We start from the raw sequence: 144179 nt of genomic DNA, 5'->3' as shown, positions 1-144179 counted from the left end.
AATTGAAATTGCAAATTGAATGCAAAAACAAACGCCAATTTTAATTCAATTTCATGATCAAGAGCAAAATACGTAGATTTTTAAATACTACGCACCTCACATAACAAGAGTTTTGTTAGAAATCTCATTTAAATAATCTAAACTATTTTAACTATACAATTTTTTTTTTCAGCAGATAGAATATCAAATGTCAAAATTGATAAAAATGTAATATGTGTGTGTTATACTCCACAAACTGTCTCAGAACCGGACGTCTTTTCGGGGATGATCTAATTGCTATAAACGGAATTAAATTTTATCAGATTTTGCAATATTCGAAGGGCAACGTGTGTCTTCATGTATTTACAAACAAGGTAGGCCTATATATCACACTTTCAATACAAAAAATATCGTAGACTAAATAAACATGGTGTAATGCTAGAAACCGAGACCTATTATTGGCTATCACTAGACCATGATGGATAATATTATTTCAATTGTTTTGAAAACAACAACAACGAGTATTATGGCTTGATTGCCTAAGGTTCTACAATTATTGTATATTCTTCTTAGTTTGCTTTGTTTTGCTAATATGAAACCCTATTCTCTGCTACCAAAGAAAGTGAAATATATTGATAACTTTTATGCAAATTATCATGTACTTCCCGCTTTGCCATTTCTGACATCTTTGTTCTAGTAATACTTAAAGGCAATTTGTGGAAGCTTTTAGGCACGTTTGATAGATAATTATGAATATGCGTTTTCATATCCTTTGACTAGAAATGCGTTTCTCCCCTTAATTTCTCTCTGATAAAGATAATTGATTATACCTTGTTCTCCCGTCATATTGTTGTAGCCGTGATAAACATGTCAAAGGGTCATGACATGCAACAAGGAAATCATAACTGTAGCTAGGTCAGAGACGCAAACAATTCGTATCAACAAGCACATTAATTTTCTTCCTCTCTGTCTTTTTTTAAATACATCAAAGGACGACTATGATCTGGATGCCACGGCATCATCGGTCCGAATCTCAGGAGGCAGAGTTGGCGCCATGTACAGAAATGTCCTCCACGGTTTTGCCGCTTCTCTGTCGGAAAAAGTCGTGGAATTGGTAAGGAGATGTGTGAGTGTATGTGCACGTGTGTGTGTGTGCGTGTGTGTGGGTGTGTGTGTGTGTATTGTATGTTACAAAAAGAATGTTGTTCAGCAGCACAAGTGAGAAGAATACATCTGTTATTTTTGTTCATATAAATTTCATTGTGAAAATGAACCTGATATTAAGTGGAATTCAAATAAAGAACATTCCAAAAAAAGTGTGTGTGTGTGTGTGTTATGTGCGTATGCATGCGCGAATGAAATTGTTTTGTATATCAATATCTTCTCTATTTTCTATTTCTCTATCTTCTCAAATTTATTCTCTTTTTTTCAAGTAGAAGTATTGACAATGCGTGGTGCATTTGCGAAGAGATGGTTGGAGAGGTAAGGGATAATCATAACTATGGGCGTTGATTAACATGACATCTCTCACGGATGATGAAGTTTATAACAAATAATTTTGAGATAAGTCTACGAAATTCGCAGACTTACAAGTACGAGATAGTAACTATGGACCACCTTAGCTGCAATAGTTCTCAATAAAATGCTTAGTAGGCTACGAAGGGCAACCTTATTAGGAAGCTTATAAAGAGTTAAATTACAAGGGCCAAATTTCTTTATGAATCTGTGTAATATAATGTCGAGCGGCATCTTGAAAGTTTAGCTCTGTCTCCAGATCTCTTTTTTTTTTCTGTTTGTACGCAAAGGGTGGCAACACCGTTACATTTATTTTGGGATTGCTTTGATATGAAAGAATCATTGCAGCGAGTAAAACACGAAACATTACCACTAGAAATAATGGACATAAGTTAAAGAAAGAGAAAACGTGTCATACCAGGAGACCTGGTGAGAATCAAATGCTGTACAGTGACTCCCGTTATAACGAGCACGGTTATAACAAACTTCCGGTTACAACGAAGTAAAAATTCAGGCCGCAGTTTTATCCACTCCATGTAATTTGTATTGTTTATTGTGTGTATGTGTGTATGTGTGTATGTGTGTGTGTTTGCGTGTGATAATCAAATGTATGGTGGGGGTTAGTGGTGATCTATGAAGTCAATGATAATAGTGTGATTTTCAATCAACGATGATTTACGAGAGGGCAGAGGATATTCTGGAGCCATTGTACTGGATATTTCTTCGGAGAAATGTTAATCACAAGCCTCCTTGAATGCTATATCTTGCGACTTCCCTTCGGTTCTTGTTTGAAAGTGGTATAAATCAATAGGAATAAGTACAATGCTTTCTCAATGCGACTGTTCTCCATTTCATTTGTTTTTTAATCGGCTATATTAAAACTTACTGTGATGTCCAAATCTCGACGGACAGGTACGAGGACTCCCGGCCGTAGAGTACGTGGAGGAAGACGGCGTCGCCCGCGCTATGGTCACCTGGGGACTTGACCGCATTGATCAGAGAAACCTGCCCCTCGACAACAAATACAGCAAACACATCTCCGACAGTAAGTATGTTATTATTACCGTATTATACGGGACAGAAATCATTACATTGCACGTAGGACCTACTATATAACACGTCTAGCAAGCATTCTTGGACATTGCAGCCTGGCTGCACCATTGCTGCTATTGAATTGTGTGTTTATATTATACATGTGTGTGTGTGTGTGTGTGTGTGTGTGTGTGATTAACGGCGACAGGAAAGGTAAAAGAGATGAATACCCGATTCTTAGGCTATGTCAAGGGGATTGTCTGGCAATTCTCCCGCGCTATATGTAACTGCATGGGAAGACAGGTAAAACCATTTTCTAAACCCTTTTTAGTATTTGTTTTGGTATTTTGTTCTTGTTTGTTTACGGTCAGGTTATCAATATGCAAATATATATAGTAGTAATTACCCAAAATATCTAAAATTCCACTAAGATACCCTTAATCATCGGGCACAACAATGTTTAATCAGTAGTTGCAAATCAAGAAGTACAATATATCGCGTTAAGCAATGGGCTATAGCAACTATACATGTCATAATTTGATGCTGCTGCTCTGATGTTATCATCGATCCTTTCCTCATCATTTATCTTTCTTGAGAATTGTGAAAAAAGGAAATTAGAAACAAGAAGACGATGAATGAAAGAACACAATTTTTTAAGCATGGACATCTAACCCGTGGTATACTGTATCTATCTATTCTTACCTCAAGGAAATTCTTATGCTAATTATTCGCCGATCAAACTCCGTATTTTTATTCAGTTTTATTTTGTTTCTCTACTTCTTGCTGCAACCCTCTTTACACAAGATGGAAATGGTGTTAGGGTGTATGTCATAGACACCGGCGTACACGCTTCTCATAACGATTTTGGCTCTCGCGCTACACAAGCAAAGAACTTCATCAGCGGAGAAAGCAATGTGAGTATAGAGTCCTCTCTTTGCTCTTTAAATATCATCCAAACAATTATTGATACCAATTTAATCATCTAAACCATCCAAACCAGAGTCTGCTGATCCAAGGCAATGATAAGTGATAGAGTTACACATTGCATTGAAAAAGCAGTGTATGTCAGCTTTTGTTTGTTTGTTGGTGTGTGTGTGTGTGTGTGTGTGTGTGTGCGTGTGTGTGTGTGTGTGTTCTTCTCGTCTTCATATTTAAAGGAAACCAAAACCCAAAGAGAAATGTAGATTGAGTGAAAGCAGCAACATTAGTAAAATTATGAATTTTTAAAGGTTTGGTGTTGGAACCTGCTGGATGAGGAAACTACTAGAGGTTGTGGCGTCATGAAAGTGGACAACGATATAAAGAAAATATGAATAAAATTCAACAAAAACTCACTTTTCTAGCATAATGAAAGAGCACTTGACTAACCGCTTTCAGAAAGCAGGGGGGAAAATGCTACGCCTAACAGATTATGTCAGTTAGTCAGTATCAAGTCGATGGGATGTGTAATTTTCATGAAAAATGAATTTTTGTGATATTCTCTTCTTTCTTTGTAATAAGAATTATTGTTATCCAAACATGACGTCATTTCCACTTGTAGTCTTCTCATCCAGTGGTTCCAACACCAAAACTTTAAAGGTTCATAACTTTTGCATGGATTGACCGATTTCCTCAAACTTTCACTGATATGTTTTACTAATGTTGCTACTTTCACTCAATCTACATTTCTCTTCGCGTCTTGGTTTCCTTTAAATGCATTTCAATACAGTAAACTTTCCACTTAACATGTAAGAATTCCGGACCAGTTTGCAAAAAGAGTAAATAAATGTTATAGGGTGAGCTGTTAAAATGTGATCAAAATGGGGGGAAAATACGAAAGTCTTAAAAATGTGAAGGTTAACTAATCTTCACAAAACTGTACTTAGTAGTCGACTTGAATACAGTGCTCTCCCGTTATAACGAACACGGTTTTAACGAAATCCCGGTTACAACGAAGTAAAAATTTAGGCCGAAATATTATCCGCTCTATGTATTTTTATTGTTTATCTGTTCGATCATAACAAAATTTCGATATAACGAAAGAAAACTGCCGGTCCCGAGGACTTCGTTATAACGAGAGTCCACTATGCAAATGGGCGAGTTTATGATTTCATCGCCTTACAACATGCGCCATATAGTTTGAAAACATAATATTAAAAACACTATTACTTGTAGTTCTTACATAAGTGTATACTGTGTATACTTTGCATTTCTATCACCTTTTGTGAACAGGATGGAAATAAACTACACCATTGAACTGAATTGAATTGAAGAGAAGTGGATTGAAAGAGATGATTGTTTTATTATTCATGAAGATGATTATGCGGGGTCAAAGGAGGATAATCAATGATATCTCAATTTTGATCACGATTGGAAACAGCCACAAAATGGATGCGTCAGTCTCTTTACCAACACAACCAATTAGAGGGTTTGGCTTTCTCTTCAATAAACATTTCTTGACTGTGATCATAATCATTATGGTGGAAAGCATCCCCAACTGTGATCAAAGGGGTTTACTGTCTCATTGATTTGCTGAAATGCTTTATTAGGCTTGACACCATTTTTTCAGAAACTTTGAATTCTCCCTATTCGTGCTGTTGATTCACCAGAGCGATTGCAATGGTCACGGAACTCATTGCGCCGGAACGGTAGGCTCTAATACATACGGAGTTGCTCCGGGAGTAACCATCATTGGAATTAAGGTGCTTGGATGTGATGGAACTGGATCCTGGTCCGCCATCATATCTGGTAAATGAAATTCGTAACATTGTATACTGACTGAATTTGCCTCCCGTGAATTTTCAATACTCTGACTCTCACAGATTCGTCTAGAACATGGAAGGAATGATATAAACGGGAACCCAAATCATATATAGAGCAATGTGGATTGGGTGAAAGCAGCAACATTAGTAGAACACGTCAGTGAAAGTTTGAGGAAAATCGGACAATGGATGCAAAGTTATGAATTTTTAAAGTTTTGGTGTTGGAACCGTTGAATGAGGAGACTTCTAGAGGTTATGACGTATGTGTGGACAAAAATATAAAGAAGATATAAAGAAAAGTCCACAAAAATTCAGTTTTCTAGTATAATGAAAGAGCACTCGAATAAGCGCTTTCTGAAAGCAGGGGGAATAATTGCTACCCCTATTAACATAATTTTATGTCAGTATCAAGTTGATGGAATGTGTAATTTTCATGAAAAATGAATTTTTGTGGAATTCCTTTTAGGCCGTATATATTATTTTCTAATAAATTGCATGACCACATTTGTCGTGAGCTCCCACTCATGCATTCTTAATGATAAAACTGCTATACCTTGTTCAGTGTAATTTGTTTTTTGTTTGTTTGTTTGCTTCTCTTCTCAAAGACCAGAACTAATCCCACAAATGTAAACGTTAAGCTGTCGATTTATGAAGAGCATCCTGCGAAATTATCAAAATCGCTTCCATGGAAGATCCTCTTTAAGTTGATCAGTAGGCCTACGCAGTGAATATTGATGAAGTTTCAGCTTTGTCTTTCAGCCGCGAGGAACAGGGCCTCATTGTGCATTAACCTATACTGTTGACATGAAACATGCGTGTGTGCGTGTTTCTTTATTGCTCTTTCTTATTTGACTTTTTCTTACCCAGTTATTCAAATTGCTAGGAAATAGATATTCGAAACGCTGTCTTTATTTGTGTTTTGACGGATTAAATCACCCACCATTAGGGTTATATTTGGTGTGTGAATACTAGTTGTTGAACGTTGGCGATACACACAATCACTTTGTATTGTATAAATCTTAACTGTTTCCCGTAGGGATTGACTACGTTGCGAAAAATGCTAGGGCTTACGACGTTGCATCCATGTCTCTCGGTGGAAGCGCTTCGACCTCCGTGGACAACGCAGTTCAAGGCCTGATCAACAAAAACATATACGCCGTTGTCGCCGCTGGCAATTCCAACAAGGATGCTTCGAGCACTTCCCCTGCTCGAGTTTCTGCCGTAATATATTCACCAAAATTTGCTTCCCCCTCCTTCCTTGATGTATTTTACTATCTAGAGATACAGTTTGCATGCAACCACGAAAAACAATACTAAACAATGCTCATCATTTCTGTACGTTAACGTTCGTCGCCTATACCTTGTATATATAACGCGCGGATCACATTATTTCAAAGTCTAGATTGACATTATTTTGAGAAAACTTACTTAGGAAAGCTTTTCACCTTACATGCGCTCCCGGAAACTCTTTCCAAGCAAAAATTGGAGTGAATTATGCATACAACACACATAATGTGTATAAAAGTGGGCAAATAATAGACCGGTACATCAAATGAAGTTGCTTCGCGCAACACTTGCCAAGTTTCGGCCTGCTAGTCTTAGTTGTGGCTATACAATAAACAAGTAAACAGACATTGAAATATCTTAACCTGATATTTTTACGCATATGTATATATATATATATATATATATATATATATATAGGCCTATATATGAAGAGTTTATTCGCAAAAACCGATAAGTCCATATTTTGCCAAATGGAGATATTTGCGATTAAAGGTCAAGAAAAATTAAGAGAATAATAAGAACATTAGCTTTTGCTTCTTTTGACCATAACTTCAAAAATGTACCTTTATTATGTAGTGACCAATATATCATTTAAAAGGTATCATTTTGTACTTTATGACAGAGACCGCAACTCAAAATCTTCAAAAATGGTCTTATGGGGTTTTGCGAACAAACTCTTCGTTTATATATATATATATATATATATATATATATATGAAGAGTTTGTTCGCAAAAACCGATAAGTCCATTTTTTAAGATTTTGAAGTACGGTCTCTGTCACAAAGTACAAAATAATACCTTTTAAATGGTATATTGGTCACTACATATAAAGGTACATTTTGAAGTTATAGTCAAAAGAAGCAAAGATTTTCTTATTATTCTCTTTATTTTCCCTGACCTTTAATCGCAAATATTTCCATTTGGCAAATATGGACTTATCGGTTTTTGCGAACAAACTCTTCATATATATATATATATATATATATATATATATATATAATATATAAACAAACAGACAATAAAGCAGAGAAGGTCGAAAGCTCCTACTACCAAGCTTGCGTCCTGAGACATCCATTGTCTTCAATTAGTCGCAATCATATTAATATTCCCAAGGTGACAAAAGCGTTTGGTTAAAATACCAGCTTCACACTATTATACGTACATTAATACGAATCTAAATATTGATTAGCTGATTGATTGATATATCAATTGCTATATACACTGATTGATCGCTTAATCCCCTCTACCCTGTACCTAAAGGCCATCACCGTGGGAGCCACCAGTGACGACGACAGCCGCTGGTCCTGGAATAACTGGCAAGGCTCAAACTACGGCTCCTGCCTTGACATCTTCGCACCTGGTGAGGATATCACCTCCACTTGGTACACAGGCAACTATGCCACCAACACCATCTCCGGAACGTCCATGGCGACCCCCCATGTTGCAGGTACGTTAGGGATATGGTATTCATTTTATTGACTCATTCTGTATATGGTAAGATATTTTCAGCTTTTAAGATTGTATTGCAGCACGTATTGATTAATGCAGTTCAATTCAAGTTTACTTTCGTACCATTTTAAAATGAAAACTAGAAATGTCGCTATGGCGACTGGTATGCCTCCGCCATAATGCATGATTCTCCTAATAGGTCTATAGTACATGTGGACAATGTGTGATTACATTTTCACAAAATTGGCAAAATATTAAAATGACATGTTTGTCACAAATGTATTGAATGTTTACCTTCCTTGACCTATGTTTAATTGGATGAATAGGAGAGCATGTATTTGGGGATTTAAGAACTTTAACTTGACTTTGACCATTTCATAAGTTTATGCACTGAGTAATTTTCAAGGTATGGAGAAAAAGCGCAATTTCTGTATTAAAGAGTAAATTGTTATCATTTTCATCTGGCCTTTGATTTATAAGAGAAGCACTGTCAGGCAGAACATACATAAATTCAGCATGTACTAAGTTTCAAGATAACTTGAGCCACTTCCGAGATATGGAGAAAAAAGTAAGTTCAGCACTTTCACTTGATCTTTGACCTTTTGACCTTTGACCTTCTTGGCAAAAAAAAAATCCCAGAGAATCTCTATTGGGTTAGACATGCATACATCAAGTTAAAAAAAAATATATCCTGCTGGCATTGCATAAATATAAGGAAAATAGTAAGATTTTGAAGTATTGCCCTTGACCTTTGACCCCTGACCTTTGACCCCATGAACCCTAAATTCCCTAGATAACCACTGCCAGTCAGTAGATGCATATACACTATGTTCCATGAAGATACCTTGAACAATTTCCAAGATACAGAGAAAAAAGTGAAATTTTAACATTTTACTTGACCTTTTGACCTTTGACCTTTTGACCTCATGACCCCAAACTTTCACCAGAGAATCTTAATTGGGTAGTACATGTATGCACTAAGTTTCAAGAAAATATCTTCAGGCATTGCATAGATATGGGGGAAATAGTAAAATTTCAAGCATTTGACCTTGACCTTTTGACCTTTGACCTTGAGCATGTGCACCCAAAAGTTGATAGGCACAACTTCACCCCCTAATACACATACATGCCAAGTTTCATTAGGATACCTCAAAAGGTTTTGGTAGTTACCCTGTCCACAAAATTCATTACGGACGGACGGAAGGACGGACGGACGGACGGACGGACGGACGGACGGAAGGACGGACGGACGGACGGACGGACGGACAACCCGAAAACATAATGCCTCCGGCACCACTTTGTGGCGGAGGCATAAAAAGTATATAAAACAATGGATTATTAATAATTTCGTGATAGAATTATTTCACAACTCTGATGGCGAATGCAAATCATAAAAAGTGGGCGGCATATGATAATGAGACGATCAACAAACATGCAATGACGTCAAATGCCTTGCTTGGAATAAAAAAAAAATAATAATGTGATCAGATGCACATGAGCTAACGGCTATCCAGAGGTATAGTACTTGTAAGTCAACGGTTCTTTTATTTGTTTGTTTATACGCTTCTTGAATTTAGTTGAAAAAGAAAGTGTGACACAAAATGAACGTACTCAGTGCATGGTCATGACAAAATACAAATGTAGGGTCTACTGCTTTAAAAAAAAGATAAGCTGTGAGTACAATATATCTGAGTGCATTTATCACGTTTCATTCGCTTACCACTAAAGCTGTAGACTAATGGTGAATATGTTTAATGCATGGGTCTCTTAAATCTCCAGGTGCGCTTGCACTTTACAGCGGATGGAACGCTTGGAACACTATCTTGAACCAAGCATCCTCTAACAAGCTTTCAGACATCAAGAGCGGTTCTCCAAACAAACTGCTCTACGTCTAAGGTGACTAGAAAACGAATTTGTATAAATCTTTGCTCCCTGCACTATCCGAGTCCGTGGCCAGTTTAACCTTAGCAAATGATAAAATCAAAATATTCCCCACATATTATGCACTGAATATCAGTTCAAAGAAAATAAATATAAATGGTAATTGTGTTTAGGAATGCCTCGAAAGGGACATTTGTCGAATTAGTTCCAACATACAAGTACAATAGGGCAATGCTGATTCTCTCAAAATCCACCAAGCGATAAAATTTGAGTGATATGATTATGTATACTTTTATGGAAAATAATGATATCTTAGTGTAGGGATTATACCCACACATGAAATTGTACAGGTGGGACAAGACAAGGAGGATTTTCCACGAGCCTATAAGCTTCTGGTTTAATCATTCAATTGTTCATTGATTGTATACTACCTAAAAGAAGAAATATCTGCTTCAATTAACTCAGATGTGTATATTCCTATGTGATGCGGAAAAAAAGGGTAAAGAGAGAGAGAGAGAGAGATAGAGAGAGAAAAAAAGTGAGAGGCAAAGTAAAGGAAGAGGACATGCCTCTCTAAAAAAAAATCGAGCGAAAATATTCACTCTAAAAAGAGTGAATACAAAAAAAGAGTGAATTTAGAGTGAAATTGGAGTGAATTTTGAGTGAAAATGTTCATTTTCACTCATTTTGGAGTGACCTCAGGGATCACTCGAAGATTTTGGAGTGATCCCTGACGTCACTCTAAAACGAGTGAAAATGAACATTTTCACTCAAAATTCACTCCAATTTCACTCTAAATTCGCTCTTTTTTGTATTCACTCTTTTTAGAGTGAATATTTTCACTCAATTTTTTTAAGAGAGTGGAAGGACGCAGATGGGGGGGGGGGGGTATTATGGAAAAGAAGCAAGAAGAGAGTAGAAGATAAAAAGAGATGTAAACTATGAGGGTGACGTTAGTTATTCCGAAGATTCGTTATTCCGAAACAGAAATTCCATATATACCTATAGACGTTCATTATTCCGATCATTTATGACGTCATTCCGCAGATTCGTAATTCTGTAGCTGAAGTAAGGTTTGTTAATCCGAAATGAAAGAAAGAATGTTGTTCCGAAGTGTCATTGATCCGAAAATGAAATAAGGTTCGTTAATACGAAAATATAAAGACAATACGGTAGGTACTAACAAACCTCCGGAATGACGAAAGGTTTTTTTTTTCTTTTTCGAAATAGCGAACATTCGGAATAACAAACCTTATATCATTTTTCGAATTAACGAATCTCCGGAATAACGAATTGACTTTAATTTCGAATTAACGAGCCTTCGGAATTATATTGTAACCAGCTGTGACACATATTTTGATTAACTTTCAGTTATCTTTCCTTTATTCCGCACTATGAAAAATAAAAACTCTGTGGGGAAAACATCGCAAGTACCTTCGAAAATGTAACTAAGAATATTTCAAAGTCACGAGTCTTCAAAATATAAGCTCTCTATATACCAGGCTCTACAAAAACGTCTTTCATTGTTTTTTTTTCCTGCCATATTACAGATGGAGAAACGAAGCACCACGGCTTGCAAGATCAACGTTCGCAATCCTTTAAACTTATCAGAGTCATTTTGATTTTGGTCCCGAATTGCATGATCATGTAATAACCTTTTGCTGTTGTTTATTTCTATTTGTATTATATTGTTTTTTTCGGGGGGGGGGGGTAGTTTGATTTCATAACTGCATTTCTCACAAAAATCATACAAAAATGAAGAATGCACGTATATGAACGAAAATATAAGCAATAGATTTGCAGTACATGATTATGACAATTGTTAGGAGCTGATTTGGTCAGCTCTTAAACATTTCTTTCCATTATAAGTACACAAATGAAATATGTATCATTAATTCACTACGAGACAAAGAAAATGTATTCATCGTTACGTATACTTTTAGCTTTGATTTCTCAAAGAATGTTATGTTTTGAGTCCCAAAAAGAATATGTCACTTTGGGGAAAATTATAATTGCTAAATATGATTTGAACAAATACCTTGAAATAAAAAAAAAAATCTATGATGCAATTATTTCCTGTTTGAATGAAAGAAATGCAGGAGTCTACCATCTCAAGAAGATAGTTGAAGGCAGCCTAAAAAGAAAGAAAATAAAAACAGAGTAATGGACAACTCACCAGTAAAACTGGTTTTGTGCTGACTTAATGGAATAAACAAAGGGAAGCGATTTGGGGGGGGGGGGGGGGGAAAGACACGAAGGAGTGATAATCTAAGTGCGCAATTGGCTTTTTCTTTTCCTGCGGGGTCTATAGGGCAATCATACCCCCTGGACAATTGCCACAGACCCTTCCCCTGACCCTATCCCTTATCCTAATCCTGTACCTAATCCCAACCCTAACCTGAACTCTAACCCTAAACCTAACCCTTACCCTAATCTTTCCTCTTACCCTATCACTTACCAGTATTTAGACGGAGGTTAATTGCCCTGATACGTTTCTTTAGGTATTCCCCAGCAACACCACACCAGATAAAACAGTTTCTTCCTACGTATATCCAACAGTGAGACGCTCCTAAGAGTGGCTATAATGCACTACACGAAAACTTTTCCAAAGCCAATGTTTTGGTATTTCATATATATTATATATATATATAATAAAACCGCATAGAAGGAAAACAAGAAAGACACCATTAATGAGATATAGTGCAGTTGGGGAATGATCCAAAATCTATGTCTGATAATTAACAATGTCACAAAAATCTTAATTCGTAGTAGGCCTATTGCGTCTATTCTGTAGTTGTAGAGGCATCATGGAATGTTCTGTTGTAATGATTGGGTGAATAAACTATAGAAATGACTTGCAGATTCGTGTGTGTTTATCTCGTGAAAATTTGTACAAATCATTGTAATAAGTGTCAAGTTGCAATAGTTGAAAGAAAATGAGGTGAAAATGTTGACATGAGCATGAGTGCTGAGCTATGTAATGTGTGTGTGTGGAGGGGGGGGGGGGGAGGGTGGTCATCCCACGAGCTCAACAATGAAAAAAAGGCCAAAAGTTTACGTAATGTCTAGCTCATGGGCCTTATTTGCCTATAATGACGTGCACGTGGACCGTATAACTCGTGGGTCTATTTTACGGGTACTCGTGACGAGACGGACACTCACAAATCATACAGCCCTCGAGTCATACAGCCCACGAATCGTACAGTCCACGAATCGTACAGTCCACTAGTTATACATCTCATGAGTTCCAGACTAAGCAAACAAGGCCTACGAGACCGACGCATTAATTCCCTTGTTGTGGGCTGTTTTTACCTAGTGTCTAACCCTTGGGCCTTATTTGCCTGGTGTCGAACTCATGAACTGTAAGGCTCGTGGGCTGTTTAACTCATGGACCATTTTTAAATGTCGAACTCGTGAGCTGTATGGCTCGTTGGTGTCGGTCTCGTGGGATGACTCTATTTTACTTGATGTCGAGCTCACTGGCCTCTTAGTGTCCAGCTCGTGGGCTGCGTGACTCGTGAGCTGTGTAACTCTTGGGCTGTATGACTCGTGGGTGTCGAGCTCGTGACGTACACTCGTAGCTTGATGACCATCCTTCGAGACCAAATATTTGTTTCTTTCTTTGTTTATTTTTCTTCCAACCCAATTTCACATATAAAGCAAGATTCTTTTCAGTAATATCACATAAAATATCAGTATACATATTTCAATGCACATGATTCGAAGAAGGAAAATAAATGTATAAATTATTTCCATTAACAAAATATGTATGGTATTACCACATTTCCAAATCATTACCTGAGAAATTATGCGGAAGAAGGACTGCCACTATAATCAAATGCTTGAACAGGTGGCAGCCCAGGAAACCTATCTATACATAATACACATATCAGGCCCTATATTTAGCGGAATGGGGAAGTACTACTGGAGATAATATAACGATGCGTAAATCGTCTTTTTGCTATGGGAGAGTTTTATTAACAAATTTTAAGTGAGGAACGAAAAGATCAGGGACATGTTTCAAAAAGCTATTGGTAAAGTTACGAACGATTCACGAGCGACTGGTGATCAGTTCTTGTGCTGAATTGTGGAAATTCTGATAAAAGAAGTACAGTGCATGGGCGTCACCATGGAGGGGGGTGCGTTGGGTACGAACGCACCCCCTTTAGACCTAAAAAAAGAAGAAAAAAAGAAGAAGAAGAAAAAAAAAACTCCAGTCTGCTCAACGCCGGACGCTAAATAATAATTTTTTGATTATTCTTTTTTTTTGTTTTTTTTATTCACCATGGCAGGGACAAGATATTCGAGGGGAAAAATCGCACCCCGGGCTCTGGCAGCACTGATTTTGTACATATCTATCTATCTTACAATGTTTACTATTATGGTGTGGAGCACGCACACATTGCGTGTACGAGTAACTGTGCTGCAAGGATGTTTAGGGTCTATTTACAACACTTTATTTCAACCAATACTACTTGAAAATCCGAGCCCAAGTGCGAGCCTTAGTTTAAAAAGAAAAAGATGGTGGGCCAAGCATATTATAGTCCCCCCCCCCCCTTATTAATAATTCTCGAGATGAGAAGATTTTTTTTTTTTTTTTGATAGAAATCTGTCCGAATGTTTCACTCAAAGTGTGCACCAGGTTGCTGAATTTCAATTCGAAAAATGAAAAGTCTCTCTCGTGTGGGAGGGGGCATGGGCGTAAATCCCCGGGGGGGGGGGGGGATGGGGGGATATATCCCCCCCCCCCCTGAAATGGAGGAGGGGGGATGGCCTGTACAATCATCCCCCCCCCCCTGAATTTTGAAGAAAAAAAAAGGAAGCAGAAATGTGATTGTATCAATTTTGGCATATTGCATGACGTTTGTACGCCGGCCTTCAGACAGGTAACAGAGCTGAACAGTATTCTCTCTTGTAGGTAAATGTATATATACATAATTTTCTCAAGCGCTCGCTCGCTTCGCTCGCTCGCGAAGAAAGTAACATCGGCATACACTGTAAGGTATGGCTCAGACGTTGACAACGTCAAATAGTATAGGTCTTCATGTAAACATGCTATGACGCGAGTGACGGGGGACCATCTGCAAAATATGTACGAAAACAAATAAACTAACAAACAATAACAAAAACTTTATCGCCATAATTGAACCCCCTCCATTTCCTGAATCATTCCTGAGAAACGACAGTGACTGATGACTCAGTCAGGATACATCTATGGGCATACCCATGCAGGGGAGATCAGGGGCGTCGAATCTATCTCGGGGGAGGGGGGGGGGGGGGTCAAAGGGGCATTTAGAAGAAGTATTTAGGCAGACAAATCATTTATCCCCCAAGCAATTCCCGAGATGAGGAAAAATCTCAAACTTTCTTAATGGAAAATTGTCCAAATACCGCCAGAACTATATGCACCAGATCGTTGTATTGCAATCATAAACATGCAAAAGCTCCGCTATACAGGATCCCTTTCGATAGACTTTGTATACACTTTTGAGATTGACGTATATTTCCCTAATTTATCAAAGAGGGTGCAGCAGATCTTTCACTTAACAAAAAGCACCCTCATATGCAGAGGCGTCGATGGGGGGGGGGGGGAATGGTTCCCCCATAAAAAGTGGGACAAACAAAAACGAAAAATATGGCTACAAACGGCAGTTTTTGGACTGTAAAACGTCAAAATTTTAAAGCTCACTCGCTCCGCTCGCTCGCATTTAATCGCTATGCCATTCTCCTGATGTTGCTGCCAGTGACTGACAACAGTTGCGCCGGTGTGCCCCCCTTAATTTCCAAAGCGAAAAATATAGCTACAAACGGCAGTTTTGGGACTGTAAAATGTCAAAATTTTGAAGCTCGCTCGCATTTAATCATTACACCACTCTCCTAATGTTGCAACCAGTAATTGCCAGTAGTTTTCTCCCGGTGCGCCCCCCTTAATTTCCAAAGCGAAAAAAATTTAACTACAAACGGCAGTTTGAGGACTGTAAAATGTCACAATTTTGAAGCTCGCTCGCTTCGCTCGCTCGCATTTAATCATTATGCCATTCTCCTGATGTTGCTGCCAGTAATTGTCAGCAGTTTTCGATCGTGCGCCCCCTTAATTTCCAAAGCGAAAAAATACAGCCACGAACTACTGTTTAGGGGACTGTAAAATGTCACAATTTTGAAGCTCACTCGCTTCGCTCGCTCACATTCGATCGTTATGCCATTCTCCTGATGCTGCTGCCAGTAACTGCCAGCAGTTTTCGCCCGGTGCGCCCCCCTTTATTTCTAAAGCGAAAAAATACAGCCACAAAGGACAGTTTTGGGGACTGTAAAATGTCGAAAATTTCAAACTCGCTCGCCTCGCTCGCTCGCATTTAATCGTTATGCCATTCTCCTGATGTTGCATGCTGCCAGTAATTGCCAGCAGTTGTCCCCGGTGCGTCCCCCCCCCCCCTTAATTTCCAAAGCGAAAAATATAGCTACAAACGACAGTTTTGGGACTGTAAAATGTCAAAATTTTCAAGCTCGCTCGCTTCGCTCGCTCGCATTTATTTGTTATGCCATTCTCCTGATGTTGCTGCCAGTAATTGCCAGCAGTTGCACCCGGTGCGCCCCCCCCCTTAATTTCCAAAGCGAAAAGATACAGTCACAAACGGCAGTTTGGGACTGCAAAATGTCAAAATTTTCGAGCTCGCTCGCATTAAATCGCAATTGCATTCTACTGATGTTGCTGCCAGTGATTACCCGCAGTTGGGCCCGGTGTGCCCTCCTTAATTTCCAAAGCGAAAAAATACAGCCACAAACGGCAGTTTGGGGACTGTAAAATGTCAAAAATTTCAAACTCGCTCGCCTCGCTCGCTCGCATTTAATCGTTATGCCATTCTCCTGATGGTGCATGCTGCCAGTAATTGCCAGCAGTTGTGCCCGGTGCGCCCCCCTTAATTTCCAAAGCGAAAAATATAGCTACAAACGACAGTTTGAGGACTGTAAAATGCTGCGCCGGTCCGGTTATGGACTTGTAATCGTGGTGATGGTGACCATCCCCCCCCCCCCCCCACTCCTCAGTACGGATTTACGCCGTTGGGAGGGGGATAGCCCTTCCCACACCCCGGGACTTCAACGTTAGGTCTCCAACCATACACTAAGCAAACTTGGGGTACTGACAAATTTCAGAATATTTCATCGGCATGTTTGATATCTGTCACTTGAATTCAAACATATTCAAAAGTTCCCTCATCAGTTGTCTCAAGCTATCCGTTACATTTCGAATGTTGACTCCTTTAAAGTTGCCCTCAAGACTCATTTGTTCGTAACAGTTTTCCAGTAGAATTGTATATCATGATTTTTTTTTTCATCATCATTACTGTGTAATTCATTCTCATGTGCATGTTTGTGTAATGATTTCTGTATTTCATAACTCACTTTATCTACTGCGCCTTGAGCACGTTAGTCATGTGGAATTGGCGCATTATAAGTACCCTGTATTATTTTCATTATTATCCTCTTTGATTTATGTTTCCTCCGCTCGGTTCCTACCCACAGACTAAGACTCGACGCATTTGGGGACTGACAATTTTCGAAGTATTTCATAGAAGTGTCAGGGGGCAAAACGAGTTTTTGCCCTACCCCCCCCCCCCCCCCCGTGCCCCCCGTAGCAAATAATTGATCAATTATTGAAAAGCCGACATGAGCAATAAAGGGACTTTTCTCGTCTAAAAGTTGTCAATTTCATAACTGAAAATGCCAAATTTTTCGCTTATAACATAACGGGGCAAATAATGCACTAACAATTTACATTATCATATCTATATGCTAAATAAATAAATTTAGTGTATAGATGGTAGCCTCGTGTCCTCGAGTTTGCACCCTGAAACATATATTTAGTAAACCTTGCGTTTTTTTCTTTTCTTCTATGCCTTTATGCTGATATAAGAACAAATTGTATTGCTCAAACAATGCGATCACGTTTAAGCTTTTAATGAATACATTTCAGACGAATGGCAAAGTGAAAGTGGCTCGCTCCCTCTATCGTACCGGTAGGTCCTACTTATAGTAAAATGAACATTTGTTTTGTCCTAAGTTATGATCACAGTCCTTCGGAGTGTTTTTTTTTTTTAACAGTGTTTAATACCCTAGAAATTTGCTTTTAGAATACTCTACGCATAAACGCGAATTTTATACCCTGCTTTAAAAGAAAAAAGTCTATTATATGATATACCGTCAACAATGACCGTCGGAGGGGGTATCCCCCTTCAACACCCTCCCCGCTCGTCGCTTATATTCGCTCCCTCGCCGAGGATCTCACACCGTCACATAATGTATCCCCGCATGTTATAATTATAGTCATTTACAGTAAATTTTCCCATGTTTGATTTCCAGAAATTTGCCTTTAGATGCTCTACAAACGCGACTTTCGTACTCTGCTTTTACAAAAAGTCCCTACCGTGGGAGGGGGTGTCCCCCTCCACACCCTCCCCCGCTCAGTCCCTTCGCTCCCTCGCCTAGGATCTCACACCGTCAAAAATGCACCCCCTATAGTATATGTTATAGTCCTTCACAGTGATACTGGGTAATGTTTAAATCGCTGGAAATTTTATTAAAAATGGCCTATAAACGCGACTTTTATACTCCGTTTTTACAAAAAGTCCCTACCGTGGGAGGGGATATCCCCCTCCCACACCCTCCCCCTGCTCGGTCGCTACGCTCCCTCGCCGAGGATCTTATACCGTCACATAATGTATCCCCCCCCCCCTCCCGTATGCTATAATAGTCCTCTGCAGTGAATTTTCAAATGTGCTTAATTCCCGGCAATTGCTTTTAGATGCTCTTGAAACGCGACTTTTGTACTCCGCTTTTACAAAAAGTCCGTACCGTGGGAGGGGGTATCCCCCATCTACACCCTCCCCGCTCGGTCGCTTCGCTCCCTCGCCGGGGATCTTACACCGTCACTTATGTACCCCCTATATTATAATCATTGTTCTTCACAGTGACACGGCGATTTTAAATCCATAGAAATTTGATTTAAAATGCCCTATAAACGCTACTTTTATACTCTGTTTTTACAAAAAGTCTCTACCGTGGGAGGGGGTTTCCCCCTCCCACACCCTCCCCCTCTCGGTCACTTCGCTCCCTCGCCGGGGATCTCACACCGTCACTAATGTACCATGTACCCCCAATATTATAATCATAATCCTTCACAGTGATACGGCGATTTTAAATCCATAGAAATTTTATCTAAAATGCCAAAACGCAAGTTTTATACTTGGTTATACATTTTTACCTCTGCCATTTTTACCTCTGCCATTTTTACACCGAACCATATTATAATCATAGTCCTTCACAGTGATACGGGCGATTTTAAATCCCTAGATATTTTATTTTAAATGCCCTATAAACGCGACTTTTATACCCTGTTTTTACAAAAAGTCCCTACCGTGGGAGGGGGTATCCCCTCCCACACTCTCGCCGAGGATCTCACACCGTTATTACCCCCGTATGTTATACGTGCCGCTTACAATACATGTACAATATGTACAGTGTAGGGCCTATTATGTAAATGTACATGATGATACAGGAAACAATAAATCAAATAAAGAAGAATCTCGCAGGTAACGTTCAGTGTCAAAACGCATCCCCCTTGGAAAAAAGCTGGTGACGCCCCTGAGGTACCCAAATAACACATCATAATTGATTACCAGTCGCTCGTAAGCTGTTCGTTACTTTACGATCAGCTTTATGAAACAGGGCCCAGGTTGAAGGAAATTAATAAAAGATAATCCTCGAATGAATTTTCACGTCATTCTCTCTTAAGCCAACGTGAGTCCACGTGTAGAGACCCACTTTAAACTGGAAATATATGGAAACATAAACATGAAATGTGAAATGAAAAGTTATGATGGCAAAATGCATAAAGTAATAAAATCCACTATTATCTTTGAACGATAGAAGCCTGCTTTTAATCTGTCACGATCTTAAACACAAATACATAGCAAACTATAACAGACAGTATACATCTTTCCCAGCAAACACATAACGTTTATAAAACGTTTCCTAAGCGTTCTTTTTTTTTCTTAGGTTCCGTACGTCTTCGCATAAGATGGACGTTTTGAAAACGTATATTTAACGTCAAAGTTGGGACTAAAAATCTAACGCAAAGCATTTTTTTTGAAAACGTTGTAAAACGTCAATGGACGTTACGTTTTTATTATGTGTTCATACCTCTTCGTCATTTATAAGCGTCCACAAAACGTTTTCATTACGTCGATCTCGTCTATAATGAACGTTTAAAAAAGTTTTATTTGGTCCGCTACGTCTTCGTCATTGGTTTCTTTATCATGAATATTCATGCGTGTCTATGAATATTCAAATAAGAAAATCTAAAATTTGAAAACTAGATAAAAGACATTGAAATCTGAAGTATTTATGCTTGGTTCAAACTATCTGTGTTAAAGATTGTGCCTACTTTATTGTTCAGTTATTCACAAATTCAAATTGTGCCATGAAGAGGTATTTTTTCATATGTTAAAAGGCCTAATTAAGATGTAAGTGATTTAATTTTAGTAACCATGTCTTCATGCATTACAATATTTTTGCCGGTATATAAAAGAATGTGATACAGATTCATATTGTATAGTAGGTATAGATGCTAGGATATTAGGAACAGGTTAGGATAGGATTATAATTATAGGATTAGGATTGGGTACAACATATCCCAGATTGTGCCTGTATGATCTCATAACCATACTTTCTTTTGAATGCCCCATAAAAAATAAATATTAGACGTTCTTAAAGGTTTTTCTTGACGTTTTAAACGGATATGAAAGGTTCTCTAAACATTCTGGAAAGGGTCATAAGACTTTTTAGACGTTCTGCAGATCCTTAAAAAACCCGAAAGGTTTTGTATTGGTTTTTTAAACGTTTAAAAACGTTTGTAGCAGTATAACGTCCATTTAAAACGTTTTAAATACGTCGAAAACCTTTCAGAAAAAGACGTTCTGAAAACGTTTTGTCAAAACGTCCAAATAGCGAACTTGGTTCGTTTCAAGAACGTTCAGAGAATGTCCAGTTGTTAGCTAGGTTAATAGGTGGAAAAGTAAGTAATTCAAGATACCACACCTTGTGACCATAACATGGATAATAGATGTCCACTTTGAAATTCACTGTATTCAGTTTACATGCAGGACAATCCATACTAGTATTTGTTTTCCAGCCTTTTGGCAGTCTGAATTGAATAGTTAACCATATAAATGCTCATAAAGGTCTACACATAATTCACGTGGCTTGCAATATTGCTGCCGAAATCTAATGCTTGCTAAGGGCACGGTCATTGATCTCTACTGTGCGAAGTATCTAGATGTATCACATTGACCAATCGCTTTGCAACCACCGCGCCACCATCTTACCACGCACATCGCCCATACACTTAAAGGTGCATATTCCCGGTAGTATAGAGGGCGCTGTTGATGATACTGCCGATCACCGTTACCTCTGCATTCAGCGTGTTTCTACAGAACCCTAAATTCCGGGTCTATCGGATTGTATCCGATTAGAGGGGCCTGTAGAAACGCACCAGTAACGGTTTCTTTCAGATTCAGATTCCGATACCGATTCCGATTATCTTAACCGTCTAATGAGGTAGTTCTTTCCGGGTCAGTTTCCAGTTTCAGTGCTGTAGAAACACGCCAGGTTCAATAATCCGATACTGACCCGGAAGACAATCACCGGCCGGTGACATAAAAGTGGCCATGACTTTTCATGTTTTGCTGCTGTTAGTAATTCTAACGTTAGTTGGGTGTCCCTATAAACACGTCCGACACCATAACCTATCAATACTAGTCACAATTTGCCTGAGATTTGACTCACTTGTAAAGAAAATACTCTGAATTTAAAAATAAAGAAAAAACACGAACAGGGGTGTTATTTTTACACAGTTGCCCTGTATGCCTACTTTCAGAACACGCTTGGCAACATATTTAGCAATTACAAAACAATACACAATATATTACTATCAGTAAATATATGTAACATATTGATATTTCTAAATAATGTTGCCAAGTATGTTCTGAAGACGTTAACTCATGCTGCAACTACACACCATGTATTTATGTTCATTACTCCATTATGGTTTGTTACGCTCAAAAATCTCTATTCCATATTCCACTTTGTATGAACAGACAATGAAGCTGACGAAGACCTAAGGTTGAAAGCGTCTACCACCAGCCGGCATCCTGCAACATCTACTGTCTTCATTGTCTCAATTATATTATTCTTCCCAAGATGACAGAAGCATTTGGTACAAAAAAAAAAAAAAAAAAAAAAAAAAATATATATATATATATATATATATAAATATATGAAGAGTTCGTTCGCAAAAACCGATAAGTCCATTTTTGAACATTTTGAGTTACGGCCTCTGTCATAAAGTACAAAATAATACCTTTTAGATGATACAGATATTGGTCACTACACATTAAGGTACATTTTTGAAGTTATGGTCAAAAGAAACAAAAAATTTCTTATATTCTCTTTATTTTTGTTGACTTTTAATCGCAAATATCTCCATTTGGCAAATATGGACTGATCGGTTTTTGCGAACAAACTCTTCATATATGTGTGTGTGTGTGTGATGGTATGATTTGATTGTCTTAATGAAAACATTAACTGTAGAAAAAGTAATGTACATTGTCAGAAATGTAATAATTACTGGCATTATGATTGATTTGCCGGATCACTAAAAGAATATTTACAAAAAAATTCAGAAAAAAAAGTGTGTACCATCCAATGATAATACGCCAGTGGATGGTGACAATAAGCTTCCATAGAATGTCTGATTAAACTAGAACTATCACTCATTGTGATTAATATACCCCCACCCACAACTGAGGAAATTAGCTCAACCAAGATTTTTTAACACTTTTTAATGAAAAAAAAAAACCCATGGCAATGCACTGTTCAACAGTTAATAAATGTATTGTTCACTGTTAGTCAAATGTCTCACATCTCAAGTCAAGTGCTCAAAAACTGAGTGAGCAAGAAAAATAAACTGACGATTTCTATGGTTTTTATTAAAAATTGTGTAACCATGGCAACACAAGGTTGGATATTAAGAAAAAAAATGAAGTTTGCACAACTATATATCATAGCCGTCACATGTGCCAAATTTCAAGCCAAATGCTAACAGGATGAGGGGCTTAGTTGAATTCACAATATTTGTGTATCATTTTCCTTCAAAATACACTGTTACCATGGCAACACATTTTCCACAATGACAAAAGAGTTTTTGTACATCTAGGTAATGTAGAGGTAACATGTGTCAAATATGAAGCCAAATGCTCTAAACAGAGGGAGTTAGGATCTAATCGAAATGTTTGTGTGATTTTCATTCAAAATGCACTGTTACCATGGCAACACATTGTTCAACAATGATGAAATACAAAGTTTGCATATCTCTGTACTACAATGGTTGCATGTGCCAAATTTCAAGCCAAATGCTCAAAGACTGAGGGAGTTACCGGAATCCACAATATCTTTATATGATTTTCGTTCAAACTATGCTGTTACCATGGCAACACAATGATCAACAATGACAAAAGATTAAGTTTGCACATCTACGTACCATAGTGGTCGCGTGTGCCAAATTTCAAGCTAAATGCTCAAACACTGAGAAAGTTGGCGGAATCCACACGCTTTTTGGTGAAAAAATGTTGTTACCATGGCAACGCATTGTTCAACAATAATGACAGATTAAGTTTGAACATCTGTATGCTATAGCGGTCACATATGCCAAATTTCAAGCCAAATGCTCAAAGACTGAGGGAGTTAACTGAATCCACAATATTTTCGCATGATTTTCATTCAAAATATACTGTTACCATGGCGACACATTGATCAACAATGACCAAAGACTATGTATGCTCATCTACGTACTATAGTGGTCACATGTGCCAAATTTCAAGCTAAATGCTCAAAGACTGAGGTAGTTACCTGAATCCACAATATTTTTGTAGGGCCTATGCATTTTAGTGAAAAGCTGCTGTTACCATGGCAACCCATAGTTCACCACTGACGAAAGGTTAAGTTTGCACATCTACATGTTATAGTGGTTGCATGTGCCAAATTTCAAGCCAAATGCTCAGAGAGTGAGGGAGCTAACTGAATCCACAATATTTTTGTATGATTTTAATTCAAAATATGCTGTTACCATGGCAACTCACTGATCACCACTGACGAAAGATTACCTTTGCACATCTACGTATCACAGTGGTCATGTGTGCCAAATTTCTAGCTAAATGCTCGAAGACTAAATGAAGTTAGCTGAATCCACAATATTTTTGTATGTTTTTTTGTAAACAAAAGCTGTTACCATGGCAACGCATTGCTCAACACTCACAAACGATTACGTTTGCACATCTATATACTATAGTGGTCATGTGTGCCAAATTTCAAGTCAAATGCTCTAACACTGAGGGAGTTAATTGAATCCACAATATTTTCGTATGATTTTCATTCAAACTATGCTGTTACCATGGCAACACATTGATCAAGAATGACGAAAGAGTAAATATGCACATCTACATACAATAGTGGTCACATGTGCCAATTTTTAAGCCAAATGCTTGAAAACTAAAGGAGTTAGGCTAATCCACACATTTTTGTATGATTGGTAAAAAAAAAATACTGTTGCCATGGCAACATATTCATTACCACACACATCAAATGTGTTTTGCACAAATATACATTACATTGATCGCATAATCCCAAATTCAAACTGAATTGCTACAAAACTAAGAGAGTAGAGCAATCCACATTTTGTAAGATTTTTATGAAAATCTTCCGTTGCCATGGCAACGCATTACAAAATACTCACGAAATAGGTCTCTTGCACATCTGCCTGTGATAGTGGTCATACATGCCAAATTTGAAGTTAATTGCTCAAAAAATGAGAAAGTTGTTCGATCCACAAGTTTTTATGAAAATATGCCGTTACCATGGCAACGCATTATGCGATACTAATGAAAAAGGTGTCTTGCACATCTACCTTTGATAGCAGTCACATATGCCAAATTTGGGGTCAATTGCTCAAAAAATGAGAGAGGAGTTCGATCCACAACATTTTGTTAGATTTTTTAAAAATTTGCCGTTGCCATGGCAACTCATTATGCAATACTAACGAAAAAGGAGTCTTGCACATCTCCCTTTGATAGCAGTCATACATGCTAAATTTGGGGATAATTGCTCAAGAAATGAGAGAGTAGTTCGATCCACAAGTTTTTACGAAAATATGCCGTTGCCATGGCAACGCATTACGCGATACTAACGAAAAAGGTGTCTTGCACATCTATCTTTGATAGCGGTCACACATGCCAAATTTGGGGTCAATTGCTCAAAAAATGAGAGAGGAGTTCGACCCACAAGATTTTGCAACGGACCGACCGCCCGACCGCCCGCCCGACTGACCGACCGACCGACCGACCGACCGACCGACCGACCGGCCAACCGACCGGCCACCCGACCTCAGAGTGATTCCTATATACCCCCCCTACACACCATGTGTGGGTGGGGGTATAAAAACATAAAAGACCAGAGAAGACAAAATTAACCACAATCATGAAGAAAACGCCAGTTGATTATACAAAAATATTTATTACATCGCTCTGTCCACATCTCGAGTAACATGGCTCTTTCATATCTGATCTAGACTTCCTCACATGAGTGGGAACAATTGTATGTCACCAACACAGGGATACAGTAACCATGGCAACTCCTTTTGTGTAATGAAATAAACATCCATCTGCTTACAATCACAGGGTGAGCATCAATGAAATCAATCACAAAAAGTACACATTCCCTCTTGGCTGGAAATAGATACCTATGCTTTATAATGTCTTCGTACGAAGTATGGTAAAAATCATACAATATCTGGTATGGATTAAAATACAATGCTGCTTACACCATACCCCCAGAAAAAAAAAGAATGAAAAGGAACGTTTGCTAGGGCATTTACTATTTAAATATGTATTCCCCAAGTTAGTCTATGACACATTAGGACTATATGCAAATGTATTGTCATATGAAAAGAACCAAGAGACATAATAATTAAGTCCCGATCACGTTTGAAGAAAAAGACAAAGAATAGCTAGAGCGAAATAGGATAAAAGCTTGGATCTTGAGGAATTGTACTAGTTATTGATTCATTTGATTATGATAGAAGACATCATAAATCATGGGGGCAAATAAGTTTCTGACATGAAAACCCCCGATAAACCTATACACTGAGCATCCAACATTGACAACGGATATCATACAAGACAAGAAAGTGGAGAAACAACCAAATATGGCCCAACATAATTACAATCCTCATATTCTTCACGCAAAATTTGTTGTGAAGATGATTCATTTAACTGCTGTTTTACTCGCACATATGGTCATCTTCATGGAGACGACTGGAAAATATGGGTGAAATGAAGAACGAAGAATGCATAGAATGAAAACCCCTTATAAAATACCTGAACATCTTTTTCTATTTCGAGTTAATGATGAATTCATGATACTGAATGGAAATAAAATTCCAACGATGAAACTCCACAAAATTAAAAGAATTAGTAGTACCTGTCACTAATCAAATTTTTCCTTCTTAAAAGTCACCATATCCTTAAAGTTTACAATATTCCACTTTTTTTTTTTTTCAAATCTTCTGGCACAACATGAGAAGAAAAAAAAATCAAAATGCATACAAACAGAAGAACTACAAAATTCAAGAAAATTGTGATCAGTGTACGAGCTAAAAAACTCAAAAAAAAAAAGGATGCCAGCAGTGCAATTTTACATTTAGCGTTCAACATTGCATAATATAGATTTGTCTGCACATTCAAACTCCTCTTCTCACTGTACATCTTGATCAAGATTCTAACAAATTTAGAACAAAAAGAACATGTCTTCTGCATGGAAATAGAGGGAGAGAATGTGACAAAATGACCATGATTGAAGCGTGATATACGTTTATCTTCAAACATATCACATGCAAGGTTTGCTTCAAACAACCAAACTGCACCAACACAAGAAAGAGACTTTAGTGAACAATTATGAAAGGAAATACCCGTTTTTAGTGTTTGTCCTATACAATCTTCCTTTTCACAGACATTCTTCGGAGTATTGGGGAGCTTGCTGAAACTCTCATTCACAAAACCTGATTTTTATTAAGCCTTTTGTAATTTCTTTTTTCCAATTAATTGAGAATACCACAGCAAAGCTTACAGTTTTCTATCAAAACAGAACAAGAATCACAACATGGGTGAAACACTACTTTCACACATTAAATGATAAAAGATCAGACCATTTTTATTAATAACACGTAATTCACCTTCCCAGAGGGAACAGAAAAACAATGCTTACACAAAAATCAAGCAAGAACGTGTCTTGCATACCGCTGGCAAAGTGTGTGCTTCTCTAAGATACGTCATCCTCGAATGGCACAAAACAGTAGGCTCAATAAAAAACTTGCTCATCCACACAAATATTGATACTCTGTTAGTTGTTTTCACACAGACCCTATCAAAAATATTTTGAAATGTGAGGAACAAAATACAGAAATCCCATTGGTCTATATCAAAATGATACCACTACCAACGATGTGACATCAATAATTGACGATGACTGGCGGGGGAGGGAACATACCGAATGTTCCACCCGAAGGGTTTGAAATGCTATTGAGGGACTTACAGCCTCCCGAAATAGCATTTGAAACTCCGAGGGTGGAACGTTCGGTACATCTTCCCGACAATAAAAGTCATCATCTGTTATATTATATGGGTTAGTCAAATACGTCAACGTCAACCACTAAAGATCGTAGAGATTCAGTGTACGGTCTTTGCAACCACCAGCATGCAGCACAACGCACTCGATCGCTCGCTCGCGCAGAGCCAAATTCACTATGCGCGCGCGGTCCTAGGCCTTCTGTCATTTGTTACGTGAAAATGTTTTCCCCATGGGAGAACATTACCAAGAATGTTCGCCCCATGGGCGAACATAACGAATGTACCTCCATCACGTGACTCTGTTTAGCCAATCACTAACCGGTATTTGACTAACCCATTTAATATTGTATAATGTGTTAAGGAGTGTCAATATCATGCTATATGGAGTGTCAGTGTCGAGCTAAAAGATTGGGGTTTAATGGTTTATTGCACTACCGATCAATCAACTAATTTATCCCTTTAGTTTATTTTTGCTTTGAATTAAAAAGAAAATCTTGTCTTCCCATTTTTTTTTTCAAACTGGTGGACACAATACGCCTATAACATAAGACGCTAGCCTTTGATCCAGATGGCCCCTGAACGAATGGAAAGAGGGGGGGGGGGGATGACCAATCATCCTTCAGACTACTACCACAGTTGGCAGTACAGCAGGTGTCTTGCTACACCATCTGCTGCCAGAAGTCTGGTAGGATCTGCATACAGTTCACATAATGGTGAATCTTTCAGAAAGCCTAACTCATTTCTTGAATTATTTCAACACTCTGTGTAAGCTAGATGAAGTCTCCAACTTGTCCATTGTCTCTTTTTGTGGGCAACATTCACATTAGTATTTCCATAAAACTTTCTCTCTCTTTTTTAAACAGCAAATGGATATCCACAAACGCTTCCAAACCCAACTCGTAAAAGAATCATCGGCCCATCATAATTGAACAGCGAAGAACAACATATCACCATTTAAACATCACTTGAAATAAACGCCATTACGAACTGTACAGATTTGGCCCATCTTTTTTTTTTTTAGAAACAGCAATCACTCAATGTCAGTCAAAACAGCTGAAAAATATGACTCAAATTACTTCTTCGGAACATGGTATAACCAACAAGAAAATATAATACAATCAAAATTATGACTCACGCCTGCACACGTCTTCAAATGACAAGACATCCGACAGAAAGCATAATAGTCAATGTTTGCTTCTTCTTTTTTTGAGTTATCCAATCCAATACACAGACATGTAAAAACCTTCTCTGCTTCTCAGCTTGTAACCAAAGCTGAAAAGCTGCCATCGAACTACCCTCCATGTTACACACAAGTATGTGGCTTGGTGGGAGGAGGAGGCATTTTACTGCCACGATGTTGATTCATGCTACGTGGTTTGAGATGAGTAATACTTGTTTAACACACACACACCCACACACACATACACACACACATACACATACACACATAAACACACATAATAAATTCAGATGACTCTTTCTACAAAAACAAAATGGAAATACACGCTTCCTGACTTAAACAAATCTGTTCCATGGTCATTGATTCACACTTGCTGTAATCTACAAATATTTACAGGTTACTGAATGACAAGTGAAATTCAATCGCGAGACCGCACAATCAGAGCATTAAAGGAATTGTTTTTTCTTTGTTCTATATTTACATCCATTTAAACTCTCACAGACACACATACTCACACACACTCACACACAGACACATACAAACACACTATCTCTCACACACACACACACACACACATACAAATGTGTTTATGCACACCATCATAATACAGTTTCCATAGATAAATTTTAAAAATATCTTTATATTTACTCTTAGGGCAAAAAACTGATACAAAGTTGAAGTAGATTTCAAAATATAATTCAAATTAAAATGCATACATTATTTTCTACGGTGGGAAATGCCGATGCAGCTACACCTTGTTTCAACAACATTATGAACAAAAATGGCATGCAGCTACGTAGAAACAAATATGCAAAGAAAGAATATGGGACTTGCAGTCATAAAAAGTTGTGCCCATGACAGAAAAATTGGTGCACAAGGAAGTCACACTTCTAAAAAATGAAAACTCTTTGCTAAGGATGCTATTTGAAGTCGATTCAAAGCACATAGAAATCAAAGGGAAATTATTTGCTCTCATTACCGCACGTGGAGAGAGCATGATTCAATAGGGAATTCTCGGCATCGCCAATGCGCAGAAAACTTCTGCGCACGCTGAAGAGCTCTGTCACAGATGCACTGTGGGATTCCTCAGTGCCATTGTTTGCTTCCGGTTGTCTCGCGCAAGTCGCAGTTCCCATAAGATTCAATGGAGTTATTTGACTGCTTTTCCATTGTTACTCCTTTTTTCTGGGCTATAATTCAGCTTAAAAGAGTTGAAAGTTTCTAAATCTTATTGATTTGCGGTAACTAGAGCCATGGTTTACTACTGCTACGTAGGCTTCAATGTGCTGGTCACATGATGGAAGTGAAGAAATCTTCAACAAAAAATACCACTGAGAGCGTGATCTGAGTGCATGTGCAGCCAAAACCGGGGCAAGTTTGTCCCCTGAGCTATCCCATAATGCATCTAGAACGCTGCTCTGCTCACGGCACCTACGTATTGGCAATACCGAGAATTAATATGAACTGAGGCATACACTCTTTCAAACATTTGATATGTCCTCAATCTAATACCTGTGCCCCTGGTACTACATACATTTGTTACAGTGAGAAAATGCATTCCAATTTGTTCCTTGGCAAAGGTGCCTACATTAGATGAAAACCTGTTCACAATTTTCATCAGGGATGGAAGCATAGTATTGAGAAATTTATAAGAAAGAAAAAAAAAAGAGCATCAAGTCAAATTTGGCACACTAGTGCATTTGAGCATGTTTGAAGGAAATGAAGCTCAAATGCATGAATGCAAATAAACAAAACAAGAAAATTGTATTGCTGAAGAGTTACATATACAACGTAGGAGATAATGAAAGAAGGTAAAAAGCATGGTTGATCAATGACAAAACCAGGCAACACACTATCTCTAAACTCTAATTGAAATCATAATGGTGAATGTAGGAATCTAATTTGAAAGCATGTCGAACTAAAGCAACACAAAACGAACAGAAAGAGGAAGAATCGGAAAGCATTATCATTATTATTGTGATTAATATTTGATTTGGCAAACTTTGAAACAACGTTGAAACACGTCTTTCTCAATGCAATAGTCTGTGTGCGTCACCATTTTCATCAAATTTGTCTCTGAATGCAGCAGGTTTAGCAGAGACATTGCTAGTTTTCTTCTTTCGTGTTCGCATGGAATAATTCCTGAAGAATCGACACTTCTAAACAGTTTCCTAAGACTTTGAAATAAGTGCGACTGCAATGTTTACCTTTATCTGATAACCAAGAAAAAAAGATCAGTTACTAGTAATTCAATCATTTACCTCGATCAAAACAAAGACAGAGTTATTTCTGTTATTTTTTGTTCCCTTGTTTTTTTCACTTTTTGTTTGTTTTTATTGGGGCAAAATATAACATCATTTCCCCCCCCCCCCCCCCCCCCCCTGCAAGCCAGACATCTTAGGATCTTAGAAGTGATATTATGTACTGGCCAATTTTGACTATAAACAAAGCAGTAGCTTTTGGTTCCCCATGTTACCATGCTCGCACTGACCAACTTTCGAGACAACTTACTGCACACTGAACGGTATCTTCATTGATTGCGGGGGAAAGCGGTGTCAAAACCTCAGACATACAATATACCAGTAGTCTATGAACAAATATAAAAGAAGAAATGAATGGATACAAATCATCGCAGAAGGAAATACAACAAATAGAACCAACAAAGCATTGTTAATAGTCCAACACATACATATTCCTGTGGTATGCCAGCCCTCATTCTTACTAGAAAGGGACCTCACTCTATTAAATGTTACTGTCAAAGAAAGAAAAAATACAGCGGTACAAATTCATAGGCACCTATCATACATATACTCTGAATACGTACACAGCATTTAATAACATGTTAACATTTTGCAACATGGCATAATCATTCCTTCTTTCTAATGAAGATTGTGTAAATCTTTATTAAATCATTTACATATATATACACACTATCATACATACACCCTGAATTATCTTGGCACTACTATGCAAGTCTCATAGAATGTCACATGATCAAATCTGTACATTTTTGGGGGGACAAATTTTACTAAAATCTGTCCATTTTTCCCCTTGATTCTCTATTAGTGGCTTTACTTTTTTTTTTCTTTTGCCTCACATGTTAAACATGATATACTGTCATGAATTCAGAGAATGAAAAAAAAAAACCAACAACAACAGAAAAAAAAAAAACATCCCTTGTGTTTGAGTACTTTCAGTACACATCACGGAGATTACTTCAGGTGACTTTAAGCTTTGCTTGAATGAAAGTAAAGCTCTTGTTTCTCTGCAAAACAACAACAACAACAACAAAAACATTCTGGTATTTCTGCTGATTTTTCAGATAGTTAGTAAACTCCCACTCTGCATTTCTAACTGGTATTAAGGGCATAATGTTGGGTCCAGACTGTTTATTTAACGCCTCAAAGTGTGACACTTGTCAACGGCTGGACAATATATGAAGGAAAACACACATAATCACTACCATATCCCTCAAACAAAATCACAATGTAATATGAATTTTAGACTCCTTGATCGGTAATTCATTTGATTTGAGGTTAAAAATGTTGATCTTCATGCACGATAATATGCACTTCATGCATTTCAGCTGGCAACTCTTCAGATTTTCATCAGCTTCTGACTTGTCTTGACCTCTGATCACTTTAAACGCACATAAACCCAAGCTCCATCTATTCTGACAGCTGCAGAGTTGGTAACTGCGGAGCCCCAACGTGCAGCGTTGGGGCTGTGACGTTTTCACATTCAGATCGAGGAGTTGTACAAAACGGTGCCGTTTCGGCGCTATATTTCCTTAATTTTTCAACAAAAACTACTAGGAATACTTACATGGGTCGATTAAACCTAAATGATTAATTTCGGCGACTGTTTGATGCATGTCATCGCTTATGATGCAGAAAATGTTGTCTTATAACGCGAATATCTTCAGCTCACCGATACTCACTGAAACTCACAATCACTCTCACAGCTCCCAGGCGCGCGCACAGCATGCATGCAGTGCAGTGCATTGACAGCATGCGTAATGCGTACTAATGGATATAGCAGCAAGTCTCTCCACTACTGTTGCACTAGGGCAGGCCGCTTATTACTCCTAAAAAATGTAGAAAATTTTGCAGTTTCTAGATAAATGGGTGAGAAAAACCAAGTCGAAAAGGTAATGTATATTTCATTTTTTATTGTCACTGTGTTTATGACGGAAATTTAGCCGTGCTTTATTTGTGAAGTCGCCGTGAATGTGGCAATGGAGTTATTTGTGATTTTTGCTCCCGCTCAGCTGCGAGGTAGCCGCCAGGACCGCGCCTTGCGGTGCGGTCTCCGGGGCTACAGAGTTGGCAGCTGAAAAATCCTGAAGACAAATGTTTTGTTGTATTGAGATCAAAAGTTTCACCTCAAATCATACACATCACCAACACAGGATTTTTCATTCTGTAATATCACAATGTGATCCTTTCCGGAACCAGTCTTCCAAATACACCTCGGATACACTGATCAATTTTGTGTCCTTATGGGATGTGTTTAGGCATTTTCCAAAAAGAGAAGAAGAAAAACTTCTCACCAGAGTTTATTTGCAAAGATGTGCTCTACAGATCTGAAGCTTTTTAACCATTACAATATGGGTCAATTATCTTGAATTATCATACGGTAATCTTTGTCAGATTCATAATGCAATTCACAAATTTCATTCTGTCATTACCAGAAATGCTTGCAACACCAAACCACCAGCAAATATGAGCATACCTAATCTGTTTTGACAGGCAAAATTCCAGAATAAATCTTACAGATTTAGGGATGATTCTGATGATAGTTTTAAACCTGCATGAACAAAAGAAAAATACCATTAAAATGCCACGTGTTAATGCATTCGGTGGTCAAGTCTCAGAAACTTAGTGGCTCAAACTTTAGTGGCTCAGAATCTTGCTACAAGGTCCAAACCCAGCTTTGGCATAAAAAAAAGCCCTCTTCCTCTCTAGTCTCTGGCACCATTGTAAAATCTACTAGCAACTATGGCGCTTCTTGCACCCCCTCCTACGGGAGTCTGTGAACATCGTATTTGTCGTTACGTCTGCACACTTTGACCATTTCATCATACTGGTCGAGGTGGAACCCAAATCCATCTACAGTCATGTCATCAAAAGTGATGATGATGAGTTGGACATAACCTCATAAATCTATGGCAATACTGTCTTGGAAAGTAAAGGGAAAAAATATTAAAATATATTACAATATCATGAGCTAGACTCAACTACTATTTATCTGGATAAAACGAGCTGCTAAAAATTATTCATATAAACTGCAAGATTTGACGAAAAAAATAACAACTTTGACTAGATATGTCTGTGGCCATATAATCTGAAAAAATATTCTCAAAAGTGGCATGAAATACACATCAATTCAATGAGTTGGACTCCACTGATTTTACAAAGCAAAAATGTTTGAAAATGGCAATAAAGTTTTGAGGTGTACAAAGTGATGCCAAAAAACAAAACTGCATGAAAAAAAGGCAAGAACAAATAAGATATCAACCATTAAAGCCCCCCCAAGAAAATATGCTACAGAAAGAGCAATTGTTACTGTTATAATTTATATCATAGAACCAATATTTTATTCTAAATATAATACCTTCTTTCATTCTTTACATTGTGAATATTTAAGTCAAAAATATTGATATGATATCTGAACACACAGTGTGATATCATATCCTGTGTGCTTGCTGCAATCGGTCTCCCACAATTCTACGGCTCACTGGGCTTTGCAGTATACTTCCCCTCCTCTGCGAGCTCTCGCCATAGCGACGACATACATAGGGGGCGTCCTCCCTACGAGTCGTCCAGTCCGATGGTTGGCGGAACGTACGTGAATCCCTCGAAAACGTTGTCTGCATCCTGGACGCTGGCGCTGACCGTGTTCGGGTCGACGGACTTGCCCACGGAGTTGGGGACGGGCTCGCGAACAAACTCTGGATCAATATTCTTCACATCCATGTTATCACTCTGTGAGAATTTGTGGGAGCAGAAATATATGAGAAGTCAATTAGGTGGTGATGATACTGAAAGCTGAATACTACTTTTCAGTTGATACTGATATTCTTCGAAAATCATCTTTGTCTAAAAGGTATGAGAATACAAAAAACAGTCATAATTTTTGATGCCATTTGCCATCATGAATCTTGACAATCAGTAGACTTCTAAAATATATCAATTTGGTGCAACTTCCATATCAAAATCGACATTATGAAACCATTCATGCTCTTATAGATTTTTGTTACCCTGGTCATGTTAATGCTCACTGATACTATAGAATTACTGATAAAGATCCCACAACAGGGTTGACAAGCATTGAAGATCAAAATAGAAGCTGATAATATTTTATCTGAAGGTGATATCAGCTCCTCGTTTCCTAGAAACAGAAAAGATGCTAAATCAAAATCTTGTGACATCATTGTAGCATGTCTGCCATCCATGCAGAGTAAATGAATGTTTGATGTTTTTGAAGTAAGGCCACTGAATATGTGACCCGCTACAACAAAAGGATCCTAAAGTCACTGACAGCTGAGCTGAGAAAAATCGAGTTTGAAGTCAGATCATCAAAATCGGTCAAAACAATCAGACTTCTGTTTTTTGGCATGATTTTGTAGTCTAATGTATCGTCTATCATCTGCAGAAATTTTGAAGCTAAATGATCAAAGGAAAGGCTAGAAATAAGCATTTTTCTGGGCAATGAATTTCTGACTTTTAATGGAACAGAAACTTGTCCAAAGGTTTTGGATTTAGTGCTACAGCTAGACTCCGCCCCTTGCAAGGAAGGAGTGATCTTATTGGTTAGTGCGTGGCATCCTGGTTACTGATTGGTCCTGCGTAGAGCGCTGGCACCATTAAAGCTTGAATGAACATCGAAGGAGGTTGCCAGGAGCATACCTTCTATTGTCAAGAGGTTGAAACTGTCTTGCCTCCCCTTGATCATGAAAGTGTCGGAAGGAAAACTTTGAAGGCGGCTTTCTCGAAACACTGATTTCCTAAACCACTCGACATGCACTAATAAAGTCATCGATATCTTCGCAACCGAGTATTTTTATGAGTCGTGTTATTTATGAAATTATAGCGGAAGAGTAATGGAATAATGTCATGTCATTTTCAGAAAATTGTCCACCTCGACTTTCAGATCCTTTTGTTGTGGCGGGTCACTTATAAAGACAGATATGAGGAGCAGGGAAACACAAGGATGGGTGAACTCACTACGCGGGGGTTGTATGGTGGCGTGATCTTCTTGCCGTCGAGGTCTGACCAGCTGATGGAGGAGAAGAACTCGTGGTGCTTCACGGCCTTGAAGTCCTTGTCTCCCGCGCCCAGCCGCTTGCTCCGTTCCTTGTGCAGTAACTGTACAGGAGAGTCATGGGGAAAGGAAACATGTGTGGTGAAACTCATGGAGTACAAGACTAACAATGGGTCAAGAGCACCAACAACAACCATGACAAATATCAATCTTACTGGTTTAAATAATGCTGTTTAGGGAGAATAGCCTTCCTTTGGGATCTCCTGTATATTAAAACAAAAACTGTCATATGTGTTGCATTGGGTAACTGACATTAGCAATGCATGAAAACAAAAAACCAACAACAACTGCATCAAACTCTCCTTCCAGTTCCTCTTTGTGAAACAAACAAACAAAAAAATAACAAAATTAAAATTAACCCGATGAGGACGGTTTGATTTTGCTACAACACGCATTTCCCATAGACGGTTGCCTGAGTATACTCGGGACTCGTCCTCAACGGGTTATCATTTGCAGCTAACCAGGGCGGAAATAAAGTTTCAATGCCTCGAAACCACCGGAGTGTGCTTCCCTCGGTCTTCAATAGAGAAATCAATCTCAAAAAGACAAAATCAAAGGAATGCAAATTAATATACATAAGGAGATATGTATATTTAAAAAAAAAATAAATAAATAATGTAACTGAAGCAACAAAAAGAGCGAATTGAAGAAATTTATGAGAAAAACTCCTGAGAGACCAAATATGAAAAAAAATTTCTCACCTTGAGTGCACATGTTTCATCATTACAACATCCTACGGGCACCCATGCCCAATTTCATAAAAGATGATAGATTGCCAAATTGACTACAAAAGCAACTTCTTATAGTAACAGCCAACCAGGAAGTAGGATTCTTGTCATCACCATGACACTACCCCTTACAGTATTAAGAGCTTAAGACAAATCCCAAGTACACTCTGGCAGGTGTCTATGGGAAATGCATGTTTAAGCAAAATAAGCTTGTCCTCAACGGGTTAATAAAAAGGGGCCACTCTGGGACTTACCCCTTCCAGGAGGCTCTTAGCACTGGGAGAGAAGACCGAGCTCTTCATCCTCAGAGGTTTGTTGAGGATGTTGTCGTACATCTCGGCCGTGTCCCTGCTGTAGAATGGAGGCTACACACAAAGAGAGAAATGGCAAAACCATGAGATGAGTATTTCTATTCCTACTCCTCTTCTTCCTCCTCCTCCTCTTTCTCCTCCTCCTCTTCTTTTCTTCCTTGATATATCAACCTCATTGCTCTCTTCTAACAACTCCTTAGCATCATCATTAGCATGGCCCTTATCATCACTGCTAATCTTCTACTTCTCATCATTCTTCTCATTAACCAGGGCTGCACACTAGCCCATTTTTTATACTGGTCCGACCTGTAGGTACCAAGTCTTTCCAGGTTTTACTGGTCAATTCTTGGAAAAGTTACTGGTCCAACAGTGATTTTTACTGGTCAGGGACCGTCGGACCAGTGCCAGTGTGCAGCATTGCATTAACATCAAGAAATATTATTATATTCATTGCTTTCTTACTACTCCTCCTTCTTTCTCTTCTCTTACTCTTGAATTTCTTTTTCCAAAACCTAATCAAGACCACCATCATCCCCTATTCCCCACCCCCCCCAAAAAAAAGAAGAAACAAAAAATCATCTTCACCATCGACATTTTCAACATTCTTAATCAGTTTGTTATCATCACAACAATCATCCTGATTCCTCCTCCTCCTCCTTCTTCCTCCTCCTCCTCTTCTTCCTCCTCCTCCTCCTCTTCTTCCTCTTCCTCCTCCCCCTCCTTCTCCTCCTCCTCCTCTTCCTCCTCCTCTTCCTCCTCCTCCTCCTCCTCTTCCTCCTCCTCCTCTTCCTCCTCCTCCTCCTCTTCCTCCTCTTCTTCCTCTTCCTCCTCCTGCTCCTTCTTCCTCCTCCTCCTCCACCTCTTCCTCATCTTCTTCCTCTTCTTCCTCCTCCTCCTCCTGCTTCCTCCTCCTCCTCTTCCTCATCTTCTTCCTCTTCCTCCTCCTCCTCCTCCTTCTTCCTCCTCCTCTTCCTCATCTTCTTCCTCTTCCTCGTCCTCCTCTTCCTCATCTTCTTCTTCCTCCTCCTCCTCTTCCTCATTTTCTTCCTCTTCCTCCTCCTCCTCATCTTCTTCTTCCTCCTCCTCCTCCTTCTCCTCCTCCTCCTCCTCCTCTTCCTCATACTTCTTCCTCTTCCTCCTCCTCCTTCTTCCTCCTCCTCCTCCTCTTCCTCATCTTCTTCCTCTTCCTCCTCCTCCTCCTCCTCTTCTTCCTCCTACCAACAATACTCACCAGCCCTGACATCATCTCATAGAGCACCGCTCCCAGACACCACCAGTCCACACTGCGGTCATACTCCTGCTTCCTCAGAACTTCTGGGGCTAGGTACTGTCAAGACAACAATGGGCAAGTAAACGTAATGTAACATAAAAATAATTACATATAGAAACAAGACAGAATGATATAACATAATATACAAAACTAATCATAAAAAGATGACTAAAATTGACCAAACTGATACACCTTTTGCAAGAAAAAATGATTCAAGATTATTGGTTGTAGATTACAAGTCCATACACTGGCATGAGACTATTCAACAGAAATAAAATATATTATAAACAACAGCAAAATGCTGGACATAATGCTCCACAAAGAGTACACATAATCACATGGAATATTTGCTTAGTTCACCAAACTATTACTGTTCATATTGTAACCAAGCTTTGTATATGTTCAAAAGCACTATAATGAGATTTACAATATACAGTCCTTGAGAGATTCATATCTTTGTCTGTTTTCTTCACTCTTGCTATTATAGTATGAGAGCAAGCCACTTCGTTGAAGTAATTCAAGTACTTTCTATAGTCATGATTGCCATTTGGGAGAGAAAACTAAAAAAAAAAAACACTCTGTGTTCTTTTGTTTGTGAGGTTGGAAATCACACCCACTGGCCTCCTGATCTTACCTCTGGCGTTCCACAGAAAGTGGAGGTCGTTTTCTTGGCTGCGATGCCCTCCTTACAAAGGCCAAAGTCCGTCAGCCTTACGTGACCGTCGTGGTCCAGAAGGATATTCTCTGGTTTCAGGTCTCTGTGAAATGCAAGAACAGATATTAAACCCTTCGTGTTGAGGCACGTACAAACTGTAGCTCGATAACTAGCCAAGCTCTTACATATGTACATTGACATTCAGTAATCCATCCAAATGTGGCGTAGTTGCAAGGTTAGCAAGTCCACTCAGGTGTAACAATAGGGACTTTTCGATTTAACGTCCTGGACGTGGACGGCGAGGTAATGACGTCATTTAATTATTGTAAAGGAACTGCGCATGCTCCAAGTTCTCCAGCACGTCCAACACCAGAATCGAGAACGTGTCTTCCAAGGATTTCACGTCCTCCTAGATACATGACTCAAGTGACGTCATCGCTTGGTGCACCAATTGCCAGCCCACTGGAGGGGATGGGGCCATGACATCATAACAGTACGTCGTAAACAGCATGCACGGAAAGTCGAAATGAGTGACAACACTGCGGACATAACAAGTGGACTGCAGAAATTTGAAACCGCTCTTGTACGAGAAAGGCAGCCACATCCACACAATCGAAAAGTCCCTAATGTAGCTTCCTCAAACAAGAAGGCCATGGTAACACAAAAAGGGATCGAGGGGATTACACTGTAAGTAATCTCTCGTCGTTGACTACTGGTTTCTAGACACCTCTGCCGAGTAATGAAGAATGTACTCAAGCATGTGTGCCGATTTGCAAACAAAGCAGAGTAAGAGTTAAATGACATCCACAGAAAGTAATCTCTAGTCATTGACTACTTGTTTCCAGACACCTCACGAGTCTGCCAATTGATGAAGACTGTACTCTAGTGTACGTCGCAATTGGCAAACAAAGAACAGTAAAGGGTTAAATGACATCCACACAAAAAGAAACATAAAACTTAATATAGCTTTAATAAATACATTATACTCATGCAACTTTTGTTGTTTCATTACATCCTTATATAAGTAAATTCCTTTCTTTCCATCCCCATAAATGCATTTAATTCTGTGTCAAGTGATGGTTTCACTATCCTCAATACCTGGTACATTTTATTCATCTCCATCTCTCACACAGGTTTGCTTTCATAAACCTTCTACCATGGATCTCTCAATTTCACTTGCTTTGTTGACACATGATATTCATGCAGTCTTAACGTGCAATTAAACAAAATGTTCTTATATTTTGCCCCCTTTTCATTTCAAGCGTAACTGCATACCTATCCTATTGTGACAAGTTTTCTCAATTTTCAGCAATATGAGAACCTGGAAATTGTTAAAAAGACAAACAATTGAGATTTCCTGGAAGGAATTTTATATAGTCTCTATTCATCATCTGTATGCTCTGCTCAAGCCTTTGTTCATGATACTAGTAAATTATCATCTGGTCTCATATGTCAGTGCACTGCAAATGGAAATATTCGTTAACTCTGTACTTCTGGCAAAGATGGTATCAAGAATCTAATTTTCCACCCACTCTCCTAAACAAAGTTCTGTGAGGTAAAGGCAAGTACACTGCAGTGGACACATTTTAAATATCTCTAAAACATGGATGAACTTTTCACCAAGAACAAATCCAGATAGTCCGTTGCACTTCCTTTGTTTGTTATGCTTTGTTATGTTTTGTCTTTGGCATCCAGTCACAACAACATTCCATAAATTTCACCCTTATCACCAGCACGATACAAATGAATTCAATGTTGTGTTCTGTGCCAACGGTCGCAGTGGAGTAGTCACAGAACCAGGATCTCAAATACATAAAACTGGACGTATGCCACACACTCTGAACAAAGAATTAATTTACCAGATGTCTCATACAATGTATCAACATTATGTTATCAGTTTTCACACGAAATTGTAATTGAAAACGACGTGCTGTTATGGACAAGGATTGAAAACGAAGCTAACCCCCTAAAATAAGCAAAATCATATCTTAGATATTAGTAGTAAACTAGTTTTATCAATATTTTTCATAGATCCTGAGAGTTCTGGATTATACGGCTCTCTTGTGCAAGAGAACTTCTTTGATGTCCGAGCTGGAGAGAAGAACGTATTCATTCTTCTTTACCTTCTTAATGCTACACATTAAGTTTACACCATGTTTCCGACGGCCATGGCAGCCCCGTTTGACTGAAATGTAGTGCGCCGTGGGTAGGTGGGATGTTCTGCTATTTTTCCCCTCCATATTCTAGTCTTGTTCATTTCAGTCTTCACTCTAGTGAACATGTAGCTATCAGACACCATTCTCACAGTGTCTGGTCAGGCAAGACTATACAATATTTCCTGTCGTGTCCAACTACAAACTGCCTTTAAGTTTGTTGCTGCCTATTACGTGCTGTCACGTTTTGTTTGAGTTCACCCCGTTTTTTTTTATGGCCTACTACAGTAAAGGAATCTCAATAGTGCTGGGACTGCCGTGGCAAATTTTTTGACAGTTTAAATATCTGGCACTGCAACCTCGGCAATCACGGCCTGTCATGTTTCCCTATCCCATCCCTCCCCCGCATGGTCTCAAGTCCATCCTGAACCTTGGGTTTGCCCTAAACCCGTTGAGGAGGGACCCATTTTACTACAACACATATTTCCCACAGACACCTGGCTGAGTCCCGACGAGTCCCGAGTATACTAGTGACTCGTCCTCAGCGGGTTGAATTTGCCCACCCTTAACCAAAAGCACAGCCACAAAAAATACACAGCCGCAAACCCACACCTGTAAATGATGTCCAGGGAATGCAGGTAGCCGATGGCGCTGGCGATCTCTGCCGCGTAGAACTTGGCGCGGACCTCGGGGAAGGACTTCTCCCGCTGCAGGTGGAAGAAGAGCTCGCCACCATTGACGTAGTCCAGCACGAAGTAGAGTTTGTCGGCTGTCTGGTAGGAGTAGTGCAGACTGACGAGGAACGGGTGCTTCAGGTTCTTGAGGAGCACGCTCCTTTCTGCCATGATGTGCTTTGCCTGTCGCCATGGAAACCAGAAGGTAAAACAAAAATGGCTGACTTTTGGCTTTTATTAGGCCTATTGGTTTTATTTGATCACCAAAGGCTGAAGAATTGAAATACTAGTAAATACAAAATATATTTGGTCAAACTAGAGCTGCTATCAGTAGTCAAGATACCAATGATCACCTTTGTCATGTAAGCAATACTCAACCTGAGAGCCCTTTCAATATTGTTATACCACGTTCTACCCCTCCCCCCATCCCACACTTGGTCACACTCAGCGTAATTCTCCATATCACATATAACTGTAAAAACTCAAACAGCGGAGGTGCTATTATACATGTTATCCATAACAATGTGTCAACAATGCTGTGTCGTCCACAAAGTGAGCTCTCTTTGTGTGTTCACACACACACACACAAAAAAAAACAGGGTGTGCACGGATCTGTCCTGTCTGGACATACCTCGTTTCTCTTGACGATGGCTGCCTTTTGGAGCACCTTGACTGCGTACACCTTCCCATCAATCTTGTGCTTGGCCAGCAGGACTTTGCCGAAGCTGCCCTTCCCAATGACCTTCAGGAAGTCAAAGTCACTGGGCCTTGCTCTGGTCACAGGAGGTGAAAGATATGGATATATTCATATATTTCATCTGTTTCAAAATATCATTATATTCATATATTTCATCTGTTTCAAAATATCTGCACTGACTGGATGAGGGAACACTTCACTGTTTTCTCAAGTTTGTCAATTTTTTTTTTTCTGGGTTTCACTCTAGGGGAGATCAGGGGAAGGTTGCATTGGCCTTGCTCTGGTTGCAGGAGGAGGAGGTGAAAGATATGGATATATTCATATATTTCATCTGTTTCAAAATATCATTATATTCATATATTTAATCTATTTCAAAATATCTGCACAGACAGGATGAGGAGACACTTCAGCGCCTTCTCTAGTTTGTCCATTTTTTTGTTGTTGTTTTCTTGGGGTTCACTCTAGGGGAGGTCAGAGGAACATTGCATTGGCCTTGCTCTGGTCAGAGGAGGAGGTGAAAGATATGGTTATATATTTCATCTGTTTCAAAATATTCTGCACAGACTGAATGAGGGAACACTTCAGGGCTTTCTCTAGTTTGTCAATTTTTTTTTTCTGGGGTTCATTTGAGGGGAGAGGAACATTGCATTAAATCCAATGATTATTCATCTTGAATATAGAATAAAAAATGCCAGTCAAAATTACTTGTTTTCACTTTGAATAAGAGATGACCATTCTTATTTCTTTAAATTTCTTGGAATTAGTGTTTCCATAAGCGACCCCTGTCACTAAAACAGAATCGGTTAGTCGCAAAGGTATTCCGCTGCACACCATTATTAGTTAAAAAGAAATAAACATAATGAAACCGAAATATTAGGTCATTCTTTCCCCTACCAGTATAAAACAGCAGGTCATTTTGAGGCCAATTTTATTTGCTACTCAGATATGAGCAGAGCATTTTGTCAGATAAGATTCTCCCCAACACACGATGTGGCTGGCACGAGAAGGCTATTATTCTCCAAGAGGGTGATTTATCTCTAAATTTATCTGCTGGCATCAGGTGGAGTGGAAGGAAAATTTCTCACCATTCGGCCATTAACTGCATCTATTTTGTACCTTGCACTACACAAAAGCTGTTAACTACATTTAGGAGTGCTGAAGGCACACACCAATGCTCCAATGCTATTAAGAGCATGAAGGGCTGGTGTCTCATACTCTAGACTACAGGTGTTACATGCTTCTATTCACACACACATACTTTGTGCATTGCAATATGTATTGACTTTTTAATAGTACTGAATGGAATATTCACGTATATCTCAAATAATCAAATAAAGCACTCCTACAACCATTTTTTTTAAATGTTACAAGGGGCTCAAAAGGCTATGCTTTCCTGAAAAATCAATGACAACATTAATTTGTATGCAATATCGACATTTTCTTGGCAAATGTATGGCCTGCAATGTCCATATTCTGAAGTTCTGTTCATGAACCACAAAAGAAGAGAGAGAAAAAAAAATATATCTATCAAAAAGAAAGAGTTTACAAGTTCGCTCAGAATGACTGAATACTAAAAAAACAAACAAACAAACAAACAAACAAACAAAAGTATTCCAAGATTTAGTACACCAGTTGCTGAGCATAAATACAACCAAGAATAATGTAGTAAGGTGTGTTTTAGTAACTGTAAAGAGGAAGATTGACACAAATCTTTGTAGGCTGATGTTTTGACTATCAGAGAGAGAGAGGAAAAAAAAAAGGCAGAGAAAAGTGGGCGTTTCTTACGATGGATTGGCCGAGGGGCCGAGGTTGATGGTGTTGGGGTCGCTGGGGTCACTGAAGAACTCTGTGTTGTTCTCATCGATGACGTTGTTGTCCGAGTTGTTCCTGGGGTCGTCCAGCGATAGGAAGTTCTGGACCTCAGCACTGATTGATCAAATGAGGGCAGTATATTGGGATGGTCAGGGAAAGAGACAAATTGGTACATGCACTTGCATTTATCGCAAAATAACATTGTATTTCACACAGCAATTCTTAATGTGAATACAAATATACTACAAAATACATTGTGAAGTACCCTGGTTTGTCATATCCAACACACATTGCCACTATAAAGAGCAGTCATTTTTTTTGTACATGCTTCACTCCCATACACATATTTGTAACAATTCAGTTTCGTGAGCATATAGTCAGTAGTGTATTGCACATTACATTGGTCAAAAGAAAGAGAGGAAAGAAAAAGTTAAAGAAGCCACATTGAGCATACTGCATATGGAAAGGCTTTATTTTCAAGTGTAAACATATCTGGAAAGCATGAAAAAAAAAGAAGAAATTAATGTCTGGAAAACAGCATGCTTGTTGGGAGATAATGGTCAATGAATGTGAACAGGTGGCGCTGTCTAGCTCTTATCTTGAAGCAGCTTTAACCTGTTAACGACGGACTGATTTTGCTACAACACACATTTCCCATAGACACTTGCCTAAGTATACTCTGGACTTGTCCTCAACGGGTTAACAGAGGAATCCTCTCAGGTAATGATATTCAAAGGCCATTCAATATCACATGACTTGAACATTAGAAATGCAAAACCCTGAACTACAAACACACATATATTCCTACTGTATTCTGCTTGTACTGCATGTCTAGCATGATGACTTGCTGTTCCCCTCACCAGATTTCTCACTATCTTAATAATCTTTTGACCTGATAATCATTATTATTATAATTTGTCACAACATCTGCAGTCCCATCAGGATAAAAATTCCATTTTATGGCATTATACAGTATGCCCCAAAAAAAATTACAATCGGATTTTCGCATCGATAACATCCAATATGATTAAACCATCTAAATGCTACTTCAGGGTCCTAAAATATAACATATTAGCTCCATTTTGCAGAAAACCCCATTCAATTTGGTTAAGCAGTCACAGAGAAATATGGATTGTTGTAAAGCATGTCATGAGTCTGATTCTTCCAAGTTTAGCACTGGCATGCTCTTGGAACTGCATATTAATGTGTAAACACAATTATAGACAGAACTTGGAGGGAAGAGATTCCTGACATGCTCTACAAAAATCCTCATTTCTCTTTGACCACTGAAGCAAATTGAATGGGGTTTTCTCTACGATGTGGGCAATGAGTTATAGTTTCATACCCTGAAATTGTATTTGGATTGATTCACTATTTTTAAAGTTATCATTGCAGAGGGTACCGTTGTAATTTTTTTGGGACATACGGTATTTGCTGTAACTAAGACATTTTTTTCCCTGCTCAATATTTATAAGTAACTTTACAGTAATCATCTTTTCATATTCAATGGAGCTTAAAGAATGACCATAAATATGTGAAACAGATTATGCTGATACATTTTTATTCATTTAGTTGGGAATCGGCCTGACAGATTTTCTTTTCTTGTACATTTTTATCACTACAAATTGAACAAATTGTGCATATTTGCAGCAATAACTCACAGCCTGCAGTATAAGATAGAAAGAAAGAAAAAATCTGCCTCTACCCACCGAATCTGAGCTAATGAGGTCTTAACCACTTGCCCAAGGCAAAACTCTCAGAAATTCAGCGAGGGGGAAAAAAATTCCATTCACATGTGACCTCAATTTTCTTTTTTGCCAACCTCATTTTCCCATTAGAAAGTCTAATCAAATTCATCTCACCCTAGGCACAATAATTAAAAAAAAAAAAAGATGTTCATTGAAAAAAAAAAAATCAGAAGCGATAAAAAAAATCTGATGTATCCTGAGGAACAGTGATGTCATTACGAGACAACTCCGCCTACTTTAAAAGCTGCTAGGGGCTAGCTGTTTAATTTAATGATGTACCAAATTAGAATTAGGGTCTTTTGACCACCTAGTTCATAAATGATACAGACTATAAACTGGAGCCTGCAACATTTTACAGTTGTTCTAAATACTAAAATTTGCTGAAAAACCCTCTCCACATCCGTTTCTATCAACTTTAGCTTCTCTTTATCTTGTTTGCTCTCACTTTAAGAGGCAGACACTGCAATGCTTTCTAGCTTTAGAAGAAATATCATCAGGGAGCAGCTAAAAATACACACAGCAGACTATACAGATTTTCCCCGATTAATGCCGGTGCTGTATTAAATGCGACAAGCAAGAAACCGTCCTCGCATTGTATCTGTGTCAACCAATTTTGCTATCTTCGCCTGAAACCCCCCCCCCCCCACCCCAACCTTCAATTCCCCAGTTCTTCTTCCTCCACGTTTTTTTTTTTTTTTTTTTTTTTTGTCTCCTGTCTCTCGGAGGTTTCTTCCAATCTGGACGACGATGAATCGTTAAAGCTGGCCTTGGGCATCCATCATATCGGAGCTAACCCAAACAAACGAGAAAAACGCGCTTCCCTCATCGTCGTCTCCGCTTCTGCCTCGCACTGGATTCCGCACCGGCCTTCGGCGTGTCTTTAGGCTTTTTCCTGCTCATCTTTCTCTATCTCTATCCCTCCCCCTCTATCTCTCTGTCTCTTTCCTCAGTACGCCTTATCAAATTCTTGATGAAGCAAATCCAGCATTTTTTTTTCATCCTTTTCTGTGTCTTCTGCCCCCTCGCTGCCCCCCCCAAAAAAAGTCTTATCCACCCTCAAAAACAGAAAACCCTCTTATTTGCTTTCCTTATCCCGCTTCTTGTCTTGAGCACTTCATCCTGGCACAATCTAAATGCTTTGAACAGGGTGTGTTTTTTTCCCCCACCTGAATTAAGGGATGCAAAAAAATCGAGCTGTAATGTTCTTGGACGGTTTATCAATATTGGCCCATCAGAATCGATAAATCAAGAGCAGTACCTAAAAACAGAAATGCCTGCTCCTGCATAAACACAGACTGTTTGAAGGATGCAGTCCGTTTATTGCACAGACTTAAATTACCATCTGTCCGAGTTATAATGATAGGCAATTATGACAATTGCAATTCTTTCTTTGAAAATCTCATGAAGCCTTCTACTTAAAGAATAATATATGTGTGTCCAAGATGCACCTAGACAAATTGCTTTTTATCAACCATAAAGTTGATATTTCCATCTACTTTTTGTACAAAATATTCTGACCTTCTTGACATAGTTCTGTCTGCCTTGAACATACAATACTGTGTAAAACTGTGATGTACACAAAGGAGTTATTTCAAACTTCAAAACAAAATGACAAAATAATGTTTTGTTTTTTTATGCAATCTATACAAGGAAAGTATCATATTATGCTCCGTAACCGAGACAGCTCATAATACATTTTGAAGGAGAAGATACCGATTGAATGTCAACTTCAGTTTGCAATAAAGTTTACAAGCTGGCAGCACCAGGCTTCAGTGTTCAACAAACTTTATTAATTTTTCACATTTGATTTCATAAATAAGGCAAAGTAGAGTACGCACTCTATCTATGTTGCAACTAATTCTCGCTTTTCAATTTTGTAAATTCTTAATCCGCCATGATGTGGCAATGAATATCACCAAGTCCAGGCAAGCAGAATTTCAAAATCCCCTTTAACCCGTTGTGGATGAGTCCAGAGTATACTCGGGCAAGTGTCTATGGGAAATGCGTGTTGTAGCAAAATCAGTCTGTCCTCAAAGGGTTTGAGTAATAACCAGTATTAATTTTGACTGTCTCATGGACATACCCATTTTGGGCCAATTTACGCCAGCTGAAGGCTCAAAGGCTACAGTAACAAAATGATCCTGTTCACATTATGCTAACGGCAAAAAAAAAAAGAAAATTATTTTTGCATCCTGATCTAAAAATTGATAATTCATGTGTGAATGGGCCTTCCGAGATCCCCCCCAACCTCCAGGGTGGGTGGGGGGGGGGGGGGGGGGGGGGGGGGGGGGGGGGGGGGGAGTTCAGAGATACTAACTGCTGTAATATCTGCTGATTGTTGATGATTTTCTGGATGAAATCGTGGAGTCCTTCCCTTCTCTGACGGATGAACTCAGGGTCAAAGTTGTTCCCAAAGAGCTTCTTTCCCGGTAACTTCAGATCTGCTCCTGGAAACTTCTTCTTCAGCTGCAGGTATAGAAGACAATAAAAAGTAGGCAAGGATTGGTTAGCACATTCTTTCCCTCAAATCAATTACTTTTGTAGACCTACTTTTGGATTTTTTTCTCCATCTTGTACCTGTGTGCCTCACAGCACAATGCTAATATTCTAGAAGAATACACTTTAAGCACCTTGAAGTCATTACTCATTAGTCATTACTCTGAAATATCTGACACTTAAATATCTGATCTTATTTTATTTCTTCTATTTCATCATTGGCTACAGGTTCTCAATTGCCTAGTGGTAGTGTTTTAACCGCATTGAGCAGACTATGCGATTATCTTTTTCCTTTGATGGCATTTTTTTATGTGGAATGGGGAAAATGGAGATGAAAGAAAATACATTGACTCCAACAAGAGATCGGGAGGCCCTATATCACACATGCTACTGCCAATCATTCCAGACAATGAGCTTTTTTTTTGCACAATTTAACCTAACATCATCAAAAGGCCAATTCCTGTTATCCTTTGCTCTCTACACTGCTCTTTCAAAGTATAATGTTTGCATCAAGTTTAATTAAAAAAACAATGTCATAAAGATGTCTGTGATTATCAGGCAAATGGCACAATGAGAGATCTAATATGTGAATATCAATGTTCTATGTCACAGCAAATCAGATACCCTGATCTTGACCCCTGCAATATTAACCTATGACCTCATCAGTGGCAAATCCAGAAGGGGCACACCAGGCACGGCGCCTGCTCTTTATTTAACTATTTTTTTAAACAAGAGAAATAAAAAGAAAAAATGGGGGGGGGGCACGTGCGCCCCCCATGATTTTGTAAAGGTGCCTCTCGTTTATGGAATTCCTGGATCTGCCCCTGCTCATGACCCCAAAACTGGCAAGATCCTCCTTCAAAATAATTTTTTAGTTCATCATTGGATCACGAAAGCATTTCTATACTCCCTAACAAATAAACACCAAATGACAGCACTCCTTTGGCACAATCTTATACAGGTAGAACATTAACAAAATAAAACCTAATTTCCCCTTCTAAACTGAATTCTAGAGAAATCTAGTTACAAATAAATTAATTGAATGTTTGTACCATTTTACTGACTGTCTGCTGCCTTTAACAAACATGTCACTCTATAAACGGGAAACATGCTACTTTTTTTTTCTTTTTCCACCGTCTGCAGTCTCATGAACGTTTGACCTTTTCTATGAAAGCATGTAATCGCAATGAGAGAAAGAAAGTACATGTATGTTTAATTCGGGTGACAATCACACAGTTAAAAAACTCTGTGCTGTCAAAACGTTAATCAAAAAGCTACCGGAACAGATCTCAATCCACAAGAATCAAGCCAGGGGATCCAGTGACAGGGCGGATTAAGAGATAATCCGCTGGAACTAAAAATGCACAAACCACAAAGACATCTTCAACTGAAAAGAGAAAAAAAAAACATAAAAAGAATTGGCATGGCAGTCGGTGTGCTCAATCAGTCAATCAGTTTACACTGCCTGGCCTACGCGTTTTGTAGATTAAAGGGAAAAATCAAGATATGTTCGTTATATTTCTTCTATTGGTTAAGCTGAAAAAAACTGCACTGTCTGCTCTACGGTATTTCATCATATTGACATGTATGTAAACAGTCCAAGCTTCGGCGAATAAATGTGGAATATATTTGTGATGCAACAGAGGGTATTATTTTCCCAAAGTCTACAACACTCTATCAAAAAAAAAATAAAATAAAATAAAATAAAAACAAATGAACACATGAAAATTACAGGAGCTGTGCTGTTGTACAAGCATTAGATTGAGGCCTGTATTCCACACCAAAGACATATGAGGGTGTCTGATAGTAGACATGTCATATCTAAAATGTGCAACCTTTTATGCAGTACAAACTTCCACTTCTCCCCAACATCTCCCCCCCCCCCCTCTCCCCCTTGGTAAATTTGAGGTGGTTGTGTTTCAGCTGAAATTGCAACACAGATTCCTGCAACCAAAAACCCACACCCTTGAAGGCAGAAAGAGGAAAATCTATAATTCCAGGAATGACATCTCCAATTCTCCTTCTGAAGCCATGAAACGTGGCATAGGCCTCAATTCCTTACAGAGGGTCATACGGACTGTCACGTCTCCGTCAAAATAACCAAAGAGTCAACACACTTGACCTAAACTTGAACCTTATTCAGGAGAAACATACATGTATGTTATCAGCCAGTTGAGTCCACAGGAATGAGCTGTCCTGGTAATCCAGGCCACACAGTCATACATGTGTACATGGTTGTACATATAGATGCATCAAATACTGTTTTTAAAAATCCCTCACGCACTGGGGGAATAAAGCTGCTGACGTGATCATCTTCTCATGATTAACCCATTCCGTACTGAATTCTGAAATTCCCATAGACTTAATACACAGGCTACCAGGTTCCCGCATGGAATAGGTTAAATCGGCAACTCTAATTTCATTGTGTATCTCATGAAGCTGGTTTCACTCATTTAATACAGCACATCATACATACAGTAGCTTTGAAATATCATCTCTGAAAGGTCCAGTTTACCTTTGGGAGCAGTGATTTAAAAAATGTTCAAGATATCACTTTTGATGCATATGTGTAGGTCAGCTGTATCACAAAACTTCCTATCATATAACATTTTTGCAATAAAGCCTAAAATATAAGGAGATATCACTAGATTATTCTCATTTAATCGTAACTGCAAACAGTTTAGTCTGGAAACATTTTTATTATAACTATTCACATTTTGTGTATTTAACAATACTTAACATCAATTGTACGGACTCAAATTTTTACGGTGGTTGTTTCTATCCCTAACTCACATTTTAGAACTATTTTAAAGCAGTTAAGTGCTGGGTTTTTGTTTCATCTGCAAATAGTAAATTATGCCTTTAAGTTACACTACATTGTAAATTGCTAATTGGAAATTGCTGCATAATGCAACATTCTACCCTGGTGTAGCACTGGTGGCAATTTCTTATTCCTTAATCACATTAAATGCGCCTAAATGGAATTGTACCATGCAGTAGCCCATTAACGCTGTGCGCATAAATTGTTGTGTAATTAGGTTCAATGCAGCTTGTGATGATGGAGCGGCGTTTCAGAACCCACACAAAGAGAAGGGGGGGTTGGGGACAGAACAAAAAGACAGATAAGCCACTATAAAGTAGCTCAGATAGTATGCTATAATAGGCGTGTCTTCATCAGCCCGAAGTTCAAACTAGCGGGACATTTTGCGGTCTTAGAAAATAGCCCCGATACAGCGAATGTGCGTCTTCATCAGCTCGAACAGCCTGCTTCGGGAAATTAGTCCGAAAATTGACGCATGCGCACTTTGCAATATTACTCTGCCTGGCTCGCGGTTCGAAAGTGGATTTCCCCGCTCAAAATCTCTTACATCACCGTATGTACGATTCTACAGCCAGGGAGGTGAGCAGTACAGCAAATTCTCTCCAAAGGGGTATTAATAACGCTACTCTTTCTTCTGTCCAGTGAGGCACCTTATATGAAATTAACGAATTGCAATGTTTAAACAAATCCAAAATGCACACAATCTGCAAGAATCTTCAGCGAAGGTAGAGTGGACCAGAAGAAGAAGTTTACCAAAAAACAGCTAGCATGCACGGCACTGAGTTTTAATGACAACAACAGCAGGCCTATAGTACACACATGTGATCCTTGAATACACCGTGCGTGTAATGTACTATACACAATCACTAGCTGCTTGTACATGCGCTTTCCATTGCCAGCTGGTTAACCAGAAGCGTGGAGGGATCAAGAAAATTTCGGGCTGATGGAGACGCACCCAAGATAGCGCGCTATTTCACGAATTAGCGCTCTAGTTGACGAACTAGACCAAGATTTTGGGGGAAATTTTCCTGATCAAATAGCGCGCTATTTACGTCTTCACTACACAGATAGCGCGCTATTTTGACATCGGACTAGTTTGGTAACCGCAAGATAGCGCGCTATTTTGAAACTTCGGGCTGATGAAGACACGCCTAATTAGCAAGTTTGGGGGCTTGGGATCTCATGAATGATAAGGAAAGATTATAGTCAATCCCTCCCTGACTGTGTACAATTTGTACATGTATGCAAATGCTATAGCTTCCAAGAAGAGTCATGTTTTTGGATCTACGATACTGCAATTACATGTCATAATTTCAATTTCGGGGGCCCGTTTCATAAAACTTGTTATCAGTGACAACTGCCCCATTTCTATATGACAAATTTGCTCTCAGCCAATCAGATGCAAGGATTTTGAGAGCTTGTCACATCTATGAAAATTTGTCACTGATAACAAGTTTTATGAAACGGGACCCGGGTTTCAATTATTTCTTATATTTCATATCAGAAATTATCTTGTGGATATATCTGGATTAAAAAGCATATATGCATAACTCCTCACCACATTTCAGCTGTCTTCAGTGGTACTAAATGTCAAAGTTAAACAAAAACAAGTTTCCACAAACACACATACATTGCACAAACAAAAAATGGCAGTTTTAGGACTTTGAAGTTGTTGTTTCTTTTTACATTCCATTCACAAACTAGAAATATCGCTATGACAACTGGGATGCCTCCACCACAATGCATGGTTCTCCTAATATATGTAGGTCTATAGTACAACGTCTTGACAATTATTTGTGATGACAGTCTCACATATTTGGCAAAATACTAAAATGACAGGTATGTCACAAATGTGTTGAATGTTCACTTTCCTTGAATTAACTTTAATCTAATAGATGAATGGTTATAATTATTGTCTAAGAGTGCAGGTATTTGGGGATTTGAGGATTTTTACTTGATTTTTGACCCTTTTATAAGTCTATGCATTGAGTAATTTTCAAGGTATGGAGAAAAAGTGTAATTTCAGTATTAAACAGACAAATTTTAGCATTTTAACCCACCCTTTGAACCTTGACATTTGTTCATCGCTACCAGAGTATTAAAAAAAAGAATGAAATCCTCCAAACTGAATAATACAAATATCTAATGTAGTCTGATTTTAGTATCCAGGAAATGACAAGAATACAAATTGTGGCCATCAATGAGTTGGAGGTAAAACATTCTGATGTTTTAGCATCCTAATGGCATCTAAAAATAGCCGCCAAGGTCATGTCATTATGATCAAGTCATTCTCAATTGGCTCATAACACCTATTTGCCTCGAGCATAACATGACAACAGCCTATTTCCTTTCCGGCAAAAAATTTCTATGAAAATCATTGACTTCTTGTGTATGGAGAGGAGGTGGATGAGAATGTTGACAATACCTGTCTCAAAAAAAGGAAAGAAATTACAGGAAAAATGTTTTTAAAGGAGAAATCAACTGAATGACAGTGTGTAGTACCATACGGACGATATAATTTCCTTTAACTGGAGTGCATACGGGTGTAGTTACCTCATCAATTGCACACACACAGTTTGGTTCATGGATCCTACTAATCACTGTACCTCATGCCGGCACCAAAACATTCATAACCTTGATCTGCTTTAAATATCTATCTCTTCATTAAAGGGATCGTATAGTTTTGGTTGAGACCCAATTTCAGGTTTCTAACATTTTTTTGAGAGAAAATGATAAACCTCTTATCAAATATGAAAGAGCATGTAATTCTATGAGGAATTCAACATTTATTTCATGAAAATTGGTATTGAAATGGCTGAGATATCCCAAAAAGAGCGATTCTACTAAAGTGTGGGACCCACACTTTATTATGATCGCTTTGTTTTACTTTGTTTTTGGATGTTTCAGTCATTCCAAATCTGATTTTCATCAAATAAACTTAAAATTCCTCTTAAAATGGTATGAACTGTACTATAGTGTTCTCTTGGTACCACTATCTCGCAAAAAGTTAAAAGCCCAATTCTCATCTCCACCAATACTGTACCATCCCTTTAAAGTGTTGTCCCTTTTGTAGTTTCTGTCAAGGAGTTTAATTCCTCTTTGGATTTTTTTTTTCCTCAAGGCCCTTAAAGCCAGACTGACAAAATATGGTTTTATAATGTTCGAAGAGCTCTCTCTCTCTGTCCTCTCTTGTAATTATCATCACACTTTCTCTTCTCTCCCTCTCTCCTATAAGTCTATCTATCTATCTATCTACTTATCTATCTATCTATCTACATATCTATCTATCTATCTATCTATCTATCTATCTATCTATCTACTTATCTAATCTATCTATCTATCTACTTTAGTCAACTTATCTATCTATTTAATTATCTATCTATCTGTCTATCTACTATTATCTATCTATCTACCAGTATCTATCTATCTATCTATCTATCTTTCTCTCAGGTATGACATCATTTTCTTTCTCTCAGCATCTGATAGGTATGAACATGACGGACACACACACACACAAACAACATACACACACACTCACACCACATACATGTAGGCCTACCTACTCCTCAAGGAACATGCAGTACGATGCTACAATGGACTATAGTATACAAATGTGTAACAGTGTCGACAGTGTTGACTGCAAATTCTAATGAAACCCAATCAGATAAGATTACACAACGCTTTGTTTTATCTTAGAGCACTCAAATGTGCCGCTGAGTACACACCCCTTTATAGATCAAGCTACACGACCTGTGGGTTGTATTTGGATGTTATTTAGTCACTGCGTCATCTGGCTCCAGCGTAACTTGGGTGCAAAGTCCACAAACCCATATCTTACACAAGTACCTGCGAGTTCACCCATATAGGTCACTCTCAAACATTTTGATATAAGGTACAGCCCTCCGCATTTGTGCACGCCTTTTAATAATACATCAAGTGGGGCACAGAAAATCAAGACGCTGAGTATTTCTATACAAAAATTTAAACAGTTCTTCAAACAGGCCTTGAGAAGTATTCACTCTGTGACAGAAATTGAATTTGAATTGAAATTGAATTTGAATTTGAATTTGAATTTGAATTTGAATTTGAAATGCAGTTCTAAGGCACTGTATACAAGTGAAAATGAAATATATAAAAAAGGGAAAAAAGAGATGTATACAGTTTGCACCATTGCAAGCAATGTCAAGTAGCTGAAGTGAAATCATATGGTGAACAGCTTTTGAGTCTTGCCTAGCTGGAACTTTTTTCATTCCTATTCATTATCGTATGATCAGTGGCTGTTGGTTTGGTTTCTTCAATGAAAAATACATTAGTCTCACAAAGCTATTCAAGTCTGTGAATTAATAGCAACATTTGGCTGGCTGAGAGTTTCACACTTTGTTCATCCGCGTATCATAATGACTGCATGGGAAGTTGTGTCCTCACAAATTCAAAATCCTGCAAGCTTGCAATGAAATAAAAACTTCAATGAAAATGAGCGACACCTCAGGATTGCCATCTAGTGCTCTTACCCACTAAACTATGGAAAACCCTAGCACAGTGTTCATCCCAAAAGCCAGTTAATTTTCATAGCCCAGTGTGGTCAGAATCTTTAATAAACCTGACATAAACTGAAGGATGTAAATCAACTTTGCGATAAATGTGAGGGCTCTCGGAAGTGCTGCAGCCAGGGCTAGGCACTTAAAGGGCAAGTTCACCTTCATACATATGGATTGAGAGAATGCAGCAGCAATTTTAGCAGAACATACTGTATACGCCATATATTTCGTGAGTCTAAATTTTCGCAAATCAAGAACTCCCGACGATTTTGCGAGTGGTTAAATTCGCAATCGTGGAGTCCTGTACTGAACGGTGAAGTGTACACGCGTACGTCACATTCATATCGGGATCAGAGTCAATATTTTCGCATGTCTTTAATTTCGCGAATAACACCTGACTCGTGAAATTCGTGAAAATAAAAACCTCGAGAAATATTCGGCGTATACATGTATCAGTGAAAGTTTGAGGAAAATGAGACAATGCGTTTGAACACTCATGAATTTTTGAAGTTTCAATGCCGCCATCACTGGATGAGAAGACTACTGCGGCTTGTGATGTCATACGCATAGAATGTTATATAAAGAAAATTTAACATATTTTCACTTTTTTTGGATAATAAAAGAGCATTTGACTTGCCTCGTTCAAAAGGCAGGGGGAATAATATTTTCCTTATAAGTCAGTAACAAGTCAAGGGAGCACACACTTTTTTCTTTAGAATGTTATATAAAGAAAATTTAACATATTTTCACTTTTTTTGCATAATAAAAGAGCATTTGACTTGCCTCGTTCAAAAGGCAGGGGGAATAATATTTTCCTTTATAAGTCAGTAACAAGTCAAGGGAGCACATACTTTTTTCTTCCAAGAAATGAAAGTTTGTGGAATTCTCTTTATAGTTTCATCATTCTACGCATGTGACATCATACACTATAGTAGTCTTCTCATTCAGCAGTGACTGAGCAAAAACTACAAAGACTCATAACTTTTGAACGGATTGTCTGATTTTCCTCAAACTTTCCCTGATGCGTTCTACTAATATTGCTGCATTCACTCAATCCACATATATATATGAGGGTGAACTTGTCCATTAACTCCTTTAGTGCCAATGAATCAAATGTGCACAAATGTTGCACACAAATTTATGAAGAGATAATTAATGTGGCACGCAAAGGTTTACCAAGGGGGTTTGTCCTCCCTCCATGGTTGTGAAAGGTCATGTCATTGGCCTATTAGCACTCTGACTCAGCCTTCCATTTTTGACAAAGAATAGCTTACGAGTTTTTAAAGGGTGTGTACAGTTCTGGTCAAGGTGAAGATTTAGCTTTTAACGTTTTGCGAGATATTCAGAAACCACTCTATGAGATGTCAAAGAGCATGCAGTGCTAGGGGGTATAAAAAGTTTATTCGATGAAAATCGGTTTTGAAATGGCTGAGATATCCAAAAACAAGGTGAAACAAAGAGATCCTAATAAAGTTGTGGCATGTCGCCTTTTATTATTAGCACTTTTTTCTACATCTCAGCCATTTGAAAACCAATCGTCATCAGATAAACGTTGAATCCTTCTCGAAATTATATGCTCTTTCATATTTCATAATAGAGTCTTTTCATTATCTCACTTAGGAATGTTCAAAACATGAATCCCTACCTCAACCAGTACTGTACAGCCCCTTTAAACTTACCACTTCGTACAGCTTGTGGAATTCATTGTATCTCCTGAAGATGAACCACGTCTTGCCAGCTGCTACCACGACCACCTTGTACACCTAAAGAAAGAAACAAAGTAATAATGAACACAGTGAAGATGCAAATGAAAGGACAGGACAATCATAATACTCATCATAGTAATAAAAGAGTCTAATGATAGCATTGAAAACAATGACAATAATGGAAACAATTAAAAGCAACATCCACAACAATATTGTAATGATATATCAAATAAAACTGAATAATACACCATTGATTCTTCATCCTCTAGACATTCATACAGTTGTTTATTTGGTGGTTTCATATCAAATTTGAAAGAAATTGTCATTGAGATTTATTAAAAAACCAACAACAGATGCATTCGTCTGGTTTCCAAAAATAGGATACACACTGGCTCATAATTTTGCCTCATAACTCATTATTTCTGAGGCAACTACAGCTGTACTTCACTGTTGATTTTACATCCTAATTTACACAAGCTGAAATCATTTTTGTTAACACATAAGACAACTGTTAAGGTTAAAGTTAGGGCTATAGATCACAACGTGGAGATGTCACTTTAAGAATTGTCCGTAACTTTTACTTTTTCTCCTTTTTCTGGTATTTCTTCCTGAGCTCTTTTAAACACACAAAGGTTCCCGAAGCCCCTATATAGACCTGTTCTTTTGCTTTCAAGCACAAATTTAAACTCTTGGCAACCTTGAACATGTTCCTGGAAAGCGCATCTTAAAATTAACATCATTATATTTTTCAAAGAAATTCAAAATACAGAGGGAAATATGATTGGGTCTTCCTTGGAATTCTGGTTGCCGGGGGAAACAAAAGTATGTCATCATCATTGCACCTGCAAATGAGACCACTGAGAAGTTTGCAAGTGCCAAAAAAATGAACAACACAACAAAGGCAAAAGAAGTGTGGATCACAACATCACACAAAAACACACACACACAAAAGCAATCAAATCAGCATTTCTGGGAGCATTTCCACCACCAAAGATACAAGTAAAGAAGAACACTGATCTTCAAGTAGCTAATAATGACTGTAGAGTTCAGTAATTTTGATAAAACTCCCCAGGGGAGGATGAATGCACCTGTACTAATTTCCTGAGATGAGCTGCCCCCGAAGGCTGATAGACCATTTTCTGCCTTTGGAAACATATTTGTATGATTGCTCTTCTATTTTTAAAGATGGAATAGGAGAAGTTATTCTTCATTTTTTTTTATAGAGTGTGCATGAATATCTTGGGGAAAGGTACCACTATTCACATATTATAGTTTCCTTCATACTCCCACATATAGTGTTAAACTTGGTGGGCCGGCTATCTGGCTAAAACAAGCAAGAATGATTCCCTAAACACCATTTGTTGTATTCCAATCATTACAAACAAAAGTGTAAATATTTTCTTTCCAGTGCCCTTCCTCATAAGGGCTTTTTACACTTGCGTTTCTTAACCCCGGACTTTCTCTGACCCAGGACTATCGTTAGTCCCGTACCAATTTTTTCAGCTTTTTACACTCGCCAATTAGTCCCGTACTATCTCTTGTCCGGGGCTAAGGAGAAAACTGACCTTTTTACACTCGTATTTCTTAGCCCCGGACTTTCCAAACCGCATGAATATTCATAATTACGCTGTGTACTGTACACGTACATGCACGCACCGGCAGCACTTGATTACCTCGTTTCTGATTGGTCAGTGAGGGTCGGACTTCGTCTCCGTCGCTTAGCCCAGGATTATTTTTTCGTTCTGTTTACACTCACTTGCTTGGCACCGCAATTGCGGTGCTAGCACCGCAATTGTGGTGCTAACCCCTGCTATTTTGCAGGGCCAGATAGTATCGTACTATCGGTGGGGCTAGCCCACTTTGGCAAAAACGAGTGTAAACAGAAAGTGGGCTAAGGATAGTCCCGTACCAACGGTGGGGCTAAGGCCCCCCCTTAGCCCCACCGTTGGTCCGGGGCTAAGCAAAAATTTACAAGTGTAAAAAGCCCTAAAGATTGTTGTACATAGTTCAAATGGAAAAGTAAAGGATGTTTAAGATTTGGCTTTTCTTCTATGGAAGGTTGTAGAGAAATTGCTAGGGATTCCGTTTTTTTGTTTGTTTGTTTGTTTTTTGTTTTTTGCTTTTTGAGTACTCTCAACAGATATTTAGGAAAAAATAGAAAAAAAAATGTGAGACATATTAACTGTACCACATGCCCAGTACAGTGAAAACCCATGTCATGACCACTGGAATCTGGTACAAACATGAGCAGGCCCACTTTGAAGCCAGCTCTACAAGTCAAATTATGGAGCTACAGCTTGATAGAAAGGTGCAATTGTGAAAACATTTGCAAAGACAGGGAAAGAAAGAAAAGATGAAAAACAAAACAAAACAAATCTCTACATCAACCAAACCATGCCTTTTAGCCCCCCCCCCCATAATACAATTATGTACATACTGTTAAAAAGAATTTGAACAGACACACACACCTAAACATGCAAACACAAATACAAACACTAAACACAAACACACAATATACAAATTCAATAGACAATGAATAATAAACCGCACACCAGTGATTAAATATGTCATGGTCATGGCAACAAAAGAAGGTATTTCTGCAATGTTTGTAAAAATTCCACGTCACCAGTCGACACTGGGCATTGCTACAAATTGCAGGTGCGAATGGCTGTATTACTACAGCGACAGCCCAGTGCACTTCATACATTTCTAGCAACAAGGTGGCTTTAATTGTAAACCTACTAGTATCAAAATACACTATTTAGCAGAAGAAGGATTGCGTGTCCAAGGACAGAAAATGAAGAGGAAATAGATAGAGGAGAATCATAGAGAAGAGATGAAGAGGAGAGAGAAGAAAGAAGAGAAAGCTGAGAGCAAAAGGGAAGAGGAGGAGAGAGGAGAAGGGTGCATAAATGAAGACGTTTTGAAATACCCTTTCAGTCCCCTGGGATGAATGCGCATATACAATGCCAATAGGAGGTACACTAATAGAATGGTGGTCCTTTGTAGGGTTAAAATCTATTCCATTCTCCTAAATCTACTTACATCACCAGAGCAAATGCAATGGTAGGGAAACACTAAAGGAATATGAGGTATATCATCCCGTTATTCAATTGCAATAATTTCATTACCAACCCTATACTCATTGTATCATATTTCATAACGCAGCCGTTGATTTGAAGATGTGTGGATTAAATTAGAATCTCTCTCCTTCTGCAATAAGAAAATAAAATGAAATAGAAAGTACCGCATCTTCACGAGCAACAGCCAAGGAACCGACTGCAGTGCTGCGAAAAGGCCTATTAGTTACATGCGACAGATGTGGAAATCAATGGAGCAGAACGGGGAATGGCAGCAAACGGTACGGACGAAAAAACGGTGGAATTGTCTCGGGGGAGGTTTGAGTTGACACAGGGAAATAATGGGTTACCGAGCTCGTATGTTTAATCGTCGTCGAGAAGAAATGATTTATACCCAGATACACTGAAAGCTCCATCGAGCAGGAGAGAGAGACCACGTTGTTAGGATGAATTGCCGTAATGGCGCATTCCCGATGTGACGCCCGACACATTTGCGGATCTATCTCACGTTCTGGTCACCAATGGCAACCACTGCCTCTCCGACGCTTGCATAATTTAATCGCTTCTTTTCTTCTCCAACAGATATCATGCACGGAAAAGTAATTTCATCATCATCGCATATCATCTAAAACCTTCAGATGGACACCAGCATACCTTTTGAAGAAATATATGCACGGTGTCACCCTCATCTATGTCAAATTGGATGTTCCAACACCTCTGATTTTCAAGTGCAAATGCTCATTGATCAGTGACTATATGGGAAAAATTGGAAGATCTCTTTTTGACACTTGTGTGTGGTCAAGAAAAAAAACAAACCTGCAGTCCCTTATATTGATATTGGTATCAAAACCCTATTCACATTTACTCCGCAAATTTCATCAGCCAGACCCAAACTACACTTGTGTATCCTGATACCATCTTTGTAAACTCACGGGGGTACTGGTGTCACCCAAACAATACTCTCCTATTTAAAGTACTCTGTCATCTTTTTTTGTCATGATACCTACCCTGTATCATTCTCCAAAGTACCCTAGTCATCACTGAAATCATTGGCTGAAATCATCATCATCACCAGCAAGACCACTATCACATCATCATCTCTCGGTACCATGGAAACCATCACCACCACCAGGGTAATTGGCATCCTTGCCGTCACAACCATTATCATCCACCTGTCGCCCACCAACACCAGCAGCGTCATCAGATCTATTCAAATACATCCCCAAGATAATGATATTTAAAAACTGACCTTCAATAAGCATGGTATAAACTGATAGTATTCTTTTATGTAAGGACAAAAACTTAACACAAAATCACTTGCTATATTGAGATTTCCTTCACAATGCAAAAAAAAAAAAGAGAAAAAAATCACATCTTCCTTTCCTTTAGTTTAAAGAAATATTTACAATTTTTCTCATGCAGCATGACGTGTGAATGGCGCATAAATATGAAATGAACTTGTCTTTTCAATCCCACAGGAGACGATTTAAGATCACCCTGAGCAATGCTCTAGACATTGCATATATAGGCATGTGCAGATCAGAGATTCAAAGCTATCTGCTAGCAGCTGATATATATTCTTTCAGATATGTGAATATAAAGGGGGTGAATAAAATAAATTTTTGCACTATAATCCAAAAAACTGATGAGGCTTGCGTGTGAATGAGCCCTTTACCATCTCCCATCTGTGCTTAAGTCTCCATCTTATCAACTGTCATTCTCCCACCCCCTTTGGATCATCAAACCCTTTTTCCTCCGATTCCCTCACTGATCCTCTTATGCCTCGTAAGTCTTTATACTCTCATCTCCCATGCAAACATCTAAATGCTAATCTCTTGCACTAATGATGGACGTCACTGGCATAATCCAAGATCCCGCTTTTGACAGAGTCTGAGGCTGGAAGTATTACATCTTGCTTGTGAGAGTCCCTTTGATTTCCACCTATTCTGTTAGGATATGAAGAGTTTGTTCGCAAAAAGCGATAAGTCCATTTTTTAAAATTTTGAAATACGGTCTCTGTCATAAAGTACAAAATAATACCTTTTAAATGATACATTGGTCACTGCATATAAATGTACATTTGTGAAGTTATGGTCAAAAGAAGCACAAAACTTCTTATTATTCTCTTTATTTTTCTTGACCTTTAATCGCAAATATCTCCATCAGGCAAATATGGACTTATCGGTTTTTGCGAACAATCTCTTCATATATACATATATACCACATCTTAGATAAAAACCTCAGAGATTTATAGTTTCCACTTAATATACATGTATCATACAGAAGATATTAAAAGTAAATACTTTGAAGTTCTTTGATGGAGATATAACTGTACGTCACACCAAATTCAAATAAGAGGACAAATGAAACGAGAAGGTGTAATAAAGGTATACTTTATGATGGCATAATATTTACAATCTCCGAATGTTCAAATGACTCCCTCGAACTGTGTATTCCCCATCACGTTTACATCAATTATGTAGGAGTTTAACGACACAGAGTTTGAGAGAGATATTTGTATTTATCTGAGAAAAAATGAAACAAAAGTATATGACATGATGAGCAAAAGGAGAGAGTTACAGTGTCTTGATTTGTGTGTATTGTATGTCAACAATATGTACACCGTGCAGGGATGCTAGTATAGTGATTTGTATCAAAAACAATAAATTGCATTATTCTGATGGTTTAACTCTGTATGTGCCACGTTCGCACGCCTGACTCAGTCGACGGCATACCAAGTTTTCATATTCTGCTACGCACAAACCTGCCAGAATCAATTGATAAATTGCCAAATGCCACAGGACAATGAAAGTACAACTTACATCAAAGCAAAGCTTGGCATTTTCTCTACAACTTTGCTTATTACACGTCCAGGATACCAAAAATCTAAAAAGTTGCATAGACTTGAAAAACACAATGTTTTCCCTCAAAATAATATGGCACACAGGGGGTTTGCACCATGGTACATAAAGGGGACATTTTTGGTGGAAAAACAATATCTCTCCCTATCCTTTGGTAGACATGCAGAGCAATACAATTTGGGTAAGTAGTACAAGTATTTTTGGCTCCAAAAGAAGGAAAAAAGAAACAGTTTGCACACTGTAAAGTAAGATATTTTCGCAGCATGATTTTTTTTGTTGTGAATATAGAGCGGAAGGCCTTTTTCACAGCATAAAATATTCGCAAATTGCCAATGACATTCAAAGCATATAATGTCAACAAGAACTTTCATGTGCATTCTAATTTTGCAAATCTTGGCTCAATTGCAAAATCTGTGAAATTAAAATACGTGCAAACATCCATCTGGTTGTACAGCATATAGGTATGTGTGATCTTCATTAGATGTAAAGCTATTTTGTGGCTTGTAAAACAATGCTTGAATTCCATGAGTACGTCATCACCTCTAACCGTCCAAGTAATTCCTCATTAAAAAAAAAAAGTACCAATTCAAGTCATAACATGGTGAAAACACTCATCCATCTTTAAGGACGGCAATCACCAAATAAAACATGAAACCTTTCTAATGACTTCCAGCAAACTCTGATATTAATCCAGCAATGCCTCATACTTTTCCTCCCAACCTCCTCCCCCCCCCCCCTCCCCATACCCTCCTGGGGGTTTGAGTCACCGATTCACTCTCTCTCTCACTAAACCATGAAGTGAGACATTCCTCACCCTACACATTGCATCACAATGTTCCTGGTTTTGATCACGGGCTTTCGGGAGAAGGAAAATATTGGAAGAATTTCATCAATGTAGGATCACTGCAGACTCTCAACCAACATAAGGAATGCAGTCAGTTGTCGACTTTGTTGAGGTCTTGAAAATACAGGGCCATTTAGCCTAGAAGAAGTAAAGAAAACTACTTTTTTTTTCTTTTTGGTGATTTTCTTTTTCTTTGATGCCTGATTTCCCTTTCTGTTTTGATTGTTTTTCTCTCTGTACAAATCTAATTTGCCCGAAGGTGGTAATACCAGCCGTCATACCAAAATTAGGTTTTGTTAAGTGTTGTTTTACTCTTTAGGGCTTTTTATACTTGAAAATTTTTGCTTAGTCCCGTACCAACGGTGGGGCTAAGGGGGGGGGGGGGGGAGGGGGGCCTTAGCCCCACCGTTGGTACGGGACTATCCTTAGCCCACTTTCTGTTTACACTCGTTTTTGCCAAAGTGGGCTAGCCCCATCGATAGTCCAGTACTATCTGGCCCTGCTAAATAGCAGGGTTAGCACCGCAATTGCGGTGCCAAGCAAGTGAGAGTAAACAGAACGAAAAAATAATCCGGGGCTAAGCGACGGAGACGAAGTCCGACCCCCACTGACCAATCAGAAACAAGGTAATCAAGTGCTGCCGGTGCGTGCGTGTACGTGTACAGTGCACAGCGTAATCATGAATATTCATGTGGTTTGGAAAGTCCGGGGCTAAGAAATACGAGTGTAAAAAGGTCAGTTTTCTCCTTAGCCCCGGACAAGAGATAGTACGAGACTAATTGGCCAGTGTAAAAAGCTGAAAAAATTGGTACGGGACTAACGATAGTCCTGGGTCAGAGAAAGTCCGGGGTTAAGAAACACAAGTGTAAAAAGGGCTTTAGATTCTATCATTTTACGCCACTTCATCTTTTACCAGTCTGGATGTAAACCATGTAAACAGCATTGTAGCATTTTGAAGATACAAGAGGCACACTTTTAGCGAAAAAACAAAAAAAAAACAGTACTTAAATAGATATGTGCAGTAACATAAATCAGGAAAATCAGTATTTTCCATTATTTTCCATGATACAGCAGTACCTTAGCAAAAACTACAATAAAAAACACCACAAAATGCTGCAAGAAAAAGAAAAGTGACCGTTGTCTTCTCTGTCATAACATACTCACATTGTAAAGAATATTTTTAAACAAGAATTTGCTACTCATATCTAATTTGTGTTACTTCAGTCACCACAATATTTTCTTTCAGGCAGATGGAGGCAATATTTCTTTGTCCTTGAGTAACTGTAAACCATCACTGTGAGTGTGAATAGCCAACATCAACCTTCACACATTCCAAAAGCAATTACATTGAATTTTGTCACAGGTCAATGAGCATGATACTAAAATCGAGCACCATAATTAACCTACTTTATACCATGTCGAAACTGCTTCTAAAGGAAATTACGTACCGTGTCTTTATAGCAAGGGCTATATCCATTCTACACTATGTAGTCTCCATCACTGCTAAGCTAGGCATGCACCAAAAGAGGCTGGGGCAAGATTAGGCCTAAATTTTTATTCTGATTCTGATTCTGATTCTGATTCAGATTCTGACTTTGAATTTGATTCTCAGTCTCGTTCTCTTTCTGCTCGAGTTTCTGATTGTGGTACTTATTTTACTTCAGTTTCTGATTCTGATTCTGGTTCTGATTTCAATTCTGATTCTGATTATCATTGTTTCTAACTCTGTTTCTTTGAGTTTCTTCTGAAGTGTTGTCTCCTGATTTTGAGTGAAGGTTAATCACAGAAATAAAATGATTCATGTGATCTGCAATAATGAAGGAGCAATGTAAGGTTGATGAACATCTGATATTTGGGTTTTGGTTTCTTAAAATTCTCTAGATTCTCATCAGCATTTCAGTATGAGCTCTACATGCATAATTTATCCCAATTTCATTTCTAAAAACCTTTCACGATATATTCTACAAAAGACAGCCACCAGATAAACATTGTTTACTTGCACACACACACACACACACACATTTGTACATGCACACACAAAGTAAACCAAATGGTGAGCAATATGAAGCAAGAGCTTGTGGATGACTTAAAAGTTAAACTGAAAAGAAATAATACAATTTTGCAAGTAAAACAATGAAATTTGATCACAATCAGATAGAATACATGTGTACGAGAAATTGTGAATAGTTAAATTTCGCTAACTTTTTACAAAACAGTTTTTGAAAAGTCAGTATGAATCATATGCAAATAGTGAATTAATGATGTCATCAACTCAAAACTTGCCATATGATTTGTACATAAAATATTGAAACTTCCAGCTTATGGTTCAAATGCTTGTAAAATGTTTTTTTTTTCTTCTCAGACTCTGTTGATTGAACTCAACTTTAACTCGTTGAGGACGAGTCCCAAGTATACTCGGGCAGCTGTCTATGGGAAATGCGTTTTGTAGCAAAATCAAACCGTCCTCAACGGGTTAAGATGTTTCACAACTCACCTTAAAGATGTTGAATTTTGGACAATCTTTATTTGATTTCTTTATTTTGCAACCAAATCATGTTATTTTGCATTATTCTCTGCTGTCGTGTCTACAAATGACATGGATAACTTAAGTAGTGTATCACATATTTTGTAATACTACACTTCTTAATCAGATTTTCACATGGTACAGTGTGCTCAAATGAATGAACAATCTTGGCAGCTCTTACATGGAAAAAAAATATTTATTTTCACAACAGCAGACTTGGGTCCCCTACCTCCACACTTTTCAGACATCACATCCACGCCCACAAAATCACCCTCCAGATAATCACATAACAGCAGCTTCCTACATGTAGTCAAGGGGGACTTCACATGTGTCTACATTAACCCATTTCTGAGCGCTTGCCAACACACACACGAGCCTCTGCCTACGGGACTACAGGTGTAATGGTAATGTGATTACTGGGCTGTTTTTTGGGCAGTTCTACACAGAATTCAGGAATCCCTACTTATGACAAGCTGGATGTCCATAGGATATAGGTTACTGGAGTACACTGAAGGGATTTGAAGACTCTGCAGCAGTACCATGCCCCTCGATCCTCTTTTTATTTTCTTCTCACCAGCCACATAATTGTGTACCCCTCCCCCCTCCGCCCCCTTCATCCATAATCTGTCATTCCAATAGCCAATGAATTACCTGTAGTACACAGTTAAGTGTGATTGTCGTGATGGCTGAAATACATTTTCTGTATTTGCTCTTGTATCCCTCTTTTTCCAAGACCCCGTTTACAGTGCGGGGCTGGGCCGAGCCGCGGCCGAGCCGCGGCCGAGCCCCGCAATTTTGTCCGTTTACACTGCCGGGCTCGGCCGCGCTTTTAATTCAAACCTGTCAATATTTTGTCGTAGTGGCGATCTGCTTGTAAACAAACGCAATTTGGTATAGTCTGGTTTTCAGACCCTTTGCCAACTGGATTCCATGGCGACGAAGTCGCCGTTCGGGCAAAGGCCTTTGCTGAAGGAAAAATCCTTTGCAGGACAAAACCACCTTAAACTGTACTAGTTTTTGACGTTGAGGGGGTTAATATCCTGAATAACGAAATGGTATGGGCAAAGGGTTTGGAAGCCAGACTAAAATTGGCTACACATTTGGCCCAGTTTGCGTTTACACTGAGAAAAGACCACCTCCAGAGCGTGGCCAAATGCGCGGCCAATTTTGGCCCCGCATTTGGCCTTTTGCGCGTTTACACTGAAATGAAGGTGGGCTCGGCCGAGATTCGCACTGTTAACAGGGTCCAAGTGTCCCATACAAAATACTGTACTTTCTAAATACCAATATATTTGAATAATTATGTAAATACATTAAATGCATAACTAGACATAAAAGACAAATTGTATATATGCCAACTACATTGTACACATCAACAAGACATTTCTTTGTATGTCCCATGTATGCATATGTTTCTTTCATTAACGGTCACATATCACCCTTATCAGAATATCAGTTCCAATTACTTTTCAACTTTTGAATGCAAGGAATAAGAGCCACACTGCACTGAAGTCCAGTCTTTCTTGGAAAAAAAAAGACAACCCACATCCAGAGGATTTAAATCTCATTTATTATTTGCAAGTGTTTCTTCTCCTGTTATAATACAAGAGTATTTGAAGAACTAAAAGATAAGTTTGAAAGCTCGAATAAAGGTCACTAAATCTGAGACTAAGACGTCTGTAAGGTTGGGATCCACAGGGGATTGATTGTATACATTATATTTCTACAACTAATAAATGGCAGAGGGATTGATAGCTTGGGGAAATATGCACTTCTAAATGTCATGTGCCTTTGTTGTAATACCAAGGGAGAAAAAGATAGGGGGAAAATCATTTTGGCAGACCAAATGAATTTTTCCCACTAATTTTTTAGTTTCTTGTATTCCATTCAATATGAAAGGTGACATTCAATGCTGATACTGAGGAGATCGCTGTTTCCCTGTAGATGAAAATGGCACAGGCGGATTTGAAGCTTGGCCATCTACTGTATATGTCATTCTAAATGCCAGGGAGCTTCTGCTAATGCGAGAAAAAAAACCCGGCTTGACAGCGTGAATTACTGTTTGGAGCCGCGGCAGCCGGAGCCACGGCACTGTTTGCATTGGCCGGCCAATGAGGGGTCCTGAATGTGATCGTTATTAAAGAGCTCCCTCTCGCTGCTCCGTATGGGGCGGGTGGGCAGATTTATGGGGTAGGCAGCGACGAAACATGACTTAATCAACATGATTTGACCTGCGTCCAATCAGCCCACTGAGGCGTGCATCTATTTCGTGCGTGAGCGGCAGCGTGGCGGCGGCAACGACGACAACGGGAGAACTTGAACAGAGGAGCATGTGTGTCAACACTGCATATATCACCAACAATGGACCCCTCTGTGGCTGCCTGAGCATCGCTGTGTCCCACCTCTCTGATCTCACTAAAGCCTGGTAGCACACTCAATGTGATATTCTCTTTGTAAACCAAAAAGTCGCTATCCGGGGGTAAAAAGGGCAAAACACTCGATACACAGCAACACTCGATACACAGCAACCCTCTATTCTCAACTTCTGCTCCGCATTAGCAAAAGGGACACATCAAATCCCACAGTAAGCACTAATGTAAACATGAATTTTCCACATTTTATTATCCAAAGCACTATGTGCTAGGGTGTGCAAAGCTCCCAACCTTTCTGACTGAAAAAAAAAGAGGATGATTTGACTCAAAAGTAGGAAAGAAAGTCAGAGCATTTCCTGTCGGAGTGTGTAGTAAAATGATCAAGAAAAATAGGGAACTCCTATTGTAACAAGGGTTGGGAAAGGTTAAAAATTCAGATTCTTTCCTCCAAATTCAGAACGTTTGGGAGGTCTGGAGTGTGGCATACTATTCCAATACTTCCTTGTTATGAGACTTTTCATACCTGCACCTTTCTTAATCATTTTTCTGGAATATTTAAGGGATGGATTCTGGTATTGTGAATAGCATTTATATCAAATCAAGTGAACCCTGCATGAATGAGGAAACCTCAGTCATAGAGTAACATTGAAAGCGTGAAAGGGTGTACAGACCTGAAACTAGGGAAAGATTTTGGAGCTTTGCTGATTATTCCATTAACAATGTCAGCTCAGGTTTTGAGAAGATAAATGTTGAACAATTTTTAAAAGAACAATACCCAGTTAAATTCATACTGAGATATAGTACACAAAACTTGATATAAAGTAGCATATTTAGTTAAATATATCATATGCTGGAGACCTCTTAATGCCTTTTACCTAAATTTAAGGCAGAAATAAGAGCAGCTACATTTCAAAGGAAGATCACGGACTGGTGAACGAATGAGCATTGACTGTTTCAAAATCCACAGCAACAACTACCAGTAACAATCAACAGAGAATATTTCTTCAGAACTCATCTACAAATCTTTTGAGGTGCACCCTGTTTCGGGTTTGACTGTGTGGAACAGTATCAAACTTACATGTACTCTGCAACTGGTTCAAAGATTAGAAAGGAATTAATGTGATCTGGCATAATAGTGAAAAGAAGCTATTCATTTCAAATAGTAAAATTGGATACATCATTTTCTTGGTGACATCAGCACTTCAATATTAAACTTCAGGTGCAGTGCATATCATTGGAGGGGCACTAGTCTCCTCTCAAGCCTTTTGAAAATTCCTATTCAGCTGTCAAAAAGTGACATATGTTTTTCTTTGGAGGACTTGTTATGCGCTTTCATTTTCACAAATTAAGATTTAAAAAAAAATGATATCAGTTCTATATAAACCATACATTTATAGTCGGCATTGGGGATCCCTTTTGTTAAAACATTGATACAGGCCTACGTGTAGGTCCTTGTGGTGTACACATTAGCAGTGCATCATCCACCCTGGAAGATATTTCATAATCATATTGCTCCGTATGCATGTGCGTCATTAGCCTTTATCAGATATCGCTGATAATAAACTCACCCCCCCCCCCCACCCCTCTATTTTTTCTTCACCACAGGGGCGGCAGAATATCAGCCCGGCTTTGTCCAACCGAGGCCCCGGCTGCAAATGAAAAATTTATGACAAGGCGGAACGGCGTCACATAGAGGAACATAATCACGGTGTATAAACTCGAGATTAGATATGCAGCGAGCAAGAAGACGTGGACTGAAATGGTAGCACGGCGACAATATGATCGTGTCTGACCTCCCGCGCACCAGCAATAGTTACGAAGTGGTAGACCCAATGCCGCCAAACAATTGCGTTTAAATATTGCAATAAAAAACAATTTGTCATCACAGTTCTGAGAACTGAAATATCTATTTATATCAATACCTTTATACAGGTCCTGATAGCCCTTTCTGTACTTTTCTGTACGCTGGGTGACACAGAAAACTATATGGTAGTCATTGTTCACACTGTCCAAAGTCCCTGGCACAGAAAGGGTTACAACTTCTCAATGCAGCACACATTCAGTGGCATGATGGTACACTGTACGCAGTACGGTTCCATGACATTTGCTCCTGCAACAATTACTCCCATGATATATCTGCATGCTAAGCCAACCGTAAATTCAATCCATAAACATAACCCTAACCCTAATCCTAATTCTCACATCAAACTAAACCTAAAATCCTATCACAACCCTAACCCTAACCCTAACCCTAAGTCCTATAGAGAAAATAAGACCGGAGCAATTGTCGCAGGAGCAAATGTCATGTCACCACGCAGTACGCAGTAGGTTGCTGTTGGTTTTTTTTTTTAATCATTCCTGGCAAAAGAGGTTTTGGGGATTCAGGGGCAAATATTTACTCGTATCTATGATACACTGTAAAAGTGGAAATTTTCGCGGTGTGGAAATTTTCATGCATTTCGCGCAACAAGAAGCTAGCACAAAAATAAAAGCACGCGAATATTTTTGCACGCCATACTAGTATGTTCCAATAGTTAATGTCCTGATTCCGCGGAATTAAAAACACACAAAATTCATCTTACCCGGCCGAGCGCGAAAAATTACTCGCGTGAAAATATCCACTTTTACAGCTGTTGAATCTTCTATACACATCTGGCAGTAAGCTAGAAAAATTTCACTAGCCATTATATCCTCCCAAAGTAAGACAGGGCATGGAAAAAGAATGAGTGTAAGAGGGTGTAAATGTAATTTAGTACATTATGGCTTCAAGAATGTTTGCGAAGGGTACATAAATACCATCTATTTATCAAAGCAAAGATCAGATCATATCAAATCGAATCAAATCCAAACAGTGGCTATTTCATCTTCCTTAAATTAATCCCATGCCTCTATGGCAGAGAGATCAACAGAAAATGTATATATGTCGAAGCAAAACTGGGCAACAGACTTGCCAACAAACAAAACGGCTAATCATTCCCCTTTGAAGATACTGACGGAGGGCTGTCATTCTGGATGACATGTAATGTTTACATTATTTCATTCAAGCATATCACAACCAACACACATTTTACTTCACTCAATATGGCAATCTATCATGCCTCCTTACTACCATTGTTTTGTTTGTTTGTTTTTTCCAGGCTGTATGAATGCAATTGTCATGCTCATCACCACGGAAACGAGGCAGATAATCCAGACATCTGTATAATATCTATATCTCTTCAATCCATCTGTCTTTTTGCAAGGTGAGAATACAACAGAGGATTTTGGAAAGTGACACAGTACTAGATATTCTGCATTCTCTATCTAGCGCTGATGGGTCTATTAATTCCTTTTTCCAGTCAGGCTAAATCTTTTATGCACATGTATAATACAGGATGAAGCACAAGTGTGAGGTATAAAAAACAAAGAAAAAGTTTACAGTGACTTTGTACCGGATTATAGCACAAGAGGCACAAACCTTTTGACGGCTCATCGTGAATTCAAAAGGTCTTCAAAGCTTTGGAGCAGATTCACATGATTTTCTTTCCAACTTTAAGCTTCACTACTAACCAAGATTTTCTCTAGCTGTGCTCTCTCTCTCTCTCTCTTTCTCTTTTGCTTGAACACAAAGTAACACCACCCTTTTTTTTTCTTTGGCAATTTGTCTTTCAAATGCCTTCCTTCTCTGAAAACAATTAAGCAATTTGTTTTTAACATGCTCTACTACAGAAGCTAAGATGTAGTGCCTGGATACAACCAACAAAATAAAGAAAGAAAGAAAAATGAAAAAAAACAACAACTAAACTCGAGCAATGTGTAAGACTAATCATCCCCTGATTCATAAACATATGACAAGACACGTCATGCATCTATGCAGACGATCTTATCCATTACAGGGCTATTGGGGAAAACTGCTTAAAGGTGCATGGTCCCGGTGTTTTAGTCAAATGCGTACGCGGGAGCACGGCGCACGTTTCCTATAGAGACCTACGCTATCGACTCCTCTTTGGCGCTTACGCTTTGGCCCACTTTCCCCGAGTCCGAAGAAGTCCGATTCACTGTAGTCAATGGTCGGATCACAGTTCGGCTCATGATTCAGCTGAGGGGGATGACAGCTTTAGCAAACTTCTTTTGTGATGTCATAATAACAAGCACATATGCACGCACCCTGGCATTACTGCAGACTGCGCGATGCGCAGAGAAGACAACGAAGGCAACGTTACTTAGCAACAGCTACGCACTTTACTCTTGATGACAGCTCAACTTTGGTAATCTTCGTATCAATGCTAACGGTGATCGGCAGTATCATCAACAGCGCCCTCTACACTACCGGGACTATGCCCCTTTAAGTAGTAAGGTGTGGATCATCAGCTGATGAAATGATCCTGATCCTATCTGAAGTAGGTACTTTGAGTCAGACTCCATACTCAATATCTCATCAGACAACACTCCTTTATAGTATGGAAAAGGAGGACAAAGGAAATTTTATATATGACACGATGCTAAATGTATAATCAGACTTCCCATATAAAGAAGACAACTACTACTTTTACCACACAAATAGTGACTATGGATGAACATTAAAAAAAGAGATATAGATTAATAGATTGTCCCCCAAAAACAAAGAAACAAAGAAACAAACAACATCAACATAACGGTTTTAGCATCACTCGTGTGAATACTGTCATCTGTAGCTATTAAAGCATGTAGGGATTTTATTTTCATGGTTCAGATCTCCTACAAAAATTGCCGCCACAGCCTGAATAGCGGTGGCCTGAATGGAAGACCCAATTATCGAAGGTTGACTGGAGTGGGCAGTGAAAACAGGCAGGGGAGTGTATTCATACATCAATCTTGCATGATCTCTAGCTGCATACATATAGTTGGTGCCATCCAGACTGACACCCTTGGTAATATGCTCACAATAAATTTCATTGCTATAATGCCATCCTCCCCCTCTTCCTCCTAATCCTCCACCTGTTCCTTCTCTCCTTCCTCCTCTTCTTTTTCCTTTTCTTTCTCCTCCTCCCTCTTGCTGTCTCTCCCTTCTTGTCTGCCCTTCTTTCCTGCTCATACTTTTCCTCATTTGGTTTCCTCTTCTTCTATCTCCTTGCCTTTTCTTCTCCTCTTCCCCCTCCTTTTCCTCCTCAAGCCTCTTCCTGCCACTCTCCCCCCTCTCACTCCTCATCTTTCTGCTTAACCTTGTCTTCCTACCACTCCTACTCCCCTCATCTTTTTAATCATCCTCCTCCATCTCGTGCTCCTCCTTCTCCTACTCCTATTTTCATTCCCCTCTTCTCCAACCCCTCCTCTTCCCCTTCCTCCTCCTCCTCCTCCCCTTCCCCCTCCTCCTTCTCCTCTTCCTCCTGCTCCTGCTCCTCCCCCCCCCCATTCCCCTTTCTCTCTTCCTCTTCAGGTAAATCTGCATGAGCCCGATTTAATAACCCTGCCATTACCACTGGAAGCTAAAACTGCACATGATGTAAAGTGGAATCGTCATAGCAACAACCCCTGATGAAGTTAACGCGCCTGTTGCTTCTTAACTTAATGGCGGCTCATTTCATGATGCAAGGACCTGCAACCAATCAAACAGACACGGATCCGCCAAAATCAAGGGGATGAGGATCATCTCTCAATACCTGCCGGCCTTCCTCGCACAATGAGGAAGATGTGAACGTGCTGGTCGGAAGGGTGAGGACGATGTGAACATGAAGATCAACAGTCTTTGCATGTTGGTATGAAAATCTGATTATGTTGCTTTAAGAAAGGGTGTATGGCACTAAAGAGAGATGAAAATGTTGCCTGTCCTATAAAGACAGCATGTGTTTTGGTACCCTTTCATTGAAAATTGATTGGCTGGACAAAATGACCACACCCGACTCAACTGCCACCCCCCCCCCCCCCACACACACACACATAAACTGAACAATCAGCAAATGCTTCTCATGACACTTGCCACTGACTACCATGATCTGAACAGCAAGCACACTTCATTTGCTATGATACATCAATCATGCAATTATACCTGCAACAAGAGACCCGCGGGTCTAGCGCTCACCTGAGTATCGCAAGTTCACCTTTCACGCAGTCACTAATACTAATTATTCACAGCTCTACCAAAATTTGACCAGGCATTCTGAAGTAGAAGATGAAAATGTACAATAAGGGCCCAAATTTTTAAAGATTCCTTAATTTGGGGAATTGGGGGCCCCCTGGGGCCCTCTGGGTGGGGCATGGTGCCCATTTTGATAAATTGAGATCCTGACCCCCTAAGGATGCTACCTGCCAAGTTTGACGAAAATCTATCATGAGGTTTTCAGGAAGAAGATGACAATGTACGATTCAGGCCCCCATTTGGACCTTCCTAACCAACCCCCCCCCCCCCCACCCCTGCCCCCAAGAGGGGCACCCCTGGATCTCCTATGAACAAACTCGAAACTACAGTCATTAATGTACTCACTCATAGTATTATCTTAGCTGTATAACTTCTGATTCTAGAGAAAATTTTTAACGATTCCTTCATTTGGGGGGTTTGGGCCCCCCTGGGGGCCCCCTGGGTGGGACATGGTGCCCATTTTAACAAATTGAGATCCTAACCCCTTAGGGATGCTACCTGCCAAGTTTGGTGAAAATAGGTCATGGGGTTCTAAAAAAGAAGATAAAAATGTACAATTTAGGCCCCATTAGGACCCCTCCTCACCTCCCTCCCCTGGGTCCCGAGGGGGGCACCCCTGATTCTGCCATGAACAAACTTGAAACTGCAGTCATCAATGTACTAACTCATAGTATTAACTTAGCTCCATCACTTCTGGTTCTAGAGAAGAAGATTTTTAAAGATTCCTTAATTTTGGGGGATTTGGGCCCCCTGGGGGTCCCCTGGGGGCCCCCTGGGTGGGGCATGGTGCCCATTTTAACAAATTGAGTTCCTAACCCCCTAAGGATGCTACCTGCCAAGTTTGGTGAAAATGGGTCATGGGGTTCTCAAGAAGAAGATGAAAATGTACAATTTAGGCCCCATTAGAACCCCTCCCCACCCCCCCCTCCCCTGGGTCCCAAGGGGGGCATCCCTGATTCTGCCATGAACAAACTTGAAACTACAGTCATCAATGAACTAACTCATAGTATTAACTTAGCTCTATCACTTCTGGTTCTAGAGAAGAAGATTTTTAAAGATTCCTTAATTTTGGGGGGTTTGGGCCCCCCTGGGGGACCCCTGGGGGGTTTGGGCCCCCCTGGGGGACCCCTGGGTGGGTCATGGTGCCCATTTTAACAAATTGAGTTCCTAACCCCCTAGGGATGCTACCTGCCAAGTTTGATGAAAATCGGTCTTGGGGTTTTCAAGAAGAAGATGAAAATGTAAAAAGTTTACGCACGACGCACGACGGACGACGGACGACGCACGACGGACGACGGACGACGCACGACGGACGACGGACGACGGACGACGCACGATGCACGACGGACGCCGGACGAAGGGCGATCGCAATAGCTCACTTGAGCCTTTGGCTCAGGTGAGCTAAAAATGACAATTAGTTTCAAATCAACATATTCGTGACAAAGGAAATATGACTTGGCTAATGATCTGCTCTATGATTGCTCCAGGATCAAAGGGCACTTTGTTTCATCATGACCTTAACTTTCATTGAGGCTGTCATTAATGATGACAAAGTTTACTAGCAAAAACAATGCTGTATATAACAGTCAACTTGCTGAGATATTACAACTCTAACTTCCTACAAAGGGTGCAATTCATATTTTTTATTTCAACAAAAAGATAATCTTAATGTAAAAGTGTGTGCAGGTCAATGGAAGATTAGTGTGCTGATGGCATGACCTCAAATATGACTCATGTATGAACTCTTGTGTGACTGCAACCAATGACAAAGGAATGATGAGTAGATTCTGAACTTACAAATGTTTCTTTCTGTCTTTTATGTGTCCAATGCTAATGACTTTTGTACCTGCCACTCTTGTTTTGAATGTTTGCTTCATTCTGCTTATTACTAATAAAAGACAATTTGAGCATGCAATGGCAAATTTCACCTTGAGTGTGGGACACACCCGATAGATATCATCATCAGCCATGCAGGCATTAAAGGTGCATGGTCCCGGTGTTTTAGTCAAATGCGTACGTGGGCGCATGGCGCAAGTTTCCTATAGAGACCTACGCTATCGCCTCCTCTTTGGCGCTTACGCTGTGGCCCACTTCCCCGAGTCCGAAGAAGTCCGATTCAATATCATCAGTGGTCTGATCACAGTTCGGCTCATGATTCGGCTGAGGGGGATGACAGCTTTAGCAAACTTCTTCTGTGATGTCATAATAAGAAGCACATATAATGCATGCACCCTGGCATTACTACAGACTGCGCGATGCGCAGAGAAGACAACGAAGGCAACGTTACTTAGCAACACCTACGCACTTTACTCTTGATGACAGCTCAACTTCGGTAATCTTCGTATAAATGCTAACGGTGATCGGCAGTATCATCAACAGCGCCCTATACACTACCGGGACTATGCACCTTTAAAGGGATGGTACAGTTTCCTGATGAGATGGGGCTTCAGGGTTCCAATATTTTTTATGATGATTTTTTTAAAGATAATGCGAAACCTCTTCTGAAATATGGAAGAGCCTATAATTCTAATAGTAATTAAAAGGTTATTTGATGAAAATCGGTTTTGAAATGGCTGAGATATCCAAAACAAAGAGACCATCATAAAAGGTGGGACCCATGTTTTATTAGGATTGCTTTGTTTTAATACTTCAAAGTTTTTTTATATCTCAGCCATTTCAAAACCGATATTCATCAAATAAACCTTGAATTTCCCTTAAATTGTATACTCTTTAACATTTTACGAAGTGGTTTGTAAAGTACCTCTCAAGAAGTTAAAAGCTGAATCCTCACCTCAACCAAAACTATACAATCCCTTTAATATCAGCAGATGGAGAGAAGACTGAAATCTGATATACATTGTAGTATGCGAAGACATTTATAAGCACTTCTTTCTATCATTGTACATATGATCTAGCCTCCAGGACTGAGGGGATTTTTCATCCAAACCCAATACTTTATTCCTCCCCTGTCCTCCTACGTACTAGGACATATCCCACCCACGCTAACATTTAATGATATTGATGTTTCCAACAAAAGAAATAAAGATGGATAGACTACTCACACACCTATACACCTACACCTACACACACACACACACACACACACACACACACATTTCAGTATTAAAAAAAAAATTGCACTTCAAGCATTTGAAAGGAATGAGAAGATACAATCCCAACTATCAAAAGTGAATATACATGTTTCTGGGTTTTAAAGTTGATCTGTGTGAGATTGCAGATCAATTGCTATTTCTGTACAAATTTTGTATCTATCATACAATTGTAATAATCTCTTTCTTTCTGTCCATATTATTGTGTAGCAATTACCTCAAAAAGTCTTATCTGTTTTTTCCCCCCTAAGTTTTTTTTTTTTTTTTTTTTTTTTTTTGGGGGGGGGGGGGACAGTCAAATAGTTGCTTTTACCACCTGTTTACTGCTTGTTTAATTTCATCTTTATTCCCTTGGGCATATGCTGACAAATGAATCAATTCATTTCCATGAGGATACAATAAATGCTGACCAGTATCTGATGGACTCAGTAACTTTGACCCCATTGTACACTGTCAGCATCCCATCACAATCGATAGAGTATGTACTGTAGTAGTTTGTGAAGTCTGCAAGTTAGACTACTTGTGTGGTGACAGAAAGCTATGCGGCCGCGGATTCCTGGTAGCCGGCGACGATGACAGTGACGGCTCCTCATCCTAATAGACCCCAGCTGGAGGCAAAGGATGGGAAGAAAGGAGATGGATGTTGTCATGGCTACCGGAGGAGGATACGACAGCCAGGTCACGTCTCGGGTTTCAACACGAGTCTCACTGAGTGGACATCTCTAATTTTCTTCCATGTCTCGTGTTCTAATTGTGCTCAAGAAGAAATTACCACATACCTGGCACTGCTGGCGCATATATCCTTCATATTTCTCTGGTATCCTTCTACCAGTATTAAAAAAAAAAAAAACCTGAATCAAGACTACTGCTGTGAAAGATAAGGTACAGAGCTCAAGGGCTAGCTGCCCTACTATGAAGCAAATTATAATTTTCCCTGTGATGCAAAATGCATCTGGGATATCAAAATGCGCAGAGGGATATCACATTAACTCCAAAGCAGGGTTCATTGTCAGACAGTTGCAGCTGGGAATTTCTGGCAGAATTGGATATATTCTATATTGATTTCATTTCTTCAGTGTTGAATTTAAAAGGAAGAACAAGAATGAAAACAGTCTCATCTCCTCTTTGAGAGAGGAAAAAAAATACGCTGTACGAATCGGAGCATTTGGTGCCCATATGCCTGACCAGTACAAAGGAGGCTTTAAGAGAAATATTTACCAGCTCTCCATGCTTTACAACGTGACTCTGGAGCTAATAATATCAACGAGGATACTCGAGCACCACTCCCGCATCCTGAAACCGTCTTGGATATGCCGAGATAAAAACGTACAGCGAGGCCCAGATATGTTGTATATGTATATGTAATGCCATCGTCTAAACACGATGCCATGAATTCTATCCGATGCGCGACTGCAAGAAGTGGGCCACAGGCATCCTGTGGGCTCACTGGATCTCCAAACCATGGGAGTTGCGATCCCATGGCACAAAAGTCGGGGCGAAAGATACACTGTGCAAGCGTACTTTTCATACAAGATATTGATATGAAACAGAGACAGACAAACAAACAGACACACACACACACACACACACACACACAAACAAAGAAAAGGACGCTATTGCTACTGACAACTTTTGAACATGCAGTACACAAATGAGTCTGAACAATATCTGCTTGTAACTATGGCAGAAAATTCCACCTTTCACATTGTCTTCATTCTGTTTCATACCTTCTCCTCCATTTATTTCTTTTTGTTCTCTATTTCTCCCCTCGTTCTTTTATCTATCTCTGTCCACTAGCCTATAAATCTATCTACCTACAATACTATATATCAATCTATCTGTCAATTTCTATTCCATCCTGTTTTTCTCAGTCTTTCTCTTTCCCTCATATACTCTCTCTGTACCATCTGTTATCTAGTTTTACTTTTAACATCTTGGTATCTATTACCAATCAATCCAGCAATCAATCTATTCTATATATATATTCCCCTTTTATCTCTATCTATCTACATGTATCTATAGGATCTATCTATCTATCTATCTATCTATCTATATGTATGTATGTATGTATGTATGTATCTATCTATCTATCTATCTATCTCTATCTATCTATCTATCTCTATCTATCTATCTATTTCTATCTATCTATCTATCTCTATCTATCTATCTAGATATATATATCTATATATCTATCTATCTATCTATATCTATCTATCTATCTATCTATCTCTATCTATCTATCTATCTATATATCTATCTATCTATCTATCTATCTATCTATCTATCTATCTATCTATATCTATCTATCTATATCTATCTATCTATCTACCTATATCTATCTATCTTCCTACCTATCTATCTATCTATGTATGGATCATTCCATGGGGTTGGGCCTGCTCTAGATTTTCATGTTGTGCAGGGAATAAAAGTCATATTCTGAAAATTTTATCAAATAATTGCTTGTGGTTTGTGGTTATTCTTGGAGAGAGATGTGTGAAGAATTATTTGATGAATAAAAAACAAGCCTGTGTACAAATGTATTTTGTCTGTGACTGTTTCATTGTTGATGTCTCATGGTTTTTTTGTGGTACCAGTTGTGACAAAAATAAATGCCATTTTCATGGCAATGTAATACAGAAATACACAACCTTTCAGCATTATGCCTATCATAATTAAGAGAGGCAAGGTGACTTCTACAAAGACTATAAGGCACATAAACATGTGTCACAAAATAAGAACACCAGAGCATCTTGAAGCAACCTCATACCGATGTTACAAACGAAGTCCGCGGCGATTTTTGTTGTAACATCGGTATTGCATGGTTTTACATACACTTATAATCATAATATGATCAGAAACTTGATTTCTATAATTAGACTCATATTTTAGGAGTATTATTGTCCAAAAATTAGCATCAAAAAGCTCCAAATAAAAGAGAAAACACAGAACATATTACCGTACTTCCGTCCGAAGTCCGGCCTCTTCGTGTAACATCGGATAAGAAAGTCGCGCTCGCGACAAAAAGAAGAGCTACTAACTTCAGCAATCGTATTTACGTCACTGGCAGTACTTCCCCAACGGCGGGAAGACCACTTACAGCCCGTTCACACCTACCTGGACGGCGCAAGACCCGTTTTTCTGCTGTAGTCCGTGTTACATCGGTACGTGAATTTCGATGTTTCCGATCGGGAATTTCAATGTTTCCGATGTCAATCAGTAAGCTTGTACGCTATTTTACGAAGTAAATAACTTTTGTCACATTTTGTAATCTGTATTGGAGGAAAAAAACGATATTAAAACCACTAAACTGGCCAAATATACGGTGGACGATGATGCCGTTAACACGCTGTAGTCCCACATACTGAGATATTTGTTACTTGTTCATGTTCGTAATTGTGATCGCCAAATTTCCCCTTTTATGCCCGTCTCTGCAAAAGGAGCATGTGTTCCTCTCTTAGAAAACCGTACAAAAGTATGTCCAGTGTATCTTCACGGCAATATAACATTATTTTACCTCCCGATTCTTGTGAATTTTGGACCTTACTTATGTCATTCGTATCTACCAAGTAGATGTGCTGAACGTTAGTACGGTACTATGAAGTTGGAATACGTAGACGTCCAGACTGCGTCTGAGCTAAAGAAAGAGTTTGCCCAATTTTGTTGTTGATATTTTGGGAATTAAGAGCTGTCAGATTCTTTCTCTTGAACAGATTTACAATGACAGTGTTTTCCTTTCAAGATTTCACTGACCTGTTAAGAGTGTTAGATGGCTTTACGGTGCTCTGATGAAGCAGTACATGGGTTCACTGTTTCCATTCCACGTTCACCCACTGTAAAGTCTCAAAGCTAAAATGCCAGTTTCGTATTCAGTTTGGGTAGGTAATTGGTAGGAAATAGTTCCATATGTACCGCAATCAAAATTGGCATAATATTGGTCTATCCTATCCTAAAAAGAGGGCAAAAATTTTGAATTTGATGGGGATTGAGTACCGTAAAAAAAGGGGGGGCCTAGTATTTTGTTTGAGGTCTATTTGGAATAGGACCGTAACCGTAAACCTAACCCTATCCCTAACCCTAGCCATGACACTGGGGGCAGCGCCCTGCCCTTGGCCTTGCTAGCTTACATAGATGTGAAAAAAAAAATTAGCGTAGAATATGAAAATGATTTTTTACATGCTATATTATTATTAATATCATTAACATTACTGCTGTACATCATTTTAAGCGTAACCCATATTTTTTTTTTTTTTTTTTTTTTTTTTTTGGTGGATGGTACACATGGAACTGTAGCCAACTGGTATGACAAGAGGTAGAAAGGTAAGCAAAATTGTCCAAATTATTTAATTCCATTCATATACACAGATACATCAACAGGAATATAAAGAGTACACAGACACAAATTTTCTGTTAATTCTTTCATTTTATTTCTCTTCACACCTTTTGTCCAGTTTGTCGATGAATCTGCCATGGATCCTCCTCTGCTGCCGCTACGTGATTAAACTACGTGAAAGAGAGAAAAGGGCACAGCCACAGCACTCCACAAACAGAGAGAGGAAGCTGACAAAGCAACACCAAAGAAGAGCGAACATAACAAACTAGACAAAAAGAAAACTGCACGGAGGGAAAATGGACATTGTAGAAAAGAGCAGAAATTAACTTCAAACGTAGAACATGGAGAAGACAAGAAAACTTGTATGATTTCTCTTTATTAGTTTTCATAGTTGAGTTGACAGTTGATGAAGTTGTTAGTCAGAGTATATAAGGTCAAATTGTGTAAGGCTCGACATCATTCTTCTTCTTCTTATTAAGTCTACCTTCTTTCATACCAGAGTTACAAAGAATTGAAGTCTGTGTAACATAGGTATTGTTCCAAAGGTATACAGCAGGTATAATTCCAAAGAACTGTTACATTAGTGTTATTCATGGGAACATACATAAAGTCTATGTGTGTAGGTTTTAACATCTGACACCACAACAAAGGAAATCAGTTGATATGTCGTAATGTACCTATGTTACGAAGACATACTGTCCGTGTAACATAGGTAGTATACTGTGGACAAGGTTGTAGTACAAAAACCCCTGATGATAACAATAAAATCATGTTTTCACTTGAATGTCCATACAACTCACTTGCTTCGACTGTAGTTTTTTAAAGAATATTGTTATTGTGTCACTCTTGAGGAAAAGGTTAAACCTTTGCTTAAAATTGTAAATGGTTCGTAGAAAAAACATGTTAATAAAAGTGTCTTGCAGTTGATATCAGAATGGACAATCTTACTAATAATGATCTCATGTGCCTGTCAGATAACATGTTGATGTGTTATGGTGGAAAAAAAACTGGGATATGTTCATTGTTATCATTTCAGAACACAAAATTATTGAGGATGTCACAAAATGAAGTCCATGTAACGTAGGTATTTGTCATACCTGTTTACCCATGCTGACTGAAAGTGTGCGAAGTAATAAACAGATTTCTAGTGGAATAAGTTGAAGAATGGGAGTAACAAATCAGGGGGAAAAAGAAAATTTCAATTAACCCAACTTGAATTTTCAACTTGTATGTCACAATTTCAGTCCCAACCCCATGGAATTACCCGTATCTATGTATCTATGTATCTATCTATCTATCTATCTATCTATCTATCTATATCTATCTATCTATCTACCTATATCTATCTATCTACCTACCTATCTATCTCTGTATCTATGTATGTATCTATGTATCTCCTATCTATCTATCTATCTATCTATCTATCTATACGTTCATCTCTGTCCTTCTTTCTCTCAAACTCTTAACTTTGCTCTTAATACAGCATCACTACCTCTCCTCTTCCCTTCTCCTTTTCTCTTTGAATCTCTCTTGCATTATTCTCACGTTCTCCCTTCGTGCCCCACAACTTTCAATATCACTCAATCATCCCATCTCTCAACTAAAGTTTCCTATAGAGAGAGATATCCGGAGACGTGGCTACTGGTTAATATTTCATTGGCTTGCAGCAAGCCCTTTTTTCTTTCTGCCATCAGTTTTACACATGTCTCAACCACTAGACTTTGAAATGGCTTTTTCCATCTATAACCCTGTATAATACAAAGCAGGACCCCTTTTATCAAAAGATATATTAAATCACTTTTAAATCTCCTTACCACACAGGCTGCCATAGACTTATGATAGAAATCAACTATATAATCAATTATAACTCTTCATAAAACAGGGCCCTGTACAGCTGGCAGAGTATCAGTTTTTTAATAATCCATTGCGTACCCGAACCTCAAGGGTTCTGTACAATTCCAGTGGGAATATCAGATTCTTGGTGGATAACAGGTTAAGCATCATATACAATGTATGGACATTCTTGGAATGAAATAACACTTGAGTTTATATTGTGTGAAGTTTCATGAATTAGAATAGGCTACTAGATCGAAGGCGCATTACAAATGCTGTACTTATTATTATTGTTATTATCAATTTCACTGAGCAAAAACTGGCATGTTTTTTACTATTTATGCTTTTGCATATCATTTTCTATGTTGATGGAATTTCATCTTGAAGAGAAGTTCTTTTTTCAGCTGTTGTTGCAATTGAAAGCAACAGTTGAAAGAAACTGGAGCTGGCTTTATACTTCAGTGAAAGTATGAAAACCATTATGGTGTGAGTGTCAGTATACTGTGTATCATCAGTTTTAATAGACATGGCATCCTTTATGGGCTTAAAATCAACCCCCTCACGTGGTGGTCATTTTCTGTATCTGTTTTTGTTTCCCTTGGACGAATATGTGGGTTTATTTCCACCATATTTTCACAAAATATGAATCCATCCATAGCCCTCCAGATATATTTTCCTTTGTAACAGTGTTTAAAAGATTATCTATAGTATACATGTACAGACTGTAGTAATAGAGTATCAAAGTGTGATGTCACAGGCATTTATCGCCATGGAAACTGGTTCTAAACAGTCTCACCTGACTGAAGTGAATATAAGCATGATTCCAACCCAAGCTATAACAAGAGACTGTGATATCAGCTCTTTATTACTCTATGAGTAAATCACGATAATTTGCATGAATTCACATGGTAATGCTGAGCCTGCAACTTCCTACATGACATCACAGAGGGGTACTTCAAGTCGCTTATGTTGGTAATGATTGATGACACAAATCCCACAACCCCACTTGGCTCACACGTAAGACTGTCGTCATTCAGTATCAATTTTCCCTTTGATATGAACTGTCGCGACCACATTTCATCTCGCAGGAATTGACTCCATACATAGCATCTGGCTATCAACTACCGTAGATCTTAAAAATCTGTTCTACGTACCAGCAACTACCCATATGAACATCATATGCGATATATGTCATATGGCATCAATCAATATTGCATCCCTTTTACAATGAAACCTAATCATCCAAGAGGTATCAATTTTTTTTAATTTTTTTTTGTGGTGGGAGGGGGTTTTAACCCTTTTCAAACTTCTATGATTAAATGAAGCTAGATTGTTTTTTATGTGTTACCAAAATATGACACCCCCCCCCCCCCCCCCCGTGTATATACACTCATTTTCAGAGCGCAGCTACCATACCGTATAAGAAAACTATTCTACAATGTACAATATGAAACGCTTAGATGAGAATATTGAGATAATCAAAATGCCTTGAAAGAACTCATCCTACAATTTCCCAAGTCATGTCAGGCAGTGGCAATTGACGTCCTGTCAAGCATAGAATAAGATAAAGACTCCCACAACCAGTAACATGCAATATCTTGGCTAGAAAGTAAGAATCAATACCATTCAGTATTATTTTTCTCTCTTTGATTGGAGTAATAATGGCCATGATTCAGCCGGTGCAAATTGGCACCATACAACGAATCTAAGCGGCTAAAATATGGACTACAAGACACTACAGTATGTATACCATGCGGGTAAATAATAATAATAATATAATAATAAAGGTCATTTATATTGCACAGCTACTATAATAATATACTCTACTGCGCATTACAAAATGACATGCATACAAGAAATTCAAACAGAAAATACATTACTTCAAGAGATGACTTTTTAACCTGGCCTTAAACTCATTAATTGTAACTGCTTGTCTTACAAACTAACAATAATCATCCATCAATTATCCGTTAACCCATTGAGGACGGGCTGATTTTGCTATAATATGCATTTCCCATAGATACCTGCCCGAGTATACTAGGGACTCGTCTTCAACGGGTTAATCATCCATTATATACATAAAATTTAATTTTTCCGATGGTTAGAATTTGCTGGTCATATTTTTCTGGATGACCATATTCATATTTCTTCACATTTTGTTGTTGTTTCACTTTATTCACGATATAAAAATCCCCCCCCCCCCCCCCGAGTCCGAAACATTCCTATTCACTGTATCTCTTCCCTGCAGTACAAAATGTATTGATGAGTATAATATGCTGATCAAGATAATCTTAATTTTTTGATATGGTAACTGAGCCTGCCATTTGAAGTGTGAGATCACACAGGAGCAGTTCTTCATACTATGTCTCGTCAAGTGGAGAGTAATGATGAAGATTCTAGCCACTAAGAGGTCATCCAACTTGCCTGACAAATAAGAGTGTCGTCAATCGGCATAGAGATTCCCTCTGATTTGAATCGCGATGACTACAATGTGCAATTGTATGTTCCCTCTCATTCAAATTGCCATGGTACATCAAGACTGCTTGGCCACAGTTATGGCATTGACTGCAATCATTGGATGTATTTTGATGTAGTTAATAATTGGTATCAATGGATGTAATGTGAGGTGGTTAAAAAAGGAGAAGACGAGTTTTACCGCCACTTACCGTGTATTTCTTATTCCTCTCCCACGTCTGTGTGTCTGATACGTGGACACTCGTGTGGCCATTGTGTGTTGCCATAGCGCCCACTGCGTTCTTCCCCCCGGAACGTTCAATTATATCTTCTCCACACACGAGCGGGGGCCAATTCGTTCCCAAGACTTCTTCTTCCTCCGCCCCGAACAGCAGGTGTTTGCCTGCTTTCTCTCAGAGTCAATAAGACGCGATGAGCCCTTCAGCGAGAGATGGTGACCGTACCCGTTTTGTTTTTTCGGTCGTTGTTGATGACGGGTTTTCTTCTTCTTCTTTTTTTCTCCCCCCGCCGGCAGGTGATTTGCCGGGCGACTGCGGACAGCTGAGGTTGTTGGGTCCACGGATGCTGTCACTCGTCTCGGATAACGCTCTCGCCAGCAAAGACACCCGGAGCTGGATGCTCTTGAGATGCAGCAGAAAGGAGGAGAAAAGTTGGGGAGATTTGTGGGCGTGGCTCACCTACTCACCGCTGCCATTTCTGAGACAGAAAAGAAAAAGATGGGGAAAGATTTGTAATTACTATTAAGAGGGTATCTGGGTAAAAACAGCAACAAAACAACAGAGAATGTTCAGCAAACAGGCTTGCTCATTATAAACACAACTTCATTCACAATCAGTTGATGATTTTATGTCCACCAGCTACAGAACCATTAAGTAGTTGCTGTATGTCAACTGACATACTGTGAAATGAACACAAAACTCTTATTTCTAAAAGTTACCCTTTTCTTTCGAGATTCGAAAATACCCCTTTACATAAACAATTATAAAACAAGTATTACTTGGAAGCTTGAGCATTGCTTCAATTCCTCTATGAACAAAAAGGAATTCCCAATGCTGTAAATGAACAATAATCTCAACTCCAAGGTCCTAACCTTGCCACATAAACTAAAATTCACCAAACTTGCAGTTTTTTGGACTTGAAGTAGTCCATGTTACACAGTTGCATTCTAAATGTGCTGACAGCAGTATCACAAACAAACCCAAAATGCACAAATACAATTGCAATCTTTGATCCACACAATCCAAGATTGATCAATTCCTCAACTCCAAGGATTCCCATGCAGCAAAGATAATGTGGCGAAATTCAGATACAATAGCAGTGCAACGGTGTACAGAGGAAGGTCTTGGAAACTCAAATATGTACTTCACAAACAATATCTTGTTATTCCTGATGAAACTCATCCATAATAATAGGAAGGAAGGTCTGTGTCTGACAAAATTATCCACTGCTAACTCACTCGCCTCGCACTGAAATGAACGCAAACCGTTTGCGAACACCGAGGTTCATCAAGATTTTGGACTACAAAACATAACAAGGTTTGCCCCTTGCTGCGTTCCGTCTGCCAAAATAACTCCTGCAAACGTTCTCCGCCTCCCGACGACCCATCAACAGGACCCTATCAATTAGCCGTTCAATTATCTATTCCGAGCGCTAATCGCGTTGACACAGAGCCATATGCGGGAGCGACGGGAAGCGGAGTAATCCAGTGTGCCGTGTTTTGTGACATGACAGTAATGTCGATCAGGACCACAACATTCACCGAGGTATTATCACCTTGTCTCTTTAAACCTCGCTAGCACCCAAGTTTCGTGCTGTGTCACCCTCAACTCCGCAAAAGATGAAAAGTACACTTTACACCATTTTGTATCACAGGTTCAGGGAAGATAGAATCCCATGTTTGTTGTTGTTCCTATTGATACTGGTCAATCACCATTCAAATCCGAGTATTTATGATAAAGGAGATGACACGTAACCTGGTATCAATTATCTAGATATAGTCACCTTTGACCTTTTAAGATTAAATGATGTTTAGAGAAATGTAATCTTTTTTTTTTTTTTTTTTTTTTTTTTAAAGGCTTGGCACTGGTGTGAGCTGTCATACCTGATTCTGGAACATTGAGGATTAATCCGAGGTCCTCAAAACACATGGAATGGGGTATGTACATGTATGTTTGTGAGCATGTGTGAGTGTGAGTATAGTACATTTGTACATACATGTATGACTGTAATTGTTACATCACAGCAACATTCCTTATCTTCAGCTGAATATGGAAGACCTTGACCACTGTAGCACCTGTCATTTTCCAAGTATATCATGTACATGATGTATGAACATAAAATGAACATTTTATTTTCAGCGCTTTTGTTTATTTTTCCATAGAAGTTGAAAATCCAACAATAGGCATGTTAATATTCATGACTTCTTGCCAAACGGTAACCCAAGGCTATCTTTCCTATCAAAGGCATACAGCCATTGTCAGTTCACAAACAATTCCCAGTTGTCATGACAACCCTTAAATTGGTACAAATCTGATTAGTTGCTGCTGTGTTGCCGCCATGGTAACTCATAGCTTGGCAAGTAGCAGTTGTTGCAAAGTGCTGTATGACATCTGGCCAAGACTGTAATCTTGTATCATTTGGGGAATATACAAATTGTATATCAAATGTCATATATCCATATGTATCCAATGTCACATGGGGACATATTTCTGGTTAAATTGGCTAAGCTTGTAAGAAAACCTTAATCCCTTTATCCATGGATAATCTTTTGGTTTGTCAAATCACACATGCTCTGAAAGTAGTGAGTAAAAGGCTTGCAATTTTAAATAACTGTCAAATATCCAGTGGCCCCCATTTTGAAGTTTATATCACTGAAAAAGAAAGAAAGAAAAACAGGTCACAAAGAGTTCAGAGTCTTTTAATAGCAGCTTTTATTGACAACCAAGGCATTAAAGGTCGTATTACAATTTGTATCTCTTTTGCAAACATCACAAAAGTTTACATTGTTGAAGAAAACGTACCTTGGTACATTGTATCTCTCAACACCATGTACAAAGTCTTACTGGAATACACTTTAGGGTTTTTTTAAAAAAAGAATGAAAAACAAACCCCATATTTCCTATGAAAATGCTCCCCTTTGGTACTGAGGATAACGGTCAGATTTTTTTTTTTCATGGTCTGAAAAGAATTTACGGGAAATCTATAGTTTGTTTTCCCTTCCATCACAAAGAAGTTTTTGGAATATTGTGAGGAAAGGTTTGAATTTCCTACAGGTCTCTATAACATACCAGCTTACTGTAAGAAAGGAATCTAATTCTCACAATGGCAAACGGGACACACAAACTTTAAATACTAAGTATGTTAGCCACAATTTTCTTAACAACTCGGCATTTAATGGTGCATGGTCCCGGTGTTTTAGTCAAATGCGTACGCGGGCGCACGGCGCAAGTTTCCTACAGAGACCTACGCTATCGACTCCTCTTTAGCGCTTATGCTTTGGCCCACTTCCCCGAGTCCGAAGAAGTCCGATCCACTGTAGTCAGTGGTCCGATCACAGTTCGGCTCATTATTCGGCTGAGGGGGATGACAGCTTTAGCAAACTTCTTTTGTGATGTCATAATAACAAGCACATATGCACGCACCCTGGCATACTACAGATTGCGCAATGCGCAGAGAAGACAACGAAGGTAACGTTACTTAGCAACACCTACGCACTTTACTCTTGATGACAGCTCAACTTCGGTAATCTTCGTATCAATGCTAATGGTGATCGGCAGTATCATCAACAGCGCCCTCTACACTAACGGGACTATGCCCCTTTCCTGCAGCTCAAACAAACTCTCACACACACGGCACATTCAGTGCCTGTATTAAAAAGCAATGACAAAGTGCAATGAACCCGCACTGCTCATCCATTCACCCTACGGCAACTAAAGCTTACTGACCAGCAAGAAAATAAATCCATTGGCAGATCATACCTGTCTGCCAATAAGTACAGTATAGGGTCCTTCCCAGAAAGCACAAATGTCCAAACAAGTGTAAGATTCATTGCTTTGCAAAGACTTGAATGGATTGATTAACCCTTTCTGTACCAGGGACTTTGGACAGTGTGTATTAAAAGGATAGTTATGTGTTTTCTGTGCCAATCACCACTCAAATCACACAATTGGTTAATATCATACATCCTTCATCTACATGATAAAGGATGCTTGTATGACTTGTGTATCTGCCATATACAAATAGCACAAACTTTTATGCTGCACAGTGGTTTCACTATTTATGGCCGATTGTGAGTTTTCACTGATTCTGAGCACATACTCATTTCATTTTGTACATATTTTATGAAAAATTGGTGAATATGTGAGAAAACATAAGAAAATAATCCTTCAACAACAAACACACGCTTTGGTAGGCAAGTGCTATGTTCACTTTAATGTGTTTGGCATATCCACAGAGCAGATCGATGCTCACTCTTTAATGAGCGGCTGCTTTTGATTGCCAGAAATAAAGATCAGATGCACATGATTCCATAATCCTGTTGATGTCCGTCGAGCAATGTATATCAAACGCCTGTTTGGATAAATGCACACAGCCTCAAACATATATATATATACACACACACACACAAACATAAATACGCCCACACACATACACATACACACATAGATGTTCCCATGACTACTGTGTTTAGCAGTTTAAACAAACGAGTGGGCTCAAAGCATAAAAGAAGCATAGTTGTTATCATGCCAGTATCGGTAAGTGAGAAAATGAATACCATGGTACTGCCTAATGTCTCAAATTGCAAACTACAGACATTGATATGGCCTATGGATGAGTCCACTTCTCACGCTATCCTAATGATACAATATCTAGATCATCTCTGACCAGGGTGATCCACAAGTTGAAATTTTAGCATGCACTGTAAAAGGAAAAATCTTTCAATAATTTGTGTATGAATCTATGCAGGCAAAGTCCCTGGTGCATTTGGCCCCGGGGCCCAGGCCTTGGAAACTCTGGGGTTCTATGCTCTCTGGGTGCTGCATTTCAGCATCACTATTGAACTTTGGATCACAATTAATGAGCTATAAAAATCTGAGGATAGAAATCTTCTATCCAGATATTGGTACATTTCAGGCAACACTTCTTTTATAAATTTCCTTTCTTCTGCACACTGTCAGTTGGGACTTTGAATATGATGTGTATCTTTAAGGATGTTGCATAGAAACTTCAGCACAATTCTGGAACATGCTATTAGAAAAAAAAAACATGCACCACCCAGCTGTGACTATGGTTCTAGATCTGTTGACATTGGGCAGGACTAGCTTTATCGTTCAAAGTAGCCACTGTCTCTGCATTGATCGACATTGCCACTCCAAGGCCCCGTCTTATCAAAAGTATAATTGATTATAAATTTCCTTAGCACACAGGCTGCAATAGACTTACATGTACCATAGAAATCAACTATAAAATCAATTATACCTCTTAATAAAACAGGGCCCAGAGCTATTTCAGGGCGCTACGTATGTTTCAATGACATGTACAATTGTACAACCAAATGATACTCATAGTCCCATACTCACATTCTAAACTGTATCAAAGGATGCATCAATATATTCAGATATGTAGGATCCGAAGTTCAATGAAACGAGAGAAAACAGGAGATCTGAAATTATAGTTTGGGTTCAACACAACTTGTAAATTTATTCGGAGAGAAAACAAGACTCATAACAGACTGAATTCATTTCTCACCTCTTTTCCACAGCAGGCTATTAAATATCAACTGTCCAACCTTGTCATATCATATACATGTATATGCATTGTGCTAATTTGCCCGCCCACATCCACACAACACAAAACAAAACACACAAAAAAGGTCACATATAAACAAAGCAGCAAAATGTAAAAAAAAAAAAAAGAAAGAAAGAATAAAACCTACAGAACACCTATAAAGGGCGGTAACCCCCTAATATCAAGGTTGATAACTAGCCTCCTACACATACCTATTGTTACCTACATAGATTCACGTCAATGCATCCACACGCGCCCTTGTCAAGAATTGCGGCTTTGTGAGCTTCCCACATTGAGGAGTAAATAATTGCCGGCGGATCATCGCAGGGTGAAATTGAACAATATTTGAAGGGTCACATTCTGCTGAACAGGGATTCGCATCATCAACGCTACCTTTGGTAAAGTTGACCTTTTATCTTCGGCACGTTGTGACGTGTTGTACCCACACACATTCAGCGAAATATAATGATGCCATTTACAAGGATTTTATAAGCTGTATCTGTTACCGTGATTGCGTTTCTCTTACGTCAGTCTACTTCCTACGGCTGTTGTTTTGTTATGGTTTATTTTCTTTGGGATTTTCTTCATTCAAGACCAAAATTTATTCAGTGTGGAAAGGCTACATGTACTTTTAGCTCCAAATCTATATAGGTTTTCTCAAAAGATGTAGACAATGACTACATTGTATGGATTGACTCAGCTCTACTGACACAAACAGATGATAAAAGCAAAACAGCAAATCCCATAATATTAGGAAACAGCTCTTGTATAGCCAAGAGATGATACCATCTCTGGCAAATTAATGAAATGACCAATCATGAGTAGCCACTGTGTGGGATCACCATACACTGTATAGAATACCTTTACCACACAAAATTCCTGGAACATTGGGTCCAATAAGATAAAACATACTACAAAGAAACAAAAATGTCCAACTCACTTTAACAGTTATTATGTTGCACACGGTTTTGTAGTGCTCCAACAGTAACAAAGCCTTTGAAGTATTGGCCTCATAATATTGCAAATTCCTCAATACTACATTGTAAATGCCAATTTCTGCACAGAAAGTAAATACTTTTTGTTTTTGGAATATGTGTCTAGTCTTTACTTGTTTATTTGTTTGCTTTTACTTCAGGATCATGACTTTGGCATTCAGTGGAAATAGAAAGAAAAAAATTGATGTATATACAATATCATACATATTAAAAGAACAATTAAATAAATAACTGACTGGCACAATTGTCAAAACATGTTCAACCCACATAGAATTGATTAAGGTAGTACGCTTTGGTCTAAATAAATACAGGACCGATGGAATCTGATTGCTATCAGTGAGGCGTAAAAAATTGCCATCGAAGGGACCGCATCTCTGTCCTTGTCCTGGTTCTCCACTTCTCCTGCCTCAGTGCCCCGTCTCCCATTCGACGATTCCTCCCAAACTGTCTTCTTCAGAGACATCCATACAGGAGGGAGTGGGGGGGGGGGGGAATATAGTCCCCTTCCCCACTCCCTCCTCTTCTCTCTTACCCCCCTCTCTCCCACTTCTCCCTCCATCCCATCATCCTCAGCTCTATTTATACCCATCTCCTCTCTCCCCTGTACCTCACACCATCATTCTTCACTCTCCTCCTTCTCTCCCTCTTCCCTTATCTTTGAATCATTCTCTATCCCCCTCCCTTACACATTCACCCTTTCCCCCTCCCTCATTCTCCTTTACAGCTCTTTCATTTAGTGATCTATCACTTGGTCTACTCTCACTTCGTCTAATAACCATTTAGTCTCAACCCACATGGTCTAATCCCGTTTCGTCTACAACCAGTTCGTGTAATGACCATGAAGTCCAATTGCCACTTAGCCTCTTTGCCAGTTGATCTACTTCCAGATGGGCTAGGCACATTTCGTCTAATACCGACATTTTACGAGACAAAATGGGAAAAAAATCACAATTGACCATCTGGTCATTAGACGAAATGATAATTACCCAAACTAGGCTTTTGACCAAGTGAAGACTAGACCAAATGGGTATTAGACAAAATTGATAGTAGACCAAATGAGTTAGCCATAGTGGTGTTTAGACGAACTGGAAAGTAGACCATCTGATATTACACCAAGTGACAGTAAACCCTTTCATCCCATACCCTCCCCCTATACCCATTTCTCTCCCTTCTACCTTTCTCCATCCCTCCATTCTTACACCTTCTCCTTTCCTCATCCCTCATATCTTTCTCACCCCCCCCCCTTACTCATCTCCCATTCAATCCTTTAGCCTTCACTTGTGTCAATAACTGTTCATGACAAATATCATCTGAATATACTCATGATCTGCTTTTTTCACATAATGTTCCTCTACTGACCCCTTTGCCAATGCACTATTGGAAATTTTGATTTCAAATTTTTCTTCCACACCCCCATCCTAGCATCACACCTCTACCAAATCAACAATCTCTCCTCCCCTACCCCCAACCTCTACCATATAGGCCTACCATCCATCTTACCCCTCCTACCATCTTCCACTAGCAACACTGTTACCCCTGCCTGAACTACACTTTCTACTCCAGCACTGTACTTAATAAGTAAAAGATAAATCCCCTCCCCATTGCCTCCAGGAGCACTCAACCTCTGGTATTTCGGTGATGCTGGATGTCGTTGATCATTGCTGACACTATTGGTCAATGAGCGATAAGTCTAGATTACCCACTAAATGTGGGAGGCCTTTTCCAAAGAGTCCGGTACATTGTATGTCCCCACCACTGCGGGTGTACAGTAGCTCGTTCGCAGCCGCAACCTCAAAGAGTATCATCACAAAGAAAAATTTCAAATGGCAAATCTCAAACTGCTAGGCCAGAAACTAAAACATCATCACAGCTGGTTACTTAACTCTGTATGTGCCATCGTGGAAACCCCGTCTGTGCCACATTATTCTGAGACACCAACGTAGTCATGCTTTGAGAAAACATTCTGTTTTTCAAATCTATGTAACTTCTAAAGATGTCTGTCAAGCTGAACATGTAATGAGCAGAGTTGTATAGAGAAAATGCCAAGCTTTGCTTTGATGAAAATTGTAAGACAAATTGATGATTGTTTTTCTTTGAAATGACCAGTAAATACAATCACTGTAAAGGCATGACTTTTGCACACAAAACAGAGACAGGAACCATGAATTTCCACACAAATCTATTAGGGAACACCGCTTGATAGTCAATCACCATATAAAATGCAAGCTATATATGAGACAAACAGAAGCGCGACAAAAGCTTTCATTGCACTGCTGCATTTGGCGATTTATCGATCGGTTTGGGCGGGTTTGTGGGTTTGAGCAGAATATGCGAAGTTGGCATGCTGTCGACTGAGTCGGACGTGCGAACGTGGCACATAAAGAGTTAAATGTATTCTCAGAATGATATCTCCTCCATTTGGTCCTCATAAAGAAGCTATGTTTCTTGTGGATTCACATATTCCCATTTGATACATTTCAATTACTTGGGATTAGGTTTGCATGCACTTTTTGTTGCAATGTCAGGCAATCAAAACGTGAACTCTATGGTAGTGATAGCTATGAACAACCATCATTTTAAAAGTAGGTTTACACAAATTTTCATAGATCAAATCAGGCTGTATCAAGCTGGCCATATCCCTAGTAAAGTCCTGACTATCTACAATGCTTTAAAGTTAGTGGAGGATACTGTGTAATTTTTTATAGGGAGAATCAACATATCATCTACACAGCAGAGGTAGTACATTGAGTACATCATCATTTGTACATTCTACCATGAATTATTCTGGCAGGGGAATTTGAAGAAGTTCTGTAAAAGTTTCAGGTGCCTGTGAAAAGGTGGATATAAACTTTGAGAAATCTTGTTCCAGGGCATTCACCTTCACCAAACACAAGTTTGGTAGTCCTCTCAACAGAAACAGCTCAAAATGGCATTGATTTGTTTAATGCCAACAAGTCTGAAATAGCACTGATAGGGTTGAATTAGATTGAGTACACAAGCATGCATTTTGCTAGCCCAAACAGACTGTGAAGAACAAGTTCCAAGCAATATATAGCTTTTCATGCTGATGACGTCTGTGAAGAAATGTGTATTGGGAAACATGCGTCATCCATCATGTGCAGTGCATTAGAAAGCAGTTGCATGCCATCAACACTCTGTTTTACTTCTTTCACTTTACTTTACATTCAAATCACTTTCTGTTTTTTGATATAGAAGTTTAAAAGCAGATGCTCTATTGACTGATGAGACACTACTAATTCTACACCCACAGACCCTCCCACATAAAACCAAAGAATTAATTCCATTTTCAGTATCATTGGTTTATATATATCTCTTTTTTTTTTCAATGTCCTTTGTACTGCCCCTAAGAGCTCGCATCCGGTAAAAACTCTTCTGAAAGTGCTGTATTTCGTAGAAGCTCACGGGGGATGCCAGCTGCTGGTGATTGGTAAATGTTACCATAGCAACTGAAATTGTATCCACAGCTCACCCACCGATGTTGTGCCAAACACTAATGCTTTTAACGTGCCAAAATCGCATTCCTGATTCAGAGGAGAGCACGCCAATAATTCTTTTGTGTGTATGTGTGTGTGTGTGTGTTGATGGCTAAAACACATGACGCGCACAAAATAAAAACTATGATGTATGTACAAAAAGTACATCCTGTTTTTTTACTATGAACAATGTGTCTTTGCAAATCACTCTGCAAAAAGCAAATGGTAATACTTCAGCTTTTATGATCTAAGTCTAGTTTTTGCTAGTGACATTCAGGGAGAGAAACTGGTAAAATCTCATTCTAAATTCTGGGCATTCAAATTAAAAGTTTACTTGAGGAAAATTCATTTTGAAATGGTTGAGAAATCCAAAACAAAGAGATCCTAAGAAAAGGTGGGCACCACCTTTTAGACCTCTTGTTTTTCTTTCTATTTGGATATCTTAGCCAATGCAAAACCAATTTTCCTCAAAGAAACGTTTCATTCCTCTTTACAAATGTATGCTCTTTAATATTTCATATAAGTAGTTTCTAATTATCTCGCAAAAAAGTTAAAATCTGAATCCCGACCTCAACCGAAACTATACCATCTCTATAAACTTCACATTCCATTAATGTATCATAATGCTCGACTGTCATTTACCAGTATGTACTGTAAAACATGATATATTTGCGGCATGAAATTTTCGCGTATTGGAGCCAATGGCCTTTTTCGTGGCATCAAATTTTCGCGAATTGCCACTGGCGTTCAATGCATATAGTGTAGACAAGAACTTTCACGTGCATTTCAATTTTGTGAATCTTGGCGCTCACGAAATTTGCGAAATTAAAATGCATGCGAACATTCCTCGTTTTACAGTAGTCCCCAATACACACATGCGCACATTAAAGAATGACACAGTTTTGCAGTCAGCACTGCATCTCAGTACACACAGCTCCACACATCGCGCTTTACACCATGCATCGTGCTAACCAAGGCCTGCTCACCGGGCATTAAGGCCCATTCCCCAACGCTACCCCTTTTAAATGCATCAAAGCGACAGGCAATTATGTCAGCACGAATCTCGCACCCAGCATCACCATCAAGCTTATCCATAGAAACAAGTAAGGGAGGGGGGAGGGGAAGGGAGGGGGGTCACCATACAGGAGGGGGGTCACCATATACAGGAGAGGGGTAATGAAAGAGAGAGAGAGGGAGAGATACAAAAAACAGGAGGAGAAACAGGCTGATGTTTATCTAAACTTGAACTGGTTATGGTGTTCCTTGAACAAGCATGGCAAAGTAAAAAGGGAGGGAGGGGGCATAGAGGAGTTGGTAGTGGAGAGGGGGTGGGGGGGGGGAGGGGAGGACAGCAGATGGAAGGAAAAGGAGGGGTGGTGCAAGATGATGAGACGGAGAGGGAAAGGATGATGACAGGGGCAAGGGAACGGAGGGCAGGTTGCAGGGGTATTTATAAAAGAGGGAGAGGAAAAAGGGGAGATGACACACTGCAGGAAGTCTGGTGTTACATGAAATACTGAGCTGGTGTTCAATTTCCCATGCTCATTTGTGGTGTTAAGATAAATTAACAAAACCAATTCTCATGAAATAAACTTTGAATTCCTCTTTAAAATTGTTAGAATTATATGCTCTTTCGTATTTCAAAACAAGTTTCTCATTATCTCACAAAAAAAGTAGGAAACCTGAAGCCCCATCTCAACCAATACTGTACCATCCCTTTAAGCTTATCTTTCATATAGAACTGTAACCTTTGCACAGGAGACATCAAGGGGATATGTGTGGATTTGTTCATAGGTGTGGTGCAGCATTGTTCAAAGCAAAAACTCCTAACAGAATAAACGAATACAAGGCGTCTGTGCTGCACCATCTACTAGTATATATATGCAATATTCACCTAATAGTTGTCTCGTATTCACACTTGGCTTTGTTTCGTGACAGTGTATACTGACATTTGATAAGGGAGGGGGAGTATAGACACAGTACTTGTGTTGTATTTCAAGTACATGTGAAAGTGATAGTAGTAACGTACGGCTGTATTGCAAGGGCAAACAAACAAAAACCAGCCAAGAAAGTCATTATGATATCAATCATAAAGATAAAAGCAATAATAATGTATCAATAATGCTACTGTTAGGAAAGATAACAATTATGATATTCAACCGTAATAAAAATATCAACAATAATGAATGTAATACTGATATTGATTGTAATTATTATTATTATTATTATTATTATCATTACTATCATCATTATTATTATTATTATTATTATTATTATCATTATTATTATTATTATTATTATTATTATTATTATTATTATCATCATCATCATCATCATCATCATTATCATTATTATCATTATTGTAATAACAAACAGTGAGGTCAGGAGATGTCCTTGTTTGACACATCAGTTTCCACTTTTAAGGTCATTTGAGCAAAAACAAATTAACTGATAGCGTGTGATAGGATCTGTTTATCCTTGCACGATTTTTGTCTCATAACATGCATGGATAACCAGCATATTTATCAAAAGGGTTTTAATATATATCTGTGGGGGAAAAATGACTAAATAAAGCAGACTGACATTCAATGTGTACACGCATTAAAGAATCAACCCATAAAGTCACAGAAGTCATATTTCACAATCTAATTTTGTTTGGTGCTGTTCCACATCATTACAAATTCTACTATTCATGGTTACTGTTTCACAAGATAGAGTAAACACTTCTCTTTCATTTAATACAGCCCTATGTTGGTCATTTAACGCTGCTCATTTTATTGAAAGGATTTTCAAGTCTCTGAACTGTTTCATTTATGTATAACTGATCTTTGAATTGACACCACATTTCATAAGATTATTAAAAAAGTTTAAATTACTAAAGGCCAATATTTTTATCTCCCAAATTGGCCAATTTGTGACCATTTTGAGGATTTTCTGCAGATCTAAGTAATCAAACAAGTTTCATGTAATTTCTCTTTGTAATACTATCACACCTGCTCTCAATTTTAGACTTTCAGCCAATTTGAAGAGAGACAAGAAAATATATGTAGCAAAATTACCCTACGAGTTGATGGGGTATTAGCAAGCGACGGTAATATCACCACACTTGCTGTGCGGCACGAAACAGAACATACTGTCCCACGACATTCATCACAGCGATTGTAGCAGCAGAGTTAAATCAGAAGTTCTGACTGAGTGCTAATCTACTCTGTGTTGCTCACATCACCCGCTATGATGGATGGTTTTGTTTTGGAAGTGCCTCCCATGACACAAATTGAAATGCGGGTTATAATGGCAGTGGCAACGTCCTGGTGTACACTACCATTTGATAGGAAAGAAGGAAAAAGTGCATCACAGGGTGATTCTGGTGGCACACACACACACACACACACACACACACACAAACACATTTACCAATACACAAACATGTACATAACAACACAGAATGCACATGCCTACAACAACAACAACAATTATTCAATACTAACACAGGGCATAAACATTTGCTCTCATAGAAATAATAGTAGCTACAAAAGCTTTCAGACGAAAATCACTTCTGCTTGAACACTGACCAAAATTGCCCACATTTTTAACAATCCATCACATTCAGGAAGAATTTTGCAGCAGAAATCGTTATCTTATGTTCACTAAATCGGCAACATCGAATTTCACTGTGTGCCTTTACACCGTAATTCCTTGGTGAAAGACTAGTTGGAACCAGCTAAAAAGTAAGAAGATTTTGATTCTACCCTATTTTTTTTCTTTTCCCCCAGCATGATTTGATGCATTAGCTCTCACAGATCTAAAAACAGTATGCAATGAATGCTTCATTACCTTCCCGTGTGCGTGACGCTATCTGCTGCATCTCCGATGACACCCACTTTTTACACAAATAAAACAAAAGCAATCACAGAAAAACTTTGTGGGTTTTACGCTCTCTTGTTTTTACGGTGAAACTACCCTTTTTTTATTAAAAGGGTGAGATACCCTCAAACAGATAATGGAATTCAATGAATTCTTTTAAATAAACATAACTTAGTATACAGGTCCAGGAAATGTTTTCTCTTCATTGAAAAGATTTGTAAAATTTCGGCCATACTTTCTTTGTTTCGCTCTACTGTGACAATACAAATGATTGTGGCATTCCTATCTACAGGGCTGAAGCACATGGAAGTATTAAACCAAAACTTAGAAAATGTATAACTACAATTGTATAGGGAATAGATTGTCCTACTTTCATTTTTTTTTTTTAAAGGGAAATGGACTACCCTACTTTCAATGCGGATTTCACAAATCTCTCTGCCTTCCACTGTATGTAATGCATAATTAGGCATTCAGATTTGGTTTTTGGCCATGAGTGAATAGTGGCATATAATCCATTTTTGCTTTGCGTTCCAAAAAATAGATAATTTTCGCATGTAAATAGGCGTAATAAGTACCCTCCTTTACCAACAGTTGCTCCTATCATCCAGAATAAGCCTGCCTGAGGTGTGCAGGACAAGGTAGCAGCAAAACGGATTTACAGATTACTTGGTTTTCAATGCATTGTGAGGAACGGGTGGATCTGATAAACCGTGTGTGACACTAGGTACCCAGGGGTAGAATAGTAAGACAAAAGGTGAAGGACATCTATACAAACCAGCAGAAAGCACAGATTACATTTCTTTTATCTCTGTTTATACAGCATAGTATTATACTATTCATATGCATAGAGCACTCTCCTGCCTAATTTCAATTACGGTAACTGTAAATTTCTATTCAAGTATCTACACTACAAGTGTTCCTATGACTACAAAATAAAATCCTATGTTTACTGTAAAGTTTAAAAAAAAAACAACTCGACACCTTTGACTGCACCCTGTAGGGGATGTACACAAAATGGTTTGCTAAATATGGGCAGCTTTTATAACGAAGTAAAATGATAAGGGTACGTGAATGATGAAGGTGAAGGAAGCTTCTATTGATCAACAACACATTTTTTTTCTTCATGCTGGTACTTGTGTAACTGCAGAAACAAACAAACAAACAAACGGCTTTGCCAAAAGAGCTGGTTGTGTCAACAGCCGGAAGGTCTAAATCTAAAACTGACTGATTTTATATGCACTATTGTACCCATCAATTTCAAACGATTGAGGCCATAACTTCTGGCCACAAAAAACAAACAAACACACAAACAAACAAACAAGAAATGCACACTGTCCATGATCACACAAACGACTTGATACCAACTGCATTTTAAACGACTTGGAGGTAATCAATAGCAAAGGTGATGGGAGTTCCTTGTAAATGGGTATATAAATACATACCTATCAAATTCAAAAGCTCAAGATCATGATTTCAAGTCACAAAATCAAACAAACAAAAACTGAAAACAGTAGCTCGTAGTTTTGCTTTTTAGACTTCACTGTCCCATGGCCTGACCTACCAGTACGCATACATGCACAGATCATAGAGGTCTCTGAAGAAGTGCCAGCAAAACTTGATCCACAGTATAAAAAGAATTATCTGGCCTTCGGAGACTCTTCCTTTGCACTGTAAAGTTCAATGGCCAGTATACATGTAGCTTTGATCATTACACCGTTGAGGACGGACTGATTTTGCTACACCACGCATTTCCCATAGTTATAGACCCCTGCCTGAGTATATTCAGGACTCGTCCTCAACTGGTAGTGGAGGGTACTGTAAAACGAGGAATGTTCGCATGCATTTTAATTTCGCGAATTTCGCGAGTGAAAAGATTCGCGAAATTAAAATGCACGCGAAATTTCTTGTCTACACTATATGCATTGAACGCCAGTGGCAAATCGCGACAATTTCATGCCACGAAAAAGGCCGTCGGCTCCAATTTGTGACAATTTCGTGCCACGAATATATCATGTTTTACAGTATTTCATTGGCTAAGAGACCAGGTGGCGACTTGGTAGTGACCTGAGTCTTGCTGGTCATGGAGACCAAACTCGGCCAGATGTCTCCTGGACACTGCCTGGTCTCTGGGGAGTTGCGAGAGAATCCAACACGTCTGATTTTATCAGAGATTTTTTCTAGTCTCAAGTTGGTCTCGGAGACATCTGCGCAACATCTCTATGATGTTTACACGGGGGTTTACAAAGTGACACACAAATACTAGGCCCTACTCCTAATTAAAGAATGGCTTTAAAGCTTTTACAAATTATACATACTGTACATCTCTATTCATCAACCACAACATCTATGAATTTTCGTTTTGTTAGAACTTTATCTACACGTCATAAAATGAAAATGAAGAAGTTTCCTAGCAAAATAGAGTCAAGCAGATGAAAGAATGACTCAACTTCAGGACCTTCTACTTTGTGTCTCTACTGATCTCAGGGGAACAAGTTCAGCATGTAAACAGGGCGTTCAGATGCAAGAAATTTACACTAGAAGAGTATAGCTATACCAAACGGTATTGCTATACGATGAATTTACACATCTGAACGCTGACTAACGAAATGACGTATAACAAAACGAAGGTCAGAGCATCGTTTCGAACTAGAACTTGTTTAACGAATCAGCATTCTATCGTGTCCATTGTGTGTATGAATGTATGGCGACCATAGAACGGTATATTAAACTGGGCGGAGCTTTATGGGAGCGCGCACGAAAGGTGACCCCATAGCTGTCACTCATGACCATTGAGCATACGCAGTGGCAAACTGCATCATATGACATTTTCCAGTACGGTCGAGATTTAACACATCTGAACAGTCTGTCGGTGATACAATGATTCTTTATACGTCGTTTCTTTATCGAGTTTTGGTATAAACTGGCTTGCGTCTGAACAGGGGGATATTTTCTGTTCTTGCTGGACAATTGTTAGGGCGGAAGGAGGGCTGGCCAATCCCTGCGATTTTAAACCTTAAGCACATTTTTACATGCCCAAAATTCAGAGGGGGAGAGTGATGCGAAAACCACGACCGCTCCCAGGAGAGTGCACGACCTCAGATGGGAGGGAGTGGTGGAGAATCGCCAGTTGCTACGGAGATGCCCAGCAAGGGCCGTCATCCAAGCAGGAGAGTTGGTATTCTAGTCAGACACACCCCTCAATGATTGTCCCCCTCATCTCAACTACCCTGTACGTGTACGTGCTCAGAATGTTGCCACTTCTCAAACGATCACTGGCTATTACTCACAAAATGTCAAGCAGACCCTTAAAAAAGATGAAAAAAAAAAATCATATCAAATAATCATTCCAATGAACATCCATGCATGAGCAGCACCCTCACAGAATCCTAAATCGCCCAAGACATCATTGAGGAGGATCTACATGAAACATGATAAACTTGGCAACAACAACAAAAGAAAAAAAATGCAGACAACTGCGTTGATATCCTATGCAAATCAACATGAGAGAAGGCTTAATTTTAACCATAAGACTGAGATGCATATTATGTACAAAAAAAAAAACAATTTTCAGAGCCAGCTATAATCCACTGACGTGAGTATGAGTATTAAGGCTATTATGATATAGAAGACATCAAAAACCAGGACACTGTGAAACATTAAAAAAAAAAAAAGCTTCAAATATCCAAAGTAAAAACAGTTATTTCATTGTGATAACACTCTGCCCAATGACAATACTTTTGATATTATGTCCTGTGGAATGACCTGGAATACACCTACGCTATTGAAACCCTGGTAATTGCCATTCACATTAAATGATCTGACTGTTTAAAAAAAAAAGAAAAAAAAAAGAACGTCCTGTTATTGCAAGCTGATCACAATTAAGATAGATCTGTAAAAAAAAGATCTGTAAAAAGTTAGGAGTCCTTGTTGATGCCAAGTACATCATCGGCCATCCATGGGTAGCAGAAAAGGTGAATTACTGTTCGAGCAATGCTAAAGGCCACATGAATGATCAATGAATTTATTTTCGGGGTAAATTTGTGTTGCATCGATGCATGAATATGCATTCACAGATTTACTGTGGTATTAAATACCACATCAATTTGTTGACACCATTCTCTCATTGGTGATATACTTCAATGGTCATACATTAGATATCATGGTAATCCACTTGGTACCATTCTCATTCAAGATATAGGCCTCCTGTGGTATTTCTGGTATGCATTGCACATAAAAGGCACAATATAAAGTATGTCGAATCATATGAGAAATACAGCGATATACAATCGGGTGGTACATTGTACATATTTCTTCCATGATTCACGCTCAAATCTCTCATAGGTCTTTCATGCAAAGTTTGAATTATTACCTCAAATACCATGATATTTCACAATGTATTTTTCAGCTTGCGTTCACAGTAGGACAGACCAAGTGAAAGGCCATGGAATTGTATCATTAATATGAATGCACCTTATGAAACAGTTTCATAAGAGAAATCCATTCTACCAGGAGGTGTAAATTAGCAGTAAGTGTGGAAGAGGTTAGGCCCACATGAAAAACTAATAGATCATCAACAAGCTTGATCAGTTTACCACTATGAAAAAGTGACGGTCATAATGGTCACACTATCTTGCTCTTCCAGAACCCAATGAATACCCAGAAAAAAAGGGGGTGAGAACACAATATACACAGAAAAAAAGGGGGTAAGACAATATAGTTTGAACTTCATATCCACGGAAATCCTCCCATGCTGTGAAATTCCAATTCAGCGCATTTTTATACATCAGAGGATGTGACTGCAGTTTTCTCAGCGTTTCCCAAGGTTGTCAAATAACATTTCCCAGAATTTGCCCACCAGCAATGTTTATCTATCAAGATTTGAAAAAAAAAAATTACAGGTATGAGGAGCAAAGGTTTTTTCTCCATTGGCAGGCCTCTTGCTCAGCCGAGAATTAATAATTCAACTTTGCCCGACTTTTGCTGTTTGGGGTGTTCCCCCCCCCCTCCCCCCCCCCCCTCCCCCACCGCCTTGCAGTATTGATTGAATGTTACGGCTCACTTAAAAGGTCAGACAAACCCACCGCTACAGCCTTAGCGAAGAGAAATATCCTTGTGGCAAAGACAAGAGATGGAAACAAAATGACAATTCTCACATAGGTAAAGAGTACATTCAAAAGCAACTATTAAAGTCACACAACATACAACCTGAATTAACACTTGAGAGCAAGATGAGCATTAATGCTTAAAGTATATAAATGTTCATGGATTTGTCTTTTAAGACTAACTCCTGTTTGCCCCTGAAATAAACATGAGACATATTTCATAATTTTACAACAACTTAACATGTACCAGTATTTTATTTCTGCAATCACCAAATCGATGTGGTTACAATATCCAAGGTTAATACCCCTTTCAAGTCAAATGCCACTCCCAACATTGTATGTCCCTCTCAATGGCTCAACATGCACTCATGAGGAATGCAAAGTTTCCCCCAGAAAAAAAGAAAAGAAAATCTGTTCACTTTTGAAAATGCATAATATGCATCACTTTCACTCAATCTCATCAATTCCTACTTTGCTTAATCAACCTTGGTGCATACTGTAGAATGATTATGTAGGGGATTATTCCATTCATAGATTGAGGAATAATGTGTTTCAAGATATCAGAAGGCTGAAAATGTGAATCGTATGTAAGATATTACCTAGTCCTATAAAGCTCTTCCAATTGTATATTTCTATCCAGGTTTTAATGAGCTGACAGTGGGGAAACTAATGCACAAATGGTCGCTTTGAAACATTATCCAGGTTCCACGAGCAGAACATGTTTGTTTATGCAAGCATCAGGCAAAATGTAACCAGGGTATAGTCACGGTTAGTCATAGACCGCTGCCATGTTCTTTTCCCCATCGGTGTTCAATTAGGTGATGAATAAGCCACGTCATTGGCATCGTTTCTGGACATCAGCACCGCTGCTCTTTCCAATACGCATCAGCCGAAGCTCATAAACGAATCGCTCGCCTCTCAGAAACCTATTTGCGGGCCCGCAATAAGGTCAAAATCGTCGACGCCGCGAGCTGGGATGCCGGCTCTCCGCTCCTTGGGGACGGTGTCTCCGTCTCCCACCAGCTCCTCGAGATGAATGTCAAGGGGTAGATGGATTTCTGCTAATTTTTTTTTTCTCCTTGCCTCAAAAGAGGAACTTCGGGCAGGGTGACCTTTTCTATAAGAACCATCTCACAAAGGATGAGGAGAAGAAGGAGGGAGAGAGATGGAGAGGGGGAGAACGAGAGATAGAGATGGGGATGGGGAGGGGGAAGCTAGAGGACGGTCAAAATGGCACACGGAGACAGCAAGAAACACCTACCAGCCGGAGAGAATTGGTAGAACTGGAGACGAGAATTGCAGGAAAGAAGCGCAGCATGAAAACCAACAAAGTCCAAGAAAGATGGACAGAAAGGAGAGAGAGAGAGGGAGAGGGATGTAAAGATGGCACAGAAATCAGAAGCGTGCTACAGAACTCAAAAGTATAGGCATTAATGGGATGATATAGTTTTGGTTGAGATGGGGGATTCAGGTTTTAACTTTTTCCGAGATAATTAGAAACCCCTTACATGAAATATTAAAGAGCATAAAATTCTAAGAGGAATTAATATTCATTTGATGAAAATCGGTTTTGAAATTGCTGAGATATCCAAAAGCAAAGAGGTTAAGATAGGACCCACATTCTATTAGGATCACTTTGTTTTACTTTACGTATTTCTTGATATCTCAGCCATTTTAAATCTGATTTTCATAAAATAAATTACATGAATTCTTCTTAGAATTGAGTGTTCTTTGAAGATATGAGGTTTCTTATTATCTTTCAAAAACTTAGAATCTAATTCCCCCATCTGAACCAAAACTATACCATCCCTTTATAAAAGAGAAGGCAAAGCAAGGATAAGTTCAACAGCAAGAGATGGAGAGAATAAAAAAGGGGAAAAGAGAAAAGGGAGGGAGAGAGAAAAGCTAAGGTTTCTCTCATGGAACAAAGCATATACACAAAGAGACATACATGTGTAGATAAAGGTGTTTTCAACAGATTGGGGGGGGGGGGATAAGAGGACATGACATAGATACATAAAGTACATGACGGAGAAGACTTCATTGACCTATAGACCTATTTGACCTGTATAGACCTATTTGAATGCACTGCACATCTTGATAAAATAAATAGTATTCTCTCTCTCTTTTATCAAAACAAAAGATACATTTTCTGCATCACATCAGAGTTCTCTGATATATTTATTCCTCCATCTTCCTGAAACAAAACTATTTCAAACCATCTCCTGAGAGTGATAAGTAATCAACTTTCTTGCAATTCCAAAAAAGAATTATTGCCTTGGGACAACTGACTGACGTGACAAAAAATGAAATAGAACAACTAATGAAAACTTGGGCAAAACAGGATAAATAACTACAAATGGCAATGAGCACGTCAATCCCAGTGAGTCATCTAACATTATAGAATTATGCAAATTGCAGAAGATAAATCGAAGGGATTAGGACGAAACAGGCAAAGACTGCTTGATTATAAAATCAGGATTAGAATGAGACGAAGGTCACATAGCAAAAGTCTGTGAAAATCCCTATGGAGCTAATCTCATTACCCTGGACAAATATCACATACTCTGTACCCTTGTATGCAGTGAGTCTTATGATCAAAGAATAGACAGATCTCATTTACAGTGTAAAAGGAAAGAATTGTCACACTCCTTTATTGCACTATTAACTGCAGACATGTGAGCTATCGGTAGGGTGCTTAAAAATTGCAATCACCTGCTACAGTCCTTGTTGACGTTTCATGGATATCTTTTCTCTCTCCCTCTCTATATCACTACAAGTCTCTCTCCATCTATCTAGATCTATTTCTCTCTCTCTCTCTGCTTTATCTTTTAGTTTTACTCAGCAAATCTCCTCGCAAATTTTAAGTACCAGCGATGTCTCTTTGGTACATGTGAATGCCGGGTATACTCTTACAAATTTATGTCAAAACATATTTCATGCGCTATCATTCAGTATGTGTTGGAATAGTCTCATAAAAATGTGGTTCATGCACTAATCAGTGTCAAATGCTTGAAATCTCTTTTCTCTTCAAAGAAATGTATCATTTGCTACTGATAATATATATGGCATAGTGAAGGCTTTTTGAGCAGACAACCACAGGCCCATGGGTTTCTGAGGTCTTTTCATCAATTTATTCCCCAAGCAAATGTAATTCATGCTCTGCACACTACGAAACTGCCTTACAGTACATGTATGCACAAGCCATGACAGACTTGTGCAAAGGATGGGGGGGGGGGGGGGAGGGGGGAGGGGAGAACAAGGTCCGTTTCATCGCATTGCTCCTTAGCATTTTGATTCAATAAAGTCTCGGGAGCTGCGTTCCGTGGCCTTTCTCAAGGGCCCCCGCAGGAGTGGGTAACAGTGCCTTGTTGCCATGACGACCAACAAAAGAGGCAGCCGAAAAAGGTCCGTCAAACTCGAGGGCCATGAGAGAGTGAAGTCCTTACATCCATGTTCAGAAAGAAAGAAAAAGGCACTTGCTATCAGACAGTTGACGATGCTATTGAAAGTGAGTTCAATCGTATACTGCCCCATCATAATTCATAATACACGAATCTGATTATGTGACAGTCATACTATGACCTTACTCACGAGTCTGCAGTAGCCAAAGCAGTGTTTGCCTTTTTCTTCCCCCAAGGGAGTGTTAAACAACATTATTACCCCAGCGTTGCCGGGTAATCGTTGATATGTACACCTCTGTCAACAGCGACAAGGTGGAGTTATATATATGTCCACCGATAATGCGCCTAGCAGAAGTTGAACCATGGGGTTCTATAGTTGATCTGAGAATCAAATGGCCTCTTCACTACTGTACAACATACACACACACACACACACACACACACACACACACACACACACACACACTGCACACACAATCCCTGCACAAAGCACAGACAGAAGCATGATCGAATGGTATGACAGGGACAATAGCGAGACAACTTTGCACATACTTTTAAAACACAGGCGTACAAAGGCTTGAAATATATTATAATGATACAATATAATATATCAAAATTACCCTTTCACTCATTGGTACTGCACTCTCACTGTGCTTTACAAATGCCATAATCTTGCGTGGGCACCTTTCTGTCAAAATGGCCAAGGGGTAACAATCAAAAACTGCCCTTTTCAGCCAGGCAGTATCATATGCACCCTGAGAAATCTCATTACAAAACAGCTAGCCATCGTGGAACTAAATACAAAACCCTTAACCTTTTGGTCCCTGAATACTAATAACCAAAAGCCATCCTTCTCAAAAATTGCTGCCGTGTCCTATCTGTGTGTGTGTGTTTGTGCATGCACATATCCATGGCGGGGAGGAGGACGAGTATGTGAAAGTTTATGTTTCTTTTGAAATACCTGGTTCACATCAACCCCTATCATTTACATATTATGCTAATCAATCTCCAAAAATTCATGATCAAGTATCAAAACTTAATACACTAAATAGCATAAATGTTACTGCTTTCTGTAACTTCACAATATGTAAAACGTACTGGTTGACTTTGTACAAAAAATTCTCCAGGTATTTAAAAGGTTTTGCCAAGTCACGTATTTCATAATGTGCCTGTATTCGCGTGGCCAAATGATGAACTGTATGAATGGTGTCCATTGATCTCCTCTTATTGAGATTTCTCTCTTACAAATCTCTGCCAATCTGTCCCTTTTCACATCTTTTCAAGACTCGCCTTTTTCTGATGAAGCGTAGGCGGGTATTGCCCTAGATGGATAAATAGCCTGACCAACCAAAAAGGAGATAGCGAGTGCAATTCCAAAATGTCAGCGCAGGTATGATAATGGACTACAATTCCATGGTCTCACAATGATTTTTAATGATAGATCATATGTCCTGGTCAGTGACTCCGGAAGAAAAACCCTAGACCGGGAGATCAAGAATAGTTGGCCTCATCCTCGAAATACATACGTCATCGTTGCGCACGCGTCATCGCAACGTATCATCAAGAACTCCCAGGCTTTGCTCATCTGCTCGGAATCTGGGGTGTCGTTGATCAGCGGAGCATCTTGATAAACGGGTGTTGAAATCCTACTCCTATAATGGCATCATAGCTCGCTCAGCACAAGAAACCAATCACTGCGGATTCTATGTTCTACCTTTACATCTCCTCCTCTCCTCTACCCCCCCCCCCTTACCTCTCCATATTGGATGCTGATGACTAGCCTAACCTCAAGGTGTTTTGCTTCATATACAGTATTTATACAATTAACAAATTTATCAAGAGTGACAGAGATAATCAATATGTTTTCAGGGGACCATCTCAAACTCTCTGGAATTTATAATCCTCAGTGTGAGCACAAAGAAAAGCACAGTACTCATCTGCCTCATTATGCTCAACCAGTCTGGAACATAATGTCAATGTCAGATGGCAGGAGCTTCAGGGAGTTTGTAGTTGAAAGTTGAAAGTTGAAAGTTGGATCGTCTCAAACAAAGTGGCCCCTGCAAACTACTGCAGTCTCTCAAATAATCTGCCCCAAGAATGTACTCATGTTTGAGGGGTATTCATTGTGCATGTACACTGCAAAATGTTGGTTCCCCCTCCCCCTTTGCCATAACAGAAAAAAAACCCAAAGGAAATGAAAAACTAAAGATAGAATAATTCCAAGATACATACCATTTGATCTGTCTTGTATTAAAATGAACATGTGCCATCTTGATTAGTAATGGATTTCTTCTCCTTGCTTTGCGTTATTTCTTCTTCTCATACAAAAAAGTCATACCCAGTATGATTTGGGCTTTAATACTTTCAGCACCACATCTCAAATTGGCACTGTCACAGTGGCCAAACAAATTTTCCGTGGTAATGACTGAAATTAATGATGACCCAAAGTGCCCCTTCCCACGTACCCCAGTCTTTCTAAACCTGGAACTGAGAGGAAGGCGGGTGGTTGACACGAGGCTGTTTAGGCGGTCTCCGTGTCACCGCACCCGATGTCACTCCGCACTGGGTCGCCGGTGTTGATTCTACACCCTAGGATGTGACGAGCGCGTTGATTAACAAGCTGATTGGTGGGACGGTGGCATGTTTGCTGGCTGTTTGACTACCTTTCCCATGATGGCGGGTAATGTCATTTGGCACCAACTCGTGGACTCCGGGCTCCTGTGTACATGCCTGATGAAGTGATTAACGACCTACCTGGCATACCAGAGTCCACAGAATCAGTCACTCGTAGTCTCCTCTCCCAGTACTGATCATTGCATTCTGGACACAGTGTGGCTTCCTTAAACCCGTTGAGGACTGGCTGATTTTACTACAACATGCATTTTCCATAGACACGTGCCCGAGTATACTCGGGACTCGTCTTCAATGGGTTAACACTCTACATTATGCAGACCAATACTTGAAACTCTTCTTCTCAACAGAGATTTAATTGCTTAATCACAAGATTCTTAATAGGGACCTATACATCTCATAAATTTCTATGGAAACTAAATTCATGAAATTGTCCAAGATTGTTCTGTATTTACAGACTAAACATCCTGCTTCAATAAATGTGATTTATAAGTCATAAAATAATCAGCGAGGGGAGGTAAGTGTCTGTGCACGTTGTGATAAATGTGTCTGACCGATATATTTAGGTTCAATCTCAGGAGCATAGCACATTGTATGTGATGTGGAAGTATGATAAAGAGGTACAGTGTACATGTACGGATACTGAGTATGAAAAGGAAATAGCTTTATAACCTTTCAGGACCAGAATAGTTGGCCATGTAAGCCCCAAATGATTGCTCATCTTACGTACAAATGTAGTGCTGTATTCAGCGTTTGACACTAACATTTTTCTCTGGTGCCACCTTCGGTCCACTAGAATCTTTGAATCTGAAATTTTGGCCCGAAATAAATGGAAACATAACAATCCATTTTTAATCTTAAAGCGCCCGATTGGGCCACCAAAATGTAGCCTTTTTGGAAATTTGGTGGCCTGGCATTAATTTTTAGTGGTCACGGGTCACTGGGTTGGGCCATCGCTAATGACTTTATGTCGAGCCCCATTGTATTTATGCACATAATCATGTGTGTGTCTGTGCACATGTGTTTCAATTTTTACATACTTATGTATAAATGCCCACTGTGAATGGATGTGAGGGTCTCTTTTTAACCTGATTCATAATTTCCCTGAACTGAGAGTTGTATTTCCTGGTGGTGTTACACAACATTATTTGCTTTCAGCATGAAAGACATCATAACAGGTAAATGCTGCATTGCCTTTCAAAAAAACAAAAAACAAAAAGGAAATATACAAAAAAATATAATCATAGAATTATAAATGCTGCTTAAATGTCTGTGTACAATCACATGATTCATGTTCAAAAACTCTGCCCTTGAATATGTACACAGAAGAGAATTAAAAAAAACACACATAATGGTTGAAGTGAGACAGTGATATCAGTCACAGGCACATTATGCAAATTTATTCATTAGGTGATGTCATCTCCTCAAAAAAGATACCCCACTGAACTGCACACTTATTCACATATCTTTGGCACTTAATTTCCTGTTGTGTGATGAAAACAAGTGCCATCAGATTGCTGTCAGTGATGTGATATTTTAAACCTATAAACCACGATGACATTCATGGGAAATCGGGGTTTGTGGTTGTTGAATCGCCAAAGCCATCAACGTGACTAAAATGTCAATTTTATCACATTTTTGTGTGAAAGAGAATGAATGAGCGGTGAGATGACATCATATCATCTTATGACTATACTATGTGGTCATGACCAAAACCACTTTTTAAAGAAAATAAATGGGATGCTGAAAATATCATAGATTTATGCCCTATTTAGGTTAAACCTCTGCTCTAGCATCCCACGTCTAGTATAAGGAAATATGGTAAACCAAGCTGTTTGGGACCACTGTTTAAATGTCCTTTATGACAGATACAATGTATCATGTGATATTACTTTCAGGAATACATTGTAAATTTAATGAAATAAAAAGGGAATTATATCTTCAAAATTACTTGATATCTGAGGTATCTCATTATGTCGGACTTTGTTATAAAACGGTTCATCCATAGAACTTTGTAGGCCCTATCCACAGTCAATTCAATAGTGGAGAGGAATTTCAGCTTAAGCTCATTTCCAGTTTAACGGTCGACTTAAACAAAACATTGACATCACAAATCGTGATTGTAGTGGCTCCCTTTCAAAATGTTTTTAAATTCTACAAGATGTACGAGACTTCGATTAATCTAACATCAAGAATTCTACGCAGAAATATCCTACCCACAAACTGGATGGCTTCGTGAACAGATCAAAAATCACTTTCAATACTAAATCACATTTAAAACGTAGTAGAAAGAAGAGTGACTGTCCAACATCTCATGCAATTCATCTCATCCTGAAGGCGTGAGTGGCATACCATAATAATCTGATATTTCTGGCTCCTTTCCTAATTCTTGAAAGCCTGAGGGGCTTTGAACGAATCGTTTCCCTCCAGCGACTTCACCGAATTACAGCCAGAGCCTCGCAGATAAACGGGGCAATCTGCATGTCTACGGGGGACAAACACCATTTCTCTCTCATTTCCTTGCAACCAACGGGCATCCAGTTCAGAAATTAATTTCATTTAGGGGAATCTCCATATTTTGCCAGTGCACCCCCCTCCCCAATTACCGCACGCGTTATCAAAAACAAAACCAAAACCAAAACCAAAGGAAACTCATTAAACAGAGAAGGAGAAAGTGAGAATATAGCAAGGAAACTGAGGTTTCAGACTGTAAAACTATCCTCATTTGAGACCATATTTTTGAGCTCAGTCCAAGCCACAAACAACAGTCCAAGTTATATTACAGTGTCACAAGCTTCCTGGCTGATCGATCACACATGAAACTCTTGATAAAGATGTTTCAACACGTATGCAGGAGTACTGTACATGTAGTATGTACTCTCAACCGTGCATAATACATGTATGTAGTACTATGGTGGTGGTGAACACCAAGGTCTCAGCTTATACACTCCATCCACACTATCTCACACACATTTATAACCACATTCAAACATAAATAATAGTGTCTGAAAATTAATTGGCAAAGAGAATGTGAAATCTGTTAATTCTTTTGTACATGAACGGAAAAAAAAAATGTTGTTAATATGATACAATATTGTAATCCAAATTATATACAATCATGAATAATGAATAGGGGCCTACTACTTGTATTTCAATGGTCAAAATGGAGATTATTCTCAATACGATAATTGCACACTAATCACTATTAAAATGCGCCTGCATGCACAATTATTTTGCCAGATCTCAAAACCGTTATGGGTAGAAAGAGACAGTGGGATGGTATGATGGTATGGGATGGGGGGGGGGGGGGGGGGGTTGGAAGCGACTGATAATGACAAGATATTCCATGTCATGTACATCATCAAGAAGGCAGCTAAAGGCATGTGGATGAAAGAGCTACAATACCCCATTTACACAGGAAATTTTAGAGCACTCCAATAGTGCTCACTGGAAACTTTAAACCCTGTATGAACAGACCAGAAGACTCTGCAGTGCCCCTCTCGAGGGTAGCTACAGTCCAGTGCTCCTAAAGCGCTCAACTCTAGTTTTAAACGTCACCAACATGAGAGCACTTTGGAAGTGGCATGAAGCAACCGACGAACATATTTATGCATCATAATGCATACATATGATATGTTTGACATTTACAATACCCCAATGTATGCATCTCTCAGCCACTTTGTGTGTGGTCTTGTCAGGCGGTAATACTCTCTATACATGGACCTATTGTAGGTCCATGAGATACATGTACGACCATGTAGGCCTACTCAAAGGACCCAAAAGTCAAAGTGCTTCTGAAGCACTCCTGTGCCTTTCGAATACTTTACTTATTATATTTTAAATACTGGTACCATACAAATATAGGTTATCGGGCTTGATGACAACTGGGGAAAGGCAAAACCTAAACTGCGTCATGTTCACACTTCATGGGCACTAATAGCAATCAAACTGACCAGAACATTATATACTTTCTGTACAAGGTATTGGTGTGAACATGTATGTGGTGCTCATTGACCTGCGAAGCCATCATTCATCATGTCATTAATCAGCATTTAATGAGCATATGAGAGTGTCATCTATTAAAAGCTGAATGAATTGCATGAAGAGTTCACTGTGTAGTTCTGAGTTTGCGTTTTAAAATATTGTTTTCACTTTTAAAATGTGAGAAAATTCATTCAGTCTTGGTCCTGAATTGAGCATTGTGAATGTTCATGATTGTACACTGTATAGCACCTACAATTGTACTTTGATGATATTAAAAGAAGGTCTATACAAAAAGTATCATTTTACAAGAAAACTCTTTTATCATTAGAAGTTATTAATTTAAATCTATTAGTTTGGGTTTTTCATTTTTTTTATTCATCTGTCCACAATTTCCTGATTTGTCTTTTTACCAATTCATTCATTCATTCATTCATTAATATGAGTAATTCATTCAGTCATTTTTTCTTCATGATTATTACAGAAATATCCCATTAAGAAACAAAACAGCCAGCATGACCTGCTTTGCTTGGAAGCCTTGGCTTTAAAGAGAATTTTAAATGAAGCATGGTATTGTACTGTGATACTATATATTTACACCATCTGAACATGACACGTCTATTAGTCGAAAGACATTTTCACTATATTTGCTCCCAGTTCATTAACTACAGGATTAAAAAATACACCATTTCATTGCCAGGTAGCATGAAGATGATGCTCAGTTTGTTTCAGGTGTAATCTCCTGAACAGAGTATATGTCACAGTGGCTTTTGAACAGATCACTAAACTTTCTCAGCATATGGGGCATTAAAACAAACAAACAAACAAACAAACAATCAATCAAACAAACAAACAAACAAACAAAAAACAAACAAACAAAACAAAACACAATGGGCCAGAAAAGCTATTGATATAATATTTGGTATTACTCAGATAAAACTGTCATACTTGTGCTGGTTTTGGACATCTGATAAGATTCTTTTTATAGAGATTTTTTTTTTAAATAAGATTGATTAAATTGGTTGAAAGAAGTGAATGTTCATTCTGTAATGTGAATGTTGAGACTTTAATACATTTTTTTAGTGAGTGTCAATATGTTGATAGATTGTGGGTTGAAGTAAGAGAATGGATTAATATTAACACGGGGTTAGAAATAACATTTACGACGGAAAATTTGGTTTTGGGGGTATTAACAATTCGGCATTGAATTGTATTACCATGCTTGTGAGATATGAAATTTATGTTTGTAAAATAAGAAAAATAATACCTCGTTTTGATTTATGTAAATATAGTATAAGGGAATATTATGATAGAGAGAAATTTATCGCAAGAAATAATCATAAGTTGCAAGTGTTTCAGAAAAAATGGTGTCTTTTTAGACACCTTTTTTCTTGATGTATATTGTATTGAATTCGAAAAAAAAAAAAGCATGATGTTATTTGAAATATGTTGTAATATGTGTATAGATGAAAGAGAATAATAAATATCCCAGTGAGGGAAAAAAAAAAAAAAAAAAAAAGAAAAGATTGATTAAATTCTTTTTAAATTTATGCCTCTTAATAAAATGTACAGTTTCTTATATTGTAAACTGTGATATTAATGTACACTGTTTTGGGTGCACCAGGTGGGTTGGGGAGGATGACCTGAAGGCCCAAGTCATTTTAATAGTTGGCTCTTTCCAGACCCGGGCTGCCCAACCTGGTGCACCCATAACACTCCAGTGTGTTTTGATTTTGAATAATGAAAAATTGATATTTGTGATTAAAAGTCAAATAAATAATGATAATAATTAATAATAATCAACCTGGTAATCTATCTTTAAAAAAAAGATCAAACAGTGTAGTAAATTTGGAGGCAACATAAAGAAAAGTGGTTGCATAAAAGCTACAATCATTCACAGTCCCATTCACATACACCCAAAATTAACTATTTTTTGAAAATCAGTTTTTGCAATGTGATGTGAAAATCATTAATTTTTTTTTGTGTGTGTGGACACAAGAAAACTGCTAACTCTCATCATGCAACATGACATGAAAATTGGTATGTACACAGCTTGATCTTTTTTTTTTTAACTCTCGCAATAATTCACCAGCACAGTCTGGAGATTAAAAACAATTCATTCTGCAGCAGAGGGATTTATTTTTCCGCCAAGTATGAACAGTGGCATAATAAAATTGATTTTCACATCACAATGTAAAATAACCAATAACTTCTCTATGGTGTGAATGTGCAATGTAGAGCATTGCGGCAGTTTTTGTGGTGACAATAGCTTGACTGACATTTTGCAGCTGGGTGTCTTAATTTTACAGACGTGATGATGATAGCTGACTTGTGAATCAGTTTCCCCCTCCCCTCCCTCCTCGTAAAAATAGCGCAAACGTGCCCATTATTCGCACTGCTATTTTCGTACCAACAGATCCAAACTGGGGTGGTGTCTAAAGATAGAACCCCCTAAGGTTCTCAAGAGACTATCACCAACAAAGAGGAGTGAGAGACGCTAACTTGTCAGGGCTCCCGATATCGGATGCCAAGGGGGAAATTATCGCGCCATGACTAATCAGAAGAACTTTGTAAACTGTCTTCATGATACCTAGTGTAATAAATAGCGTTCGCTGGCAGGCATTCCGGCCATCGGAACCTCGAGGCCTCCACACTGACACGAAACATATATTCAACTTTAAGGATGAAAGTGATCCCAAGAATGGCACTCGGAATTTGTGGCTGTGCGAACATGTGATTGAAAATTTTTTTTAAAAAGTAGTTATGAGCACTTCAGCACTGTCGCATCAGCGTACTTATTCATTGTCAAAAACCACTGTTGAGAATCTCATACATCATATCCTTTAGTTCTGAACGTAGTGAAAACTCTTTCTCTCACTCTCCTTGTATTCTTTTTCCCCTCACCTCCCTTGCCCCCCCCCCCCCCCCCAAAAAAAAGGTTTCACAAACCACATGACAGGCCATGTGACAGCCAATGATATCAGCTATACAAGCCGAGATGGTATTGGCCTCTACACGCACATTTTAGCTGTAACAGGAATATGGGTATCAGATCACATGAATTCACATGCTCTGTACAAAATTAATTCATGTGTATTAAAAGGGACTGTACAGTACTGGTTGAGGTGGGGATTCATGTTTTGAACATTCCTAAGTGAGCATGTAATTTTAAGAAGGATTCATCAATGAAAATTGGTTTTCAAATGGCTGAGATATCCAAAAAAGTGTTAATAATAAAAGGCGACATGCCATAACTTTATTAGGATCTCTTTGTTTCACCTTGTTTTTGGATATCTCTGCCATTTCAAAAACCATTTTCATCGAATAAACTTTTGATACCCCTTAGAACTGCATGCTCTTTGACATCTCATAGAGTGGTTTCTGAATATCTCGCAAAACGTTAAAAGCTAAATCCTCACCTCGACCAGAACTGTACACACCCTTTAATATACCAAAATTTCCAAAAAATCATACCACCACCTACTGTAAAACTATCACTTTTTTCCCATAAATTATCGATCTACATTACAAACACTTTATAGCTCATTCAGCAAATTTGGGTGGCACTGTGTGGCATTTGATGTTCATTCATAGTATAAACTCGAAACAGGTGAGGAACTTATGCAACTCCACAATTTTGAGTCACACAGAGTGCCATTAATAGCAACCAGACATCAGAAATTATTAAACTTCCTCCTTCCTGGAAGCGAGGCTACAAAACACACGTAGTCCAAGTGATAGCAATGGACTACGTGTGTTTTGAAGCCACATACATGTATGAAGTCCTAAACTTATGATTTTCAGACTGCATGGCATTATAAATCCTAGAATCATAACTTTTAAAAAAAGAACGACAATTTTCTGTTCACTTTTTAAACTTTTTCCTTGAGCACAGGGAATGCATATTGAAGAATGCAACCTCTTCCCAGAATCAGTTCGACTCTCACTCTTCTATCATAACCCATTCAATATAAACCAGTCTAAAAATAACTCCATTACCATTACACATAATGTTGTTGTTTGTGTTTGTGACAGGATCTGTTTTTAAATGGATGATATCCTTGCAATTTATAATTAGGCAGAAGTCTTTAATTATGAGATGTAGGAGAATAAGATCTTCCTCCCAACTTGGGCCCATTCTAGTCTCAGAATTGTGGGAAGGCAGCTCATATACTGTAAATCGAGGAATGTTCGCATGCATTTTAGTTTAGCGAATTTCGCGAGAGCCTAGTTTCGCGAAATAAAAATGGACTCTAAAGATCTTGTCTACACAACATGCACTGGACACGAGAGGCAACTCGCGAAAATTTCATGCTGCGAAGAAGGCTGTCGGCTCCCATTCACAAAAATTTCATGCCAACAAAATAGAATGTTTCATAGTATATCAATCATGTCTGGTTTTATTTGCAGGATGTCTTTCTGTGCCATTAGTAGCCATTACAGATACTTGCCAGTTGCTATGCAAGGTGACCAACACTCACATTGGAATTTTTGTGGTACGTATAAAAGATCATGGTTATTTATTGTCACCACACTTTATTGATCAAATACCAAGTATGCTGTAACAGATACCACAGTTCACAGCTCGTACCATTGAAAGTACATACATATCTCCTACAGGGGAAGAAACAGGAAGTACAATATAAATGAAGAGTTTTTATTGCAAAATGAGCTATTAGACTCCATTCTTGCTATTAAAGTTGAGATACATGTATTTGTGATTAAAGCTGATAAAAAACACAGAAAATAATAAGGAAATACAGGATATTTTAACGAACTATAATATTCCTTGTTATGTCAAAAGTGAGGTATTACTGGAAAGGTTTAATTTTGCTCTACCTGATGATGGACTTACTTTGAAATGTTTAAAAATAGCTCTCAGCTCATTTTGCAATAAAACTCTTCATGAATATGTATCAGGTTGCATGAGAAAAATATACACCTCATTGCGGTGGGTGGTATTTCGCAACAGGATTCACACTCAAAATATTGCATGGCTATTGCGTAATTTGCGTGAATTTTTAATTACTAACCTAAACACTATACAAAGTAGGTCCTATTTGGCAAAAGAATTTTGTGACGTATTCACATTCACATTCTTTTAGAAATACTGCAGTATTTGAAATAGTGCTGTATTTCACCACACATGTGAATGACCCTATTAATGTTCAATTTTTTTTTTTTTTTTTAATTAAGAAGGCTCCATAGAATAACCAGGGAGCATTTTCGCCAAACCAAAGAATGATCATGTGACTTTCCACTGTGAACACGCAAAGTGTCTCGACAGTTCCACTGAACAACAAAAACAGGAAACGAGCAAGAATGTAAACGTGTTCCCTTCACAGTTTGAACATGACACGCAACCGGTCAACTGTCTCTATGTAAACCACGACATATAATGTAACAAGTTGATGAATGCCCAAGCGGCTTTACTCAATCACACGATCATTGTGTTTTGCTATTATTACAGCAGTTACGAAGATTTTCTAATGGTACTGTACCATGCACTTCAAACTTCTTTAAAGTTAAATAGGCAATATTAATTCCCACATCTTTTCTATTCTATTCTTTTTTGATCAGAAAGGCTTTCATAATTTTTTTATTAGTCAGAAAGGTGACAGCTGATTTTTCCAGAAAGCCTTCTGCAGAATCACAGGATCTTGGCAGGTCCATTTTAATATCAAACGGTGGGTGATTTTCTCGAGCACTTACCTAAAATTGAAGAAATTCTTGGTCTTGAAGAAGTAGTCAAGATGTGATGGAAATGGTCAGGAACTGTCAGGAACATATCACACAGGTTCTGTAAAAACAGCAACATGGAGGAAAGATTGTAATACTACACTAGTGTGTGCGTCGAGAGTAAAATCCTCTGAATGTTTACTGTCACTACACACCTAATTGAAAGGAGCTAGAAATTACATTGTAGTGTGTAGTTTCAGGGGAAACTACAAAAAAAGGGATATTTTACAATTTCAACCTTCCGTCATCTATAAATTTCATTACTTCAAAGACAGAGCTTATGAAAGACTTCTTTACAAATTCACAAAATTCTTCTGCGGTATTATTTGTATACTAAAATGGCATATTATAGACTTCAAAAGAATAGTATTCAAAGTCATTCCTTAAAGAATAATCCTGTGACATTTTCTCGTATAAAAACATTCTCAACAGCTCAACAGTGCTCAGTGTGTTTCCGTTGGGGCTTTTGAACATTTTGACTGTAGATTTAAAGTGAGCGCTTGATTATAACAAATGACTTTTGAATTAAATATCTATCAGTCTAAAAGGTTAACTACAAAGTGCACCAATCAAACATGTAATATTTTTGAATGAAATAATAGGCTCACACAGTCTTCAATACCATGCTGAAAGCTGTTAACATTTTAGATAATCAATACCGTCGATTAAACTGACCTTTAGGACACTTTGGCAATGTGTCAATCTTTGTTACTAGCTTTCATGGTCGAAATCATTTAAAATACAGTTGTCCAGATTTTGATGGGTGTATCAATAGCCCTAATTGTCAATCATAATTGCATCGATATCAATAGTCAATCATGGTCTCTAATTCCTATTATGCATCATTGGTCAAAACACGCTGACCTTCATTTGAGGAATGCGAGGCCAGTTTTCAAGTTGTACAAGGACTCTGTTGGATCAAATTGTAGTTCTGACATTTTTTCCCCCTTCAATTTATAAAACAGGTTCACACGCTGTTCCTGAACTTTAAGTTTACAACTTGTAGGTCGAAAATCTAACTCTCGATGATTACAATTTGTAGCTTGTAGTTTAGCACCATGTGGACGCACTCGAAAGTTAGCAATCTTAAAGTTTAGTCGATGATTAGTACCATGAGACATCTTAGGGTAAACTTACGCTCTCTCCACAAGCCAAGGGGGGGGGGGTTCTCACTCGTAGTTTTGCTCCGTGTGGACACAATAATCAACGAGCTTGTGAGTTAGCATGAACCTCGCTTCTCGTTCGCTGCACTATTTTGTATGGGCACAAGGCCATCTAGCAAAGACTCTGCACTTCCGTTGTAACCATCGAGTGGGGCTCGCTTGTAAGTTGTAACTTAAAGTTTAGGTGCGCGTGTGAACCCACGTCATGAATTCACACGTGGAGCTACATTGTAATCATCGACAGTTAAAAGTTTTCGACCTAAACTTTCAAGTTTGCCTACTGCGTGTGAACGTAACTTCTGTTTTTCACACCATCAGAGATTATGTACAGTGTCCTGGCTCCTTTAATTTGAAAATCATTCACCCTGCTGCAGTCTCTATTAAAGTTGACACACCCATCTCATAAAACCTTTTTCACCACCAGCAGGGCAAATTTCTATAATATCACATCCTATTCACGGTTTCACCTACTATTTGCACAAATATTGCACAGTGCTTGTACAAGGTGTATCTACATTGTATGATGAGCCTGTACTGTACAGGGGTACAATCAAAGCAAACCTCTTTGGGGACTGAACTTTACACCTGTGCAACAGTATACTAAAAATAAATGTACTGTTTAAACTGCTGCCTTATCTCACCTGCCTGGCCAGGGGCGCCAGGCAAGCAGAACGATTCCGCGGACCGCAGACAGCACATAACTCTGTACAAAGGTCATGGTAAACGTAAGTGGTTGGGATAGGGCAATTCTATATGGCACTACATTTACAGACTCACCTGCGGAGAATAGAGCTACAAAATTTGAACCGGTGGTATGTACATAGCACACTCCTGGTGGCATGGGATTGCCAAATGCAGTGGACAAGACTACTGCTGTGCATTGCACAATGTAGGCATACAGTATAGTGTACATGTACCTGTGTGGTCAGGGCTGTGCCTCACTTTAATGCAATGCACTGTACAAATGATTCCTGACTTTTAAAAATCTTGTACAGTCGGTGTATTCATATATTACAGATTATAATAAACTACGGTAGCACATCTTGACGGCAGTCCATTCCATGCACAGCTGTGCTTAGGCAAGGAAAAATGAAAACACTGCAAAAATGACATCTGGCCCTGTATCTCTCTGGGTTTCAAACTCAGTCATTGCAATCATATATCACATGTGATCATCCTCAGTCATTGCAATCATATCATACATGTCGTACATGTGATGTGATCATCCTCAGTCATTGCAAGTATGTGATCATCCTCGGTCATTGCAATCATATCATACTTATGTGATCATCCTCAGTCATTGCAATCATAATATCATATAGGCCTATGTGATCATCCTCAGTCATTGCAAGTAGGCCCTACATGTGGTCACCCTCAGTCATTGCAAGTACTAGGCCCTATATCATATGTGATCATCCTCAGTCATTGAAATCATATTATGTTGTACCATATGTTATCATCCTCAGTCATTGCAATCACATCATACATGTATGTGATCATACTCGGTCATTGCAATCATATTGTATGTGATCATCCTGCTCGCAAAAAGTGAAGGGCATAATTTTCAGGATGGAAGTCTCAAAAGAGTGACTGTGTCCTGATTTCACTGTTGAACTGATCTACATAATGTATAACATCCCAGGCCATACAATTGTATTAACCCGTTCAATACTGAATTCTGAAATGCCAATAGACAATATTATAAATAAACAGGCCACAGGCTCCCAAATGGAATGGGTTAAAATAGGACTCATTTTCATGACACCAGCATCTACAGTTGTACAGTCCTTGTTCACTTGCAGAGTGTAAACAGTGTTGATGCAAAACAAATACTCAAAGAAATCATACGAAAACAAAGGAAGAAAATTGAACCATGCACTTCCTCAAGAAGCTCAAGGTACAGAAAATAATCATTGTGATGTCACCATCACCAGCATGATCATCTAAAATCTTTATTTATATTACAGAGCTACCATGAAATACAGAATGAGAACAGCACTCTTTCCATAAATATACAGATCAGTCACAGTGTATACAGAACTGTTATGCACAGGAGCCACCTGCAGGCTACATAACTACATGTACATGAAAATAAGACTTCCACATGTGTACAGGTGTATTTTTGATTTGGAGCAATATCATAAATCAAATGTGTTTACCTTCGATATTTGTGGTATCCTATACAGTGCATACTGTATTACAAGATACCGCACATTGTAGATTGACTGGTGGAAATTTGTGCACATCATTATACCAGTAATCGGAGTCACTGTTGAATATGCCGTAAAGTAGCTTCTAATCAAAGCATGTTTCTGATAATCACCATGGGTTTAATAGAGACTTGTGCACTTTTGCCTTTGCTTGGCATGTAATATTTGGTACACTGTTTGACTGGAATATTTGATGAATCCATATTAAATTGGTACAATGCAAATATACACTGTATCTCCCTCCTATATATTTTCATACCCAGATTTAGAAGCCAAGAAAATATTCACATGAAGGGGTATGGCTACAGACAGTCAATGTGACGGCAATCAAGGGTGTTGGCCTGTCAACGATTTCACAACTCGGTATCAAAATGAGATATCATTTTCTGAGACAGTTAACATCACAAGTAATGACTTTACACCATAAATATGTGTGCAGACAGCTCTGTGACAACTTTCTGGCTCCAAAAGCATGCTTGTGTCTCTTTATGTACACTTGGTAATTGATACAAATGACATGTGGGATACATCATAGTTTCATTTGTGGCTTTGAATTGTAAATATTTACCAACATAAAAAGCTGAACAAAGTAAACATTGCTTTTTGTGAACACGTGCAGACAACCTGTTTTTAAAAAAAAGGGAAACTTTTGGACGATTGATTTTTTGCATTATTATTGCAAGTTTGAAATTGTTTATATATATTTTCATTGGTCTTTCAATATGGAGGCTTAAAGCAAAGCATCGATCTTCTTTAATACGTATGAACTATGATATCGGTATTAAATACTTTAGATCACTTTACTATCAAACACAGTCAACTTTTATGCAAATTTTTTACTGGAACGATTTTCCTAGCAACTAGAAAGCTTACCAAGGCTTGCCCGACATAGCAACAATTAATGTATGCAGGGTGGATTCAAAGTTCTGAAGTTTATTCATCAGGAACTAGTGAATGGAGAAGCTTGTTACTAGGACCAAAGGAATGAAATATTCATAATTTGACTGCAATTCGGCCTATTTCCTTCTGATTACGATATAGTCCTGCATGTAATCCTTCCCATTCTAAGCACCAACAAAAATACAGACTCTCCTCATGGACATACAATGTACTGTGAGTATCTGTAAACCTTGTAAAATAGTATCTCATACAACTGTAGTACCTTCACAGAAGATGCATTTCAACGACAGCCTGTCAGTGCAAAGTAATGAGATTCATGTACAGAATCAAAATAGTGTAGTTTTAAAGCAGGGGTCTGTGACCAAAGACTAGTGCTGCCCAAGAGGTTGTGTGTAACTAAATGGGATGTGATGCACAACACGCCACCACACTGGGATTCATACATTACTTGTACCAACTGTAACTTTGCAATATCTCACAGGGAGGAGCCCAGCAAAGTACTTTCAGATGCCTCTCCTTGATTCATTGCAAGTTACAGTGTACATTGCAGGTCATGAATTTTGTGACCAGTGTCCATTTTGGGTCATTTTCATTTCTAGTCATGTACATGTACACTTTTTCATTGTACAGCTGTAGATTATGATGAACAAATGCATGCATTACACACAGGCACACACACATAATCTACCATGATATTCTATACGTCTACTGTACTGTTCAAATATGAATATTTGTGACCCGCTACAACATAAGGATCCGAAAGTCACTGACGGCGCATTGAGTGTATTGATGGTCAACACACACACACAGTGATGCCACGCAATGTAGGTACAAGCATGTTATAAAGTACTCGAGAGACGGGATTTCAGGTAGGCCTGCATTTACTTTCAATTTCTATTTACTAAATAAAAGAATAATTGGATTATACTTTGGGTTTTCATGTGCAAAATAAAACAGTTTTTGCCGACTGTGAATTCACAGATTTTGCCGACCGCGAATTTAAACACACGCGAAAAAGTCGGCACCGATGGAAACCGCGAAAGTACAATTATCTGTACGCGAAAGAAACCACTTTTACATTATTCCAGCACTCATCTGTGTACAGGAATTATTGATTATGGGAAATCCAGTTAATGAACAGTTTTTGTGTTTTCCTATCACCATACATTTATGAAACCCTTAATTTTCACAGCTTCATGTACATTGTACTTTTTACTACGTTTTTTCTCAGAGATTCTAGTACTGTAGCATACAGTGTACACTCTACATGTACCAGGTATGTACTACTGTAGGACTACTCAGCTCAGATATATCTTCTCACTAGCAAAGCCGTTTGAACAGCCCCTTTAAGAAGAAGTACAGTCGCTGGTTGTAATGACATCTTTCATCATCACAAACTCAGCACTCACAATCCCAGCTGAAAGGTGATGTCACAATATATTCCCAAAGTAGAACACAGAGGGGGCCTCACAAGTGCATGGCAAACACATCACAGGTTCAAACTTGACAGATTTGTTTTGAGAATGATTTGAAATATTTTTTGTCAACACTAGCTCCCTTGCAAAAACACGTCAGACTGGGCAAGCTGGAAACAGGGGGCGTAGATAGTCAAGTTGACTTGCAACACACCACAAGGGTCAACATGGACCTTGCTCAAAGGAGAAAAGTGTCAAAAAGTTCCCAACGGGGCCAAAGGGTACACTGCATGCACATTATCAGGTCCAGATCACCAACCTTTTGAAAGCATGCAATCTTTCATAGGGGAATACTTGACAAGATCATCATTGTAATGAATCTGCTGAAAGTCATTTGGATTTCTTTATCGTGTGACAAATGTACTTTCCTTGTTAATACACAACTTAAGGGGAAAAAAAATAAACGACCAGACCATGATAAAAAAATAAATAAATTGACACTGTATGAACGCATAATGATCATTATGAACTTCAAGAAGAAAAATGGAAACACTTTATAAATACACATTGAAGGATTACACAGGTTCTTCTCATTCTCCTTAAAAAAAATAAAAAAAAATCAGATTATTCATTAGAAAAAAAAGAAGTGTTTTAATAACATACACTTTTGTATGGGATATCCCATGAATTGGCAATATAAAAAAAAAAGAATATACAATGTATTTTCCTCTTTTTTTTCAATTCATTTGTGCTCACAAGTCATCTCTACCAAAAGGAGAACATTTCACAGGAAAGAAGCTATCTTATTCAGAAATCAAACAAGAAAAGAGCAACTTGATTCAACTGAATTTCAGCAAATAATGCAGAAAGATGTGGTCATCAGAATGGTAATCCAGGATCAGAGTTAGAATCAGAATCAGAATCAAATTACAATCACAACCATCATGATTCCAATAAGGACTGGAATAAAATTTTACAGGGCAGCTATTGTAGGGTTGCACACTAACCCATTTTTTTTTTTTTCGACTGGTCCCATCTGTCTGTAGGACCAGCAGGTACCCAGTTTTCCCATTTCTTACTGGTCCATTCCTGTAGAAGTTACTGGTCCAACAGTGATATTTACTGGTCATGGACCTTCGGACCAGCGCCAGTGTGAACCGTTGGCTATCGTATTGTTACATGACTGATGCATCATTGGGGTGAGACTGGTCACATGTTTGACAGTGCAAGGAATGTTACTCATTTCACATAATATTTCTTTGTTAAGGAAACATATTTTTGCCCCACTGCCCTAAAGATAGACCAATTACAACTTCCTATTACTATGCATCATCGCAGAAGACAGAAAGCAAGTCCTACACAAAAATTCAAGCAGTTTCAGGACTTCTACATATTTTCCTAAGGTACGCAGATATACAGTACAGAGACAATCCGCACCTATATTAAATGTCAGTCCAGTGACAAGCCGGTCTATTTTTTCAAATGGCCACAGGACGCAGGCATAATCATCATTGACAGGCTCGCAATATTGAACTCATCCCATTTCGCTTGCAATTTTTGGCTTCCTTCCTCACTGTACTCTTTACTCTACAGCAATGCATGAAAAACTCTGTCAATGTGGTTGATTCCCAGGTAACTCATCAAATCCAAGAAACCACATATTTGTGGTTTTAGATTGTATGATTCATCACATTTTTTACTATCCATTGTCAGTGTTTCAGAGAGTAAAGAACAAACAAAAACAAAACAAACAAATAAACAAAAACCCTTTTACACGAACCTTTTGTTGTTCTTATTACGGGAGTAACACAGGTATTCTCTCTGTGAATAACTCACCTTGAACACTGGAGGTAATGAACTACATGTATGAATATTAAAGACTGAGAGAGAATGGAAGTTAGGAGAGACATTGGGTATATGTTTTTAACATCATTGTGTTTATATTGTCATGAACTGGCTTCAGCTCAGTGGTGTGTGCAATGCTGCTGCCCGAAAGCAGTAAGTGATGGGTTCAAATCCCAGACTAGTTTCTTCTTTTTATAAACTCCTCCAAATTTTATTGTCCAAGAATGGAAATTCATTTTGCCCAATTGATCGTGGGCCCGGCAGCCACTGAGCAGCGCCAGATCGACGTTGCTCTAACCTTTTCAACTGTTGAACGGCAAACAAGGTACTGTAGCAGCAATTCCCATCTTTTAACGTCTTTTGGTATGACGCGGCCGGGGTTTGAACCCACAACCTCCCGATTGTGAGGGCAACCGCTCTACTCACTGAGCCAACACATCGGTATTTTCCCAAGGTGTTCATAATGATATAGGAAGAGATTGAGCGTACAGTCTAATACTCACTGAGAGTGACAGCGAAAAGAACAGAAAACCTTTATCAACTTTACTCTCTCCGCAAAACAACTATAAATTTGTCATTATGGTACATTTGTAGTTGCTCATTTCAGTGTCAGAAATACGTAGCAATTTATAGTTTTCTGTCAGAATCCATAAATTAGAAACCATTCTTGGTATGATGGTATCACAGTTTTTGAGATAATTGCAATTCCTAAATCTCTATACAATGAACAATTTTTTTTTTTGGTGTTATTTTTTGTTTAATCTTTCTGCAATACTGTACAGATACATCCGACAGTGTTAAAAATTCAGAGTTGCCTATTAAATTACTAATTACAGCTGTATTAAGAATAAGATGATGATTTCTGTAGCAAACTTACACCATCTTAACAGTGTAGGGATACCATGTAATAGGATGGCTAGCCTGACTTATTCAGGAATCCGTGTACAGAAATGCGTGTACAGCTTTCTCTGTGCACAAAGTGCACATGCAGACTTTGAAGAATCTTTACTGGAGTCGAACATTTCCAATGAGCGTACCCTTTGATGCACATATTCGCTGACAGGCGATTCTTGCCAGGCCAATTACTTGTTGTGGTTTTCCAATGTACACTGGTCGGCGGCGAATGAAGATTGACTCAACTGGGTTTTCTCTTTCCACACTACCAGGTCTGATGTTGTACCAATCTGTTGCAAATTACTACTTGAAAGTCACTTTGCCACTCAAAACATACTAGTCTGATCTACTATTGTATGTACCATATCTTCATCCAACTTTTTGTCCCTACATGTAGGCCTACATATACAAAGACTGTAATCTAAAATTTGTCCAAATTGATGAGAGCTGAGTTTATGATTCACAGAGGTGAGTGCACTGGCATTTGGGATATTATTATTTTGCTGATAACAACTATTATGCGAAGCACTTGACTTGAAAGAGATTAAAATCTGATGATTCAGGGAGCATTCCATACGGCAGTCACCCACCCAAGATCCAGTTGCAAGTCAACAATAATGAACGATATGAGTGCATTTGTCAACACCTCAAAGTGAATGCAAAACCACACACCAGAATATTTGACGAGCAGAAACATTATTTCAGATACTTCAGCAGCGCCATTGTATTCAGACACGAACAGCAAACACAACAGACTACAAGGACCGGTATGGACAAACTCAAATATTTTGTCTGCTTATGGGGTGAGATGAAATGATGTCACGGTAAGCTCAAGTTCACAGGTCATAACAAGCAAAATAATTGCAAGGGACTGGTTTGCTGCACATTTTTATTATAAAGCTTGTTTCTTGCAATGAAGGATTTTGTTTGAGACTTAACTGCCAAACATAGCAACAAGTTGTATGGAAACTGGAGTCCAAGAGTATGCATTAATTATGTCCTGGGATTTTTATACATTTGGTATACATGGTTAATAGTAGATCTACAGTGTATCATGAAATGGCTTCTCAGTAAGAATTGAAATGTACAAAATGTACTATTAAAGTTGTCACATTGAAGACTAAATATTGGAATATAAACTGCTTGCTTTGATTTTATGATGCAGTAATGTCATTACATTGTATGTCTCTGGTCAACGGAAAGGAAAAAATGACATCCCCCCCCCCCCCGACATTTCTATCAAGTATGGTATTCAAATTCACTATAAAAAAAAAAAAAAAAACCTGTGGACACATGTATTTCATACATGTACATTGATTTTCATACTGTAGACTCATTTTAATAGTACACATGCAATTATGTTCATAATGATGATCTTGGGTGATCATGGAATTTATGCATACATGTCCAAATATGTTTTAATTCAGAACTGTGTACACAATGTCTCAGCATTGTGTACAACATAAGTAATTTGTTGACAAATCATGGAATAGTCTGATTTATATTTACTGTATATCATGACATCTCACATTAAATGTTAACCATTAGATCAATCTTTAGAGCTGTCCGATGTAAGCCTTAGGCTTTAGAAGGATATCAGAGGAGAGCAACCCACTGTGTAATGTGTGTACCAGTACCTTTAACAACACACATCCCGGAAACTGGAGTGTAAAGATTATATCCGACCCCTTATGGTTTGCATGATTGTTTTGGCCGTATTCATGTCCATGAAGCCGTAATGTCATTGCCACAGTGAGTATCATTCCATTATAAATGGGGTATAGAATCTCACAAGACTATATATCAGAAGAAAGGGAAGTCACTAAAAAACAAGACATACTATATGGACAGTCCGTACAAACATATTCTCACATTATAGGTGATTCACACTGACAGTGAAATACCACAGTATTTTTCAATGTGAACGCAAATAAATTGCAAAATACATCACAAAATACAACGTACCATGTCATGTGGTGTAGCAAATTCAAACTTTGCAAGAAATATACAAAGGTGTACATCCGATCGTGTCATGAAATACCAGCAAGAGTACCGCAGTGTACAAACCTGACCTATACAAGTTTGTAACACACGTCTTGTCTTTTCCCATGGGAGATTTAAAATGCCAATATATGCACAATGCTTTTGTAACCGGAAATACAATCATCGGTATTTTGCGAATGAGAACGGTACATACATGTACAGTTTACAAACGTATACAGCTCGATATACTGTGGTATCTAATACTATGGTATTGTCATTTAAATGTGAATGCACCTTCTATGGTGTAGTACAATGTAAATGTGGTACAGTACAGTGACCCCACACAATTCCCACTGACATGTACGTACAATGTACATCAAGTGACTTGTCATCAGAAAAGCATGATAAAGCCATTAGAACATTCATACAATACCTGACGTTAAATAGTAGTACTTATGTAATCATATTTACATTGTACTTCCATAGCAGATACACTGTAGGCCTACTCTACCTCCTGTGTGAAACATACAGATATTCAGTGAATCATGTATAAAGTATAAACACAAAGAACATTTTCCACTTGTTGTTCCAAACCACATTTTCAATGACCGAACCATCTATTTATTATACAGGACTATGTATGTGAACAAACTTATAAGATCTTCTCCACAGCTTTAAAGGACAAGTTCACCTTCATAAACATAAGGATTGAGAAAATGCAACAATATTAGTAGAACACATCAGTGAAAGTTTGAGGAAAATTGGACAATCGATGCAAAAGTTATGATTTTTTTTAATTTTTGTGTTGGAACCGCTGGATGAGGAGACTACTACAGCTTGTGAGTCATATGCGTACAACAGCATAAAGAAAATATAAAAGAAAATTCAACATATTTTCACTTTTTTCGCATAATAAAAGAGCAATTGACTTTCCTCTTTCTAAAGGCAGGGGGAATAATATTACCCATAACATTTATCGGTAACGAGTCAGGGGAATGTGTACTTTTGTCAAAAGATGGAATTTTGTGAAATTCTCTTTATATTTTCCTTATATTGTTGTACGCATGTGACATCTAAGTTATTCATACACTGCAGTAGTCTTCTCATCCAGCGGGTACTGCAAAAAAACTTCAAAAATTCATAACTTTTGAACGGATTGTCCGATTTTCCTCAAACTTTCAATGATGTGTTCTACTAATATTGCTACATTCTCTCAATCCTTATGTTTATGAAGGTGAACTTGTCCTTTAATACACTGTATGTACTTAACGCTTTCCTTTCTCAGCCACTTTTCAAGAGCATTTGCAAGAATTTTGCACAATAAAACATAGGTGACATCAATAATAAAAGACAGCTGGATGATTATGAGACTTCATTGCATTCGACTGCTGCGAATTGGAATTGTGACATCATACTTGGAATTGTGACATCATACAGTGTAATTCAAAACACTCTGGCAGGAAATTTTAAATGACTCAATACCACCCTTTTAAATTTTGCTCTATGAATAGAATGACCACATAATCCAGGGCCATGCTAAGATTTCTTTTGGGTGGGGAGTTTAATATTGAGTACTTTGTTTTGTAAGTGTTTTTATTTAAGGGTGTGCAAGTAGTTAATACAAAGCTTGGGAAGGTGGTAGTTTTTGGTATTAAAGGAAATTGAGAACACTCTCCAATAAACTTGAACCCCCTGATGATCTTTTTCCTGTGCTTTGGTGCCTATAACCATTATATCTATGTAGGGGAATGGATTGTCTCAAACTAACTCTGACTCCGGTTCAATCTATTAATAATTCTTAAACCACAACCCCAACCACTGCCCTATAGTACGAACAATACATGTGCAAATCCTTAATCCAACCAGACAATGAAGAGTCGGTGTCTCGGGCAGACCGTAATCTCCGAAGGCTGACTGGTACTTTGAGACAGCCGTCTTCATTTCCTCTTCCTTTTTTGGAAGGGAAAGGGGGTTGGTGGTGGAGAAAAGCCAGTTAATATAGGCCTAATGTTAGACACACACTGGGGATCCGTCTCAAAACAAACCCATCATCTGCCACTTTCATAACATTGTCCCGTAATGTTTGCACTGTAAACCATCACTTCCATTATTTTAACCTACAAAATATGGAGCAGCCTTCCTATCACTATAGGATATCATCTGCTTGCACTCCACTTTGCAAGTTTGAAGAGATAATGGTTTTTAATAACTACTGCACCCCTTGAAGAATGTAACCTGACCTGAATTGATTAAAAAGATCATGGCACAGCATACAACATCTAATATCTGACATGGTACAATTCAATCATAATCTTTTAAATCAAAGTACAACATACACACACTGTACTACTGGGACTGTATTTGTGAAGACTGGAATAACTTTGATCTCTGAAGGACATTTAATGAAATTATTTTGAAAAATATAACAGAGAGAGAGAGAGAGAGAGAGATAATGCTTCATGTACCGTGACAAATATCTTTCATCACAAGCCATCTACACGGAATGTAAATTTTGTAAAATGATTGTAAGGCCAGGAGAAATCACACTGCAAAAGCACAGTGGAATGAGAGCAATAGATGAGTGAAACTTTGAAATAGAGGAATTCAAGCCAAGAATTTAGAAAATATATGACCCCTTGACTATCCTCAAGACATAAAGGCACCTTTAACAAGCCATGGCCACATAATACTGACCTTCACAAGGGGTGGATTGACATATATGAATAAAATACAATGATTCTCATTTATACAGTGTATTACTAATTACACTTTCACAGCATGTAACAGGAAGTACATGCACATCAATTTGGTTTTGAGACCAAACTTATTTGTGTACAGCAAAATAAATCAGAAACTGCACATATGCAGATCAGGATGTACACTGTAAGAGGAAACCATCTTTTCCACTGCCACATACCAGCAACTACTCAATCAAAAGAGGTCCTCCTACTATAAAGCATTTGGACTTCTTAGAAGTACAACATTTTGTTTCTTCAGGGAAAAATTTGCAACTGTTTTGGTTGAGGTCACAACCCACACTTGCAAACCTCTCTGCTTTTTATCAAAATTCAAGCGAGGGAGTCTATTAGCTTGGGTGTCAACTCTCCACAAGTTATGAATGTGATGGCAGAAGTTGCTCCCTACAGCATACAAACAGAATCTACAATGTATATCACTGAGATTTTCTTGAACGGCCTTGGTGAGGGAAAAATCAAGGATTTCTTTAATCTTGATTCTTTTTTTTTCACAAATCAAGAAAAAAAAAGAATGAGTTCAATAATATTCAAGTACATACTGTACACGAATGTACAGCACTGTATGTTGTACAAGTACATGTGCATACAATACACACAATACACACATACTAGGGGCGGATCCAGGATTTCCATAAAGGGGAGGTGCCTTTACAAAATTGAAGGGGGCACAAGAACCCCCCCCCCCCCCCATTTTTTAGAATTTCTTTTGTTTTAACAAAAAATAAAGAGGGGGCATGCACCCAGTGGCTCCGCTCTGGATCCACCAAGCTGCATACACACAGGGAATTATCTTAATACGTCCAGTAAACATGCAGAGCTGCAATTTAGCACAATTAGGCTGAGTTCCCCATATAGCAGTCAGTACAGAAAGGAATTTTGGAACAAATGGAACAAAACGAGAGACACAATAAATACTGTACATTCTGAAGATTCAGTAAAGAAATTCTTTGTGAAGAAATACATCTACTTCATCTCCTACATCAAGTTACATTGTACATGTAGGAATGTACAAAGTTATACTATGCATCTTTGGTGACTGTCATTTTGAAAAAATACATTGTACAAGACAATATTTTGTACTACAAATGTGCATAAAGTGTTAAACACCCACTCAAAAGCTGTCAGATTTGGTAAATACAAGGATGTACAGCCACTATGACCATGCAGGCTGTACACTGTTCAGAGTGTAGCCTGCAGTTTCTACAAGACGGTTCTACCAGGCCGGAATCCTATTGATGAAATCTGCATCGCAAAAACACAGCTGCATTTGTAGGTCGGCAGCTGGCAAAAGTGAGTCCCGCTCAAAATATTCACTTTGCCGATGGCCCACACTGCTCAGTCCATGACTTCTAATCCATATGGATGTACTAAACATACAATGTAGAGGCAATGATATGGGGCCTCCAATCGTTATGAAGTACTCTTCCCAAAAAGCTGAAGACGCTGTCCTGTTTGAAGTTGTGATGTTGGGCATTGAGCCTATAAATTTCATTTCAAGCTTGTTTAACACTGAAATGGAATTGCTGAATAACAAATATTATCATTTTAGTTATCATTATCATATATGCATTACTGGGTAAATGTGGTAGTACTTAAGGAGTAAAAAAAAAATGCTGTACAAGTAAGTACAAAGTAGGCCTACAAATTGTACAATTTGTAAGTGTTTCTAAGTAGTCACTGTTGATGTTGCTGACATATTGTACAATGTAGTTGATTTTAATTGCATGATGTAATGTAAATGTTGCCATGTTGGGAAAAATGGATTTCTCAAATATGGAGTATAATACTTCCATGATATTTGGCCACAATAATTTCAACTTTACTTTGAGGAATTGAATACAAACTTGTAGGTTAAAATACACAAAGCAATATTGATGGTTGATGGATAAAGCTTGGAGTACTAGTAGTCACAAAAAGTATATGTACAAGTACCTCAATGGTACAGTGTATGATTATACAAGGGTTTACAAATGAAACAAAGTATCCATATAAACTGCAAAAAATGTCAACTTTTGGTCTATGCATTATAAGGATGTAATGTTAATGGGTGGAATACTATCAAGATAACACAATTCCATTGGGCAACCATAAAAATGCAAAATATTATCAAAATAGAAAGGTCACTAGAAGTATTGCTATCTCATTTAGAAGCATAGCTGATTGTGGCCTGTGGTTGCTATACAATGTTTTATATTTGATTACAGCGATTACAATATACTAACACTGGGCCATAGTGATGCAGGCAGGCACAGTGTCCATTGCACGAGAGTGAATTGCATGCGGCTTGTTACAACATTGTAGCTGCATGCGATTTTACTACTGCTAGGGCCTAGGGCATGATTTGATCTGTAGTATATTAGTCACCTTTAATAGAAACTACAATGTACCATTAAAGGGATGGAATACTGTATATGCCATATATTTCGTGAATCTAAATTTTCGCGAATCGGGACTTCCCGACAATTTCGGGAGTGGTTACATTTGCGATCGTGGAGTCTTGTACTGAAGTGAGAAATGTATACACGTACATCACATTTATATCGGCATTACAGTCAATATTTTTGCATGTTTTTAATTTTGCAAACAGCAGCTGACTCACGAAATTTGCGAAAATAAAAACCTTGCAAAATATTCAACGTTTACAGTAGGGTGGAACATCCTATTACCGGACGCTTTTCTTTGTGGCTTTGAATTCCGTACTCATAGAATGAAATTTCGGCTAAAAACAACACCACTTATTCACAGACTCATGGAAATTACGAATTCAGCCAACTTATGTCATTTCTTCGTTCCAGTTTTTAGAAAATATGCTTCAAACATACCCCTCTAAAAATAGTGTTTTTTTGCGCCGTGCAAAATCGCATTGTATTACCGGACGCTATTTTCGTAATCGAATAATCAAGGTCTTTCGCACCTAATCCTTGCACCAGAATCACAATTCATCCCACAAATCACCGTACACATTCTCACCGAGCGGATGACACACACAAAAAATCTGCAAATGAAGCTCAAATTTCGTATTTTACAGTAAAATGTCTGTCTTGACCATTTCGAACAGTTCACGCAATAAAACCTTGTGAGAAATCGACAACTGGTTAGAGTATACGTGCTTTGTCTATGGGAGCTGCACGCGCGGGCGATGATGAGTTGCGTGCCCCTTGGCGCACAACTATTCCGCATCGTTCGCGTTTGAGGACGATAGCTACAAATTTCCGATATTGATCAGTGAACTTTTGGTTCTAATAGAATCTTCAGCATTTTTCCTGTATGTGAGTGGGATTTCATGGAATTTCAGTCGCGAAATGTGATTCAAACATGCATAAATATTAACTATAAACGAGGTGCGGGTCACTCAACTATAAATTTGAGGTAAAATGTGAATTTTTCGTGTTTTTACATTTTTATGTGGCGTTTTTTGCGATTTCGGTCCACACAAAGTTCTGTGAGGCTAATCTACGAAGTCTCGCGCGTACAGAATGTCATTAGTACGCAAAAATGTGCGTGTCCGGTAAATACCATGGTGTCCGGTGACACCATGCTTGCCCCTACTTAATAGTATTGGTGGAGAGGAGGATTGGGCTTTTAACTTTTTTGCGAGATATCAAGAAAGCACTTGTGAAATAGTGCAGAGCATACCATTTCTAAGTGGAATTCAAAGTTTATTTGATGAAAATCGTTTTTCAAATGGCTGAGACATCAAAAAACAAAGTAAAACAAAGCGATCTTAATAAAAGGTGGGTCCCACCTTTTATCATTTTATGTATCTCAGCCATTCAAAACCAATTTTCATCAAATAAACATTGAATTCCTCTTGGAATTACCTGCTCTTTCATTTATCATTTCGTCCAAAAATATTAGAAACCTAAATAAAGTCCCAAGATGGGTCTCAACTAAACACTAGGCCTATATGACCCCTTTAAACGTTCTACACACTACTGAACGGGGAAGGTGCTGTATGAGCTGTAGGAATATCTAAAAATGAAGTTGGTAGAACTATATCGACTTTTATTTTTTCATATATTTGGTCTCAAAATAGAAACTACATAAAAACTACTCATTATCCCAGCAAATTGAGTCAATTAGACAAGTTTCATGGTAGAGCCTACCAATCATTCAATCCATCCTAATCATATTGTATGCACAGTATTGCACATTTCCAAGTGGTGGAAGAAGAATCGGAGTACTTCTGACAACCTGTCTTTGAGAAATTATGAATAAACTCTAGGGTATCTATTAACTGCGACCAGCCCCAACGTGCAGTGCAGCGTGGCGGCGCGGTCTCCGGGGCTAGGGTATCTAGAATCTATATAATCTAGACGGGGTCTAAAGATTCTGAAATCACAGTGGAATAACCACGTCCAGTCATAATCACAAAAGTACAATCACTGCACTGTCTCAGACACACTGACACTGTCCCAACTGATCATGCTGATGATATTTTTCATTTGTTTAGCAGTAGAATACAACTGAAATACAAAGTTCTGTCAAACAATATTACAGATCTAGATTCTAACGTGTTAATTTTAACCCTTCTGTAGCCTACCTTACTTTCCTTACTAACAACAGTGGTATACAAAGTACGCACCGAATTCCCGAAATCGCTTCTGTGGGGCTAATACCTCGAAAATGGGTAGCAGGGTGCCTTATGAATTATTTACGTTAGATTTTCGTTGGCTGAAATCCAGAAGTAGATTCATGCATTCGACGGTAAACCCCATACAACGGCGCAGCCTGAACTTTCGACCCGTACTCGCTGGCTACGAAAAAAACGAGTGGGGTCGGTCTTCTACCGGTCTTCGCTACAGGCAACATGCGATGCGAGAAGCGAGTGGGTGGTGTTCTGTTCGAATGGGAGCCGCGAAGTATCCACCACTTTCGGCCAAATTTTCTGCCCTGTGCGTCCATAAAACACAATTTGAAGACGGTCACAAGATATTCGTCCTTACCTGACTAGATGAAATTCCCCTCGCTCTCAGGAACTGACGATAAGAGCACTGAGATAGTAAATTCTCACTGGTGAATACACAAAAATCGTCCCCGTTATCGTGCGGTGTTAGGTGGGCACCCCTCTCTTTTCGAGCTCAATTTATCCACTGTGTGTTGTGTTGCTATCATGCTACTAGCTAGCAGCCTGTGTGTGTATGGACGATCCGTACCGTACGACCGGTAGTGTACACGTACCCTGCTAACACGGGCGACACGATAGGGTTTCAACCTGCGACAGGCGAGCTTCAAGGGTCTGTGTGGGCTCGTCACACGTACACGTGTGTGTGTTTTCGTGTGTATGTTGTGTGCCAGATTGTGTATACACAGAGGAGGTAGGCGTTCTCGTGATGTGTGTGTGTGTCGACGGGGTCGGCGGCTACCAGTCCGTTCGGTGTCGGTGGTTCTTCTATTTTTGCTCATACAATAGTTACGTTCAGACGGTAGGCCCTAACCTCGAGGTTAGGAAACCTCGAGGTTTAGCTCTTGCCCCCTAACTACGACGTGTGTCCACACGACGAATCGTAACCTCGAGGTTACGAAACTTCGAGGTTAAGCTTCTGCCCCCCGTAACTACGAGTGGGTCCCACTCGATGTTAAAACCACAAAACCGGAAGTTTAAGCCCACATTGCTAACAAGGCGTCTATTTATTCTTTAGTCCAACCCTGTCGGACTCGCTTACAGGTACTCTTTTTCTCTGTCATGATATGCAGAGATAGCACTGCACTGATGACTTTATGCCTTTATGAAGATATTCGTCGAAAACATTTCTTTTTTAGCGTCGGAGAAGAATATAGAATACAGTAGCGAGTTCGACATGTTCAGTTTCAGAGATCAAGCGCATGGGAAGAAAAGATGATGTTGTTGTGTCATGCGTCATAGGTTTTTCACGTGTAGTGTATTTGTGGTGTACGTTTGGGAGGTTGACCCGGAAGCAGAGGGAAATTGTGGGGGGGGGGGCTGGAGTTTACGGCGAGGTCACTCTTAACTTCGAGTTCGTTGTTTTTTGTGTCCACACGGTGCTTAACTACGAGTGGGGACCCCCCGCGGCTCGTGGTTAGAGCGCTAACCATAAGATTTCTCGTGGCTCGAAACATCGAGCAAACCTCGAGGTTTGCTAACTACGAGTGCGTCTTCACGGTCCCTAACTACAAGCTCTAACCTCGAAGTTTCCTAACTTCGAGGTTAAGGGCTCCCGTCTGAACGTAACTAATGTAAGTGTATCATAGTCAATAAAAACAAAGCGAAGCCTTGCGACTCGGGGCCCCGCCCCTCTCTAAAGTCCAGGAAGAAACACTACCTTGTAGTGGAGAGAGAAAAAAAAAATCCGTGTTTGTTTGTTTGTTTGTTGTTGTTGTTGTTTTTTTGTTTTTGTTTTGTTTTGTTTTGTTTTGTTTTTTTTGGGGGGGGGAGGCTGGGGTGTTACCATACCCCTCTTTCCTTCAAAGGATACATACAGGACCAAGCTGTGTTCCACTGGCCCTCCTTTCTCTTTTCTTCCCTCCTGTTTTTTCTAATTGCGATTAATTATAGGGATGGTATAGTATTGGTTGAGGTGAGGATTCAAAGGGCATTTCATGAAGCATTTTGTCCGACAAAGTTGTCGGAAAATTTGCTCTCAGCCAATCAGACGCAATTTAGGATTTCAGTAGCTTGTAACAGTTTGTCAGAAAAATACCCGACCAAAACGCTTCATGGGCCCCCCTGGTTTTAACTTTTTGCGAGATACTTAGAAACCCCGGCCACATCTAATGTTAAAGAGCATAATTACAATGGTTACTCTTATAACGGAGAGGAGTTCAAAGTTTATTTGATGAAAATTGGTTTTGAAATGGCTGAGATATCTAGAAACAAAGTAAAACAAAGCGGTCATGGTAAACGGTGGGTCCCACCTTTTATTAGGATCACTCTTGTTTGGATATCTCAGCCATTTCAAAACTATTGCAATTTTCATCAAATAAATTCATTAATTAATCAAATTATATATTAATCAAATAATGCTGTTCCATATTTCATAACAGGTTTCACATTATCTCAAAAAAATCATAATCAAAAACTTTTGGAAACAAGAAGCCCCAATTCAATCAACACTGATGCCATCCCCTTAAATCTGTACTGTTTGTAGGCCTATTACAAGGGCCTAGATAATGAAATATCAGTGAAGCTGAGACTGTAACTTCGCCAGAACAACTGTGAGACGTTACTTTCTTATAGCTGCCGCTGCCTCATACGCAAGAAGAAGAAGAAGAAGAAGAAGAAGAAGAAGAAGAAGAAGAAGAAGAAGAAAAAGAAAAAGAAAAAGAAGAAGAATAAGAAGAAGAAGAAGAAGAAAAAGAAAAAGAAGAAGAAGAAGAAGAAGAAGAAGAAGAAGAAGAAGAAGAAGTGAAGCTGGCGTTACAGAGGTGAAACGCAGATGCGGGAGCAATCATATACTGTCTTAAATCAATATCTTTAAGCGTGAGGACATTAATTCTACGAAAGGTGTACAGGACAAGCACGTGTTCGTCGTCTCTTTTTAAAGCCAAGTATATACCAGGGCATACTCTGACAGCCATCCCAGGCCTCCCTCATCATACATTGTCACCTGAAATGTTTGTCATTCGACTTGAAAATAAACAACAACAGCATCAGACCTTATCAATTTATTCGTTTGTTTTATGAGTCGATTTTCTCGTGGTCTTATCGTGTGTTTATGATTAAGATACATGATTATGTTATAAACAGGCTAATATAATATCTTCATTGATTTTCCATATAACATTGCTAACTTTGGCGCATCATCTTCTCATATGTCATTTTGCGTGAATCAGATTACTAGTATTATAGTACTGCTGCGTGCAGAATGAAACTGAAAGCATAAAATTTAATGTGATCAATTAATGTTTTGGGTCCCTTTATATAACTCAACACATTCGGGAGGGACAGTTTGTAGGCCTACAAATTATGATTGCATGCCAAAGTCTGCCGGATTGTATGGATGATGATTTTTTTTTCTTGAGTATTGTTCGTTGATGTAATGAGCGGTTGTTTCAAAATGCTTGTGATGTTTGTAGATAGCTGCGTAAGATAGCATGAATAAATAAGACAGTAATACTATTACATAGTCTTATACTGCCTTAGTTTTTAAATGGAATAAATAATTGTCAATAGTTTTAAATTAAAAATTATGTCATTTGATAAAGCTTGTAATGGGTTATCGGTACTCTTGCTTCTTCAAAATCATTGCAACAGCTGGAATTTGTTATGTAAATGTCAGTTGCTGCTATTTAAATTTAAAAGAAATTAAGGTAGACGTCGGGAAAGCTTTTGAGTATTAATGGATGATCTTTTTCACAGGAGTACTGATTTTCAGCACGTTATGAACAGCTTCCCAAGCGGTTGTTTTACAAAGTCGGTATACTGCCATCTAGTGTCAAAGGCTTTACAGCGGGAGGGAATCCTTATTATCTTGGGTCAAACATTAACGATTTTATCCCCTATTAGTGCTGGTTGAAAGGGCTTCACTTGATTACATGGTACTTTCAACCACTTCTTTTTTCTTTTTTCTTTTTTCTTTTTAATTGTTGGCATGTTTGACACTTTACGTGGTATACTATTTGGAAAATGACGTAGCTTTTTATGACGATAAATTTGTGAATGTTGTCTCAAAGTAATTATTCTGACACCCCGAGGGTGCTTCGTACGTTCATTAAGTTTTGTAAAACATAACATAACACAACTATTTGGAAAATGACGTAGCTTTTTATGACGATAAATTTGTGAATGTTGTCTCAAAGTA

At 38.7% G+C, this 144179-nt stretch overlaps 2 protein-coding genes across 2 annotated transcripts in view; one reads left to right on the top strand and one right to left on the bottom strand.

Moving 5' to 3' along the window:
- The window catches only part of LOC139716108 (aqualysin-1-like), an 11926-nt gene extending 338 nt beyond the window's left edge, over nt 1–11588 (top strand). Inside the window, exons 2-9 of the mRNA XM_071627664.1 lie at nt 971–1093; nt 2407–2539; nt 3331–3440; nt 5115–5253; nt 6304–6488; nt 7815–8001; nt 9783–9899; nt 11435–11588. Of these exons, the coding sequence (XP_071483765.1) occupies nt 971–1093; nt 2407–2539; nt 3331–3440; nt 5115–5253; nt 6304–6488; nt 7815–8001; nt 9783–9898 (993 nt within the window). The 3' untranslated portion in view covers nt 9899; nt 11435–11588. The remainder of the gene's footprint in view (nt 1–970; nt 1094–2406; nt 2540–3330; nt 3441–5114; nt 5254–6303; nt 6489–7814; nt 8002–9782; nt 9900–11434) is intronic.
- A 23021-nt stretch (nt 11589–34609) lies between these two features.
- On the bottom strand, nt 34610–140503 carry LOC139716107 (serine/threonine-protein kinase Sgk1-like). The gene is made up of 13 exons (XM_071627663.1): nt 140364–140503; nt 122225–122312; nt 87446–87950; nt 57705–57788; nt 48488–48636; nt 44396–44536; nt 42545–42686; nt 41852–42096; nt 39066–39189; nt 38393–38488; nt 37105–37215; nt 36026–36166; nt 34610–34783 (listed from the first exon to the last, which is right to left on the bottom strand). Exons 3-13 carry the CDS (start codon nt 87518–87520, stop codon nt 34610–34612), a joined length of 1482 nt encoding a protein of 493 aa, XP_071483764.1. The 5' UTR covers nt 87521–87950; nt 122225–122312; nt 140364–140503.
- Between the last annotated feature and the right edge of the window lie 3676 nt (nt 140504–144179).

Source organism: Diadema antillarum, unplaced genomic scaffold (assembly GCF_040938485.1).
Source record: "Diadema antillarum isolate AM-2024a unplaced genomic scaffold, OU_Dant_1.0 scf00000061, whole genome shotgun sequence".
NCBI classification, from domain to species: Eukaryota; Metazoa; Echinodermata; class Echinoidea; order Diadematoida; family Diadematidae; genus Diadema; species Diadema antillarum.
This window is presented reverse-complemented; position numbering and strand designations above follow the sequence as displayed.

What these genes read in the sequence shown, in the direction of transcription:
- LOC139716107 (XM_071627663.1), bottom strand. Translation starts at nt 87,520, where the DNA reads ATGGCAACACACAATGGCCACACGAGTGTCCACGTATCAGACACACAG. An exon ending in AGAGGAATAAGAAATACACG is followed by an intron (nt 57,789 to 87,445) that starts GTAAGTGGCGGT and finishes TTCTTTCTTTAG; the next exon opens with GTGTACAAGGTGGTCGTGGT. An exon ending in TCCACAAGCTGTACGAAGTG is followed by an intron (nt 48,637 to 57,704) that starts GTAAGTTTAAAG and finishes CTATACCTGCAG; the next exon opens with CTGAAGAAGAAGTTTCCAGG.